The sequence below is a fragment of the Adiantum capillus-veneris genome, chromosome 11, assembly GCF_014529385.1.
Source record: "Adiantum capillus-veneris isolate H3 chromosome 11, ASM1452938v2, whole genome shotgun sequence".
Lineage (NCBI taxonomy): Eukaryota > Viridiplantae > Streptophyta > Polypodiopsida > Polypodiales > Pteridaceae > Adiantum > Adiantum capillus-veneris.
In genome coordinates this window covers 158,457,364-158,601,542 of record NC_140941.1, presented here as the reverse complement: position 1 = coordinate 158,601,542, position 144,179 = coordinate 158,457,364, and the positions used below count along the sequence as shown (strand labels likewise).

The window sequence follows — 144,179 nt, the reverse complement described above, 5'->3', positions numbered from 1 at the left end:
ATAGTTAATGCTTTCTACAGATTTTATGTTATGCTTGTGATGCATGAAGCTTTCCATCTTCATTGCATCACCTAGGTCACAAGGAACACAAAGATTGTATTGTACCAAGTCTCTCTTGATGGGAGAAACTATAATACAAATGCCTATTGGAGGGGGAACCGGCTCCGTATGAATCCGGACCTCAACTGTTGTCATGTTCTCTAAACTCTCTCTCTCTTGCAAAAGTATTGTTCATGCCAAGTTAACTAAGTACCATGTTTATGTTGCTACCATCTATTAAGTTCACCGGCTATGCTCACAAAGTAGTCTCACAAAAGTGCTTTATCTAATTTCCTAATTTCTCTACTCTCAAAGTTCATAGGCCATTTCCATTACATTGTCACCCTCTAATTTTTGGTCCTCTCTACTTTTGGAACGAAGACTAAGCACCCACCATAATGTTGAAGCATGTTGCCTCTTGATACACCTTTAACACAAGCAATGGAAGGCCTCGTGATTCATCACTTGTTACAACTTGAGATAAAGTGAGGACTTGTGTAAGCTTTTCAACTTATCCAAAAGTGAATGTAAATGTGTACATACATGCAGGACCTAAGTGGGGACCAAAATAGTTCCCAAAAAGATCTAGGCTTAGCACGCACAAATTCTAATATATCTTTTAAATAAGAATGTAGGAAAACCTACAAGATCTGTGAATAAACATCAATAGACATAATTAATTTTCCTCGGAAATTTTTGTAGTGGGTTTCCCAAGTTTAACGGAAAAGATTCAGCACTCGACCAAAATACATTGCCCTCAAGAGCTGAGTGGAATGATGCCTAGAAACAAGTAGCAATGAGTGGTTTGCATTCCCACAAAGGAAATCCTCCAAACCCCGATGATACCATGAATTGTGGGATGATGCCACTTGAAGGGAGATTTGGCAAGTGAGTGGATGGAGGGATTCTCAAGGGATTGTCATATTAAGAATACACCCAAAGCCTCATAGACATATGGCAATAAAGGATCAAGTGATGGTGGATGGATTTGAAGAACACACAATCATATACTCCACTACTTGGGGTAAATGGACAGTAATTTTTCCATGTTGCACCAATGACTATTGCAAAAGGACGATCGTTTTCACATTGCAAGGATAGATTGTTCATAGTGCATAGCAATCAACCTTTGCAAAAAGACAAGGATTTCTATGTGCGGAGGTTTGAAGGGTCACCTTAAAGATGACCTTTTTTGCTGACCCGAGAGAAAAAGCTTGCATAAGCATTTTAAAGGAAAAAGGGTGCTTGTAGAGAAGGCAAAGTTGTGCTCTTTACAATTTGCAACACGTGATAGGCGGTCCTGGGATCTTTGATTTTGTTTTAAAATTTGAATCCAAGCCTCATGTATTTTCTTTGTTTTGAATATTTTAATCCCAAATTTCATGGTGAGGGTGAGGATAAGGGGGAAGGAGTGGTACTAGGCTACGGCTTTTATATTATTGTATTCTAAATTTATTAGTCGAGGCTCATGATGATAGGAGGTAATGTTTGATGTACTACCAATATATATTTGGCTTACCTTGCATGTCCTAAGGTGTATGAAATACATTTTCTAAATTTTTATTTTGCTCCAAGGTTCAAGATAAGGGGGTTATTCTTATCAAAGTTGTATCCTAATGTCCATGAGATGGGGTAAAGCTTAGATGAAATAATCTTTTCAAAGGACCACCTTTACCCACACGAGCTCCTAGCTTTTCTCTTTTTCCTTTGAGGGGGGGGGGGCCCTGTAGGCAAGATGGGGACGCGAGATGCCCTTGGTTGGAGCACCATAAAGTTATCTGCTTATTTTGACAAAAACCATTTTCTTTTCCAATCGAAAGTATGATCCTCTCAGACTTTTTGGATGCCTTTAAATTTGAGCGCTTGCCTTGCCTCTCCTACCAGGTCACTTCTTGCTCCTCCTCCTGCCCACCTCTCTCCTAAGGTGAATTGCAAAAACCTTTGAGAGCGCGCGCGCGCGCACACACACACACACACATTCTCTCTCTCTCTCTCTCTCTCTCTCTCACACACACACACACACACACTCACACAGATGGCATCACCTAGCCTCCATGCAACCTTGAATTTTGTGAAGAAATACCCTATCACCCTATGTGGGTTCTCTCTATTCTTCATGCCCTCAGTGCACCGCCTTCTTTTATACTTCACTCCCCTTCTACTCTCCACAGCTATTTTCATTGTAGCGATGCTGAGCTGGGGACCAAGTACATCCTCACAGAAAAGCACATCAAGAAGTAGCAAACCCAAATTAGTGAGTGAGCACCACATAATTAGTGAGTGGGACTTCAATGAAAGCATGGGGATAAAGGAGGATGATGATGATGAAGAAGAAGCGGACGAGGAAGAAGAGGTTACAACAACAACAGCCAATGAAGGGGTATTTCTTCACAAACAAGGCATTACTTATAAGGAACTTGATGTGGGCTTGAAGTCAAGGAAGGAGAAGGAGCTGGAGCTGGAGCTAGAGCCAGACCCGGACTTAAGCAACGATGGCAGCGATGGTCCTAGGCAAAATAGCCATTGCCAAGCAGCTAATTCGGTGAAGGAGGGCGTCGATGCCATCAGAGGAATGGTTGCTAGTGGTACTAATTGCCAAAAGTGTGAACTGCAAGCAGAAGACGTGGAAACAACTTCTAGGGATGCTGATATAGATTTTGTTTTGGATGATGCGCTGTCATCAAGGCATGATAACAATGATGGTCATGCACATCATAAAAATGATGATGGACATGCAAGTCTGCCTGTTGACATGAGCCATGTGTCCTATGAATCACATCATGGGCAGATGGCTCATGTGCATGATGATAAATTAGGCCACATCCATGATCGCCATCAAGAGAAGCATTTGCAAGAGGGCGTTCCTAAGGAGAGGCCACCCCACTTTTTGCAAGTTTGTGCTTAGACTTTTCACTTTTCTTCCTCAATATTTTCACAAACTTTTGCTTTATTCTAATTCTGTTGTGCACTTGGTCCTTCTTTGGTGGCCCTGCCCTTATCAAGGTCGTGCTTGGAGCACCAAAGAACTTGGAAGGTGCCTCAGAAAAAAAATACCCAACTTTTGCTCCCTATCTACTTGTAAAAATATTTTTGTCAGTATACAACAGATGTAGAAGTAGTTAAACATAGTAACTTCTATACAATCTCTAAGATGCTCTCTCTCTCTCTCTCTCTCTCTCTCTCTCTCTCTCTCTCTCTCTCTCTCGCACGCACACAAAGGGTGGAGAGTGGATTTCATTTTTTAGGGTTAGGTATGTTGTTAATTTGTGTTCAAGGTTAGGGAAACCAAAGAAGGATTAGCTCATTATAGACTAGGACCCTACATGCCTAACATTTTTTTTTCGAGCTCTGGTATCAAGCAAGGTATGCAGCAAGTCCTTTCTCGAGAAAAGGTGTTAAAAAACAACCCTACACAAGGAAGGGTATGTCATATAGAAGCACTTTGATTATCAATTCTTCATTTGCTTTATATATATATATATAAAAATTATGTTTGTATTGTGAATAACTACCATGAGTCTCAGATAGCAGAAGTAAAGCTCTATTAGCAATAGGAAAAGCCTAATAGAGGTACATTCATCATAGTAGGATAAAAATTCATCATAATCTGAGCTACAAGCTGTAACTCCTATCGAGCATTAGTCAGTACAGTAATTAACAAGTACACATTTTAAGGTGAGTATGCCTCGTCTCAATTTCTCAAATTCAATACTCTCTACTGTTGCAAATTTATAACAGGGCTGTTAGAAGATGTAAACTTTCTAAAACATACAGAAGTGGTCACCATGAATTAAGGATTATACACATTTTTCCATAGTTAACTTGCTACCTACCTGATGTACATTCAAGAACATAGTACATTAGCAAAGAGAGAACTAGTGATATCATGTGTCAACAATGGACGAATGGAGGGAAGTTTGCTAAAGGAAGGCAAGGCCTATAAGTGGTGGATGATCATGAGGCAAAAATCCCCTTAGTCGATGGTGTTTGATGCACTATTCTAGATATATTTTCAACGTCACAACTGGAAAAATTTGGATACCTGGTCATATGCATAGTTTGACACTAAACTATATATATTTATATATGTGTGTGTGTGTGTGCGCGCGCGCGCAAGTATTGAGCTAAAGAAGGATGGCTCTATGCCTTTGTATGTGGTGTATTGTAGCTTAAAAGCTTTTAGAATAAAAAATAAGTGTCTGCTATCAAGAACTAACAAGTTGTTCAATTAGTTGCAAAGTGTGGGACACTCTTTATAGGTTCATTTATGATCAAGGTACCGTTAGTGAGGACGAGACCCTAGATACTTGAAGATGGAATTTATAAAGAAGGCATCCCATGAATAGACATTTCCTCATACCACAAACCAAGGATGTGTACAACTCCCTTATGGTCTCGAAGGACTGGTTTTCCCCCGTGAACAAGCAATGGCTGGAATCGAGGTGGGTGGCAATCATGAAGAACATATGGTGCCCACATTGGTCGCTTGAGATGAAGGTCTTTCTTTGGAAGGTTATCTCGAGAGCCCTACCTACTGGAGTGAAGGTCCTTGCCAAAGGTATTGGTCCTAATAGATGCTCTCAATGTAGAAAGGCCCTCAAAAAGGCTAGTGAGGACCTCCCTCACTTGTTCAAGGACTGCCCGATGATTTGTGGCCTAGCAGGGAAGATATGCAAATGGGTCCAAAAGACCTAGAAGATAGGTTTCTTCAAGAATGATCTCTTCCTTGGTGGAAAGGTGTTCAAGACCCAAGCGCTTCTTATCAACACACAAATTATCAAATTCTGCTACTTCAAACACATTTGGAAGGCCATGAATTGTCAGATCATAAAGAACACCTAGAAAACAACTAGGTTCACGCAGATTATACAAAAAATCAGAGAAACAATCGTCGCCTTTGGGAAGCGAATCAACTTTGATGAGTGGAACAGGATAATTGGTGTCATAATGTCTGGTTAGCATCACTAGAGCATTAGTCACTACGATTGACAAGAGCACATTTTAAGTTGAGTATGCCTCGTCTTAATATCTCAAATTCAATACTCTCTACCGTTGCAAATTTACAATGGGGACGTTAGAAGATGTAAAATTTCTAAAACATACAATAGTGGTCACCATGATTTAAGGATTATACACATTTTTCAATAGTTGACTTGCTACCCACCTGCTATACATTCAAGAAAAAAGTACATTAGAAACTAGAAAACTTATCGATGGTATTTGATGCATTGTTCTAGAAATATTGTCAAGATCACAAATGGATAAATTTGGATACATGGTCGTATGCATAGTTTGAAAATTAACCCAAAAAAAAAATATATATATATATATATATATATATATACTACTAGAGCCGGCGGCCTTTGACTGCCTCTCTCTCTTTCTTTGTGCAATTCTCTCTCTCTCTCTCTCTCTCTCTCTCTCTCTCTCTCTCTCTCTCTCTCTCTCTCTCTCTCTCTCTCTTTGCCTGGGGCTATAGAGAACACATGCCAGATGAAGGAGTCGTCAACATGTGGCAGGGAGGGCCCCCCGAAATCCCTCCCCCCATTATAAATAGTATAGATATAGATGCAAGTATTGAGCTAAAGAAGGCTGGCTCTAAGCCTTTGTATGTGAGTATCGTATCGTAAAAGCTTTTAGAATAAAAAATAAGTGTCTCCTATCAAAAGGACTAACAAGTTGTTCAAATAGTTTCGAAGTGTGCAACACACTTTATAGGTTCATTTATAATCAAGGTACCATTAGTGGGGACAAGACCCTAGATACTTGAAGATGGAATTTATAAAGAAGGCAGCCCACAAACAGACATTTCCTCATACCACAAACCAAAAATGTGTACAAGTCCCTTATGGTCTCGAAGGACTGGTTTTCCCCCGTGAACAAGAAATGGCCAAAATCGAGGTGGGTGGCAATCACGAAAAACATATGGTGCCCACATTTGGCCGCTTGAGATGAAGGTCATTCTTTGGAAGGTTATGTGACTGGGGAGCCCTACCTACTGGGGTGATTTTCCTTGCCAAATGTATTGGTCCTAATAGATGCTTGCGATGTAGAAAATCTACTAAGGACTTCCCTTACTTGTTCAAGGAGTGCTTGATGATCTGTGGCCTAGCAGGGAAGATATGCCAATGGGTCCAAAAGACCTGGAAGATAGGTTTCTTTAATAACGATCTCTTCCTTGGTGGGAAGGTGTTCAAGAGTCAAGTGCTTCTTATCAACATGAAAATTATCAGATTCTGCTACTTCAAACACATTTGGAGGGCCAAGAACGGTTAGATCTTCAAGAATGCCTTGAAATTAGCTAGGTTCATGAAGATTATACAAGAAAGCAGGAAAACAATTGTCGCCTTTGGAAAGAAAATCAACTATGTTGAGTGGAATAGGGTAATTGGTGTTGTAATGTCTGGTTACCACCACCATGATTAGCCAAGTTTCTCGATGGGGTCCTTTTCAGTGATGTGGGGTGGGTTATGGCTCTTCTGTCATCTAATGTGTCTTTGGTTGTTGGGAGACATCATGGCTCGGCAGGAGCATGACCAAAATCTGTAATTCCTTGGTTATGTTAATATAATTAACTCACCATTGTGAGTTTTGCAACAAAAAAAAAAGATGGAATTTAAAATGCTTTGGGAGGTATGAATTGTTGCTTATTCTAGTTGGGCTAGTCAATGCTTGCTTGCCATTGCCTGACAACATTCATGATGTTTGTGGACAATGTCTTGCATCCATACCTTGATAAATTTTTCATCATGCTTTTGGAGGACATTCTCATTTACACCAATTTCAAACCAACACTTGGATATCTTCGTAAAGTTTTTAGGTTGCTCTATAAGCATACACTCAATGACAAGGAGGAAAATGTGACCTCCTTGCATTACTGTTAGGGAAGTAAGCCCTAACACTTTGGCGATCATGCGATTGGTTCAAATCCAGCCTGAACCGTATGGCAGTTAGGAATATAGTGCAGAACTAATATGCAAGTTGATCTTGACCACCTGAGGGAATTCTCCAATTGGGTAACCCCGTAGGAAGAGTCTGAGGAATATGCAACCACGTTCTTGAAGAATTTCTTCCCAAATTTTCCGGGGGAAATCAAAATTGCAGTGGCTGACAAGTATTTACGATATAAAAGAAGAAATCATGTATGAGTGGGTCAGGCCAAGGGTCAATTTATTGCAACACTCATATGGCACCCGGTTTCGACTTAGGAGAGAATTTGCAGCAAGGAGAAGACAGGAAGAAGAGTTGGGCAATGATGGCCAAGCTGAACCTGTAAGGGGGGAAACTACAGGAGTAGGTATTGTTGGGGCGGGGATTGAACTGCAAGAACCTAAACACAGGCTGCAAGGGACCCCACCTGCAAACCAACAAGGCCAACAAGCAACTCCTCCTACAGCAGACTCAATTGTGGGAACATTGGTGAATGTATTGTTAGCTCAGACAATCTTTCAGGCAAGAAGACAATTACAATTTATAGGAACATGGACATCCTCTTTACCTTTTAATCCACTTCCGGTAAGGGTACTCAGAACACTTCCGATACCTCCAATGGCTGCACCAAATCCCAAAGTGGGCGTGGAAAAGTTCAGCGGGAAAAAGTCCCAAGATGCTAACAGCCACTTTGGTCAATTTCAAACAAGGTGGTCTGCAAGTGGATATGAGGCACTACACTTGGATGGAGTAAAGAAGGAGCATTTTGCAGCAACACGCAGGGGAAAGCCATGGCTTGGTTCTTGCAGTATGGTATGCCTGCTTTTGCTAATTATAATGATTTCAAACAAAGATTTTTGTGAAGGTTCAGGGAAGACAAAACACCTGAAGACATTTTAAAGAAATTGAAAAAGTTAAAGCAAAAAACTTGTTGGTTGAAGATTATGCCCAAAAGTTTAGGAATTTAAACAATAGATTGGAAGTGGCACAACAGTCTTCTATGGAACAGTTGGGGGATTATTTTTGTAAGGGACTCAAACACGAATACAGGAGTGCAATAGGGAGAGCCCGTTAGCAAATGCACAGGATATTACTGATTTGGTTGAGGCAGCCGCCAGGTCTGAAAGAAGGTATGGAGGTAAAACTGTCTTACGGGAAAAGAAGAAGAAGAAGAAGAAAAGTGATGACTCATACTCAGAATTTGAAGATTTAGGGTCAGAAACTAGTGATTCAGATCAGGATACAGGTGTTGACACTGACAGTGATGAGGATGAAGATTGGTCAGAAAAGAAGAAAGCAAAGAAAAAGGATAAGGAAAAGAAGAAATAGAAGAAAGATAAGGATTCTCCAAAGAAGGATAAAAAGCAGGGAAAGGATGTGGTGACTACAAATGCAGTCAACAAAATTATTCAGAATAAGTTACAAACTCTGGGCATTTTGAGGAATTTGCATATCTCAGTTGGGGGACTGCAATTTGTAGCCAACTCTGTAGTTCTCCTGTTGGAGGAATCTATTCGTTCTTATCCAATCATGTTGGGAAGACCATGGTTAAGATCAGCAAGAGTCAAGCAATTATGGGGAGCAAACTCCACTGTGATCAAAAGGGGTAAGAAGAAAGTTAGAATGCAAATGATGCCAGAAAGGTCATCCCACCAGGTTTTAGGGCATTGCATGCAGAAGGACTGAACATGGTAGAAGAAATTGGAGAGGATGTTGAAGAAGATTTTCTTAGAACCAATTCATCAGTGGTACCTATCTTTGAAGTGGATGTGCAAAAGATAGCCACTAAGTATGTTTTACAGCATCAGGATGATGGGCTAAAGTCCTTGACTCAGGAAGCACTGATTGCTCAGGGTAAGCAGTCACCTACCAAAATGGGTAATGAGTTATTGAAGAATTTGCAAACTGAAAACAAAGAAGAATTGGAAGCCATTGAAGCAATAAAGCAGAGAAAGAGTATTTGAACATCAACTGGAAAGGATTGCAAGAGTCACTCAAGATGAATTGCAAGAACTGAACGTGAATGCTGTGAGGAGGAACCACAAACAGTAAAGGTTTCAGCAGAACTAGATGAGGAGTTTAAGTAGAAACTGAAGCAGTTTTGCTGGAATTCAAAGATGTTTTTTCATGGATATATATTAATATGAAGGGAGTAGATGCTAGCTTTTGCCAACATAAAATTAACTTGAAAGCAGAGGCATGCAGTTCCAGTTGTACAACAACGGTACGGGATGAATCCTAACTATGCCAAACAAGTTAAAAGAGGAAATCGACAAACTGTTGGCTGTGGGTTTCATTTACCCATTGGATGAGGTTACTCGGTTGTCTCCAATTGTTATTGTTCCAAAGAAGAATGGCAAGATCCGGGTCTGTGTAGATTACAGGAAACTGAATGCTTCTACAGTTTCTGATCCATTTCCTTTACCATTTTGTGATACATTACTGGATGCAATAGCGGGGCACTTGAAGACAGAGAGAAAACAGCCTTTGTGACTGGATGTGGAGTTTATGCTAGTAATGTGGTGACCTTTGGCTTGAAAAATGCTCCACCAACATTTCAGAAAGTAGTTCAGTGTGTACTTGAAGAATACCTTACAACATTTATGAGGGTTTTCTTGGATGATTTTAGTGTTTTTGGAAAAAGAAACAGCATCATCTAGAGCACTTGAAGTTATGTTTTCAAAAATGCAGGGAATTTAGACTATCATTGAACCCAGCGAGGTGTGCTTTCGTCGTTCAAAGAGGAGTTCAAAGAAGGAGTGTCTATAGATCCAAGTAAGGTAATAGCAATCAATAAAGCACCGGAACCAAAAACCATTAAGCAATTGGGAAATTTTTGGGTTCAAGTGAAATGGCATAATCGATTTTTGAGATATTTGGCACATGTTTGTACACCACTAACCAAACTTACAAAGAAAGATGCAGTTTTTGAATGGGGAGAAGAGTAGGGCAGAGCATTCAGGATATTGAAGAAGATGCTAATTGTAGCACCTATTTTGATTGTTCCTGATTGGAATTTACGATTCCATATCTTTGTAGATGCATCTCATGTGGCAGTGGGTGTAGCATTGATGCAGGAAACAAGTAGAGGTTGGTTTAGACCAATTTACTATGCCAGCAGGGTATTGACACCTGCAGAGAAGAATTATTCAGTGAATGAGAGAGAATGCTTGGGAATGATCTATGCACTGTAGAAATTTAGACATTACCTTTTGACTAATAGGGTAATTTTCCATGTAGATCATTAGGCTCCTATTTATTTGGTGAATAAACCACATTTGTCAAGAAGGTTGGCCATATGGATACTGCTATTGCAGGAATTTGATTATGTGGTCATACATACTCCTGGACGACTTCATGTTTTGGTTGATTATCTCAGTAGGTAATAGGTGAAGCTGATTCCTCAGGAGTACCTGACCAATTACTTGATGCAGATCTATTTTTAGTGCAGGTGACTAACCAGTTAGGGGATTGATATGAAGATATGTTTCAGTTTTTGACTGAAGGAGTGTTACCTGAATCTATGACCAAAGATCACAGGAAGAGGATGGCATTGAGAAGTAAACCATTTACAGTTATTGCAGACTTTTATATAAGAGGGGCATTGATCAAGTAATAAGGAGATGTGTACCACAGTTTGAGCAAAAAGCAGTTTTGGCAAAAGCATATCCAAGGAATGCAGGAGGCCACTTCTCAGGAGAGATCACTGCAAGGAAAGTATTTCAAGCAGGACTTTGGTGGCCACAACAGTAATTAGAGATGCTCAAGAGTTCGGTAAAAATAGTTTGCTATGTCAAAGAGAAGGCAGGCCATTGAATGTGGATAGAATGCCATTGCAACCTATTTTTCCTTTGGAACCATTCCAGAAATGGGGATTGGATTTTGTTGGTCCAATCAAAGCACCTGCCAAATTTACACAAAACGGGTATATCTTGGTTGCAACTGACTACGGTACAAAGTGGGTAGAGGCAGTGGCTTTAAGAGACAATAAAGCAAAACGTTTAGCAAAGTTTTTGTATACAAACATTATGACCAGGTTTGGTTGTCCCATTGAGCTAGTTTCTGATCAGGGAGGACATTTTATTAACAAAGTAATTAGTAAATTGACTGAGCTACGTATGATTTTGCATAAGAAGTCAACAATGTACTATCCCCAGGCCAATGGACAAGAAAAAAGTACCAACAAGATTTTGGTCAGGATTATTAGGAAGCCTGTTAATCAACACAGGACAGATTGGGATGAAAAATCGGATTCTACACTATGGGCTTTTAGAACAACATACAAAGTTACTACTGGAATGACACCATTCAAGTTCGTGTATGGGTTGGAAGCAGTGGTGCCCATGGAATTTATAGTGCCAAGTCTTAGGGTTGCAATTCAGGAAAAGTTGTCTCCTGAAGACTTAGTCAGTTATAGGAAAGAGGCTTTACTGAGGTTGGAAGAGGATAGAATTCATAGCCAATTCATTGTTGACATTATCCAACAAAAGAGACAAGCTTGGATTAAAAGAAATATTAAATTCAAAATTTGTCCTCGAGGTGATTGGGTACTGATTTATAACAGTAAATTGGGCATGAGACCAGGTAAACTCAAACTCAGGTATGTGGGGCCATTCCAGATTGTAAAATCAGTGGGGCTCAATACTTTTTTACTGTGTGATCCAGGAGGGTACACTTATTAAAATACCTATCAAACGAATTTCAACTTAAACTTTTTTTTGGGCAAAGATCGGGAATCAAGGGGGAAGTCTTATAAATGATGACTTTTTGATGGTGACTAGTTATACATGTGAAAGGGTAGCGTGCAATCACAACCTGAGGTACAACCCATTCTTGGGTTTTACGATGGGGCTGAGGATGTCGACAGTTCACAACTCCTCTGCGAGTGTTGGCCCGGATGCAAGAGCCGATAAGAAATTCTTGCTATGTTAAGAAACTCTGCAAGAAAGACTCACTTTCAAGGCCCGATGGTGCAAGACCCAAGCTCTGATAATGAACCAGAGATGGTAACCCCTACCCGCATGGTACAACCCAAAAAGGAAGCTATCTCCGACTACACATTTCGTGATTTCAGGTATGACTTGGATAATAATGAAGTAAACAATGCCTGGCTTAGAAAAATTGGTCTCCTTGATTTTTCAAGACTCCCATGGGTAAGTTGGAGAAACAGTCACATGACCACAGTTTACTTGAAGCAACTGTAGTCAAATGATGGACAGATTTTTAAGGAAGACTATTTAACTGAAGATTTAGTAGCTAGGGTGTTTGACCTCTCTATTGCAAAAGATACTGAGTTTAGCAAGGCTACTGAGAAAGATATGACCAAAGTTGATGGTCCGTCTCAATGGGGGGGGGGGGGGGGGGGGGGGGGGGGGGGGGCATTATTACCGACTATCAGGGAATGAAGAATGCAGTTAGGTTGCAGTAGGTTAGGTGGTTTATAGAAAGGGTCTTTTTGTTGGTAAAGTCTGAGTACATCAGCAGGGAAAATTATGGCATCTTGTTAGCTACAGAAAGTGGTAGACACATGAGGTGGGCTAATATTTTGTTTGACAGGATAAAATTTGAAATTTACACAAAGCAAAGAAGAAAGGATAGGACAACTAAGGTTGGGCCTTATCTTGCTGTTGTGTTTCAATATGTCAACAACAAAAGCATTTTGTAGGGGATACAATGCCAAATTTAACCAGAGGTAACTGAAGATGTGGGCTCTTCAATAAGAAGAGAGAAAAGAAAAAAGTTGTTCTTGGACCACAGATCTGTGCAGATAGATAAAGACATTCAGGATCTTTTGTCTACATATTACTCTAAACAAGAATCTTTGAATGCAGTAAAAGATAAGATGGACAAAGAGTTTGGAGATTTATTTTCTGATACTCCAGAAAGTGTGCATGAAAAACCTGTAATATATGCAACTGCCAAAACAGGTTTTAAGATTGGGAGACTTCATAAGTTGTCAGAGCAGCAGCGTGTAGCTACATTTGAAGATACTATTTTGGAGAGACCTGCAATTTCTAAAGCTCATTTTGCTAATGTCTCTTTTACTGAAGTGCAAAATGCACTAAATTTGGTTAAAGAGTATGTGGAGTAACAGTCTCTAGATCTCACATTTTTTAGCAGAGAAAATGATAGCCTTCAAATTGAACTTAAGCAGGTCAAGCAAGGGGCTTTAAAGGACAAGAAAGCATAGAATGGGATAGAGTTTTTGGCAAAAAAGGTTCCAGACTTAACTAAAGATCAGGTATTGATGAGACAAGAGTTGGAATCTTACAAGCAGGTAGTGTCAAGCAGAGAAAATACTTCAGCAAGAATTTCCAAATGGAAGGAGGAGTGGTTTCAAGTATTGCAAGAGAAATTGACTAAAATGTCTATTGTTAATGCATCTTTGGAGAGTAGCAACAAGGTACTGTTAAGCAGGGTTGCAGCTTGCCGAAAAGTGGAGGAAAAGATTAGACATATGTCAGAAGAAGAGCTAGATGTAGAAGGCGGGTATGTTAGTTTAGGAGATATTGAGAAAATGAAAAGTGAGGTCATGGAGTATATAAAGGAGTGTGGGAGCAATTTCAATTTAAAATGTATGACATGGTCAGTAAACCATACCAGGCTTTTGCAGAGGAGGAATCCAAGGAGGAAATTTTGCTTTTACAGAGACAATTAGCTGATTTGAAGAAGTAGAATGCAGAATTGCAACAAAAGATGAAAGTTTAGATGGAAATGGATATTGCAGTAGTTGAGCCAGTTCAAACTACAGTTGAAGTGGAAGCTAAGGATACAATTCAGTTGTCAGTTCAGGAAATAATTCAGGAAGCAGGTCAAACTGTAGTTTCAGTTTCAGTTATACAGGTTGATGACACAGAGAATCAGGAGAACATGGAGGAACTTTTGTTGAAAAGTGTTGAGGCAATGTCTGAAGATCTAGGTATTGATGCTACATAACTTGAAGCTGCTCAGGATATGGAGGAAAAGTCAGGAGATCCCATTGACACTGAAGATTTTGATCTTCAAGAGCAGTAGCAAGAAGAATTTTGTTTTGAGTTTCAAGCTTGTTTTGTCAAGGGATTTTGTGGGTTCTTACAATGTTTTGCAAACATTGCCCACCGGATGTGCAAAGTATTAGGCCCTAATGCTTCAGTAGTGGTTTATTTATTTTTCATTTGTAACCAAGGTTTAGACCTTTGAACTCTAAGAGTGTCTTTACACCTATGATGGTTAGTTTAAGTAGGATTGCTTTAGTCGTGCAATGTACTTTCTGGCGCATCATGACAATTAGGAGTCGTTAGTCGTTCTCTACTTAGAACAGTTGAACTGTATTCAACGTGGTGTTGTAGTGTGTGTTTACGTGATGCAGAGTATGCAGTAATACAGTACAGTTCATTTGTGTCAATGATGTTCTGTTGTTTTCTGTTGTGTAGTAAAGCCATATCGTATGCAATTTGTTGTGTATTTACCCTGCATTACTGTTAGGGAAGTAAGCCCTAACACACATGCATGACTTAGCTATAAGGTTTCCACAATGTTGTCTAGCTATCCATACCAAATTGGACTATGTTAGGGACCTCCAACCTAGCCAGTTTATGCATTCCTTATAGGTAGGAGCCACCATCTTCTTACTAGATGAGAGCTTCAACTTGGACCTTCTTAGTGACTCAAAGGTTTGACTTTGAACTTGGCTATGATGCAAGTTGATATGGCATGGGGGCGCACCTTTCCAAGAGCTCACCCATCCCAACACTATTCCTACACATGTGCATCTAACTATAAGAATTCAACAACCAAAAGAAGACATTAGGGACCTCCGATCTAGTTTATGCAAGACTTATAGGTAGGCACCACTTACAATCCAAAATTGGGCTTGCCCTATCATGTGGATCATCACAAATGGTTATATTGGTGGAGAAATATTCTAGTACAAAGCTCATTGGTGCATTGCTACTTTAATGGGGGAAATATGTGGCTTTTGAGATGAAAAATTTAGATAAAGCTCAATGAAATTACTCTTACTATGAGAGGGAGCTCAATGCTCTCTTTTTTATTTTTTGCAAAACTCACAACAATGAGTGAAGTTATATAAATCATATCAAAATAATACAAGATAAGCCTTGCTCACGATCCTAGCCACAGCGTCCATGGGATCACTAAGAAACACAAGACCATAGAACCAACAAAAAGGGAACCAAAGGTGCCACAAACATCATAAAGACTTCCACTCTTGGCACATCACTATGCTACAACGGTGACTGAGTTATCTAAGCTTGGGGAGCACGACCGAAAGAGATCCGGGCCCACCAGCTCCCAAAAAAAAGGAGACAGCAAAGGGTAGCCCTGGCAAACAAGACATTGGCGTCCGGCAACCCACCCCCAGGGAATTCTGCCCTATGCACCGCCTCATTGTAGCTTCTAGCACGACCCATCTCGCTTCCACTCGATTGCAGCACCACCGATGAGCGCTATGACTTTGTGGCCTCACAAGCTGCAATCAAGAGATGGATCTGCTCCAAAAACCCTTAAGGAGATCCATGCTCTTATATAAACTCCATGTAAAATGGTGATAATATTTGTAAGAGGTGAAATTTGAGATTGCATTTGGTCATGAGAGTATAAATTCTTTTAATACTTTTTCTTTTTGGCCAAACTCACAATAGTGAGTAGAATAAATTAGCAGAAACAAACAAAGTACATCAGACAACCATGCTTGTATCAAGCCATGGCATCATAGATACAATGAATTCCATTGTTAGATACAACACCATAACACCGAGTTCACTGGCTAACAAAGGGAGCCACCCATCAAGATAAAATAGTCCCTGCCTAAGTGCCAGGGCACACAAGAGATGTGTCCTCTGCCACCGGATACACCCTTCCCAAGCATGGATGTCCCCAAGAAGCCACCCTCATAAGGAATAATATTACCTCAACAATCATGAACAGTGAAACCGGAGCCCAATCCCTTGTCACCGAAGAGGACCCCCACCCAAGCAAGACAGTCATCAGAGAGAAACAAAGCCAAAAGAGGCTAGTCCCAAAGTCCCTATCACCATCACTGATCCCATGGGGTGCTTTCAATCTTAAGTAGATTCAAAGGGCACAAAGTATGATTTATAAAGATATGGGAGATTTTTTTGGACAACATCATGTCAACATGTCCACAAACATGTTTAATATTGTCAAAAATTCAAATGAAATTAAGTAGAGTGTCTCAAAGAAGGCACCCACATTATTACATCCCTCAAAGATCTGAATGGAAAATAGGAAAATAATCGCAATACAAATTATGGACATGATTTCATTGGATTTATGGGAGGCTGATTGATGAGAATGTGTAGGTTGGCTAATACCACGTCAACAATAAAAACTTCAAAGTTAATACTGTTGTTCACGAAGAACGTTCATAAGTTGTATGGGATTCCTAAGACCATTTCAAGAAATAAGAATCCCAAGTTTAATAGTCATGTGTGGTAAATCATGCTCAAAAGTTTGAGTACGATGCTCAATGTAAGTAGTGGGGTGTATGCATGATAACGCGTACCCACTTTCAGCAGTCCCCCCCCCCCCCCCCCCCCCCCCCGCAACATTACCAAAAATAGTTTGTTTTTTCACACTATTAAGTATATTTGACTTGCTTGCATGTACTTTTTAGCGGCAAGATTAGGTGGCCATACAAAACGCATAGTATTAAACAATATGGAAAGTTTGGATCTTCAATTTTTCAAATAAAAACGGAAATTTTAGTGGGCAAGAAGTACTCTGGTCCAATCTGTCATGCCCTCTCACAACACTGTGACCTTGATAAACAATTGTCTATATCTTTATATGGATTTCTTTGCTTAACTTGTCCTTTTGCACATCAACTATTCACTTGACAAACAATTTAACTTGACTTTTTTGATAAATTTTTGGGTCTCTATGTAAGTTGTTTATTTTTCTTTATTAGAATCGTCGTTTACAAAAGCCTTAATTTTTTACACCAGATCTCTAATTAATATAGAAAATTTTCCAATATCTTGACAGATTACAACCCATAGAATATGATGATGCAAAAAAGTAGAATCTTTAACGGTTGATTGTTTTTGGATCTAGCTCAAAAAATAACAAAGACTGCTTAGAGGATCTTGAGGGGGTTTTTTAAAAATATATAATAAAAAATGTATATTGCCATTCAATTTGGTTTTCATGTATCTTATGGCTTTCATCATAAAGTACTCATGAAAAAAAAGATTGAGTAAATTTGAGTCAGAGGAGGTACTTTCTACTGTTTTATTTTTCACTTCCACAATTAACTTAAGGTGTGGTTCCTTAGGTTTGGTAAAGTGTCAAGTCTAAAAATTTTGACACTTGTCCATATTCCATGGTTTGGTCTCTTTCTCCCAATCCTACTTGTCTATTCCATGTCATATAAGGAGCCTGCCACATCACCAAAAGTCCATGTCATCATCCCATGACACCTTCCACATCACCATAGTCAAAATTTTGACCTTACACTTGACGTGCCACATCATACATCACCCTCAACTGCCACCTTGCACGTCACCTTACATTAGATGCCATGTTATCCACCATCTCACGTGCCACTTGTTCGTGGTGCTTGCATGGCTTGCCACATCACTCGCCACCTCACAATTCACTAAGCATGACACATCGTCAACTCTCCAACTCACCATCCATCTTTTTACCACCTAAACATTCCATGTCACCATTTTTCCATGTCACATAATGACATGGCAGTTGAGGAGGATCTCGACCGCCACATCATATTACCACATAGACGGCCATGTCATCCATGTATGGCCACCTCAATAGCCACGTCATTTATTTAAACTTTAATAAATTTTTACAAATGATTAAAATATATATAGATTATATAGCATAACTATTAAAGTACCACTCAAAGTAAATTAAATTTTATTTTTTGTATATTTTATGATTTTATAATATTATGATTATTATTAAATTTTTATTTATTTAAATTATTATTGGATGAGAACTTAAGCATGATTTAAAAAATTGAAAAAAAAAGTTCACTTAACATAAGTTATCTAACTTAAAAGATAATTATAATTTTATATAAACTATTTTTCTAAAATTTGATTGGTGTAGTCTTATCAAGATTTACGCCTTTTTAGATTACATTCGGGAGAAATGTATATAAACCTCTTTTTTTTAGTGCACTTCATTTGAGAGTTTGGGCGTGAGTGAGTTTTGGAGCATTTATGCTCCTTTGATTCAATCACTAACTAATTTAACACTCATTTTCCTAAATAAGCATGGGTTCACGGTCACGAAGGTCTTGAAAGCAAGATACACAACACAAAGACCCCGTCCAGAAAGTTCGAGATGCGGAGGCAATTGCGCATGCGAAAGAAAATTGATGGAAAGTTCAAGTATGCAAGCAACAATCTAGAGCAATATTACGTGCGGATGTGCCGCAAGAGCCTACTATAGGCCCTACAATTGAGGATTTTGGGGGTGTTCACATGCATGTATCACCATATGAGGGTGATACTTCTTCTCTCCCTCTATAGAGCCTAGCTTGTGCTTCTTTCCCTTCCTCGATCCACCATCTAGGCACTCAAAATGTCATAAAACAACCATTTGGGCACTCAAATGTGCATATATATCTCACAGATATATAGTCACGTGAACCACATCAAAACTAGGAATGATTATACTTAAATGAAAGAGCAAGAGACAAGGAACGATTACAAGTTGCTATGCTGAGTAGTTACTCATTGTTGTATGAACAAAAGCTCTTCAAAACTTTGGATAATGTTACAATTGTGTTCAAAATAAAGGTTTTTCTTAGATTTATACCTAGGGCTTTTCATATAGCCAATGGCCAACTTACAAGGCTTTGGGTTCATTACAGATGAATACAACTCAGAGTGTACAACATTCGGCTCAAAAATCATAGACTTTTTTACAAGGATTTTCGTAAGAACATAATAGACTACATCAAAATTTGTGGCCTGGGCAAGCTGTGGTCAACTAGGAGGGAGCTCGTTAGCTGCATTGACCAAACAAATATCTAGAAATGTTTAAAGGCCAACATTACAAGGCAAGCATAGCAGAGTTTCAATTTTTATGCCCATCATTGTATTTGTAGATTTCTCTGCAAAGGTAGATGTGAAAGTGTGGGTCGGTGAAGTGTTTAGACAGTGAAGATGTATTAGAAGTTTTGGATGAAGGTTGGAGTCAACAAATAGTGAGGAGTCCTTTCCAAAGTGCAATCTGGATTCGTTACTTGTAAATACATGGTCCATGCCCAAAATTTCATTATTTCAATTTTTTTTTGGGTAGAAGCATGTATTGTTGGTATCCCTTTTTGCACCTTTTGGTGGTACCCTTAAAAAAAAGTGGGGACCTGTAATTTTTTGCAAAAAAACTCAAAACTTGCCGAACTTTATACTGTTAGATTCTACATGAAAAAATATATCCATTGATATATAACATGGTAGTTTATTTTACGTGTAACACATGAAGATGGAGCTTGTAAAGTGCTACCAAAGGAGTGTCCAAGACACCCCTTTTTGATACCGCCAATACATGCTTTGGCCCTTTTAGTCGATGACATCATGGTTGGGGGGGGGGGGGGAGGAGACTTGGTCCCTTTAGATATAAACATGGATGATTTTAATGAGAACCACATTCAAGACATTGATGTATGGAAGAACAATGAACACTTGGCAACGTTGAAGACGAGAACCAAGTGCACATTGCACCAAGTGAGGTGAGACTGACACAAAGAGGAGATAGATTTACCAGCAGCTTTTACTTTTCAGATAGCTCGAAAGAAGGTGTATAGATAATGCTTTCATTATTTCTACAATTCTTTGTGTGAGACATATTCTTACTTTTCCTATATTTTAATATGGATTTCAGGTCTCAAGGAGGATTGAGACGAAATTTATATGCCAAGAAGTACCAAAAAGGGATAGTGCACCTTCTTCTAAGCTAAATATTTCTCCCTATGCTAGTGTTGTAGGCAAAATGTATCAATTGTAGCAAATTGGCACTTTGTACAATATTTCCATATCAATGACAAATGCTGGTTTTCTCATCTTGTTGGTTTTTTGTTTTCCATTTGTTTGGTTCAGATGTCTTATCTTGTTAATTTCCATTTTTATTTGTTTGGTTGGAATGTCTTGTTTGATACCATCAATATTTTCTGCTCAAAAAAAAAAAGTGCAACCTTGACTTCACAACACTAAAAATAGGCCAACCCAGTTTAGGGTTGTCACCCTTACAATGAGTATTATGTCAAGAGGTATGGGTAAGGATTTTGGATCCTCTTCCTCACTTCCTATGAGTAAGAAGGAAAAGAAAAAAGAGTGAAGAGCCTATGAACAAGAGAAGGTGGAGGTCGAGGTAGAAGAGAAGAAAGAGATTGACCCTAAATGAGTTTTCATTATATTCACTTACTTGAAAAAACTCCCCCCATAGTTGGAAAATTATTTAGGCCCTTGAGGAGTAGGGTTGGAAGATGGCATGGTTTATGCTTTGGGCCTTGACATGTTGTTGTCAACATGATTGGGCTAGGAAATACATGTAGAGACAGATACAACGGCTACCACAATTACAATAAAAAACTAAAAGACTATTTTGGAAGCTACACAAGAGAAGAATCCAATGATAGTTGTAAAATTTACACATGGTGTGAGGTTTGCATAATGCTCTCAAGGAGAGAATGTATAAGGTTTTCTCTTTACAAAAAAATATGTAATGTTCTCAAGTATAAAGTATGTAATGGTCTCAAGTAGAGAGAATATGTACTGCTATTTACAAAATGTTGGCTCACAATATATTTTTAGGAGTTTTGGGAGTCCTAGGACTCTTTCTTGCATTGGCCTCCTTTGTTCTTCTCGGGCTCTTTCTTGGTGTTTTTGGCTCTTCTTCTTTCTTTTTGTCCTCCTTAGGCTCTATCTCTTTGGCTGTCTTTTTATGATTCTCTTCCTCTTTGGGATTTGGCTCTTTTGGTGTTTACTTCTGCTTATCTTCCTCCTTCTTGGGCTTTGTTTATTCTGATATCCTTCTATGCTTCTTCTTTGTCTCCATCTTCTTCTCATCTTTGGCATGTGTTTGTGTTTTTTCGGTGCTCTTTCTAGGGGCAACATGCTTCTTTTCCTTTTTTTGTTCCTTGGAACCTCCTTGGGATTCTCTTCCACTACCTTTGCTCTTTTGTGTGGATCCTCCTTGCCATCCGTGGTGACTGACCTCTTCCTTTGGCTTCTTTGGCCCTTTGGGAGATTTGGTGTTGTTATGGGTGGTGGCATCTAGACACTGACCATAGACCTGATCAACTTTGCCCTTACCCACCAAATATGGTTAGGTGTAGCAATTTCTATTGATATGGCCAAGAAAGATTAGTGTGTTGACTCTTAGAGAGAACATTTCAAGTAACAACTATGTTTATATGGTCAAATGCTTACCCTAATATTCTTTTTTGGGTTGCAATAGGTGTAATTAACTATGTTTATATGGTCAACTATGTTTATATGGTCAAATGCTTACCCTAATATTCTTTTTTGGGTTGCAATAGGTGTAATTAACTACTAGCTTTGATTTTTTATCACTCTCCATCCACATGAGAAAGCCTCCTCCTCCAAGGGTGGCTACACAAGCACAAGGGGAAGCATAAATACACTATTTAAAAATGTATTTACTTACAACTTGCCAGAACCATACCTTCACATTTAAGATATCCATGTCATCCATGAGCTTTGTGAGTACATTGCTCAATTTCCCTTAGCTGCCTTGAAGCATCCCTATTTAGAAAGATCCAAATCATTGGCTTAACCAAAATCAAAGAACTAAAAGTGGGAGCATTGGCTGAAGTATTGGATAGTTAACTTATAGCCTAGTCATTCCATGGTGACCCTCAGAGAGTTCAATATGAAACATTTCTTATCAATGATATCAATTGCAATATAACTCCAGTTTGAGTTGTGGAAAGACCATTGGACATTATCAAAAGCCTCAAAGATTAAAAACTTAAATTGAGCTAGGGTTGCAAAAAAACATACCTCTCATAGTAGGGGTAGAGAAGGGGGCTCACAAGTCTTAACATCCATATTGGCTAGCCAATTCCTTATGTTAATATCACTTTTCAAAAAGGAGAGATGGTAGGGTCAACCACCTTCCATTTTATGTTGGACATCTAACTTATAGTCATTCATCAGTAATCTACAAAAAAATACAAATAACACTTATTAACTACAAAAAATCTACAAAACACACATAGAGTATTTGATGGAAAGGCAAAGCTCAAGGATGCTAGGATAATAGAGTCATTGATCTCTTTTTGCTACTAGTCTTTGAGAATGTCAACAAACTCAACACCTAGAAAAATATAATCTTTCCTTTGAAGAAGGTCATCCTCTAAGAAGGCAACCACCTTGACGCCATTGGGATTGACACTTCTTGGAGTTGATCTTCAATCTCTGGAAGCTTCTTTGTTTGTAGCTTCAATGATATCAATATGAAACATTTCTTATCAATGATATCTCTCAGAAGAAGGAGGAGATGATATCATCTCCTCCTTCTTCTAGAATATCCTCCTCCTCTATGGTCTCCTCAATCACCACTTTGGGCTCTTTTGCCTTTCTCAATGGGGGTATGTTGAGGATGTTGAAGGTTTTATCATCTTGAAGAGGTACTAATTCAAGAATTTTTCTTAATCTATACCTTAATCTCCTCATATCCTTATACATAAGTGTGACCCTGTGAGAGTGGGTTGCACATATGTTTGCATCTTGGAGGAGCTCAATTAAAAAGTCTTCAGCAACCTCCTAGATACATGCCAAGGCAACTCTTTTCCACCGCATATCAATCTTAAACTGCTCTCTTTATTTTCCTACAGAGCCTTTGAATTGTAAGAGACTTCTGTGCTCTCCTTATCTCCATTACACATCTCACCTTTTGAGAAAATCTCCTTTTCTTCATAACTGGAGCTTCATACCATCTCCCTTTTTGGTTGGTTTCTACAAATATGCAGTTCCTTTATCTCCCTTTGATCTCTCACCCGCTCCTTTAGAGTTCTTACCTTTATCCTCTTTGTTTGATATCTTCTGGTGTTCCTTTGACATCTTCTCTAGGAACCTTCCTTGTAGTTTGTTTAGTCCATGCCATATCTGAAGATTACACCTTAAATATATATATATATATATATATATAGAGCCACTATTTTATCACTTTCAAAATTAGCACACTATCTTAAATTTACTCTTCTGTGTCTACATAGTTTCTCCCATATGCGAAAATAGTGTAGTCGGTGGATGCTCGATCGTTTGTTGTATTTTCGCTTGAAGAGGACACTAATTGCTCAAAAGCTTAGTGTCTTCTCTACACAAAAATAGGGTAGCTAGGCATTGAATACTCTATTTTGCTTAAGGAGGACACAACCTCAAAAAATCTGTCTGACTAGTTGCACAAAAGTTTTGTGTCCTCCCTATGCCAAAATAGTGTACTCTATTTTTGTCTCCCCTACACAAAAATAGAGTACCTGGAAACATGTTCACATTAGGAAGAGGATGCGGTCTAGGAGGGCCTCTTTATTTGCCATGAGATTATGGAGGTGATTAACATTTTGACGAATAGATGCATGCCATGTGTGCGAGAATGGTGGGTGTGTAAGAGTGGTCAAAGGATCCACTTTCCCCTAAAAACAGGAGATAGACAACTTTATAAATTTTGGCCTTGCATAACTCCTACATATGATAGACAACTTTATAAATTTTGGCCTTGCATAACTCCTACATATGATCTCCAATTTGAGTGGAGATTCAAAGATCTAGAATCTACACACCGAGCTCTTTTCATAGATATGTTATATGATATACTTTTGCCCGCTAGATTTTAAATTTCATTTCGGGGGAAATTTGAATTCAAATAAACTAGCCGTTTACATGTTTGAATTCAAAAGATGTTCTTTGATTGCTTTATTAATACTAAAGGATTGACTCCCTTAAACTGCCAAATAAAGAGGCCCTCCTAGACTCCATTCTCTTCCTAATGGCCACTCTATTTTTGCATAGGAAGGACAAAGGTTTAAAAAAAAGTGTGTCTGAAAAAATTTGCAAGAAATACACATATAATTATTCCAAGATGATCGGAAGAAGGTCCATAATCCGCGTAAGTGGCACGAACATCACTAAGGTGGAAGAGTCCATTCATATTCTAGAGGAAGATCTTGATCTTTCATTATGCACAGTAATCATGCCCACCTACAAGATAAACACTAAGGCGTATTTCCTGCTACATGATATACAAAATCTCTTTGATCTAAGAGAGTACTATTGCCTTACTATTTTGGCAAAGTGGGAAGAGCATGATAAAGGCTTTGTGGACTACAACACACCATGTCCATTGTCATTTCTTGATATAGAATTTATAGAGTTCATTTATCATTCTCATGTTGGAGAGCATGCACTAAATGTTGTTCAAAGCTATGAAAAGAAAGAGCTTCTCATAGAGGAGGAGTTCTAACATATTCAGAAACGATTAAAGGGTGAACATATGAGCAAAGAAATTCCAAGAGAGAGAAAAGAGACTAAACCAAGCTTCTCCATTGACCCCCAAAAAGAAGACCTTTTTGAAGATGATGAAAAACCTAAGGTAGAATAGTATTTTTGCAAGCACATAGTTTATGCCAATGAAACTTTATTTCCTTTGACTTATTTGAGGGTTTTTTTTCACAGATTGATATTGTGGACCTTGACAAGTGTCTAGGGAGAGGAAAGGGATCCAAGCCTTTGGATCTAAAGAGGGATTAGAATTTGGGCCAATAGTTATCTTCCATAGGAATCTTTCCCGTGTTAGGTGAGCACTGCATTTATGGAAAATAGACTAGGTTGACCTCAACGCCTTTAGACAAGGAGTTAGGAAACCCTCTAGATCTTGTCCATAGTGAGAAATTTGGACCTATGCATGTTAAGTTTCTAGGGAGGACACTATACTTCTTAACATTTGTAGATGACTCTACAAGGAAGATGTGGGTTTATCTCGTGAAGCAAAAGAGCCACATATTTTATGTCATTTAGAAGTTCTTACACATGTTGCTGTTGGAATTAGGGTTGCAGAGAAATGCACACAGCTTGGAGAAGACAAAGGAAGCTCAAGGCACACAACTGAGAGTGTGTTACTTAGTGTGCAATGGAAAGATAGATTGCCCTAGAATGAATGGGTGTATATACAATGCCCGGGGGAAAAAACCTCCTAAAGAGGGAAAAATGCCCTAGTGGTCCTAGTGTGTTCACACACATCACTACCACATGTATATGCTAACAAATCCCCCCTTGAGTGATGCGGTGAACGAGAGGTGGCACATGAGTAAAGGGAAGTGCCATGCCCTGAGGACATGATCAGTCCACAAAGTTGCGAAAAGCTTCAAACTTCTCTCGAGACAATGCCTTTGTGAAAAGATCTGCAGGGTTGTCCTATGTTGGCACATAAGCCAAGCTGATCTCTCTTGTTGAGAGCTTCTCCCTGACATAGTGGTAATGCACCTCAATGTGCTTTGTGCGAGCATGAAAAACTGGGTTCCTCGCAACTGCCAATGCGCTCTGACTATCAGTGTAGATAATGTTGGCAGTGTCATGTCCAACACCCAAATCAACCATAAGCCATCTGAGCCATACACACTTAATCGTAGCTGTGAAGATTTCCCTGTACACTCAACCTCACAACTCAAAGTGGCCACAGTAGGTTGCTTCTTGCTCAACCATGATATACATGAACTGTCAAGCATGAAACAAAAACCACATGTGGACACTCGTGTGTCAAAACAACTAGCCCAATCTGAGTCTGAAAAAGCATGTAAGTCTGGCGGCAATAATCCCCCCTTGGATCCTAGGCTATGCATAAATCTGCTGACTTGTGAGACTGCAAATGAATATCTAGCCTCGTGTTTCATACATAAATGAGGCATCCAATAGCAGTTTGGTAAAGAGTGACATCAGCAGGATCACCAGCATCATGAAGACTCAATTTCAAACCTGTTTCCATGGGGGTGGCAATAGATTTGCAATCCTCAAGTCCAAACTTTCATAGTAATGTCTCTATGTGACTTTTCTGACACAAGGCAATACCACCATCACACTACTTAAACTGTATACCCAAGTAATGGTGCAACAGACCCACATCTTTCATCTTGAAAGTAGCATTCAAATCAGCCTTAAATTCAGCAATATATCTCTCATTGTGAAACATAAATACAATTTGGTTGTGGATGATACAACCTGTAACCTTTGCTTTTAACACTAGAACCAAAAAAAAAAAATTTGACAGCCTTATAATCCAATTTTTTGTGTTGTGTTTGTGACACCAAAGCATATGCCAAACAACCAAAAACATGCTTGTGCTCAATAGAAGGCTTTCTATCATGCCATGCTTCATATGGAGGAATAGACTGCAAGGCTTTTTTAGGACACCTGTTAAGTACATAAGTGGCACACATGGTGGCCTCAAGCCAAAAAGAATGCGGCAAAGCTTGACTTTTGACCATACATCGTGCCATTCCCGTAAGTGACCTTTTTTCCCTCTCAGCAACACCATTTTGCTGAGGTGTATAAGGCACTATAAATTGGTGTTTTATCCCAGGACTAGCCAAAAATTCATCAAATTCATGAGACATATACTCCCCCCCTCAATTGAAACGGAGGGTGCCCATAGTACATTTCGATACATTTTCAGCCATAGCCAAAAAAAAATTGAAGCACATAAAAACTTTGGACTTCGGTTTAAGTGAAAATACACATGCATGCCTGGAGTAATCATGAATGAAAGTCACAAGGTAAAGGTAATTGCCCAAGGACAGAGTTTGCATGGGCCCACAAACATCACTATGCACAAGCTGCAACCTGCATGTGGCCCTAACTGAACCATCCTTCGGAAACTTTGAATGCTGCATCTTACCCAAAGTAGAGCCTTCATAAACATGTTTGACAAGTGCTTCAAAAGGTGGCAGCAACCATATCAGATTTCTGCAAACGCAGCAAACTAGCAAAATTTAGATGCCCAAAACATGCATGCCACAGTTTTGCATCTGAAACAGCCCTTGAATTTGAATTGCATTTGCAAAATTTTATCCACACTTGTCATACAAAGTGAGCTTATACAGCCCATGACACAAAAGGCCAGATGTAACAATTTCATCACCAAAACTGAGATCATGAACTGTACCTTTGGCATCCACAAACTTGACTACAAGTCCAAGTTTAGCAAGTGCAGATACAGACAAGAGATTTTTCTTGATCCCAGGTACATAAAGTGCATCAACAAGTGTGAAAGAACTGCCATTTGTAGCAGTAAGCACAATCTTTCCAACTCCCTAAACTGGATAAGAGGCACTGTTGGCACGTGATAGAATTCCCATGAGGGACAGACTTGAGAGAGGTGAACAATTCAAGATGTGAGGTAATGTGCTTTGTAGCACCACTGTCAAAATACCACACATGTGAATCTGCAGCAATTGACATGCATGCATCATGGATAGCAGGATTGTAAGTGCACACTACACTAAAAGCCCATTCTGCATCAACATCAACATCACAATCTCTTTTCACAGAAGACTCAACAATGGTTGCATTTGTAGTGGAACCACCCTCTTTCTTCTTAGCCTCTTTGGCCTTCAACTTAGGACACTGCTTGATCAAGTGATCATTAGCTTTACAATAATGGCAACACATCTTCTTTTTGCCCTTATCACTAGAATTTCCAGACGAATTGTTGCCAGCAGAAACATTAGGAACAAAAATTTTGCCACTCGTCGCAACAGATGCATAAGAAGTGGCTGCATTGCTGTTACCACCCTTTCTTTGAGAAGCAATAAAAGCCTATTCAATCGCATGTTGTCTAGTCCTGTTTTCTTTGGAAAGTGACTCTTGCAATAGCAATGTTCATAATGCATCAAACTTGACAACTTCAGGATTTCCTTGGGTCATCAACCTCCAAGTACTAGCAAAATTCTGGTATGAATCTTGTAAGGCATCAAGAACAGTCTGCACAGAGGAACTGTCTGAAATGACTTCACCTACAGAAATAAGTTGCTCATTGATATCCTTGACACCAGCAAGGAAAGTGTCCATATCATCTTCCTCGTGCATAATCTTTGATTCCAGCTCTTTACGCAGCAAAGCAATTTTAGCCTCATTGCGGCTTGCATAAAGACTCGCTAGAATATCCCAAGCCTGTTTCGTTGAACGAATGTGAGGAGTACATCCTCAAAACCAGGACACACATTAATGCCCTGCACAATATTCTAGACGCCCTTTGACAAAGAACATGTTGCATCATGTAAGCCCACATAGGGTAATTGTCTCCATCCAACCTGTCCTCAGCAGCAAACATCTTGAACACGTCTCTGTTGTTGTCAACCATGGTAAATGTTGCACCTGATGTGAAAACTGCCCAAAAAGAGGAGAAACAAAGCGGGAACAACACGTGCTATATAGCACAAACTGTAGAAGACTGTAAGGCACCTATTATGTAGAAAACAACACTGACAAAAATTCTACACAAAATGACAAAATTGCATGTGCAAACCTGCCTATAGTGGAAACAGAGGCCGAAATGAGCCCGAATCAGAAATCTGAGCAGATTGAGCTCTATGAGCACACCCAAAATATTTTTCAACCTACGAACGCTCGCCAAACCTCACAGAATTGGAAGAAAGTGAGTAGGCATGTGCTGGAGCTGCTGGCGACTAAGCCCGAGAGGATGCAACATGCTCTGATACCAATTGTTGGAACTAGGGTTGCAGAGAACCACACATTGCTTGGAGAAGACAAAGGAAGCTCAAGGCACACAACTAAGAGTGTGTTACTTAGTGTGCAATGGAAAGATAGATAGCCCTAGAATGAATGGGCGTATATACAATGCACAAGGGGAAAAAGCTCGTAAATAGGGAAAAAATGCCCCGGCGGTCCTAGTGTGTTCACACACATCACTACCACATGTATATGGTAATAGTTGCTCCAGAGAGAGCAGAATCCAGGAGTCATACACTTAGAAAATCTACTCATGTCTCTCGTGCACTTAAGATTTTTTAGCCAGGATTGGACTATTTATTAGTCACTGACTGCGGTAATCCCACTTGTTAAAAGAAGATATTCAAATGGAAGATAGCATGAAGTGGGAGCAGACTATGCAATCTAAGTATATCTCGATCTTAGCCAATGAGACTTGGGAATTGACATAGTTATCAGAGGGTAAACAAGCATTGCCTTGCAAATGAGCGTACAAGAAAAAGTACACGGCAAAACATCCCCCGGTAGTCCACTATGTAAAGAGGTATTTAAATAATCCCTTACTTGTATATTTTCAAGTATTATATGTAGATTTTGATGAGATCTTTTCTAGAGTGGTCAAGATGACTACAATACATCTTGTGCTTGGTCTAGTTGCCATAGAGGACATGAAATTGGTCCAAATGGATGTGAAAAGGTGTTTCTTCATGGGGATCTTGAAGAAGTAGTCTACATGATTTAGCTAGAAGGTTTTGAGATAAATCTTGAGAAGCCGACAAGGGCAAAACTAGTGTGTAGACTCAAGAAATCTTTGTATGCAATAAAGCAAAGCTCAAGGTAGTTGTACATCAAGTTTGATAAGTACATTCAATCCCAAGGGTATGTATGGAGCCAAGAGAATGAATGCTTGTACACAAAGAGATTGAATGATGTACGTGGATGATATTCCTATAGTGAAGAAGTCAAAAGATGAGATTACACTTCTCAAGGACGGCTTAAGCAAGTAGTTTGCCATGAAAGATTTGGGTGATGCACATCACTTTATTGGTATGCATATCAAGAGAGATTGTAAGCATAGGATACTTGAACTAGCACAAGAAGAGTATCTTCACAAGGTCTTGCAACATTTTAATATGCAACAGGAGAAAGCATTGAGTACCCCAATGCCTGGATATGTAAAACTTATCAAGAATGATTGCCCCAAATCAAATGTTGAAATGGCAAAGATGGAAAAGGTGCCACATTCTTTGGCAATTGGCAATCTCATGTTTGCCATGGTTAGCACACGACCATATATTGCATTTGCAGGGGTAGTGTTCTATCGGTATATGGCAAACTAAAATTAAAAAAAAGGGAATCAGTGAAGAATATCTTGAGATACATCAAGGGGTTCAACCAGCAAGTGCTTAGGATTTGGGAATAGTGATGCATCCATAGTTGGATACACTAATTTGATTATGGGTTGTGTGGACACTAGGTGATCCACATTTGGCTATGTTTTCTTGATTGTTAGAGCGACAGTCTCCCAGAGATCATGTTTCCAAAGTTGCACTTCATCTTCCACCACTGAGGTTCAGTATGTTGCAATCTTCAGTGCCAGTACAGAAGCTGTGTGGTTATCTCATCTAGTGGGAGACCTTGGTATACATCAGACTTCAATGTTACATTGTGACAGCCAAAGTACAATCGCGTTACCAAAGAATTTTGTGTTTCATTCTTCCAAATCAAAACACATCGAGGTCAGATATCATGTGATATGGGATATTTTGGCTAGCAAATGCATTGAGTTAGCCAAAGTCCACATGGATGAGAACTCAATGGATGCTATGACAAAGAGTCTATCTTCAGAGCTGTTTGCACATTACATAGGGATGACGGGCGTAGAGTGAAGCTATGGTCATGCTTCACACTTGTATAGTTGTGCATACTAACCCTTACACTTGGTCCACGTTGTCCTTCAAGCGGGAGATGGGTTCAGGCCAAGTGGCCAGTCACCCATCACTAACGACTAACTTATTCTTTGGATATAATGAAAGAATAAGGATTGTGAGTATTTTGCTCACCGAGTGCTCCACCACATCTTGTCTCCTATTGCACTACACCACATTTGCATGCACGGGCTCCTGTAGCACTTGGCATTTGTAAAACCACTGGAAAATAAGCTATTAGCTTCTTGAGCTCCTCCACCATGTCTAGTGTGTTTGAAAAACTTGGTTCTTGCCTGATAGTGGGACTTATCCATACCTTGACAAGCTTCTGTATTTCTTTACAAACCAAGGAGTGTGATTGTAGATAATGTGTTGCACAAAAAAGATACTTTCTTTAGCAACTTATGCATAGAATCAAATTAGTAGAATCAAAATTCATAATTATTACCATGTAGTCTACTATGAAGTGCTCTGAGCACCAAGCACTTATCTTGGATTTTTTGAACCTATTCAAATCCTTTCAAAGTTAGAGAGGTCATTCTTTCCCCCAATGACTTTTATCATAGTAAGAAAAGAGTGCATCCAAGGCTTCCCATACTCCTACCTTCTCATTTCTTGCTCTTCCATCAACTCCATGGTCCTTCACAACATTGTGTAGAGCCTTCCATTGGTTGTATTGACTTTAGATGAACCCCTAGTACCCAATTTTCCATGGAATCCTAAGAATGGTTTGGCCTTTATCCCACCAATAAAATCCTTCTTAGGAACATTATTTCCACCAGATAAGCTCTTGGGTTTTCACTCAATCATTACATTCCCCCATGAAGTCCAATATCAAACAATCCCCTCTCAATACTTTTTATGCCTATTTCTCTGGATGATAAAGGTTGTAGTTTCCATGCAAACTCTATGTAGAGGTGCAAAATCTTCTCAATGATTCTAAAAAGTGTGCATACAGTGTGCAAAGGTGGACATTTGAAAGGGGAACATCTAAAACAACTTGAAGATTTTGAGCGTTAGAGTGTCTATCTGGGGCTTTGTTTCAATTAGCAGGATTCAGTCCCTTTGTTGCACCCATGTAGCCGATACAGGGGCTTTTAGCATTAGCACCCCTTTGTGTTCTTTAGGTCTTGCCCCATGTGCCATTCCACGTTGTACCTACCAAAAACCTCAACATATAGCTCCTCCCCATTCTATTGAGCTTTGATTATTGAAGGGATACTAGTGTGGTGGAATACCCAATTCAACACATTGAAATCTTTACAATCAACCTCAAAAGAACCCAACCATCAAATGTTCTTCTTTGGCTGCACACTAAAACTTTTTGGGTTTTTTTTTCCTTTGTAGTATGAAGAGCTCTACCCTCCACAATTTCACTCTCATCTAATTTGATCACAAAAATAGCTTGCCCATTTACCTCAGTATGTTGAAGATCATAGAATTTCATGATCGCCCTCTCAAAAGTTCTTAAGTCAAAGAGAAGATTATTGAAAGAGTTAAAATTGGAGTCTTTCTGATTACCAAGATATATGTCATTGATTTGGAAAGGTATGTTGAACAACTGATGGCTTTGGTAAGCAAGAACCCCTTCACTCTTGACTGCTTCAAGTTTTTATTGATGAGCTTGAATAGCTTTTGATAACCTGCCCTACTGATTCAAAGTTTTTCCATATTGCCATGAACTTCATCCTTGTCCAAAGTAGAACTTTGCAAAATTCCATTGATGCATTTCCGCCTATGAACCCCAAATCTTCTTTTATCCAGTAGGTTGCCAACAACAACATGTGGAATCACTTCACAAAATGATTGTGATGCACTCTCATGTTTCCTTGTGAATAGTTTGGTTGAACTAAGGACTTGAGGTAAACACAAACAAAGACTATAGCACCCAAAGATACCAACGTGCAAGACAAAGAAAACAATTTGGCAAAAAAAATCAATTTTACCTCATTGCTTTGATTCTTCTGCTATAGTTTCCACCTCCTCACTTGAAACTCGCAATATTCTTTAACTTCCTTTGTCTTTGTCTAAGCCCAAGCTGTGTCCTCTTTCTTTTGACTGCATTCATGGAGGTTCTTTACCTTCTCATTTCTTTCTTGAAGCTGATGATTAAGAGAATCCTTCAATTGTAGTAGCAAATGGTTTTCCAATTTAAGAATGTCCCTCTCTGCTACAAGGTTTTGTGTATAGCCTAATCATACCATCTTTTAAAAATCTCATCAATGAAGAACATCTGAAAAATAGTGGGGTGCATTTGGTGATGGGGTCTATGGGATACAATCTACCATTCGTCCATAGGTCAATGTGCTTCTTTTGTTCTAATGTCAATGCTTCTATGGCAGAAGGAGGAGTTTCACAAAGCCTATTCCTTGTTTGGAGAGGGGAATATTTATCTTCAACTCAACATGGAGATGATAGATGCCTCTCTTAGCAGGATTCATGGTCAAAGCTTGGATATAGAAAAGATGATAAATTGGATATGGTGCAGAGATTTTTGGGAAAGGGCCACATTCCCAAAGATTTGAAAATGACACTGCATGTGGGGCCCCAAAAAATGACATCTTGTGCACCCAATAAAAATGTGTAGTTTTCTCTCCAATTTTAGGTTTTAAAATTTCTTATTCACATTTTCAAAAATAAAAAAGTATTTTCTCTCTCTACCATTTCTTACATGGTGAATTCAAGACCTCATACTTTCCTTGATGTGATGGAAGCACACATAGTTTAATTTTCTACACGTGTTGCACAAAAGTTGAAATTTCATATGACTCCCATGAATCATAAAGTAAAAGCAGCTTTCCAAGGAATCAAAATAAATTTTATGTGTATATGGTAAAAGATTTGCAATACCAATTGGGAGACTTCATTGAATCATGAGATTTCTTAGTAGCACCATTGCAAAACATGGATTTAATTTTGGGTATTCCTTGGAGACATCATTTTAATCCAAAGATTAACTATGATAAGCATACACTCATTGTCACACATAATGAAAAATCTTTCAAGCTAATCAAAGGCTAGAACTAGAATCTCTCCTTAATCACACTCATGCTAAAAGATTAGCTCAAAATTGATTTTGGTATTCAATGAATTTGAAACACGCGAAAACCAATTGTCTCCTTCTCAAGGAAATGTTTTGACAAAACATAAGAAATGTTTGCTAAATAATTACCTTCAGCATTAACTCATTCTAGAGTGGAAGACCACACAATAGAGTTGATTCCAAGTAGTGTATCACCTTGTCAAGCACCATATCATCGAAATGAAACAGAATAAAGAGAAATTTAATATCAAATCGAGAAATATTGAATCGTGGTTTAATCAAGCCAAGTAGTTTCGTTTTGGTACACTAGTTCTCTTGGTCAAAAAGAAAAGATAATATCGAATCGTGGTTTAATTAAGCCAAGTAGTTCCTGTTTTGGTACACTAGTTCTCTTGGTAAAAAAGAAAATTGATATTTATCGCTTATGCATTGACTATAGAGCACTTAATAAAATCACGATAAATAATCAATTTTCTATTCCTCGTGTTGATGACTTGCTTAATAAATTAACTAGTGCATCCATTTTTAGTAAGGTAGATCTTAAATTTGGATATCATCAAGTGCGTATGATGGAAAGTGATGTTCATGAAACTAAATTTTGAACACAATTTGGTCATTATGAATTCCTTGTAATGCCTTTTGGTTTAGTAAATGTACTTGCTACATTTTCACATATGATAAATCGTATCTTTGTGAAGCATCAAGATTGTATTGTGGTTCTCTTTGATGCCATTTTGGTTTTTAGTCAGATTTTAAAAAAAACCATTATATAGATTTGGATTTGGTTTTTAATTGTTGCATAAAAACCAGATTTTATTGAATCGTTAGAAAATCTTCTTCTTCAAATTTGAGATTAAATATTTAGGTCACATTTTCTCCAACGAAGGAATTCGTGTGGATCTTAAGAAGAAAGAATTGTTTAGACCTGGATCTAATCATAAGATTTGTTCTTTTCTTGGTTTGTGTAGCTATTAAAGAAACTTCATTCGAAACCTTTTCATACGTGGCTTTACCATTCACAAATCTTTTAAAAAAGAACATATCTTTCACTTGGAATGATCAACACAAATATTTTGGGACACTCAAATATGCACTCACACATGCCCCTGCATTACAAATTTTTTATTTCAAAAGGCCCTTCTTTTTTGTTACGAATCATCCCACTGCATATGAAACTAGAAACTTGAAACACAATGAGCTCAATCATAGCACTTATGACAATGAATTGCTAGATGTTGTGCATGCTTTAAAATTGTAAAAACATTACTTGATGGGATCTAAATTCTTGATTAAAATTGATCATTCTTTTGTGGGCAAGCATGATAAGCATGCTCTTGCTCCCCACATTTGAAACAATGGTTATCCTTGCGATAACGCTCTAGCTCTTCAGGAGAGAGTCTATTTTTGCCTTTGTAGACTCCCTTCTCCTTAGCTTTGTTGTTGTTGAAGTTGCCCTTGGGAAACTTTTGGACATGGTCCTTCCCCTTAGGCTTATTACGATCTTTGCTTTCCATGGGCTTAAGATTTTTCTTAGCCCCTTTTTGGAAGTGGATTTGTGAAACCACCATAGTATGGTGTATGACTGCTAAAATAGTGCGAGGCCTTTGGGAGTTGACATACTCCGCCATATCTTCTGATAAACCCGCACAAATTATTTTTTTTGCTCTCCAAAATCTATCTTTTTGTAGACAGTGGCTTTGATATGTAAATCCCAAAACTTGTCTACGTATTTGTGAATAGATTTGTAGGGAGAGAGCTTCAAGCTTCACCATTCAGTGAGAACTTTGTCTTTGGCATCACTAACCAAAAACTGCTTCATAATGGAAGCTCTTAAAGCTTTCCATGTTCGTGGAGCATTAAGAATCATGCATCAGCCACACAAATACTACATCACATGTACCTTTGGTCCCATATGTCATATTTGACGTCTGAGGACGATAATAAAATATATCTATCTACCTCTCCCTCCCCCGCTGGCCCCTCCCTCCCTCTCTCCCTCTCTCTCTCTCTCTCTCTCGTTCTCTCTCATTTTCCTTTGTAGCCATGCATTGTATTAGATCCACCAAGACTGTATCAGTTTGGTATCATAGGTCATTTTTGCCTTACGAAAATTCTTAATTTAGCATTTCATTCCATTTTAGTTAATATAACAATTCGTTTCATTTCTCTCTAGGGTTGGAGGGACTCGAGGGGTGGTGTGGTGGGGAAAGAGAATAGGTGGTGGGGAGAGGTATGGCAAGTGGATAGAGAGAGAGAGAAAGAGAGAGAGGAATAGGGAGAGCAGGACATACACACACACACACACATATAAATGCATATATACATACATGAATATATACATGTATATGTGTGTGTGTGTGTGTATATATATGTGTGTGTGTGTGTGTGTGTGTGTGTGTGTGTGTGTGTGTGTGTGTGTGTGTGTGTGTATATATATATATAGAGAGAGAGAGAGAGTGAGAGTGAGAGAGAGAGGAAGGATCGGAGCTAGGGAAGAGGGAGGGGCGGACGTTGAGCAAGAGGTGGGGGCCAGAGACAGGAAAGAGGTGGGATGGAGAGAGAGAGAGAGAGAGAGAGAGAGAGAGAGAGAGAGATAGAGAGAGAGAACATGGGACAAGAGAGGGAACGGGTTGGAGGGATCATGAGAGGGAGAGAAGGGGAGCGGTGAGAGGGTCTGATTTTTTAATTAAAAAATCGAAGGCACTAGCAAAATCGCTAATGTTTTAGGTTTTTTAGAGAGACAAAGAGAAAGAGAGGAGAATTTTAACGTCATAGAAAAGTAGAGAGAGAGAGAGAGAGAGAGAGTCAAGAAGAAAGAGAGAGAGCAGGTCCTTGCTACTCCATTGGAGGGAGGGCAGCAATGGGCGGTGGTGGTAGGAGTAAGGACGGCACATGGTGGTAGTAAGCTAGCACCACTAACCACCAGTGGGTGGGCTAGGGTGGTGGGTGGTGATGGGTGCTAAGGGGCGGCAATGGGAGGTAGTGGTGGTGGGATGGAAAAAAAAAAGCTCGCTTCGTTGAGATCGCTCCGTAACCATCCCCCCCTTGTATTTTCCTATATTAAATCATCAATTTAAGATGAAAAAATCATTTGGGGAAAGTAGATATTAGCTTTTATGACAAACTCTCAGAATAGTAGGTGAAGGAGAGTCTTATTTACATTACTTCTTTTGAATGGTTTTTGCTTATGTTCTATTCTCAAAAACCATTCAAAAGAACCAATGTAAATAGAACTCTCCTTTACCTACTATCTTACAATTTAAGTAAAAAGAAACCACTTCTATTTTTGCATGCATCCATGAAGAGAGAAAGAGAATCCTAAAATCGCGTCTTCGCATGCACCGCACTTTTTCAGCAAGGATCATCTTCTTGACTCTTCACAAGGAAGAGGAACACTTCTATTTTTGCATGCATCCATGAAGAGAGAAAGAGAATCCTAAAATCGCGTCTTCGCATGCACCGCACTTTTTCAGCAAGGATCATCTTCTTGACTCTTCACAAGGAAGAGAAACAACATCCTCACCAAGTGACATGTTGTTTTATCCCCATTTCAAAGCCATCAGAATATCCACCAGAGCAAAGCCACAGAAAATATATTGTTGCCCTTTTTTATGCTAATTTTCTCTATGAATCATAGCATACACTCTCTTGATTGTATAGCTCATGCTCTCTTGTCTTTCATATATTTATCTTATTGTTGTAATTCATTTTCCATGATGAATAAAGAGGCAGGAGGCAAATACTTAATCATATTGATTGAGGGGGATGGTTGGTACCCAATATGGTATCTTGTGTTTTGATTCTTACTAACGTTGCTCTCTTTGTATATTGTGATTATTCAATCAATCATTTTGTTGAATATATTTTTATTCAATGAATAAAACTTGTGTTGGAAGTTTTGGGAAGATTTTAAAAAGCCAACAATACAAAAGTAACAATATAAAAGTGGCTATGAAGCTGTGTCTACCCATGTGACCCAGGCGGAACATGTGGCCGCCTGGGTCACATGGGCAGAAAAAAGTAACAATACAAAAGTGGCTATGAAGTTGTGTCTGCCCATGTGACCCAGGCGGAACATGTGGCCACTCCCCACCCTAGCCCTGCTTCCTCCTATATTGCATTCATTGAAAATATAACGATACAAAAGTTGAATTATATGTTAATGTATATAAGTAAACTAATTCAAAATTCAAATTATAGATTGGCATGTTTTTTTTTGCAAGAATGCTACCCGCAACTGCATATTGCATCTAAAGTGGGTCCTTAACTCCTCATGGAATCTTGCATATCTCTTACTTTCAGGGACTATATCATACTTGCTATTTGTGTTCACAACAAGAGGAAACAATGTAGCATGCTAGTTTTATATTGGTTATCATTTGTTTTACATTAATAAGAATGAATAATATACTATGTTAGTTTTTTAAAGTAATTGACACTTTACACTAGTATTTTAGTCAAATGAAGTTTAAACTATTTTTTTTGTTATACAGACTTAGATTCCTTTTGTACACCGTCACCTCCGTATTATAGTCATGGAGACTACTCTCATACGATGGGACATGAAAAAGAGCCATTTGCATCTTTAGGGAGAGAGCCTTTGTTTTATTATGATGAGGAGAAAATTCCATGTTGATGTGATAAATGCCAAGACTTACAATAAAGACTGCGATGCCTATTTTGTTCACATGAGTCGGATTGGGGTGTTTATGCTCATGCACCAATGTCCGCACACCAAGATCAACCTATGTTTAGTGTTATTTATTCTAATTTTTATTTATTTAAATTCTTATAATAGTTGGTTGTGTCAATAATATGAATAATATTTCACATATAGGGATATGCATATCTAGTTGATGATGAGGCTTCCATCTATAATGAAGCTGCTCACCATTCTCATACACAAAACAATTATGAAATCTTAGAATTGCAAATGGATTCTTGCAATAATCTTTGTCTCTTGGTCTTGAGAGTGAGACTGGTGGCAATTATGAATTGCCTAATCATCTATTGCCTTTAGTGTAGATGTATAATCATAGACACTATGGGGGATGGCATGGAAGATCTCTTCCTAGAGATGGAGATATTTTTTTCTTTTGGGATGCTCGTTATATGATAGCTCGTTTTAGCCTTCTGAATGATGTGTATCTACCTTGTCATGGCATCTCAAGTATGTCAATTGAGTGCATGAAACTCCTTTGTAACAATGATTCAAATAGTTATGATGGATCAAAGAAACTATATGGTTTGCATTTTGACAAAAAAAAGAATGATGTTTTCATTGACGATAATGACACGGGATAATTTTATTCATGATTAGTATGAAGAAAGTGAAGCGTGTGATAAAGAAAGTTTTCTTAGAGCGAAAGTGCTTGAGCAAATCTACAAAGGTTCAAAGTTGGCACGGTTAAGCACAAGTTTGTTTATTTTGAACCTGCAAAATTGTTATGCTTTAAGTAATGCATCCGTTTTGGCACTATTAAAGCAAATTCTTTCTCAATTGTCAATGTTAATTGCGCTACTTTTTAATATTTTAATATCTAATCTATATGTGGTGTTTGCTTAAAATGTTGTAGGCTACTATCTCAAAAGTTTTTACCCTCAAACAATGTCCTTCCTACAACAAGAGATGCGGTGAAAAAGATGTTGAGGAAACTTGGACTCGATTACAACACCATACATGCATGTCCTAACGATTGTATTTTGTATAGAGTCAAATATAAAAATGAAGAGAAATATCCAATATGTAAAACATCTTGTTATGAAGATATGAGCAGAAAAATCTCTCGTAAGGTACTTTGATATTTTCCATTGGCATCCCATATACAAACCGAACCCTATATTTAACAAGACTTATGGACTGTGGAGCAAAGAATTAAGTATAGATAGGATTATGAGAATTCACTCAAAATTTCTTTAAAAAAGAGCATTTACTTTTGTCTTTCATAATTTTAAGAAAACATCAAGTTAAAAACATTAACATGTATTTGGCACCTCTAGAGTTGTGGAGAGGCATAGACATGCTTGATATTTCAAAACCAAAAAATGAAAGAAGATTTAGAGTTCGTGGAATTTTGGCATGGACTATACATGACTTACCTAGCTACAAATTCTATTTCAGTTCTGATTTATGTTTAAGTAATACATACAGTTCTTTATTTTTTATTTTTTATCATAATGCTAAATATCTACTATGGAGGCAGGGTGTTGAATCAAAAATTATAAAGCTTGTCCCTCCTGCGATGATTGGTTGAAATCCGTGTATAGTAAACTTTTCATACAAATATTTTTATTTTATTTTCTATCATCATGCTAAATATTTACTATGGAGGCAGGGTGCTCAATCAAAAATGATAAAGCTTGTCCCTCTTGCGATAATTGGTTGAAATCTGTGTATAGTAAACTTGTCCTTCTTGTGATGATTGGTTGAAATATATGAATAGTAAGTATCTCATTAATAAATATACCTTCGACAGAGACGATTATTACCCAAAGATCATTTACTATGTTGAAGCACACAAACTAGAACTTTTAATGAAAAGGTTGAGAAGTGATGATGTCTAGAACGGATGACACCTACAGATATGTACCAGAGGTGGACCAAAGGGCCCATCATCAATCTAGAGTTAGAGCTTGCAAGTGAAAAAGATGATGAGCAATATCGAGGACCCCCTACTCGAACTCCCCCTATCTCTGTATGGTTTTCTTTGGAGTATTGGAAGGATTTGAAGGTCGCTCATTTTATTGATCCTATGCATATATTTCAAAATGTAAGTTAGTTTTTGTGGAAACATCTTATTTGTTTGGACACAGAAGCAGCTCAAAATTACTTAAAAGAGAAAAATTATAAATGCAACTTGTGGGCCCATGCTGATGAAGAGACAAGTAATAAAGAATACGCACCTACACCATTAGTGCTTACCTCCAAAGAGATTAACATGATTAATCACAGAATACGATCTATCCACATACCCACAGAAGACTCTTGGCCTATTAAGGTGATGGACACTGGTTTTTCTGTGGAACAAGTCGATGAGCTGGCATGCATTTTAAAACTTTGCTTGGCATGCCCCATAAGTCTTTGAATAGAGTTACACTTTTGTTTGCAAACAATACCATCAAATCTCTTTTGGGAAAACACAAAAAAAATGCTCAAGGTGGTTTCTTAAAGTGACCCTCCAAAACAAGGACACTAGAAAATAGGTATCCCAAAAACTCTAGTAATAGTCATCCACCAACGTGTCTTTCTTAGTCATTCTCGGATGGTTCCAAGCCGTTGATGGAGCAAAAGATGTTGTGCGCACACTCACACACCTAGACAGCTCAACACCAACACAAGAAATCTACTTAAATTCCACCCCACACACACCACCACTCAAGATCTCCATGAAATTTCTATCCACAAGCTCAATTCAAACTTCAAACACCTCGACCAACAAGCCCTTGCCTACCCACAGACACTACAAGGTGAGTCGAGTTGATCAACGCATGAAATCACATTTGATGGTGACCAAAATATAAAAGAAAAACCATCAAAAACTTAGAAACTCCAACCACAAAAGGCCTCTCTCAAACCTTTGCAAAAGCTTCACCAAACTCCACTATGTTGGACTCTTTGGAGTAGCCCCAACCCTAATGGCATCAATATAGGGTCACATAGTCTCGCAGAAAACCGCACCTTCTTCCCTCAATTCCTTGCACACACACACACACATCCATGGAAACCTCAGAACTTCCATGGAATGTCCCAAGTGCAAAATTGAAGAGAAAAATCTCTCATTCACTCCTTCACACACTCGAAAAAAGGATGCGAACGCAACGAGACTGCATTAAACCACATGTAGGAATCCTGCTTCCTCCCACACACACAGAGGTGGAAATGCTGAGTATTGGATTCAAAAGTTCTCTTCAGCTTGAACACTCATGGCACCATAAGTGATGTGGAAATTTACCCCCTTTTCACACCATTTCTGACCCTTTTTGGCCCAGTTTTGGCCAATTTTGACCCCATACAGGCAGTTTGGGGCAAGAGATATGTCTTGAACCTGTGAGAAGCAAGAACTAACGCAAATACCTACTGTTACATTTTTGTGTAGTAGAACTCGCTTACATTCTTCATCTTGCTCTCACAAAACCCATGTGGCAGTTGTGCATTAGACAACATACTTCTGACCTTCTCTTGTATGGTCCTATTCATCCTCTCAACAACACCATTTTGAGAAGGATTGTAAGGAGCAGTAGGTTCACGTTTTATACCTTTTGACTCACAAAAGTCCTGAAAGGCCTTTGAAACATACTCTCCACCATTGTCAGTGCGTAAGCATTTAAGCTTCTTGCCACTCTGATTCTCCACAAGTGTCACAAACGTTTTGAAAACACAAAACGCTTCATCCTTGTGCTTGAGAAAGTAAACCCATACTTTCCTCGAGTAATCATCTATAAATTTCATAAAGTAAGAAGCTCCCCCTAGAGATAGGTTAGGCATAGGTCCACACAAATCACTATGAACAAGTGCCAATTGTGTATCTCTTCGACTGCTTCTATGCTTATGTGGCTGCTGTGTTTGCTTACCATACAGACAATGTTCACAGAATTCAAAAGCATTAAATGACAAGCCAGGAAAATAACCAGAACGAGACAAGATTTCCATTCCCTTCTTGGACATATGTCCTAACCGGCTATGCCACAAAGAAACGTTTGGCTGCTCGGTTACATTGATTGCATTTTTAGAGACGTTTGATACATAAATCATGTAAAGTCCTCCAGACTTTACTCCATGTGCTACTTTCATACAACCGTTGGATATCTTCCACATGTTCAGTCCAAAAGTGGTGACGTAGCCAGCATCATCAAGTAAACCTGTGCTGATCAAGCTCTTTGTAATTGCGGGAACATGTCTCACATTCTTCAGCATGAAAGAAGAGCCATTCTGAAACTTCAATTGAACATCTCCAACACCTAAGATATCACATGTCTGCCCATTGCCTAGCCGAACATGATCTTTAGTGGTCACATAAGAGGTAAACCACTCCTTGTTTGGAGACACATGAAGTGATGTCCCTAAGTCTATAATTCAGTCACTCAGTGCATTTCCATCAGATGCTGTAAGAAGAGCTGAGTCCATTGTATTCTTCAAGAAGTAGATGTCTCCTGACACTAAACTGTCATAAAATCTAATATATAACCAACCCAAATGATTTTCTCATATTAAATTGATCACTTAATGTGGAAGAATGAACGGGAACAAGTGTTAAGATATAGATATGTGCTTATAGATCTATCTCAACACGGGGCCAATGGTAAAGGGGCCCAAATGAGAGATGGTCTATCAAAGAGCAAGGCTAACCAATGGAGCATAATACCTTAGGGTTAGCTTCATTGAAGACCTCCAATAATGTGTGTAAAAGTCCTTTGACCTTAGGTAAGCTAGGTCTGAGCTTGAGGTGGGAACCCGGCCCAAGCTCGAAGTGCTTGTCGTGCTTGAGGTGCTTGATTAAGGTGCTTGAGGTACTTGACCTGCTGCATGATTAAGGTGCTTGAGGTGCTTTGACATGCTTGCCTGAGATGCTTGTGGGAACACCCCTAGTCCAAGTGCTTAGTCATGCTTGATGACTAAGGTGCTTGAGCACCAAAGGTCAAAAAGATCTCTACAAAGAGGGGGGCGAGCCCTTTTCTTAGGGGTTAGAGAGAGAACACACACACACACTCTCAAGGAAATCCCAAGCTTAAAGAGGCAACAGGGACACATGTCAAGCCCCTACCCATGTTACCTCCATGAGGTGCTTGAACTCTATTCTAGGATTAAAAGGGGTCCAATGATAATTTACAACAATTATCTTTTTTTTTGCATTTATCAAGTCCTCTCTCTCAAAGGGGAAAGGGGGACACTTGTCCCAAGACTACAACTATTGCTAGAAATGGCTCAAGCTTGTGATTGGCTAGGCTTGGCATGAGCCAATGAGCTTCAATGATGAGCTAGAAGAGGGGGTCGACCTAGCAAGGAGGGGGGTTGCTTAGGGGGTATACTCACCCACACACACTCACAAACACTCTCATTGTGTGCTATGCAAAGTGCAAGAGCTCCCTCTCCTTCTCCAAGCAAGTAGAGGTTGAGAGCCTACACCAACACTCTTGGATATGGAGTGCAAATCCAACCAAGAGCCATGCTTCAATGCTTAAGCTTGCCACCTCCTTCTTCTTCATTACTATGCTATTATGTATGCTAGAAACAAGAGTTATGATAAGTGAGGAACTAATTCTTTCTCCTACGAAATGTTTCTTCTTCCTCTTCCCTACCCTCATTCCCTGCTAGCTCTCTCCACCTTCGAAGGTGTTTGAGGTCTTGGGACTGAGGCTTGGTATAGTTAAAGCTTTCTTCAAGTTTAGGTTATGCTATGATGGTGATGCATGAAGCTTTCCATCTTCATTGCTTCACCTAGGTCACAAGGAACACAAAGAATGTATTGTAACAAGTCTCTTTTTATGGGAGAAATCATAATACAAATTCCTATTGGAGGGGGGACCGGCTCCACATAAATCCGGTCCTCAACTGTTGTCATGTTCTCTAAATTCTCTCTCTTGCAAAAGTGTTGTTCATGCCAAGTTAACTAATTGCTATGATTATGTTGCTATCTTCAATTATGTTCACCCGCTATGCTCACAAAGTCATTTCTCAAAAGTACTCTCATTAATTTTCGCTACTCTCAAATTACATAGGCCAATTCCATTACATTGGTATTAGAGCATTTGGTTTCTCTTTTCTTGTTTAAGAAGAGAGGTCCTTAAGTAGCCTATAAATGGTTGATGTTGTTAATTATATTAGGGTAAGTGGAACTGGGATCTATTATCGGTTTTGTTGAGCCCACTATGTGGGGGATGGTGCACACCTCGGGAGCTTTGGACTTAATAATGGAGTCTTTTTAGACTTGCCTACGGCTTTACCATTATTGAGCCATAAGAAGTCCGAAAGGAGCTAGCCCTCGGCAACTCTGCTATGTTAGACCTACTCCTCTACTCTCTATAATTAACCACTTCGAGCCGTGGGTGTAGATACTTAAGAGCCGATTTTCAAAGGCTAAGAGGAGTGGCAACTAAGGTTTTGAATTGCCAAAGCATACACTAAGTACATACATAAATTTTGTTAACATGGCTGACAATAATCAAGAGATTAGAATGAACATTGATATCTTTGATTTTGCACATGAAGGTGCTAATGATGATGCTCCCATGTTTGTGAATTATCTCGTTACTAGGTTGCAGCAAGCTATGGGCAACCCTGCTTTGCAAGCCGAAGTTACTCAACAACTTCGTGCTTATGGAATTTCCCTTCCTCTCCAAGAGGAGAGAGAGCTTAGGAGGCCTCTTGAAGAGACCCCCAAAAGAAGACTCTCTCCCATTCGAGATGAGGAATCCAAAGAGCAAGAAAGCAATGAAAGTTTAAGTTCCTCTGAAGATGTGGCTCCACGAAGACGGCGGTCTAGAAGATCGCCCACTCCTCCCAAGAGGAAAAGATCAATACATAGTCCTTCTCCTCATCACTCTGAAAGGCAAGAGAGGAAACAAAGGAAGAAAAGGGCTAGGAAGAGGTCACCATCTTCTCCTTCTTCTTCACCTTCCTCCTCTTCCGACGAAAGTTATGGCTATTCTTCTAGAGAATACAAGAGGGGAGGACATCGGAAATCATTTCCTCCATGGCGAAGGTCACAAAAGCTAAAGAAGTTCAAGGAGGGAGGAAAGAGTATCTCTTTTCTCACCTATGATGGCACCTTCGGTGCTACCGACAAAGTGTTGGCCTTCATCCAGCAATTTGATGCGGCCTTTGGAGATGAGGGCTTCACAGAGTCCTCCAAGCTACGCCATGTAGCTATGCACTTCCAAAAATCAGCTCGACAATGGTGGGCTAGCCTTCGTGGCAATGGTGAAGCCCCAAAGACATGGAAAACTCTATGAGTTTCCATCATGAAGCAGTTCCTTGCAAGCGATGCAAAGGACAAAGTGCTTACCGAATGGCGCAACTTGAAGCTCCTCTCCCGTGAGTCTATCCACAAATATGTAGACAAGTTTTGGGATTTACATCTCAAGGCTACTGTCTTTCAAAAGATAGACTTTGCCGAGCAAAGGCAGCAATTCTGTGCAGGATTACCTAAAGAGATGGCCGAATATATCAACTCTCAACGGCCTGGTACTATTAGCGAAGTAATCCATCACACCATGGTTGCTTCACGCATCAATTTCCATCAAGGGGCTAGATGTAATGTCAAGCCCATGGAAAACAAAGACAAAAATGATGCAAAGGGGAAAACCAATGTTCAAAATACTTCCCAAGTCAATTCCAACAACAACAACAACAATCGGTCCAAGGAGAAGGGAGTTTACAAAAGTAAAAACAAACTCTCTCCTGAAGAGCTTGAAGCTTTTCGCAAGGATCATAAGTGTTTCAAGTGTGGGGAGCAAGGACATGGCTATCGTTCTTGCCCCAAGAAGAATACTCGCAATGAGACTCCTAGGACTTCCACCATCGAAGCTCCAAAAGAGGATGCTCATTGCAAAGGATCATCACTTTCCTATGCTTGGGGAAAGGTAAGAGAGCACGATGCCTTCATCTTGTTTGACCTGGCTCTACTCTTAACTTCATATCAATGGAGTTGGCCACCAAGTTGGGCATTCAAGCTTTTGAGATGGGAGATATAGTAGTGGCTGATGCAGCTTTCAAGGGACAACAAGCCTCCGTTACTCCCTTGATTGGGAAGTTGAGGCTTCATGTCCAAAGTTATGTCGACAAGGAAGACTTCTTCATCTCTCCTCTCCAACATGAGGATGTTATCCTAGGGGCACCATGGTTTGATCGCATGGCTGCCAACATGAAGTTCCCTGAAAGGAGAATCTACTTCACCTACAGGGGAAAGAACATGCATATAGATGCTAGTGAGCGTGGTCGCACTATTCCACTTGTAAATCCTCTTGCTTTTGATAAGTCAATGAAGAGCTCAGTTTCTGCGTACATGATTTTTGTCAAAGAGTCTCTAAAAGATACTAATGTTTCATCAAATGTAAATGGTAGGAATCAAGACGAGTTAGACTTGTCTAATTTTCTAAAAGGATTCCAAGATGTGTTCATCGATGATATCCCTATGGACTTACCTCCAAAACGAGGGGATGATGACCATCGTATTGAGCTCCTTCCTGGAAGCTCACCACCTAACAAGTCTCCTTATCGAGTCTCACAAGATCAACAAGAGGAGATCATGAGGCAAGTACAAGAGCTGGTAGACAAAGGGATGGTGAGGCCTAGTTCCTCTCCCTTTTGTTCTCCAGTCCTTTTAGTGCAAAACAAAAATGGTACATACCGTATGTGTGTGGACTATCGAGCACTAAACCATATCACTATCAAAAACAGATTTCCCATACCTCGGGTAGAACATCTGTTTGATAAGCTACAAGGCTCTACCTACTTCAGTAGGATTGACCTTAAGAGTGGCTATCATCAAATACGGATAGTGGATGAAGATATATTAAAGACCGCATTTCGCACAACGTTTGGTCTTTATGAATATATAGTCATGCCTTTTGGCTTGACTAATGCACCAGCTACATTCAATCGTTTGATGGAGAAAATTTTTAGACCATACCGCAAATTCACTGGAGTGTTCTTTGATGATAACATTATGTACTCCAAGTCTTTGGAGAAACATAAGCAACATCTCCAAGTGATTTTTCAAGCATTGAGGAAGAACAAGCTTTTCTCAACCAAAAGAAAAGCGAATTCTTCCTTCAAGAGATTCAATACCTAGGTCATATTATCTCTAAAGATGGTATCCAAATGGATCCATCAAAGTTAGAGGTAATAAAAGCATGGCCTAACCCAAGAAATCTACATGAGCTAAGAAGCTTTGTTGGTATGTGCGCATACTATAGACGCTTCATAGAAAAATTCTCTCAAGTAGCAGGACCACTACACAACTTAACTAAGAAGAACGTTAAGTTTGTGTGGACTGCTAAGGAGCAAAATGCTTTTGAAAAGCTCAAAGAGAAGCTTACTTCCCAACCAGTCCTCGTGCTTCCGGATCTCTCAAAGCCATTTGAAGTCCAATGTGATGCTTGTGGTGATTGCCTTGGAGCAGTTTTGCTTCAAGAAGGCCATGCCATAGCATATGAGAGCCGAAGGCTCAATATTGATGAACGAGTCTTGGGCATTTATGAGAAAGAGATTTTAGATGTTCTACATGCCCTAAACACATGGAAGCACTACCTATTGGGGACTCCATTTATCCTACGAACCGACCACCAAAGTCTCAAGTATTTCATGACGCAAACCAAGCTTTCCGACAAACAAATGAGGTGGGCAAATTTTCTTTCACAATTTAATTTCCATATTGCTCACATAGCTGGTAAGCACAATCAAGTGGCTGATGCACTTTCACGACGACCCAAAGTTAATGCGGTGTCTATAGCTACTCACAATGATCTATCCTCTATGATAGATGAGTATGCTACTGACCCTGACTTTAGAGACATAATGTTAGCCCTTGCTTTGGGGAAGAAAGAGGAACCATTCACCTTGCAGGATGGTTATCTTCTCCATGGCAATAGGCTATGTGTTACCCATTCCCTTTGTGAGAAATTTATGTATGAATCCCATGCTCCTCCATATGCGGGGCATAGAGGTATTCAACCTACTCTCCGAGGAGTAGAGACGTACTTCTATTGGCCTACCATGAAAGTGGACATACAAGAGTATGTTTCAAAATGTGTACTATGCCAAAAGACCAAGTATGATAGAGGGAAGCAACCTGGATTACTCCAGCCATTACCTATTCCAAATTCACAATGCGAGAGTATATCCATGGGAATACAGGAATATGGACAATAGTTGACAAGTTTAGCAAGCAAGCACATTTTATTCCTATCAAAAAGACTATTAAGGCACATCAAATGGCAACTCTCTTCATATCTCAGATTTTCAAGCACCATGGATTACCCACATCCATCGTGTCAGATAGAGATCCTAGAATGACCAGTAATTTCTAGAAAGGTCTCTTTGAAAATCTAGGAACAAGATTGAATTTCTCTTCGGCCTATCACCCACAAACGAATGGCCAAAGTGAGATGGCCAATCTTACGATACTCGATCTACTCAAGACTTATGTTACCGAAGTAGATCAACGCTCACAATGGGAAAAGTACTTACCTCTTGTAGAGTATGCCTACAATAATACTGTACATACTTCTACGGGAAAAGCACCTTTTGAGATCATTGAGGGAAGACCTAAAAGTCCCTTGATACTCAAAGTACATGGGAAGATCTTCGCCGCCGATGAGTATAGCCGTGACCTACAAGAATCTTTTTAAAAGATTAGGGAGGCTATATCCATCTCTCAACAAAGGCAAAAAGCTGCTGCTGACAAGCACAGAAGAGCCTTAATGTTCAAAGAAAATGATTGGGTCTTACTCAAGTTTCCTAAGGCTCGATTAAGGCAAACGACGGGCAAAAATCCTACGGGCCATCAAAAGTATTATGCTAAACTAACAAAAAGATACTATGGTCCTTTCCAAATCTTGAAGCCCATCAATGAGACGGCTTATCAACTCAAGTTGCCCAACCATTGGCTCATACACAATGCCTTTCATGTAAGCCTACTTAAGCCCTACAAAGGAGAGCCACCAACTAAACCAATTATTGAAGACCCTCCCGAAGTTGAAGACCAAGAAGAGGTGCTACAACCCGAAGTTGTCCTTCGGCATGAAGACAAGGTACTACGACATGGTAAGATTATCCAACGGTATCTTATTAAGTTCAAAAATTATCCTTTTGAAGATGCTAGATGGATGCAAGGAATACAGCTTAAGGATAGTATGAACCTTGTCAATGCTTACAATGCTACATTAGAGTAAGCAAATGTACAAATTTCTTTTAAATGACTCATGTTTTTGTCTTATAAGACTAGTCCTCTTTTTAATTGTGCACAAATTTAACTAGTATGCATGCTTAGAATCATGTTTGTGAGGACGACGTCTCTCAAACACCAAGTAGAATTTGTCACTTTACTTTGGGAGAATGAAATGGACTAAAGAGCAGACATGCTTGCGGCAGCTATGTCTCCCAAGCACCAAATGGATTAGTCATCCATCTTGGAAAGATGTCGTAGGGTAAAAAGGGATCCTCTACCCGCTAAGTAAAATTGACTAATGACTAAGGCTTTATCTCTTCTACCTCATAGTAGAAGACGACTATGATTTCAAGAGAGAGGTAATGTCATAAAATCTAATATCTAACCAATCCAAATGATTTTCTCATATTAAATTGATCACTTAATGTGGGAGAATGAACGGGTGTTAAGATATAGACATGTGCTTATAGATCTATCTCAACACGGGGCCAATGGTAAAGGGGCCCAAATGAGAGATGGTCTATCAAAGAGCAAGGCTAACCAATGGAGCATAAGACCTTAGGGTTAGCTTCATTGAAGACCTCCAATAATGTGTGTAAAAGTCCTTTGACCTTAGGTAAGCTAGGTCTGAGCTTGAGGTGGGAACTCGGACCAAGCTCTCGAGGTGCTTGTCGTGCTTGAGGTGCTTGATTAAGGTGCTTGAGGTACTTGACCTACTGCATGATTAAGGTGCTTGAGGTGCTTTGACATGCTTGCCTGAGATGCTTGTGGGAACACCCCTAGTCCAAGTGCTTAGTCATGCTTGATGACTAAGGTGCTTGAGCACCAAAGGTCAAAAAGATCTCTACAAAGAGGGGGGCGAGCCCTTTTCTTAGGGGTTAGAGAGAGAACACACACACACTCTCAAGGAAATCCCAAGCTTAAAGAGGCAACAGGGACACATGTCAAGCCCCTACCCATGTTACCTCCATAAGGTGCTTGAACTCTATTGGCTAGGATTAAAAGGGGTCCAATGATAATTTACAACAATTATCTTTTTTTTTTTGCATTTATCAAGTCCTCTCTCTCAAAGGGGAAAGGGGGACACTTGTCCCAAGACTACACCTATTGCTAGAAATGTCTCAAGCTTGTGATTGGCTAGGCTTGGCATGAGCCAATGAGCTTCAATGATGAGCTAGAAGAGGGGGTCGACCTAGCAAGGAGGGGGGTTGCTTAGGGGGTATACTCACCCACACACACTCACAAACACTCTCATTGTGTGCTATGCAAAGTGCAAGAGCTCACTCTCCTTCTCCAAGCAAGTAGAGGTTGAGAGCCTACACCAACACTCTTGGATATGGAGTGCAAATCCAACCAAGAGCCATGCTTCAATGCTTAAGCTTGCCATCTCCTTCTTCTTCATTACTATGCTATTATGTATGCTAGTAACAAGAGTTATGATAAGTGAGGAACTAATTCTTTCTCCTACGAAATGTTTCTTCTTCCTCTTCCCTACCCTCATTCCCTGCTAGCTCTCTCCACCTTCAAAGGTGTTTGAGGTCTTGGGACTGAGGCTTGGGATAGTTAAAGCTTTCTTCAAGTTTATGTTATGTTTGTGATGCATGAAGCTTTCCATCTCCATTGCATCACCTAGGTCACAAGGAACACAAAGATTGTATTGTAACAAGTCTCTCTTAATGGGAGAAATCATAATACAAATGCCTATTGGAGGGGGGACCGGCTCCACATAAATCCGGTCCTCAACTGTTGTCATGTTCTCTAAATTCTCTCTCTTGCAAAAGTGTTGTTCATGCCAAGTTAACTAATTGCTATGATTATGTTGCTATCTTCAATTATGTTCACCCACTATGCTCACAAAGTCATTTCTCAAAAGTACTCTCATTAATTTCCTCTACTCTCAAATTACATAGGCCAATTCCATTACACTAGACTGTCATCCTCTGCAAGAGTGTTTGTCACATTTATTTCTTGAATCTTCACTGAGGACTTGTTCTTCTCACCATGGTCTTCAGCTTTCTCTTTGCCTTTTTTTGCTTTCCATTGTCTGTAGTCTCTTTTCATGTGACCCTTCTTGCCACAATGGTAGCATTCTATGTCACTCTTGCCTTTAGCACTACGGGACTTGCTACGAGACTGATTCCTCTTTCCACCTTTGTCCTTTTCTTTGGTCCTTCCCCTGACAACTAAGGCTGTTCCTTTGCCTTTGTCCATTGTCTTTCTGTTGGTTTCTTCAGTAAGTAGACTGCCTTCTACACCTGCTATGGTCAAACCATCTGGAGGTGCAGAACTACTCAAAGCTGTGCGAAAAAGTGTCCCAACTTTCCGGCAATGTGATCAACAGGAACATAGCTCTAACAGGTTCATCAAACTTGACACCTTGAGCTGACAACTGATTGTAGATGGTGTTGAATTCATTCAGATGATTGGACATAGGGGTCCCTTCTTTCATCTTCAAGTCAACAAGATTCTTAAGCCAGTATACCTGTGAAGCTGCACTCTGCTTCTCATAAAGATCACTCAGCTTTGTCCATGCTTGATAAGCCGACATCTCGTCTGCTACATTGAAGTAAACGCTTTCTGTCAAAGTCAGCATAATGGTAGAAAGTGCCAATTCATCCATTTCGCTCATTCATCTTCGTCCATATCTTTTGGTTTTATCCCCTTGAGCTTTATAGGTTTTATCTGCTTCTTTTGTACCAACACGTGCCAAATCTGCTTCTTCCAGAATGGGAAATTGGTTCCATCCAGCTTCTTGATATTGTAAAGAGCAGTATCCTGTGATCCAGCCATAACTACGCTTCACAGTAGTTTACTTTCCTAGGAAAAATTCGGCAGAGTTTCCCATGTAAAATGACCTCTGAACCAATATCAACCTGATGAACTAGTGGATGTCGCCTATAGTCTGTGTGTAGGTGCGCCCGTGTCGTATGAGACACGCCTCCAAGAACTATAAGCCGTCCTTCGTTGTGTAGATAGCCATAAATCAGCACTCTGGAAGTGCAGATATCCTCAGCACTTGCATTCGTAGGCCGAAACCCCAAATTTGCAGAGTCGGATCTGCACCGGCCGAGACCACGTAGTCGAAAATGGCATGCGCAGAACTTTGTCGAAGTCGAACGGTGGCCGAGATGACCTCAGAATGAAATTCTGAGAACATCGAGCCCTTAGGGCTCGCCCACAGGAATCGGGGCCGTGTCTTCGCCTGTCGAATCTCACTCCAATCTGAGCAGGTGACTCTAGCTACTTGCAAATGCTGCCCCTAGCCTCGATCTGTGCTCTGATACCAGTTGAAGGAGTACGAGCGGAAGTGCGACGCGAGAGAGAGTGCGAGAAGAAGAGCACGACGATATGGTGAACTCGCTCTACTGTAATGTGTAGAGCATAGTGAGTTCTTATTAGGTTTTTTACAAAAGAATATGTGTACATACCTGGCGGCCCGCCCACTTACCTGGGCAACCACATTGGGCTTTATACCCCAACAATTGCTATGTAAGTTTGGACTTGAGGATTGCAAACCTATTGCCACTCCCACAGAAACAGGTTTGAAATTGAGTCTTCATGACGCTGGTGATCCTGCTGATGTCACTCTTTACCAAACTGCTATTGGATGCCTCATTTATGTATGCAACACGAGGCCAGATATTTAGTTTGTAGTCTCACAGGTCAGCAGATTTATGCATAGCCCAGGGTCTAAACATTGGCAGGCTGTCAAGAGGATTTTTTGCTACCTTAGTGGCACTTTACATCTTGGCTTGTTTTATCCCAAGTGAGGATCATTGCCGCCAAATTTACATGCTTTTTCGGACTCAAATTGGGCTGGTTGTTTTGACACGCGAGTGTCCACAAGTGGTTTTTGTTTCATGCTTGGCAGTTCATGTATATCATGATTGAGCAAGAAGCAACCTATTGTGGCCACTTCGAGTTGTGAGGCTGAGTACAGGGCAGTTTCACAGCTACAGTTGATTGTGTATGGCTAGACGCCTTATGACTGTTTTTGGTGTTGGACAGGACACTGCCAACACTATCTATACCGACAGTCAGAGCGCATTGGCAGTTGCGAGGAACCCTGTTAACCCTCACGGCTCACGGACACCCCATCACTTACGACGGACGTGTATTATGTATTTGGTAGAGTCAGGTACCGGGCTTGTCGGACCAATAGGAAAAGGGTAAGAGTGATCGCCGATGAGAGGCGCACTCTAACTGGGACATTCAAGGGTTTAGTTGGCTAAGCATGGGCGCCCAAGTGTGAATGGGGTGAGCTCATATAAAAAAGCCAACTAAACCTAAAATTCACTTATTCTCTCATTTGTGCAATAGAAGAGTGCTCTTGCTCCATCTCCATCTCCATCTTCTTCTTCTTCACCTCCTTGTGTGTGTGTGTGTATGTGTGAGAGAGAGAGAGAGAGAGAGAGAGAGAGAGAGGGAGAGTGTGTGTGCGATCGAGCATTACGAAGGCACGACGGCGGCGAAGCGGTTGAGCACGGCGAAGCGGCAGCTCCTTCTTCTTCGCGGCGAGGAATCCTCCACGAAGCAAGAGTAGAGCGGTGAGTGACACACCATCGCTTTCTTTGAGCTTACTAGTTAAGCTAGTTGTGTGCTTGGAGCCGTCTGTGGCTCGCACACAGTGTTAGGCAAGTCCCTTGCTTTGACAGTGCGGCAAGGAGCGCACATTTTTGGCGGCGCTGTCGGGGAAATGCCCTACACTAAGCTCGGTTAAGCACTTTACGCTTTCTTGTGATGCAATTTCAATTGAAGGATTTGTGAAGAAGGAAGGTGTGTGGTTGTGTGGAGAAGGATTTGTGAAGAAGGAAGGTGTGTGGTTGTGTGGAGAAGATTTTTGTTACACTGTACTGTCTTTTTTGTTTTCTGTAAAGAAGGAGTTACAATTTTTTTGCAATGTACTGTTAGAATTAAGGTATTAGCTATGGAATGTTAGTTCTGTAAGGTTAGTTTTGTAGATTTGTTAGCTACTGTAGTACTGTGTAAACAGTGTTAGAGTGTGTGTGGCAGTATCTCTATTAGCTGTAAGTAGATAAGTTAGGTGTAGGTTAAGTGTGTGTGCGCGCTTGCGCAGCGCAGTCGCGGCGACTTTTTTTTTTTTTTTAAATTAAAAACAAGGATCGGGCTGGGGATCATTCCCCAAGCCCAAGCTCAAACCCAGACCTCAGTCCTCAGTTTTAAAATATAGTTTATACACCTTTTTATATTTAAAAACTATTTTTAGGATTTCGAGGACTATAAAGACTATTTTCAGGATTTCGAGGGCTTCACGTAGCCGAATAGGGAGCTGTAAAGCACGGCACGTTCCTTTAGCCAAAACGCTCGTCTTGAGCTATTACATGCCATATTTTGTGGCTTGGTTACAAAAAATAACCAAGAATAACGAAAAACTTGGGTTATAAACACCTTTTAAAAAAAAAAAAACTAAGTGAGCGGTCTTCACGGGCACTCACCAACGCGCTTAGAGTGTGGAGGTCACATGTACCTACGCTCTGGACGAGTGTTAGAGCACCAGCATATTGGTAGTGCCTCCATTTACGCGGGCACCCATTATTCCTCCACCCTAGGTTCTGGACCTTCGGCCGGGACTCAAGGGAGCGCGAACCAAGATCCTCATATCGCGTCTAGTGATTCTTCCTCTGACTACGAAGTCATGGAGGGGTATCCTACACCAAGCCCTGATAGTTCAAGTCAAGACATGCATGCCATGGGCCCACGGCCCTGGTCCAGCGTGTTTAGCCTCTTAAAAGAGACCCTTAGTAGAGCTACTCGCTCCGAACATGCGGTTAATGAAATAAATGAAGGGAGTGGGGGGGGAAGTAAATTCGTCATTCATGCCTAAAATAGACCCTATGCTTCTTGAGAGTGTGCATGTGAATGTTCCATCCACTGCACCTCCTGATTCTTTAGGACTATCTCCCTCTGAGGTTCTACTACCCGATGGTAGGAGTCTTGCTGAAGTGCAAGAGATCGAACGCTATATGCAAGCAACAAGGGAGAGGGAAATTGAGAACCTACGAAGGCTAGAACAAAGTCGAGCCCTGAAAGCAAAGGCTCCTATGACAACAACCATGCCAGCCGAGCAACCGAGTGCTCCCAAGGTAGCAGTCACGGAGGGGCAAGCGATGGGGAGCAATAATGCTTCCACCTTGAGGGAAACCTCCAGCACGCCAGGCCATATCAGGCACCCCCTATGCCTAGGGCCATGCCTGTAAACTTTGGACCACCGTCTGGTACACCACCATACGAAATATGGGACCCAAGAGCCACGCGTATGCCAAGGCCAAGGTCAACTCCCATCTCACATGTGGTTCCAGGAGCACATACACCCATTATACCTGCTCAAATAGGAGATTTGGCAGCATTTGCTCAAACTATTGGTCGCTCTATTGCGGAAAACATGCGTAGTGCACCTGATAGAGAGCCTAAGAGCAAGGCAGTTCAAGTAGCTAAGCTCACACAGAAATTCAGTGGAGACGGAGATGCTAGAAAGCATATGGAAGTCTTTGAACATGTGTGCGATTCCTTGGAAGAGCACAATGAGCTACATAAGTGTAAGGCTTTGAGTTTGACCCTAAGCAGAAAGGCTGGAGATTGGTATAGAACCTTAAGAGTAGAAGAGAAAACGATCTACTCTACTCTTAGGAGACTGTTCTTAAAAGAATACATACGAGAGGGAGTACTTTGGGGTGTAGCCTCTCAGCTCCAGAAAGCCCAACGAGAAGAAGGTGAATCCGTGAGAGACTTCATTAGTCGCCTAAAGAATTTGAATTCTCGATGCAATCCAAACGAGCGATTCAACAACAACCAATTGCTTGATAGATTCATTAGGGGATTACGACATGAAAGTATCTATAATGGCCTAGTCATTAGAGGTATCACTACTTGGGAAGCAGTCACCATGAATGCAATCCAATTGGAGGATAATTTAATGATTGCAGGAGAAAGAGTGTCTGCCGAGCCGAAGTCTACTAGCTCGCAAGCGTCAGGGCATGAGCCAATGAAGATAAAGCCAATCGTGAAAGAGCAAACGATATCTGAGATGACTTTGGCAGATCTCACCAAGGCCATCCAAGAAAGCCTTAGGGGTAATCGTGCTCCACAAAACACTCATATGTATCCAAGAAGGGAGCAACAATGGTGCTCAATTTGCTTGGGCCCACATACTACGAGTGAATGCCCTACTTTCAGAGTAAAGTTTAACAAGACTTGTAACGCGTGTGGTAGGTATGGCCATCAAGCGAAGGATTGCCTAATGCTTAAACGCATCATGGAAAATAGACCGCCTATAGCTTGGGCAGACTCACCTCGAGTTCCTGCATTGATGCCTACCCCACCCATGGAGCAACAGTTGCCATTACAACACATGGTACCTAGAACCCAAAATGTGGTCCAAACCACACCGTTGCCACCTCCAGTGCTAGGACCGCAACCCCCTCATCCAAGAGTTACACCTATGAACCAAATAGGTTGCGAGTCATCTAGTACTTATGTAGATTGCGAAGAGGACATAGACTCTAGTATCACCTATGGAGTCGACATGCTTGAGGAGTGTCCCATGTACTATATGGAAGACCATTGGGGACAAATCAAACCGGTATATCAAGCTACTACGCTAGCAGCAAGAGGCCAAAACATTAATAGTTTTGCCAGGAGACCACCTCTTCAGTGCTACGAATGTGGTGGACCACATCGAGTAGTTGAGTGCCCCATTAGAATGCAAAAGAATGCTGCACTAATGCAAACAAGTCAAGGGAGTGCATTGGCAATGCCAATACTCACTTGTAATCGTTGTGGCATAGATCATTTGATCGCACAGTGTCCTAACAATCCAAACGCACCGAAAATCACACCATTGAACTTAATAGAGATTGTTGATGGGACACCACCAACTATAAACATAGCACCAGTGAATGCACTCACACGGTCGATGCTCCAAAAGCAAAATTACATCCTCGAAGAGAGAGATGCTGCATCCATTGGCCGAGCGAGAAAGAAGAAAACACGAAGAAAGAAATCCCTTAATGCTTCTAGCTCAAAACCTAGTTCAAAGACTAACATAGGGACATGAGAGGATCCCGTATATATGAATGACCCTGAGGATGACTCAGATTCGATAGAGACCACGAAGACCAAAACTGTTACTACAAAGGAAAAAGCCAGTGAGGAGGATCACGAGAGGGAATTACGACGAACACCAAAAGAGTATTCAAAGTTAAACCACCCAGTTGCGAACCCCCAAGATAAGCCACGAGAGACAAAAAATGAGGATTGCAAGAGAAAGATTGGAACCTATCCAAACCCAACAGTGGAAATTGAACGAGTCCAACAACTGAGGGGTTTGGTGGAAGAAACTCAACGAACATTAGAACCTGAACCCAAACATATCCAGATGTCGGACACAGTGTTTCCCACACAAGTTCAACCTCACAAGAACTACAGGCCGTTAGCTATACCTAGTATCATTCGGGAAGAGAGTGAGGGTAGGACATCTGAAAGTGGACACATACCTTTCCTACTAGAGAGAATGTTCAATGAGGGAATGTCCGACCCCCTTGAGGAAGTGGAGATTCCATCTTCACCATTCTCTTGTCAGGGTCCTACGTCCCACAAGATGCCATTAAATGTTGCCAAATTGATGGATTTCATGTCTTCAGAAGTTAGAACCACCATCATGTCCAAACTATATAAAGACCCCGAGCTAGTCTCAGCTCTTTGAGCCTTCCTCAATGGAGAATTACAGGCCGGATAACCATAGTTTGCACATATGAACAAACCTGACTCGATAATGAATGATGAGGAACATTTAGCACCACCATCTGACCTAGCGAGACATGAATCTGTAATTGAAGTACCCGTTAACAAGTTGGGGCAATACTTTGAAGGTGATGAATCTAATGCTACTCTACCAATCGCTACTAAAGGATTAACTGTAAAGGGGGTCCTTGACGGTGGTGCGGGAGTCAGCATGGTGACAAAGAGTTGTTGGGAGTCTATGGGGCGACCTCACCTTGAAGCCACAAGCGTAGTGGTAAAAATGGCTAATGGATCTATTGTTACGCCTATTGGAATGCTAAAGGATCTCAGGATCAAGGTCTTGGGACACAAGGTAAGGCAGACTTTCATTGTTATGTATTTTTCCAAGCATCCTATGTCATTTGAGATGATCTTAGGGTGCCCATTCATGAGGGAAGCAAAAATGGTGCATGACTGGTCCAAAAACCACGTCTACTTACAGTTCCAAGACTCTGTCATTCGAGTTGATCTTTTAAGTGGTCGAACACATCCTCTAGGAAATAAATTCATCATTGATAATCGATCAGACACAACAATTCACTCAGCTCCATTACAGTATTGTTACACGTGTAACGAAGACACGGATATTGAGGAGAACTCTCCTTATATGGATATCCTACCTGGGATGACTAAGTCGGACAATGTGGATTGGGTCCACCTAGCAGCAACCATAGACACTTGGGGAAATAGGGGGACGACCTGGGTAACACCTGAGGGGGATGAAATGCCTGTACCCTTAAATATGCTACCTGGGATGACTAAGTCGGACAATGTGGATTGGGTCCACCTAGCAACAACCATAGACACTTGGGGAAATAGGGGGACGACCTGGGTAACACCTGAGGGGGATGAAATGCCTGTACCCTTAAATATGCTACAAGCAATGCATATAGCTTCTGACAAGACTCATCCTAATGTAACGAAGAAAACATACAAGTGGGTCCGTAAAGCTTCTTTAGTGACCATAGTTAGTGCTAAAAAACAGAAGCCTTGTAAGAAACGTACCACTCGCTCCAAGAAAAGTAAGAAAATGTTGCGATGGATCCCTAAACGACTATTGGAAGCCCAAGGCTACTACCAAGGAAATGATCAAATCTGGGTGCCAAAACGTAGATTGTGCTCTTACCTATCACTTGACCCATGTGAGCCCAATCCCGTAGCTCCAAAACGAATCAATGATCGTGGAAAGAAAAAAATCACAGAATGCTACACACCCACTCCAGAGCTAGTTTGGGTACCAAAGAAAGAACGATTTGTTCCACCTCGCTCAGGAAGGGGGGAGTCCCATGAAGCTTCTAGCTCCTCATGTAATGCATCCGTAGAGGTAAAAGCTTCTCCACAGCCTCCACCTACAATAGTGGACCTCCATAAAGCTACAAAGGAATCCACACCTCCCAGTGTTCAAGAATCACATGATGAACTACTTCAAGTTCGATCTTGGGAGAGTACCTTACCACCCTTGCAACTCGACGAGGCGCCTAAGGTAATAGAAAACTACTGGCAAAAATCTCCACCTATTACCAACTGGAACAATTGGTTTCAAAGGGTGACAAGCTCATTTCAAACGGTATGATCTACCCAAGGAAGGGGGGAGTGTTTGCTGACAGTCATCATTCATTCGTTTCCCTCTCAACCTTTTTCCCTGACCTCTCAATCACCAATCTTAGGGAATGTACATATAAAGCTTTATACTCGCAAAAAACAAAAAAATAAAGAGCAAGAGCAATTAGCAAACGAGTATGCACAATAAAAGTCAAAACATTGACCCAGACCTACACATTTACATCCGGTACACTGAAACAGAAACCTTTGTCATGAAACACCTTTGATCCTCATCACTTGAGTGATGGAGGGTAGGTAAGATTAGTACGATAGAAGTGTTTCTGTTTTAGAGTTGAGTGATTAGCAAAGTTCTCTTTTCCCAATGATGTGCCTCCTAGAGGTATTGTTTGTGTTTCATAGTGTGTATAGGAACGTGTTGCTGTGGTTAGGATTTGGACCTTCATGGAACCTTTCTCTCGTTCACTCTTCTGTTCAAGCGCCACCATCAACACAAACAGGTGTTTCTTGTCCATTATCATTGTCCCTTATCTTTTTTGCATCTATGATTGTCTGCTTTGATTGTGATTGGTAGCATAATATCCAGCACATTTGCTTAGTATCAAACATTTAATTCAATGTCTTTTTTGTCATAATCCCTTGTCTAGGTTTAAACATCAAGCAAGTCCGATTAAGCTAGTTTGACCAAGTTAGGTGTTAGAGATCTTCTCTTAATACCATGGGGAATGCCTTCCTAATAATCAATGGTTACTTAGGTTCTTAATCCGATCTAGGCAGCATTGTGTGAAATGTACTAGGGCTTTCTAGTGGGCTTGACCCTATTGACCTTTAGCTTAAGTATTATAAAGAGAGTTTACTAGTGTGATGAGCCTAGGTAGGTGTATCAGTGTTATATGACCCCCCAAAGTTACAAAATTAAAATGATGAAAATGAACAAACAAAAAATCAAAGTGCCACATTGTAAAATCTTAAGCTGGAAGAGAAATCTCAGCTTGATTGGGTACTTCACTCACATGTATCGCCTATGGTACTAGAGTCCTAGAGGTTCCCAGTATGGGCTCTTTTTCTTGAAAATCAAAAAACCCAAGGCATACAAAATAAGCACACACATCAAAATTGAATCACTGTGAAAAGAATTTGGGGGGTCAAAGAAAAAGTAATCAGTCAGGCGATGATTTCATGAGAAATTCCTTTTATGGTAGCTTAACTACAAGGTCTTCTAGATATAGCCTCTAGTCAGCCCTCGAACATGAATACTTGGCTCTCGCGATTAAACAACTTAATTGACCACAGAAAATTAAGAAGCTTACCCATGGTATTAATATTCGATCTCTAGTGCCTTTCGACCGTCAAATTAGCGATCCCAGACTTGTTTAATTTTTTACCTTTACATATGTTTATGCATTTGATTACATTGCAATTTAATGTTCATTGCTGACAAATTGTTTGAAAATCAATTTGTCTACCTAAAACTGCATATGCTTTTTAATCACTTATGAGAATGCAATTACTGTGCCAATTTTGTTTGATTTTGCAGTGACTGAAGAAGGCTAAGGACATTCATCTCAAATGCTCTTCCACCTCGATGAACGAGCTTCAACTCAATAGCTTCCGAGGACGGAATCTACATCAGGAAGGGGGGCATGTTAACCCTCATGGCTCACGGACACCCCATCACCTACGACGGACGTGTATTATGTATTTGGTAGAGTTAGGTACCGGGCTTGTCGGACCAATAGGAAAAGGGTAAGAGTGATCGCCGATGAGAGGCGCACTTTAACTGGGACATTCAAGGGTTTAGTTGGCTAAGCATGGGCGCCCTAGTGTGAATGGGGTGAGCTCATATAAAAGCCAACTAAACCTAAAATTCACTTATTCTCTCATTTGTGCAATAGAAGAGTGCTCTTGCTCCATCTCCATCTCCATCTTCTTCTTCTTTAGAAGAGTGCTCTTGCTCCATCTAACGGACACCCCATCACCTACGACGGACGTGTATTATGTATTTGGTAGAGTCAGGTACCGGGCTTATCGGACCAATAGGAAAAGGGTAAGAGTGATCGCCGATGAGAGGCGCACTCTAACTGGGACATTCAAGGGTTTAGTTGGCTAAGCATGGGCGCCCAAGTGTGAATGGGGTGAGCTCATATAAAAGCCAACTAAACCTAAAATTCACTTATTCTCTCATTTGTGCAATAGAAGAGTGCTCTTGTTCCATCTCCATCTCCATCTTCTTCTTCTTCACCTCCTTGTGTGTGTGTGTGTGTGTGTGTGTGTGTGTGTGTGTGTGTGTGTGTGTGTGTGTGTGTGTGTGTGTGTGTGAGAGAGAGAGGGAGAGTGTGTGTGCGATCGAGCGTTATGAAGACACGACGGCGGCGAAGCGGTTGAGCGCGGCGAAGCGGCGGCTCCTTCTTCTTCGCGGTGAGGAATCCTCCACGAAGCAAGCGTAGAGCAGTGAGTGACACACCATCGCTTTCTTTGAGCTTACTAGTTAAGCTAGTTGTGTGCTTGTAGCCGTCTGTGGCTCGCACACAGTGTTAGGCAAGTCCCTTTCTTTGACAGTGCGGCAAGGAGCGCACAAACCCAATTTTTCATGCTCGCACAAAGCACATTGAGGTGCATTACCACTATGTCAGGGAGAGGCTCTCAACAGGAGAGATGAGCTTGGCTTATGTGCCAACACAGGACAACCTTGCAGATCTTTTCACAAAGGCATTGTCTCGTGAGAAGTGAGAAGCTTTCCGCAAAGCTTTGGGCCAACTCCCCTTTGTGGACTGATCATGTCCTTAGGGCATGGCACTTCCCTTTACTCATGTGCCAGCTCTCGTTCACCGCATCACTCCAAGGGGGGTCTGTTACCATATACATGTGGTAGTGATGTATGTGAACACACTAGGACCGTTGGGGCATTTTTTCCCTCTTTAGGAGGTTTTCTCCCCCGTGCATTGTATATACGCCCATCACTCTAGGGCTATCTATCTTTCCATTGCACACAAAGTAATATACTCTCAGTTGTGTGCCTTGAGCTTCCTTCGTCTTCTCCAAGCTGTGTGCATTTCTCTGCAACCCTAATTCCAATAGACGCGCAATCTGGTTTTGGTTGGACATGTTGATGACTTGGGTTATAAAGTCACTTTTCATCAGTAGTCTTGGCGTGTTGCGAAGGGTCATCTTATTATAGCCCATGGTTCTAAAGTTGGTTCAGTTTATCCTCTTTATGTATTTGATAAAAACAATGTTCTTTCTGTAACCGAGCTACCAACCGTTGCTTTGTGGCTAGCCAGTTAGGACATATGTCAAAGAAGGGAATGGAGACACTCTCTCGTTTGGGCAACTTACCGTCTTTGTCATTTTCTGATTTTCCCTTGTGTGAGCACCATCAATGTGGAAAGCAAAGACATACACATCATACACATTCTTTTGACAAAGAAAGAAAACCCTTAGAGCTTGTCCACAATGAATTATGTGGGCCTATGCCTTCTAAATCCCATGGTGATGCGTCCTATTATGTTACATTCATTGACGATGCAATAGGTCATGTTTGTGTCTATGCCATGAAGTCTAAAGATGAGACCTTTTCTTGCTTCAAGAAGTTCTTATCTAGTGTTGAAACTCAGTCTGAGCATAAGTTGAAAGCTTTGCGCTCAGACAAGGATGGAGAATATGTCTCCAAAGAATTTACAAACTTTTGTTCAAGTAGGGGAAATTAAGCGTGAGTTTACAACTTCTTATACCCCTGCACAAAATGGTGTTGCGGAACGAATGAATAGGACCATCCAAGAGCAAATTATGTCTATGCTATCACAGGCTAATTTACCACAAGCGTTTTGGGCTGAAGCATTATACACAGCCATGTACTTGATCGATAGATCACCACATGCTTCATTACAGATTCGTGTACCTTTGGAGTTATGGTCAGGACATAAATTGTCTTATGAAAAACTCCGCATATTTGGCTGTGAAGCTTATGCACATGTACCCAAGGAGTTGCGTGCTAAGCTAGATCCTAAGTCCAAGAAATGCATCTTCATTGGCTATGGTTTAGATGGTCAATTTGGCTATCATTTATGGGATTTTGGAAAGTCGATCAATGATCCATAGCAGTGATGTTGTCTTTAATGAGACTAACATGCTTAGACAGCCAGTGAAAGAGGTTGAATTCTAAAAAGTGACGAATTCCGATGTATCACCTCTTGTCCAGACAGCTCCCGAGCCACTTACTACACAGGCTAATACGAGTTCTGATCAGCCGTGGAGATCTCAAAGAGTGTCATATCCGCCAGAATGTTTTGTTCCAGGCGCGAATTTTCTTTTGCTGACAAATAGTGGTGAGCCTTCTTGTTACAAAGAGGCTATGCTAGCCAATGATAAGGTTCAATGGGAACATGCTATGAAGAGGGAGTTGTTCAGTATTGCAAAGAACAAAACATGGGAACTTGTTCCGTTGCCAAAAGGTAGGAAAGCATTACCTTGTAAATGGGTTTACAAGAAAAAGATTGACAATTACAAAGCTTGTTAGTGGCCAAAGGTTTCAAGCAAGAATATGGTGTCAATTTCCATAAAATCCTTTCTCCAATGTTCAAGATAACCACACTGAGAATGTTGCTTGCTTTGGTTGCCACTGAAGATATGAAGCTTGATAAAATGGATGTCATTACAACTTTCTTCCATGGTGATCTCGAGGAAGAGATTTATATGCAGCAACTTGAAGGGTTTGTGCTAAAGAGCAAGGAACATTTGGTATGTAAGCTTTTGAAAAGTCTCTATGGCTTGAAGCAATCATCCAAACAATGGTATCAAAAGTTTGATGCATGTATGCGTTCCCTAGGCTATAAGCACAGTAATGAGGATCCATGTCTTTACGTGAAAAGAAAACCCAATGGACAACTTATTATGCTTATCCTTTATGTAGATGACATGCTTATTGCTAGTCATTCCACGAAGGACATTACTGACTTGAAAACCAAGCTAAAAAGTCAAATTGACATGAAAGATTTGGGTGACACCAATCACATTTTAGGTATGCACATTACTCTCGTGACCGTAAGAAGAGGTTGTTGTACCTTTCTCAAAAAGAGTATGTGCACAAGGTTCTTGATCGTTTCAACATGCACAAGGGGAAGGATTTGAGTACTTATTGCATGCATATTTAAAACTTAGCAAGAACGAGTGTCCCAAATCTGCTGTATATTTAACACATTCAAGATTACAAGAGTTTTTTAAAAGGATAGAGGTATTCTTGCTCTTCGCAATAATGAGATTGATGCCATTAATAACTTGGCCATGGATAAAATGAGAGGAATATGTAAGGAGTGACTCAATATGTTCATCAAATTGCAGTAGTGTCATTTATACAACTAAATTTTTGAATTCTCTTGAGCTTGGTGGTGGTTTCCACCACACTTTTTGCAATTGAAAGAGAATGCCCCAATTATGCTTCTTTGCAACTTAGATCCTCAACAAGGTTTGTATAACAGTACAAGGTTGATATGTAAGCAATCTCACCATAGGATTATTGATGCAAAAGTAATCACTGGGTCACAAGTTGGAGAAAGGGTATTCATACCCAGAATAGACTTTATTATAGGGGCTTCTCATGGACTACCTTTTGAAATGAAGCATGGGCAGTTTCCTATGAGGCTTGCATCTCAAATGACAATCAACAAGGCACAAGGTCAAACACTCGAAGTTTAGGGTTTGTATCTAGCTACACCAATTTTCAGTCATGGTCAGCGATATGTTACAATGTCCCGTGTGAGATCTTCATCTGCCATCAAGATAGTTATTGATGATGCTCAAAGATCGAATATAAGTGAACCCATAGAACCACCAATGTTTTACACTCGAAACATTGTATACAAAGAGTTTTTACAACTAACAAATGTATAAGGTTTGAACAGATTTTTTAACATATCATTTTTTTTGATGGTTTCGATTCTAACCTATTATACCTAATTCTCTGTGGTTTTTCTTAGCAGAAACTATCAACAAAAATGAAAAATTGATCTATAGTTTGATATATATTGAGAAGAGCACCACACTTTGTTCCAAGTACTGCTTCATATTTGATGATAATAAGATGATGCTAATGATAGAATGATGATGACTTTTAATCTCATTACCAGATCCACCTTTATGGAGAGGACCTGTAACGACGAAAGAGGTGGTACATATGATGGAAGATTTTGAGGTGATAAGGTATAATTAAATCTTGATGTTCTCTTAGTTTTTGTATTTGATATATTGACAAAAAATTCAAACTGATTTGTGTTGACTATTGTGTAGGAATTATTACTACTTAGATTATCTATTAATGGGTCTTTACGACTGAAATTTCTATCAAGGATTGGTTGGGTATTACCATGTTTCCTTGGCAATTGATGAACAAACAAGGTTAGGACATGTTTTTGTGAGAGAGATGGGACAATACAAACTCATAAATGCAGTGTTTTCATGTGGATTTGGTTGGTTGCAACAAATAGTTATTAAAATTATATACAGTAGATGGTTTAACTTTTTTTTTTTGAATTGTTGCCGTTCTATTTTTGGATGCCTTATATTCAAGGACTTAATTGAAATGACAATTATACATAAAATAATTTATTGTGCGATTTAAGTGTAGTGTGGATAAAGGTTTTTCTTTTTGAGAGATATATGGCTTTGCTTTGCTTTTACTTATAGATTTTGAACAACTTCTCTTCTTCTTTGTCGCCTTGGTGGCCCCTCCGTTGGAGTCTCACTCACCATATGTGGATTTGCTATGTGAGGAAAATGTGCATATAACACCACTGGAGCGACTTGATTGTACCAAAATAATCACTAATAGTTGTACCCACTTGATTCAAACCAAATAATGCATACTTTTGATGCTTTTTTTCGCTTTGTATTAATCTGTGTGTATTGATTTCTTTGTGCCGCTATGCTAACGAAGTAAAAAAAAGTTATTTCCTCCCCCGCTCGGTACGGTCGCATTTCTTAGATTTAGGCGTACGAAAATTAATCGTCCTATACGACGAGCGACACATAGCGGGCGAGCGAGCGAGCCATGGCGTTACCTTCTCATGCAGTCGCAGCAGCCACCAAGAGTGGGCCCAGTGTGGTGAAGGAAATCATCTATGGCTTATCAGCAGGCCTTTTAGGTGACGCGCTAAATCTGAGAGAGAGAGAGAGAGAGAGAGAGAGAGAGAGAGAGAGAGAGAGAGAGAGAGAGAGAGACCCTGCTGTTTTTAGTTTGTGTTACTTCTGGTATTTTATTTCCTGTTTGTAATAGGCGACATGTAGTGTTAAGGTTGAGCTATTTGACTCTTTGTCTAGTACTTCATGGGAGTTACTTGGCTTCTGAAAAGTTTCAAGCTTAACCCCTCTTTTTTCAATCTCGGTAGGGTCTTATGTGCATCCTTGTACATTTCTGGTGGAATTTGACAAAGTTATGATCAAGCTGTCATTCGTCTTTGTATAGTTGGATGATACGGTTAAATAGGGAACAATCTACATATGCTACCATTATATATTGAAACATAGTGCAAGATCTTGTAGTGTCAGATGTGTTGCCTGTGTTCTTCCACTTGTACATGTGTGGAGGTGAAGATTGTCACAATATGATGGCATTTGGACTATTGTGGATAGATTCAACAAGCATGTTCACTTCGTGCTAGTGGAGAAGACAATGAAGGCCTATCATGTGGCAGAGTTGTTTGTCTCACACGTTTTTCGGTATTGTTTCAGATAGAGATTCAAAGTTACCAGCTTATTATGGAGTGCATGGGCACTATGCAAAAATTCTCTTCGGTTTTTCGTCTGTTGGTCGATGGAGAGTCAAATATATTATCAAATTTGTGGTATTATTCTTGTGGAAATAATATATTTGTGAAAATAAGTCTCAGTGGGAGAAGTATTTGCTATTAGTGGAGTTGCTTACAGTAACACTGTTCACACTTCGACAGGAAAGACGTCGTTTAAGATTGTCGAGGGTGGCAGAAAGGTTCTGCTTATTTTGTGCACAAAGGACAATATATTTTCGGTAGATCACTTTCTACAGGATTCGGCTACTGTCTATGTTGAGGCTAAGCAGGCTTTGCAAAAGTCTCAAGGACAAAATAAGAAGGTGCATCACGTGACTTGCAATTGCAGGAAGATGATCAGGTGCTTCTTAGATTTGAGAAGACACTCTTCAGAAAGAAGAAGGGAAGGAAAGGCTTTTTTTGAAAGTTAAGTATGTGATAATATCATAGTTTTTTTCGTACACGTGTGGTTGCCCAGCTGTACGTCCGTACGGGTTCCGAGTATGGAAACGTACGAAATCACTTTCTATATGGTCAACCAACGGGCAAACAATTTGGGGCAAACATTTTTTGCCTGCAGTTTTTTGGCCACGCGAGTTGGGTTGCGGACTTTGTATGCAGGCATTGCAGGGAGCGTGAGATTTGGGCACATTAGCAAGCTGCGAGCTGCGAATCAGTGGCCAGCCCATCCTCTTGCCCTCTCTTGTTGTCACAAAGTGATGACGTGGCTACTACGGGTAGCTGAAATTTGAGGCTGAAACCCTAAAATCCCTGCAAACCCTAAAAAACTGCCAGAAACCCTAATTTCTGTGAAGCCCTAATTTCTGCCGAGGTGCCACGTGGCAGTAGGAGCTTTCCGGAAATTGTGCCGCAAAATGCGCTAACAGCTTTTGGGCGTTGCTTTTTGGTCCACACGCCATGAAAGAGAGAGAGAGCTTGCTTTTTTTTATATAAAAAAAGAAAAGACTCTCTAAAGAGAGAGAGAGGACTACTGCTTTTGATTTTAAAAGCTTTTGGGGCTCTGCTTTTGGGCATCCCTTGTACCTTTAAATATGTGGAGAGGGCTTCACTTCTGAGAGCATCTGGACGCAGAGTCTGAGAGTGAAACCCTAGCCACACTCTTGTACTTTGATCTGATTAATATAAAAAGAAATACCGAAAGGGGCGCCCGTCTTTGGGGCCAATATCTCTAGGCATGGAACTCCGCCGGCCAGTGCAAATCTATTGTGATCTGTGAATTGTTTTGAAGTGGTTATTTGGTGCTGTCGCGGTTGATTCTTGACTTGGAGTGTCCAAGTCTGTTATAGTGGCATCAGAGCACGGCCGATTTCTCTTCTACGGGAAATCCGATCCCCGATTTTTTTTTCCGCGGCACCTATGGCTTCAGGCAATGATCAGTCGACTCCCTCTGCATCTGGAGATGCGGGCAGGGATCACAACGAAGATTCCGGCACGGAGTATGGCCCGCCTAGGCCTACTCCAGCGGAGCAGCAAGAGATGGAGCATCGAAAATTGATTGATGATGCAACAAAGATGATGCTCAATTTTGCCAAGGACCCGAAGATGGCAAAATATATGAACCAGACCTCTTTGGAAGAGGTACAGACAGAGTGGCAGAGAACCACAACACCACTCCCGAAACCCGCTCTTAAGAAATCTTCTGTCTCCAAGAAATATACGGAGAAGGAACTGGAGAACGTGGTTGATGCACGAATTGCTCAGATTTTCGACGTGCAAAAGAAGGACAAAAAGCACGGCAAAAAGCACCGCAAAAAGCAGAAGAAAGGCACTGACTTCCCGGGATATTTGGGTCGTCGGTCGACATTCGACAAGGCAAAGAAACTGAAAAACGCGTCAAGTTTGAAGGCCTACCCAGTTCTTCTTCTTCTTCTTCTTCTTCTGACAGTTCTTCTAGCTCTTTAGACTCGAGCGAAGAAGACAGGAAAAGCAAAAAGTGAAGCAAGACACAACGCTTCGGAAAGGGCAAGAAAAAGGCAATGAAGTCTAAGTCTCGCCCAGTGAGTGATACTGCTACAGAGGACTCGTCTATGGACAGTTCAGACTCTGACATTGGGAACTTTTATGCGAACAAGAAGAATCTTTACAAAGCCAACCAATATGACTTTCTCGAAGATAAAAGCAAGAAAGTCCGAGAGTTTAAGGAAGGTGGCCAAGCACTTAAGTTTGATACTTTTTCGGGATACTCCGATGCTTTGAAGGCTTTGTCTTTTATACAGTAGTTTGACATCGCTTTCGCGGGAGGACGCTATTCAGAGCACTCCAATATTCGGAGAGCTGCCTCTTATTTTAAGGGGAATGCTCGCACTTGGTGGTCCACGCTTCTATTAAGCAAGACTGTGCCAGTTACATGACTGAAATTCAAGAGGCTTTTTATTTCTTCTTGGTTAACTCAAGAGTTTGAGCGAGATATACGAGCTGCTTGGAACCATCTCCGGATGACCAAGAGCGATACAGTGAATTCTTACTGTGAAAGATTCTGGAACTCTTTTCTACCTGCCTCTTCCTTCAAGAAGATCTCGTTCAGAGAACAGATTGAGCGGTTTACATTGGGTCTACCTACAGAGATCCGAGACCACTGCTTGGAACAGAAGTCAGCTTCTATTCAGGAGTTGATGAGTCATGCGAAGCAGGGCTTTGCAATTCACTCTGGCAGTCTGACCTACCCCATAGATGAGGTCACGACACAACGAACCGGACAGGCTGTTGGGAATGAAAGTAGAAAAAGAAAGAGCAACCCAGAGAAAAAGGATGCACGACCCAGACTTACTCCTCAGGAGCGGACTCGCTACATCAGGGAGGGGAAGTGCTTTGGATGCGGGAAAACTGGACATATCTCCGCGAAGTGCCCTAAAAAGGCACAGAAAGAATAGAATGACAAGGACGACGAAAGGCCTGAGAGTTTAAGAGCAGCTGAGGACCGTGTACGAAAAGGCAAGATGAAAACAGGACTGGTTCCAGATTGTGTGGGTATTGATCCCGACACCATGGATGAGAGTACAGAACTTTGCCGAGCTTGGGGCAAAGTGAAAGATCAAGAGGCCCTGATTTTCTTTGATGGAGGAGCCAAGGCCAACTTCATTTCACCGGAATTGGAGGCGTGGCTCAAGATTACTCCCGATCGGATGGGACCACTTGCAGAGGCAGTTCTAGCGGCACCCGGCAGGGACGTAGCCATTACACCTATCATTGGTAAACTTCGGTTGCATTGTCAGGGGTATTTGGGGCATGAGGACTTCTTCATAATGCCTTTGGAGGGTTGTGATGTTCTCTTAGGGATTCCCTGGTACCACAAGAACAACGCCGTGGTCGATTATCGGGTGAGAAAAGCGACTTTGACTACAGAAAAGGGCAGAACAATTGTACTTGATATTAAACTGAAGGGCGAGTCTGTCCCTATTGTATCGGCTTCGTCCATTTCAAAATTAATGAAATCCAGTCTGTTTGTTTACTCGATCTTTATGAAAGAGTTGAGTGATGATGATGGGACAAATATGTCTAAACTTGATAAAGAACGCCAAGATTTTCTACACTCTCATGCCGATTGCTTCTCAGAAGGTCTGCCAGGAGAGTTACCACCTGCTCGTCCTGAAGATCATACCATTGATCTGATACCTGGTAATACACCACTGAACCGGCCACCCTATCGTGTGAGCCGAGCACAGAATGAAGAGATTATAAACCAAGTGAACGACCTCTTGGAAAAGGGTCTTGTCCAGCCTAGTACTTCACCGTATTGCTCTCCAGTGTTGTTGGTTTTGAAGAAAGACGGATCTTGGAGAATGTGCATTGATTATAGAGCTCTCAACAAAATCACCATCAAGAACAGATTTCCGATTCCTAGGATCGATGATATACTCGACAGGTTACAGGGATCCTCGTGCTTTAGCAGGATTGACTTGAAGAGTGGATATCACCAGATCAGGATAGCGCCGGGAGACGTCTACAAGACAACTTTTCAGACGACTTTTGGGGTTATTTGAGTTTTTGGTGATGCCTTTTGGCTTAACCAATGCTCCTGCGACATTTAACAGAATGATGGATAGGATTTTTCGAGAGTACATGCTATTTGTTGGCACTTTCTTTGACGACATCATTGTTTTCTCCAAGAATGAGGCAGAACACAGAGATCATCTGCTTCATGTTTTTCAGGCATTACGAGATCACAAGTTAGTGATTAATGCAAAGAAAAGTGAATTTTTCCTACCAGAGATACACTTTTTGGGACACATTGTGTCAGCAGCAGGAGTGCAAATGGATCCGGCCAAGATAGAGACTATCCGTGATTGGCCGGACTTGAAGAATGTCCATGAAGTTAGAAGCTTCTTGTGACTATGTTCGTACTGCAGGCGGTTCATACGAAAGTTTGCAGAGGTTGCTTCCCCTTTGCATATCTTGACACAGAAAGGAGTACCTTTTTCGTGGGGACGCACAGAGGTGACTGCCTTTCAGACATTGAAAGAGAAATTGACTATGGGACCTATTTTGACTTTGCCGGACTTGCAGAAGTCATTCGAAGTATATTGTGATGCTTGTGGTCGTAGTCTAGGTGCGGTCTTGATGCAAGAAGGCCATGTCATAGCGTACGAGAGCCGTTTGTTCTCTAGGCCGGAGATGACAACACAGATTTATGAGAAAGAGCTTTTGGCGGTTATCCATGCTCTTACTCAGTGGCGGCATTACCTACTCGGAGCGGATTTCACTGTCTTTACAGACCATCAGAGTTTGCGCTACTTCTTGTCACAGAAGCAGCTTTCGGAAAAGCAGATGCGGTGGGCGAACATCTTGTCACAGTTCCACTTTCAGATTGTCCATGTGCAGGGACAAAAGAATGTAGTGGCAGATGCTTTGTCTCGGAAACCGTTGGTTCTGGCTATTTCCGCGATACATCATAGGAGCTTCGAGGATATGGTCGATCAGTATGCCACAGATACAGATTTTGCAGATATTTTCACATGGCTACGGGATGGGGAGACAGTAGCTGGATACTCCCTTCGGGAAGGCTACTTGATGAAAAAGACTATGTTGTGCGTTACACAGCTGTTGAGGGAGAAGGTTATGACTGAATGCCACTGTCCACCTTTTACGGGTCACCGCGGCATTGCTACCACCATGAAAGGGGTAGAGAGATATTTCTTTTGGCCGAGACTCAAGAAAGATGCGGAATAGTTTGTGCGCCGTTGCTTGGTATGCCAGAAGGTCAAGTTTGACAGGCATAAAGCACAGGGATTGTTACAGCCTTTACCCATACCCATCCGCCCTTGGGAAAGTATAGCGATGGATTTCATTTTTGATCTTCCGAGAACACAGAGTGGTCACGATGGTATCTGGACTGTTATTGACAGATTTAGCAAACAGGCTCATTTCATTCCAGTGAAGAAAACAGTGAAGGCGGATCACTTAGCGAGACTGTTTGTGGCCCAGATTTTCAGATTACATGGCATGCCTGAGACAATTGTCTCCGACAGAGACCCTAGATTTACGAGTTTGTTTTGGAAGGCAATTTGGGAGAACATTCGCATGCGGTTGCAGTTCTCGTCATCGTTCCACCCGCAGACTGACGGGCAATCCGAGATTGCCAATTCAGTGGTTCTAGATTTATTGAAGTCTTATATCTCAGATCAGAAGACTCAATGGGAAAGATATTTACCTTTGGTGGAATTTGCCTACAATAACACGATACACTCGTCGACGGGGAAGGCGCCATTTGAGATTGTCGAAGGTGCTGCGAAGGTTCCACCCTTCCTGAGCACGAAAGATAAGATCTTTGAAGCGGATGAATATATGCGAGATTTGGATACGGCTTTTGCCAAGGTTCGCGAGACTTTGGAGAAGTCTCAAGAACGACAGAAAAAGGCAGCGGATCGCCATCGTCGCGACATGAAATTGAAGGAGGATGATTGGGTGCTCTTACGTTTTGAGAAGGCACGCCTACGAAAGAAAAAGGGAAAGGAGAGGCTTTTTCCAAAGCTTAGTATGCGATACTACGGCCCTTTCCAGATTACTGAAAAGATAAATGAAGTCTCCTTCCGACTGAAACTGCCAGATACTTGGAGGATTCACAATGCATTTCATGTGAGTCTCTTGAAACCTTTTAAAGGTGATGTGCCTGATGATGGGGAGCCTGATGAGCAACCCGAAGTGGAAGAAAACGAGGAGATCTTTGTTCCTGAATAGATTTTGGCACATAAGGATACGAAGAATAAGGGTAAAGTCCGAAGGCGGTTCTTGGTTAAGTTCAAGAATTATCCTGCACTTGATGCGAAGTGGATGGAGGAGGAGGACCTAGCAGATACTCCTCAGATTGTGAAACTTTACCTCGATGCTTTTGGTCTAGCATAGTCTACTCCAAATGGAACCCAAAATTCAGCTTGGCCGGAGATCTGGTGTAGTGGGATGCACAAGAGATTGTCACTCCACTCCTTTGTCAACAGATGCCTTGATTTAGATACTAGAGTCACTGATGTCTCTTTGAGCTTCAGGGATACTGAGAGCTGACAGTATTCTGCTGTATGACTTTATGAAATGGAATTCCTGATAATGATACTAATTTGTTCTTGACTTCTTGTGAGTGCAGGAACTGATAGCCGAAATGACTATAGCATTTTGGTATGATTGATCTCGAATAGACATGGTTGCAATAGGGGTTAGTCAATCGGACATCGATGAGGTCCCGATTGGACCTAGATGTGAATGTTGGCTACATTGCCGATAAATCATGGTCTAAGATCCGAGTGAATGTTGAATGTCATGTGATGTCCTGTGATGTCGTGTGATGTGACTGTCGATTTTGTACATGTGCTAGATATGTGTTCCTAGTACGTAGGTACTAACAGTCAGTGTCTGCTAAGACGGTTTATGGCCTTTGTCGGTTTTGCAGGCGTAATCGCGGTCGATTACAATGCTTTCAAGAGGGGGGTATGTCACAAAGTGATGACGTGGCTACGGGTAGCTGAAACCCTAATTTGAGGCTGAAACCCTAAAATCCCTGCAAACCCTAAAAAATTGCCAAAAACCCTAATTTCTGCGAAACCCTAATTTCTGACAGCAAACCCTAATTTCTGCCGGGGTGCCACGTGGCAGTAGGAGCTTTCCGAAAATTGCGCCGCAAAACGCGCTGACAGCTTTTGGGCGTTGCTTTTTGGTCCACACGCCATGAAAGAGAGAGAGAGAGCTTGCTTTTTTTTATATAAAAAAAGAAAAGACTCTCTAAAGAGAGAGAGAGGACTACTGCTTTTGATTTTAAAAGCTTTTGGGGCTCTGCTTTTGGGCATCCCTTGTACCTTTAAATATGTGGAGAGGGCTTCACTTCTGAGAGCATCTGTACGCAGAGTCTGAGAGTGAAACCCTAGCCACACTCTTGTACTTTGATTTGATTAATATAAAAAGAAATACCGAAAGGGGCGCCAGTCTTTGGGGCCAATATCTCTAGGCACGGAACTCCGCCGGGCCAATGCAAATCTATTGTGATCTGTGAATTGTTTTGAAGTGGTTATTTGGTGCTGTCGCGGTTGATTCTTGACTTGGAGTGTCCAAGTTTGTTACACTTGCTCACCTTCAAGCTTCTCCTGCGCCCACGAAGCCTAAATCATTGTGCGGCGTGACTCTTTCTCATGAGAGCCAAGACACTCCAAGGCGTTCCAAGCCGGATTCTTTGCAAGTTTGTAGATGAGCCGAACCAAGCGTCTAGAGTGGCAGCATGTGCAGCAAGTGAAGGGCCTCCCAAAAGGAAAAATGGACTTGCGAATGTATTTTTGGTGGGAGTTCATGGGACGGTGGTCCTTTGCGTATCCGTGCATATATACAGGGCATTGCAGGCCATGGTGTGGGAGGCCCATGTGATGATGCCCCAGCCGATGTAGAGATCGTCAGAAGATTGCATGTAGATGCAAGGCGAGAGGGAGAAGACAAAGCTGCTTTTGTTGCATTGGTCAATGATTTGGAAGGAGATGTCTCTCAAGCTCAAGGAGGTGCTTCAATTAGTACGCATGCTAAGGGAAGGACTAATGTAAGTGGCTCTTTCAAGTCCAATGTGGGGTCCTCAAGCAAGAAGAAGAAGGTTGTGCAAGGGGGTTTGGCAAGTGTATTCGGCTTGCAAGCACGGAAGCAAGCAGACCAAGCCTTGCGCAAGTTTTTTTATGCTGAGGATGTTCCTACATGGAAAGTAAGGAGCCCTTACTTTTTGCATATGATGAATGCAATTGGACAAGCAGGTCCTTTGCATGTTCCCCCCTCCTACATGCTTTGCCCACCACAGAATTGAATGAGGAGATCAATTGCGTAAAGACTGAGATCATGGGTGTGCACGAGTTGTGTGTGATGGATGGTCTGATACTAGGTGCATGCCTATCATTAACTTTCTTGCATGCTCTATTCTAATTTCATGGGTCAATGTTTTTGAAAGTTGTAGATACATTTGGGGTAACAAAGACATGGGAATTCATTTTTAAGCATCTCAAAGAGGTTGGCGTAGCAAATGTTGTACAAGTATGCAAATGTTGTACAGGTATGCATGGACAATGCAACCAATTGTGTTGGTGCTGGGCAGATGATTGAAAGGGAGTGGAAACACATTTTTTTTACAAGATTTGCTTGCCATTGCTTGCACCCTTTGTTCGAGGACATTTGCAAGATTGCTTGGGTTACAAAAGTGCTTGAGGATGCAACAAAGATTGTCACATTTGTGAAAAGAAAGTCTACTATGTTGGCATTATTTTGGCAACTTAGCAAGAAGGACTTGGTGAAGCCGTCAACCACTCGATCTGCGTACTACTTTATTATGTTGGCTAATCTTGTGGATGAGAGATGCATACAAGGTATGCGCAAGCTTATGATTGGTGATGAATTTGTGAAGATGAAGAAATCGAAGACTGAAAAGAGTATTGAGGTCTTGAACATTGTGTTTAATGCATCATTTTGGCAAGAGGCTAGACTGATTTTGAAAATTTATGCTCCCATTTTGAAAATTCTCTGTTGGCTGATAGGGAAGGAGCGATCAGGGGGATTATGTACGAGTTTACGGATCGCATGGTAGAGCAAATTGAAAACATGCAAGGCATTGATGCTGCAACGATGAGAGAGATTAGGGATCTATGCATTGAAAGATGGAATATGATGCACACACCGTTACATGCTGTTGGATACATGTTGCATCCTGTACGGCGAGGAAGAGGGCAAGAAAGTGACGGCGAGGTGCATGAAGGATGGATGACATTCTTGGACAGGTACCAAGGGTGATTTGACCTTGCAAGGCACCCTAATTGATGAGTTTGACATTTATAAAGCTGAAAGCAAGTCATTTGTTCATCCAATTGCAAAAGATCAAAATAAAATGTAAGAGGGAGTGAAATGGTGGGAAACTTTTGGGGCTTGCACACCCGCTTTGCAAGCTCTTGCTTTAAGGGTGCTTTCTCAAGGGACATGTACCTCTCTATGTGAGAAATTTGAGCACCTTCTCTCTCATTCATACCAAGAAAAGAAATGTCCTAAACGAGAGCGCACAAGAATAATTAACAAGCTGAAAATAAATAAACTTTCAACTAAAAGAATCGAGAGAGAAGATCGACACAGTATTTGGGACCAGAAGATGGGTTGGTTTCCTCCCCTTACAGAGAATCTTTATTAGGGAGAATCTTTTTACAAGCACAAGAACCGGAGTGACCCCTCCATTCTAATTCACCAAAATTGGTGGATTCCTTCCCTTGCGGGGAATTCTCGAGAGACGAGCTCTCAATTCATTTTCTGTCTGTTCCCAGAGCAAAAAGGCTCTATAGACAGTTCCCGATTCTGTTCCTCGAATCCTGTGAGCGTAGGCCAAGGCCTTCTTTGCTCCTTCTCCATGATGAGTACCTGCAAAAGCACAAACACGAAACAACAATTGGTATCGCGTATTCACAATTGATACCTGTTACTCTGAGTGCAGAAGGGGAACTCCAAGTATCGGCACCTCTTGATCACTTGCAATCTCTCGCTGGAAGTGCTTTCTCTTGCTAGCACTCGTGCTTTCTCTGAGACAGAGGGTGCGGGTTGATTTTATAGGCTCCCGCACCTGACAGGAATAGCCTATGCGAAGGTGACCGGAAAAGGGATAGGTGGAAGTGCTAGAGATAGGGGAGGGATGGCGGGTGAATTAGCTCACAAATTGCTGACGTATCAAGTCACTGAAGAACGGAGCCAACTTGCAAATCCCGGCCAAGGGGCCTAAACCCTAAGAAGTAGAAGCTGAAGCAGAGGAAGAAGAAGAAGCGGAAGAAGTTCCCACCAACTTATGGGACCCCGTCCGATGGGGCCCAAGTAACCCAAAGACATCAAAGTAAAGCAAGCCCCCATACACACATTCATTTCCGTGGCGAGTTGATGACGTGGCATCAGTATGGAGTCTTGGATTTTGCGCTAACAGAGCTGTATGGATTTTTGAATTGCTGACGTGGAAGATCTGTACTGATTTTCACGTTTTACGCTAATTGTTGATGTGGCAGAGCTGTATGGATTTCTGCTTTTGTGCTGGCAACTTTTAAGCATCTGCTTTTAGACCAGATGCTTTTGAGTTTATAGCTTTTCATGTGAATTGCTTTTCATAGGCCAAGGGCCTTTAAATATGAGCCAAGGGCTCATTCTCTGGCATGCTTCAGTATGAAGGTGCAAAGGGTGGAGTATTGGCAATGTACTATGTTCAAGCAATATAGAAATAACAAAAGGGGCGCCAAGGTTTGGGGCCAGTGCTCTATTGTCACGTGACACATCCAACCCTATGTGTCCGTGGACAAGCTACAACATGATCAGGGTTCAGTCAGTCCAGTCGGTCTAGATTTAGAAGTGATATGGCACTTTTGTGAGTCTATTCGTAGACCGTGCATGCCCAATCACTAGATGCATATCCTCTGGTTGCACACAGCATGATAATAAGCATTCCCATCAAAATCTATCAGGGGAATTTTCCAGTGCATTTAGCGTATTTTACCTATTTTTGACATTTTTCACTTATTAATTTAAGTGACTTTCCAACAATAGTAGGTAGGGCAAATTGGATAAAGAAAATATTTAAGCAAACCAAAGTTAGCACTAAATGGCAGAAGAGGCAAAAGGAGCCAAGCTCAGAAGGCAACTTCTCAAGCAAGAACTTGGTGGATTTTCCTCCAAGCAAAGACCAACCCTCGCCATAGTCTCCCAAAGCATTGGCGTTTTCAGTAAGCACCCTCGCTAGACAGCCTCAACTAGCGTTTTTGCATCAGGGCACCATCGCCAAGAAGATCCCATCAGCTAGCGTTTTTGAAGAAGCCAACATCTAGCGTTTTTGATCCCTTCAGCCTCGCGTTTTTTGCATGTCCCAGCTTTAGCAGATTTCAGCATTAGGAAGACCTACAAGTATCAGCCCTCGAAGAGTAGCAGATTCAGTCGGTAAGACCATCAGTTTTCAGCCTTGAAGATCCTCAGTTTTCAGCTATAAACCTGCAGATTTTCAGCATCAAAGACCCACAGAAAATAGCCCCAAAATAAGCGTTTTTGGACTAGCCGCAGATTTCAGTCCATAGCGTTTTTGGACAGCAGTAGAAAGATTGCAGATTTAAGCCCTTAGGTCGGTCTCGTCCTCACAGTCGTCATCGCCGACATAGCCTAGACTTGCATCAGTCTCATGCATACAGTTTGTACCAGATTGTGCAATCATAAGTAGACCACTCTCGCCGACGAGAGTGGGGCCTTCGGAGGAGGGTTTTACGTCTCTAGTGTCGTATCTCTCTTCTCTCTATCCCTCAGTCTTATACACTTGCACGCATAGTATCCACTCACTTTGTTCGTGATCATAGCACTCTCTCATTGAGAACGGAAGGCTCTACCTTCCATAAGAACAAAAGGAACCTTGAGCACAGTTCGGAGCACTCATCTTGAGCAAAGCGCAAACATTCTTTCTGCTGCACCAAACATTGGAATCAGAGCTTTGGTAGTGTTCTGTATCACTCAAGGAAAGAACCACAAGAATCACAAGATTCTTTTTTGCTTGTTGCGGTCGCCCGAACCCAAGTTCGCTTGGGCGTGTCGATTCCTAATCGTGGTTTTGAAGAGTGACAGGAATCCCAGGAAAGAAGGGCTTGTCCAGCCTCCCCTTGTGTCTCTTTTCACTCATCGAGAGCGGACCGTGCACTTAGCGGCCGGCCAATCGACGTGAGGTGGGAAAAAGCAACCTTGGTGTGAGCGCAAGGCCGCCAAGAGGTGCGCCCACGGAAAGGAGTAGAACTCGGGTGAAGAGAAGATCCTTCTCAAACGCGGTTTGCAAGCGAAAGAAAACCTCAAGAACCTCAAGACCCTCAAGAATTCAAGAACCCAAGTTCCTCGTGAACTTAATAAGAACCTCAAGACCACAAGAACCCACGACTTCAGAATGATCATCACTCGAAGCGGAATGGATACTTCGCTTGGAGGTGATGAGCATGAGCGAGGCGAAGAAGAATTTTCCCCACCAGGAGGTTTTTCTGACCCTTCCCCATCTACGATAAAGATTGCACTAATTCCAATGGAGTTGGAGCTGATATTTCTGGAACAAAATTTAGAAGCTGATATTTCTGGAACAGAATTTAGAACGCGAAGCAAGAAATGCAGAAAGAATAGCAGAAATGAATTCCAAGCACGCAGAAGACAAAGCAAAAAGAGATGTAGAAAGAAAGATACGAGTAGCAGAAAGAGAAGCAGAAAGGAAGGCAAGACAAGAACAGAGAGACCGACACATGCAGGAGTTCTTGCGAGTCTTTTCTCATGTGCCGGCACAGATGCAAGAGATTCAGGAGACGGAGACTCTCTCAGTCTCTTCTTCTCCAAAGCATGACACACATGATTTGCATGATTATGAGAAGCATGATGATTTGATTGACCATGATAAGCATGATGATTTGGATGCCAATGATTTGCATAATGATTTGGATGATAAAGACAAGCATCATGATTTGCATGATCAAGATGTGATTTCTTACAAGCATGATGATTCGCATGATCAAGATGTGATCTCTCACAAGCATGATGATTTGCATGAAGATGATGTGATTGTTCACAAGGATGATGAGTTAGTGGATGCTTTTTCTAGCGAAGTTAATCTCGTAGCAGATTCGATCAATCACGAACGATCGATCTTGGCTCTCGAGCCTAGGTCCAAAGAACCCCCTCAAGAAGAACCGATCTTGGTTCTCGAGACTAGGTCCAAAGAACCCACACAGGAAGTATTATGTGTTCGCATGATTGATACGTACGCATTGTTCTAGTGTTTCATTCGTGGTCATTTCTTGTATTTTAGTCAACGTCTTAATGCGATCCCTTTTACTAGGCATGACATATTGTACGTTGAGCACGTTTCACTCATGAATGAGCACGATTGTATGCTGATTGTTCATGAAAAGCTGAAAAATATGCATTCAAGGAAGTCACATTCCATGTCTCTTCCTTGGCATGACACATTTGTCGAAAGAGCACATGAAAGTATGAGCACCAAGCATGGGCATTTCCATTGTGAATTGCCACAGTTGATTGCTTTAGATCAGAAGAGACAGATTCGATCTCAGTATTTGCGTGTGTGTGGTGAATGGTTTGGCACTCCGTCTCTTTGTTCATCCACATTGCATGCACAATCTTTGAGGAAGACGAGATTTTTTCCACTCACTTTACATGGAATAGATACGTTCATGGTTTTGTGTCGGAAATGGTTTCAGGAATTTTCAGCCATAAAGATTCTTGAAGAAGAAAGAAGCATGACACTTGACGAAGTTGAAGCATCGAAGGAGCCACATGAGACTTTGTGTCGCTTTCGGCGTGGCCCAAAGAAGCAAGCGTTGCAGACCTTTATGAAGTTCAAGTACTGCAAGACCCACACATCAGAGTGGGCCGGCGAAGAGTCCCTTCCAGGAATTCGGATGCTGTTGACGATCTCCCTTGACGCCATACAGTTCGGTACCAATACCTCACTTTGAAAAGGAGGGGATGTCACGTGACACACCCAACCTATGTGTCCGTGGACAAGCTACAACATGATCAGGGTTCAGTCAGTCTAGTCAGTCTAGATTTAGAAGTGATCTCGCACTTTTGTGAGTCTATTCGTAGACTGTGCATGCCCAATCACTTAGTGTAGATGTATATCCTCTGGTTGCACACAACATGATCATAAGTATTTCCATCAGAATTCTTCAGGGGAATTTTCCAGTGCATTTAGCCTATTTTACTTATTTTTGACATTTTTCACTTATTAATTTAAGTGACTTTCCAACAAAAGTAGGTAGGGCAAATTGGGTAAGGAAATATATAAGCAAACCAAAGTTAGCACTAAATGGCAGAAGAGGCAACAGGAGCAAGCTCAGCATGCAACTTCTTTCTTTTGCAAAGCGTGAAGAGGCGATGCTATCTCTGCAAAATTTCTGATAAACCTTCTATAGTAGGAACACAATCCCAAGAAGCTTCTGACATCGTGCACAGTCTTCAAGTCTGGCCATGTTTTGATAGTTTCTACCTTTCCGGGATCCATTCTAACACCATCCTTTGAGACTGTGTGGCCCAGAAAGTTGATCTCTTCGAGGAAGAATTCACTTTTCTTAGGATTGACAAGTAACCTGTGACTGCGCAGCTCTTCGAGCACAATGGTCAAGTGACGCCTATGCTCCTCTTCATTCTTCGAATACACTATCATGTCATCGAAGAACGTTGCAACAAACTGTTGATGCGAGCGAAAAATCCGGTCCATCATTCTGTTGAACGTGGCAGGAGCATTTGTTAGCCCAAACGGCATCGCTAGAAACTCATAAAGACCAAATGTTGTTCTAAACGCAGTCTTGTGCACATCCTCTGGCCTTATACGAATCTTATGGTACCCACTCTTAACGTCTATCCTGCTGAAAATTGCAGCACCCTCTAAACGATCAAGAATATCATCAATTCTAGGAATAGGGAACCTATTCTTGATGGTATTCTTATTCAACGCATGGTAATCAATACACATGCGCCATGAGCCATCCTTCTTCTGCACTAGGAGCACTGGGGAGCAAAAGGGTGAAGAACTAGGCTGAATCAGCCCCTTCTCTAATAACTCCTCAACCTGGCCCATAATCTCTTCCTGCTGAGCGGCACTAACCCTGTAGGGAGGTCTATTTGGTGGGCTACACCCTGGCACCAAATCTATCCGATGGTCCTCAGGTCTCTCTGGCGGCAATTGCAACGGTAATGAATCAGAAAAACAGTCACTAGACTTTCGCAAAAATGCTGACCTTTCTTTATCTAACACAGATAAATTTGACTGATCACTATTTGAGACATCACGTGCAAAAATCAAGTACACAGAAAGATGATTCTTTATTACAGAAGTGATAGCAGAAGCAGATACAATAGGGACTGACTCTCCTTAAAGCTTTACATCCAAGATGTGAGTTTTGCCCCTATGCTGTACAATGATCTTTTTGTTGTAGGCATCCAAGACTCCATGCACTCGGAACATCCACGGGATCCTCAACAAGGCATCACAACCTTCCAGCGGCATGATGTAGAACTCTTCTGTGTCCACATACGACTGAATATGCAGACGCAGTTTTCCAATGATGGGAGTAACACACTCTGAGTGGCTAGGACATGCCAACCCTGCCTCTGTTGTGTACCCCACCTCTTCAGCTCTGATGCCCAGCTTCATAGCTAACTCTGGTGAGATAAAGTTGGCTTTGGCACCTGGATCAAAGAAGATGAGTGCCGTCTGATCCCTAACTTTACCCCATGTCCTGCATAACTCATTGGCATCTGTGCTGGGCCTGTCACCCACCATGTCTGGCACTAAACCTACCGTGGGTTTAGGCTTCTTGCCTTTTTGGTCTTCTTTATCCTCTGAGTGAGCTGGTCTTTTCCTCTGTGGACAATTGACAGCTGGTCTTTTCCTCTGTGGACAATTGATAGAAAACTGACCAGGCTGCTCGCATATAAAGCATTTGTTCTCAGCCATTAGGACCTTCTTTTCCACGAGCGACTTGCGCACAAAAGGCTTCCTTTTCTGTTTCTTTGCCTGCGCTCCAGAAGTCCCGGTTGAATCCTTGTCTTTGGTGGCCTTTTCTGACCCCTGTGACGCATCAGGAGCCGTTTTCACAAAGGGCTTCTTCGCTGAATTTTTCTTTTGCTGCCCTCCTTTGTCGTTGCTCGGAAATCCACTGTCCTCTCCTTTCAACAAGGCAAGACGAGTGTTCGCAACTTCCATAAGCTGAGTAAGGGTAGCCACTCTATTCTTTGTACAGTAATCGCGAAGCCCTTTACGCAGCCCACAACAGTACTTCTCTATTTGCTCTGTCAGTGGCACAAATCTGTAGGAGGTCACTGAGAGTAACGCTTTACAAAACCTCCTATTGTACTCCAGCAAGCTCTTGCACGAAGCTGAAGTAAGCTGGTGCCAATATGTCATGGCGTCGGCTTCAAATTCATTTGACAGCCAAGCAGATGCAAGCATTTGCTTGAAGTAAACCCAAGTGGCGGGTGCTTGTCCTTGCATTAACAATGTCGTCCACCATGTAAGCGCATTGTCCTTTAAGAAAGTGGTAGCTTTCATGACCTTCGAGGCCTCTGTAAATTCCCTCCCGCATAAGCTGTATCAAACTGCTGGAGGAAAGTGAGGGCCTTTGTCTTATCCTCGAAACCATTGAAAGTACTGAACTTTACCGCTGCACCACCTTCTTTGTAAGCCTTCGGCTTCTCTAGTGCCCTCAAGTTGTCAGACGGAATGGTCTGCAACATGGGCATTGTAGTAGGCATGATCTGCACGTGGTAGCCATTCACATTTTGTGTCAGAGGTGCGATATCTGGCTGTTGTCCAGAAAAACCAGCCATGCCAAAATGACCCTGTGGCACCGCAAACTCGCCTCGGTTGCAGTGGAAACCTTGCTGCATGCCGATACTACCATACATGGGTTTTGACATGATGCCTTGCATTTCCCCGAACACTGTTCCTGGCATGTACGGCTGACTTCCAGGCGCATAACCAGCCATACTTTGGAACACTGATCCACCCCCGAAATACCCAGGATGTACCGTGGGTGGTGGAAAAACTGAGTGCATAGCTTGGTATCCAGCTCCCTGTCCATTCAAGACAGCATGCTGGCTCTGAAAGGTGGCGGGCTGAACTGGCATAACCTGTGGAATAGGCGTTCTAGCCACCTGTTCAAGCACGGGAGGAACCTGCTTTGGAGCCCCCGACTCCGCAACATGCGAGTGTTCCCTTTCCTCCTGTGCCACATGAAGTACCTGGGCTTGAGCATCAACAAGCTCCGTACCCGGCGTAGGTTGCCTATTTTGCTGTTGCACTGGTGGCGCTTGCAAGAATTCCATAAACCTTGGATTCTGCACCAGCTGCGAAAAGACATTCACCGCGGCAACTAACTGAGTCTTGAACGCATCATCCTCAAGTTGCCCAGTCATAAAGCCCTGTACTACTGGAGGGACATTCACATTGACAGGAGGTACAGACTGACGTGGTCCTTTGAACAGGAACCCTCTTCCATAATGCCCTTCCCCTTGTCGGCCATAGTGTAATCTCCGCGTTCTTGCATTCTGTCTTTACCCAAAACAATCTAGGCTCACTCTTTAAGGAAAAAGTGATTGATGTCCCGGCAACGGAACCATGAAACCGGCCCATGGGGCGGTAGACATTGGCTTTCACCCGATATTCTTTACTTTAGACACACACACAGAGTACTTTGCAAAGGTAAACTGTAACGAGGATTAACACCTAAGTACACACACGGCTCGGAAGCTAGAATGTTCTGAGCAGACGCCAGCAACTAGTAGTCCCCAAAATTGGCGCCCCTTTCGGTATTTCTTTATTCTTTAACGGAGCGAATAAAACCTGTGATCTCCTACGAGCTGCCCCGCACAATCTAGGCTAAGAAACACCTGTTTTGGCCCGATTTCAGCAGCATAACTGTACTAGGACGCTTCACAGTCAGTATCCCCATGCAATAGATGACTTTCCCGACGCATTCGGACACTTTGCAAAACCTGGCGAGAATCTGCAGGACGCTGAATTCTCTGTTTTCTGCCCCGAAAATGCGCCAGATCACATGTACAACGGTCCCCTCGCGTCCCGGAACCTCCTAGGGGTATTAGAGTCCGTTTAGGGCCGAAACCCTAAACCTGCAAAAATACACAGCAGGCTGTAATTCCCTGTTTTGGCTCCGTTTCGCGTGCCGGTCGCATCTGTAGCAAGACCTCGAGCTCCCGCACCTGTAGGCCTACTTGCCCTTTGAATCGGACGAGATTTCTGGCCTGAAACCTCTCCGAATTCACCTGTACCTGCGGGGGGATTAGCTGCTAGCTTATCGAGTACCTTTGCAAGAGGCTCTTGCCTCGGCAATCGTGCATGAACCCACATAACTGTACATTGGTCAAATGAAAAGCCCACTAGTGGGGCATAACATACTGTTCGTAGGGGAGAGAGAGAGAGCAGTGCGTAGCGTGTAGGGCATAAGGGGGAAAGGAAGCACTCCATAGCTCTTAACCTGTGTGACAGAAGCTGAAAAATGAGCCTTCCCTCTCTAAATTCAGCGCCACTTCTTCATGCATGAGGAAAGTGCACAAAAATGTGCCACTTGGCGCGTTTACAAGCCATTTCCCGTTTTGGCATTGCCGCTTAAAAATCTCCCGACCGGTTGCCCAGTTGACTTCGCGGCAGAGTAGTAAAATGTTCCCCTTGTCATACCGGAGGTAATGACGCGAACACATTTCGTGGCCCAAAATAGCAGTTCCCTAAATTTTAGGAGATGATTCCGTTGGGCTCCCTGTGGTCATCTGACCATCTATCCTCATTGGGACCGCATCCAAAAGTGCAATGTGGCCCAACTGTCGGATACTTTCTGTTGGCAGTCACACATTGACTTTAAGCCTTTATTGAGTTCACTTCCTAGTATCCACCAAGTTGCTAAGTGCGAGGGGGGGACCTATATGATCTTGCTCTGAGCCTAGACATCCTCTTACCATACGAATTCCAATGCCGACCACTACCCATCTGCGGGTGAAACTACCGTTCACATTGGCCATGCAATGTCCAACCGTTTGCTACTTCAAGAAGAGGGTCTCAAAAATAAAACAAAACCCCTTGGAAAGAAACCAACAACTAAAGTTAGCAGTTGCCACGTCCTCATGACATAGTTAACAGTTGCCACGTCCCCGTGACATAGACCTATTTTCCCCGTGACATAGGCATCCAGAAGGACCAGTGTTTTCAGTTTTCAGCAGTCAGACTCCACAGTAGAACCCCCGAACATCGCAGATCTCACCTTTCCACTGCAGATCCTCACCGCACGGTTAGATCCAACGCAGTTTGCAGTTTCAGCCCGAAAAACGCAGATTTCAACATTTGTGTTTTCAGCGCGTCGTCGTTGCATCGACATCGTCACGACATAGAGTCAGAATTCAGCAGATACAAGATTTGCAGATTTCAGTCCTTAGCATCTTCAGTTTTCAGCCCGTCTCATCGTCGTCCTCATTGTCGGAAAGTCCAACCATTGTAGAGATTTGTGCAATCAATAGTAGACCTCTCTCGCCATAGAGAGTGGGGCCTTCGAAGGAGGGTTTGACAACATTCTGGTGTCGTAATCTTCTCTCTCTATCTCTCAGTCTCAGCTATCTCTCAGTCTCAGCACCTTCATTCACAGTGTTCACCACTTTGTTTGTGTCCATTGCACTCTCTCACTAAAGGAACGGAAGGCTCTTTGTAACAAACTGCTGTTGTGTCAAAGCCTAAAGAATGGAGCCAACTTACAGAGGCCGGCCGAGGGGCCTAAACCCTAAGAAGAACAAGTAACAGAGGAAGTGTCACGAAATGATGACGTGGTTGCCTGCAAGCTCCCACTTACTGCTTGACTCACATGTCTTTGCCTCTTTATACGTAAGAGGCTCTCCCTCATCTGTAAACATAATGTAATGCAAAGAGGGATCATATCTACTCACAGTCCGTCTTGGACGAGTAGACCGCCTCACCCAATGATCCACATTATCCGGCAATGGGTTTACATCAGGTCGCATAATAAAATCATCAATAATGGGCTGATGTGCATCATTTTCAACACCATTTTCAACATTGTTTCATGGCTGCAAATGCCCTTCAGGAGCCTCAATTTGCTGTCCAACATCATCTGGCTCAAACACCACTGGATCATCTGCATTTTCAGCCATATGTGGTGCATCCTGAGGGTCAAAAATAGGCCTAACAAGTGGCTGGTCATACTGAAATTTGATCCTTTTATGGTCATGCTTTGAGGCACAATTGTTTTGAAGCAGCCCTGTCTCATTAAAAACAACATCTCGGCCGCGTACAACCCTTTTGAGCTGAGATAACCAAATCCTGTAACCCATTTCGCCTTCTTCACCATATCCCATGAAAAGGTCTTTAATGGATTTGGCATCTAGTTTACTCCTCAACTCGGGTTTGACATGCACAAAAGCCTCGCAACCAAAAATGCGTAAGTGATCATATGAAGCAGGCTTGCCATACCAAACCTCTTCCGAGATGTCACCTTTCAAAGACATGTGAGGGGATCGATTGCATATATGCACTGCAGTTTTCAAAGCTTCTCCCCAAAATCCATGAGAGAGATTAGCTGTGGACAACATGCATCTCACCCTCTCACAAAGTATCCTATTGAATCTTTCAGCCACACCATTAGAAGAGGGGCTGTATGACACAATAAGCTTCCTCTTAATGTCCAAATTTTCACAAAATTTTTTAAATTCAGCACTTGTGAACTCCCCCCCATTGTCCGTACGCAAGCATTTTAGCTTTCTACCTGTTTGGGTGGTCACAAATGCATGAAATCTCTTAAACGCAGCAAAGGCTTCATCCTTAGATTTAAGAAAAGAAACCCAAATTTTTCTAGAATGATCATCAACAAAGGAGACAAAATAGCATGCACCTCCCATAGACTTAGTAGGCATGCTACATACATCAGAATGTACAAGATCAAGCACACAAGATTTACGAGAGACACCAGAGTAATAAGAACGCTTTACTTGCTTGCTATATTAACATTCGTTACAAAAGTCAAGCTTTGTGCCTTTAGCATCAAGCTTGTTTAAAGTACAAAGTTTAGAAAGGCTCTTTTGGCTCATATGGCCAAGCCTCTTGTGCCACAACTCCATGTGAAAGTTAATTTCAGCTAATGCAATAAACTTGCCCAACACGGCCTTTCCATGCATGCAGTAAAGTGTCCCTTTCTTTGTGCCCTTCACAATCAGCCTTGAGCCTTTAGTCATTTTCCATGGTCCTCTGTCAAACAAGATGCTGTAACCATGCATATCCATCTGACCAATAGAAAGCAGACTCTTCTTGATTCCCGGCACATATCTAACATCATGCAAGACAAGCTCATTTGTGCCATCTATGGAGAGATGCACGGTGACAATACCCTCAATGGAACATGCATGATTGTTTCCAAGGTATACATGGCCGCGCTTGCCTGCATCAAAAGTAGAGAAACACTCCTTGATAGGAGTCACATGAAATAAAGCACCGGAATCAACAATCCAAGTCTGGGATAATGCATCATTGACAGTCAACAAAGCATCAATAAGATCACTCTTGGTGATTTGCATGTCCTGTGAATGAACATTAAGAGAGACATCAAAGTCATAAGCATCATCATCTGACAAAGTGGCACACAAGATGTCCTCTACATCTGACAGCTCCTCAATCACAACAGTAGAAGCCACATTGGCCTTCTCTTTGTCCTTTGAGCTATCTTGTGCATCTGTCTTGACTTCCTTCTTCTCTTTCTTTTTGTCTCCGCCAATTCTTTTTCCGTTCTAACTCAGCTTTGTAGTACTTGCAATCAAGTTTCTTGTGACCTTTCCTGCCACAATGATAGCAAGTCACATCACCCTTGCCTTTGCTGCCATTTCCCCTTTCCTTACTCTTACTCTTACTCTTTTGTGTATAGGCATTCTTCTTTTCTGTCCTGCCTCTAACCATGTTGGCAGAGCTGCCTCCCTCTCCACTTGCTTTCCTCCCGATTTCCTCATTCAAGATAGAACCCCTAAAACCATCAAAGATCAAATTGGGGTTACTGGACAATGAAACCACCAATGTTTCCCATGACTCAGGTAAGGTCATAAGCAAGAAGATAGCTTTCAGCTTATCATCAAAAGGGGGCAAGCCTGAATCCTGTAAACTGCGACAAAGTACCTGCGAACAACGACAAGTGCTCTGCAGCGCTCTTGGACTCATCTAGTTGCATGCCAACAAGTTTTCGCATCAAATGCACTTGGTTGACAGGCGTTGTATTCTCATACATTCCCTTTAAGTTCTCCCACACATCAAAAGCACTTGTGAGACCTTTCACATCAATGACTCTCTCATCGGTCATGGCCATTTTAATGTATGTAACAGCCTTCCTGTTCAGACTAACCCATGCTTCATCCGTCATATTCTGTGGCTTTACCTGTTCAAGTGCCCCTTCACAATCCTTAAGAAATAGGATTCCCTGGATCGTGTCTTTCCAAAGGTCGAAACCTGTTCCATCGAACTTCCTAATCGAAGAGATTCTTCACATCCGAAGAAGATGAGGCCATAGTTGCACGAATAAGAGGATTAATACGCTGAATTTTTGGGCAAAATGCACAGAAACAGCCTCACAGAGGTGTGCACTACAGCTCCAAATGGTCAGAGAAGCAATTTGGGGCAAAATAGGTCAATTTGGGCACAAAAAACAATTTCTGAAATTTATGCGTACGAAATTTCAGCGAGCGAATTTGTGCTCAAAAACAACAAATTTAGTTGTTTTTAGCCTTACAGAATATACATAAGGTTGATGCACAGCCTTTAGAAGCATGTAAGAGGAAAAGCCCCAATTTGTAGCATCAAATTGCATGAAATTGAGCCACAAATGGTCACACATATAGCCAAAATTTGTCAAACGTGTGTAGATTGCTTCAATTTGCACTTTCCCCAATGTAGTCGCAAAAGAAAAACACTTTCAAAAACCTGCGTAAATCTGAAATTTAGTGAAAACACCCGTTTTAGGACCTGTTTCTCGGCAAGTTCAGTGTTTTCGGGTAGCGGGGACTTAGCAAAAGTGTTCCCACACCTTAATACATCATTTGCAAAACCTGTATTTTGCTGTCATAACCTGTAATTGGCTGGTTTTGACCTGATTTTAGCCTGTTTTAGGTCAATTTGACTTGCCGGGAGCTCTCTAATGTCCGGGGACGAGTCCTTTGGCGATGAAATTGCAAAATCTCGCGTGAAAGTTGACCTCCTTGGCTGAAAATCAACGTTTGCAGGTTTGGGAGCAAACCCTAATTGGGCTCTGATACTAGTTGATGAGCGCGCGGTGGTGTGTGCAAGTGATAGGGCACGCGAAGATGTGCAGGCCTTGAGGCTTGAAGTGGAGGCACTGTGCTGCAGAAGGGAAGCGCTAGCAGAACGAAGAGGGAGAGAGAGAGAGAGCTCACGTTTTTGGGGAAAAGTCAATAAGTGAGTTTTGGGTTTTCCCACTTTTATTATAAGTGACCTTTAAAAAATGTGTCCAGGTTCATGTACAAAAAGGGGTTATTTAGGCCTTTAACCCAACAATCGGTGCATTTGGCGGGCCTGCTTTTCCAGGGGTGGGTGCTCTGCTGTCCCATGTCCAAGCCATGCCACGCCACCAGTTTGTGACAAGAGTGACGAGGGAGTCGAATATTTCCCGGCCCGGACCTTGTTAGGTTATGCGGGAGGAGTGTTCATCGGTAGCTTTATGTTTCTATGTCTTGTAACATGCATATGTGAGCATTTGTGTTGCATTGTGATATGCCAACCAGTGGACATTCCTTATTGAATGAGATACTTCTGGGAAGCCAACGACCTAGGATATCAAGAGTTCTGATCTAGAATGAGACTCCTTATTGGATGAGATTCTTCTGGGAAGCCAACGACCCAGGAAATCAAGAGCTCCGATTTGGAATGAGAAAACTGATTGTCCCTCGGAATTGTCAAAGTCGACGATGCGAAAGCGTAGAGACCAAGGGGAGAGAGAGAGAGAGAGAGAGAGAGAGAGAGAGAGAGAGAGAGAGAGAGAGAACCAATCAACCTTGGCAATGAATAACTGAATGTGTATACAATGGAGGCAAGGGGTTGCTTATATAGCAAGCCTAGTAATTTGCCCTACCCAAGACTTTGACAAATAAGTAAAATAAATACCTAAAAGCCAAACTAAATAATAGGATCACCTTGGGCAGTTCACTTGAGATGCCTAAACTTTAACACCCTCTCTACAGCTCATAGTGGATCAATAGTGAGACCAAGTCGATGAAGAAGCTACCATGGACACCCCAACACCGGCCGGGATACTGGATACACCTCGGTGTTGCTCTCCTCAACTTTGTACCCGAAAGTAATGCCATCTTGAGCATTGGTTGCCTTTGTAGAAACTTTGGACTGTAGACCATACTACGTCCAAGAATTCCCATTCGTGAACTGTGAACACATCATGTCCAAAATATAAAACTCCAAGATAATGAACCGTTGGAACGCATCCTGTCCATAATCCGACCAACAACAATGAATTGGCTAGCCCATCCATAGTGTTTTAGACGTCTGATTGGTTCCTTGCAAGATGCATGCGCATTGAACTCCAACCTACGCGTCCAAACACCAGTAACTTGAACTCCAACACAAGGGTCCAAATTAATTATAGGGAGCATGGATTGCCCCCTCTCTACCACTCACAAGCCTCTCTCTGGTTGAAGCTAGTGGTGACACCTGTCATTTGACGAGAAATCTGACGTTGAGGCCACTGTGGCCACTGCCACGAGTGCTATGTCGATCTCCTCTGCCAAATCTTTATTACCGTAAGCTCTTTCCAGCTTGCCTTTGTCCTTGTCTTCACGTGAATTCTTGCTTTTGCCTTTGGCTTCCAACTCCCGAGCCAAACAAAGCGTAGAATCACAATCATAACAACTGTGGTCGTACCTCTTGGGTACCGAGGCAGCTAACTGAGTATTGGTACTGCCATCCGTGTCCAACTGACCTTTGCCGCTGTCCTCTAGCGAACTCCTCCATTTGCTTTTGACTTCCTAAACTCGAGCCAAACAAATTTCCGGGTTCCTTGAGAACTGTGCGGGTGCTTGGGCCGCTAAATGGATGGTTGACGATCCGTTATCCATAGCTTTTGGTTGTCTTTGGTCGTTGTTGTCGGGGGCGGTCAAGCAAGGGGAGGCCATTTTGAAGTAGCAAAAAAAAAAGGGCTTCTTGCACTACAATGGGCCCCACAAACCAAGCAGGAAGTAACTTTCAAGCCGCACGAACCACTCCTCTGCACTATTCCCAAGTTGCTTCGCACCCTCTGCAATCCCTCTCTTCAACTCCCAGTTTTCCCACTCCGTAAGGCTTTGCTCCCAAGGCGCAAAATCTCCAAGCCGGTCCGATCTACTCTTGCCTCCAAGTTGCTCCTCACGACACTCGACACTGCCCTTGCTAGATCTCCAAGACCTATCTTGCTTGCCACTGGTAGCGTTTTAAAACATTGGCCAAGGAGGGCTTGTCGTTGTCTCCAAAGAGGGGAAGAGGGAGCGTTTCAAAACGCAAGAAGCCAAGGAGGGGAGGCGCCTAGAGCTTGCGGCCTCGCAGCGTTTTAAAACGTTGGGAAAGAGGGGGTGGGGAAAGGGCGCCGACTGCCGCGTTTCAAAACACCAGTGCGAGGAGGGTTGTGGGCGACACTATGGAGACTGTGTTTCAAAAGGCAGCAGTAGACCACACAGTTTTTCTTGACAGCGTTTTGAAACGCTTAGTGCTCACGCCTAGAGTTGGTAGTCGCTTAAGTTGGTGAAAACGCTAGCATTTTGCAACGCTGTTGGCACATCTCCAACCGCCAACCGCCAAGCCTCTTCTCTGGGCTGCTCCTCCACGCAAAGGGCTTCAAGAAGCACAAATCTTTGATACAATGTCAAAGTCGACGATGCGGAAGCGTAGAGACCAAGGGGAGTGAGCACGGGAGAGAGAGAACGAGAGAGAGAGAGTCTCCTGAACCAATCAACCTAGGCAATGAATAACTGAATGTGTATACAATGGAGGCAAGGGGTTGCTTATATAGCAAGCCTAGTAAATTGCCCTACCCAAGACTTTGACAAAAATGTAAAATAAATACCTAAAAGCCAAACTAAATAATAGGATCACATTGGGCAGTTCACTTGAGATGCCTAAACTTTAATAGGAATGTCCCTCAGAATGACCCTTGGAAATTTTTGAGCTAATTTGAGTGGACGATTTCTTTCTTTTAAGAAGGGGGGATGTCACAAATTGCTGACGTGTCAAGCCACTGAAGAACGGAGCCAACCTCAGAACCCGGCCAAGGGGCCTAAACCCTAAGAAGCAGAAGCAAAAAAAGAAGAAGAAGCGGAAGAAGTTTGTGAAACCGGCCCATAGGGCGGTAGACTTTGGCTTTCACCCGAAACTTTACTTAAAACTTCAAAACATATAAAAACTTTGCAGATAATACCTATAATGGCATAAACCCTCTGTTTTCAGCTCAAAAACAGTAATTACAGCTCTTTGTAATCACTTGTTTTTCACCTGTTTTCAGCCCTAAACACCCCCATTACTGTCCTTTAACAATGGGGCACTGTTTCCAATGCTTCTGGCATCCATATGGCTGAAAAACAGTCCAAAAACAACACATAACCAGTGCTGAAAATGCACCTGTACGTGGAGGTTATTACCCTCACCCGTGTGTGCTTTTGGAGTAGCAGTTAGCTACTCCTCGTCCTGCTCAAAGAGGCTCTTGCCTCGGCACAAAAGCATATGACCACACAACTGTACATATGTCAAATGAAAAGCCCTCTTGTGGGGCATCACATAACTGCACGGAGAGGGGAGGGGGGGGAGAGAGCAGTGATGCTGTGCAAGGCTTCAGTTCTTGCACTTCATTGTACATAGAGGCACACAGTACCAAAGAATCCACCATACGGCTGAAAATGCAGCCCCACACCTAATTTCAACGGCTCTCTCCCTCTCAATCTGGAAAGTGCCCAAAAATGTGCCAAATGGCACTCATGCATGGTTTTCTGTTTTGTACCTTCCGGTCTAAAATTATCTCAACTGGTTGCTCAGTTGACTTAGGGTAGAGTAATAAAATGTTCCTCTTGTCATTCCGAAGCTAATGACGCCAACAAATTTCATGGCCCAAAATAGCAGTTCCTAAATTTTAGGAGAGGCTTCCATGGCACTTCCACTGGTCATTTGACCATCTATCACCACTGGGGCCACATCCAAAAATGCAATATAGCCCAGTTATAGGGTGATCTTCTCTTCAAACTTTGAGTAGAACCCAGATATATTTTTATTGCTAGGATTCCATTGCCAGTCGGCCTGATCAACTCGTGGCAACAAGGCCTTCTCGTCTGTGGGTGAAACTCTTGGCTGGCCATACAGTGCCCGGCCATTTGCAACTCCAAAAAGAGGGGGTCCCAAAAATTAAACAAAAATCAAGGGAAAGAAACCAACAGCTAAGGTTAGCAGTTGCGACGTCCTCGTGACATACCCCCCTCTTGAAATCGCAAATGTCCTTGATTGCATGCCATATATACATGCCATTGATGATCTTGTGTTGTTAGCACCCTTTTATCATTGCATGTACCCGCAAGAAAGGTCATAACACATAGATACAAAGACTTAATGAGACCTTCATACTTTTGTCGTTTCTATCTATTATAGAAGTGAACATTATACCTTTAACATTTAAAGAGTGATGCACACTTCTATTGCACTGAATCCGCATGTACATTTGATTTGCTAGCTCCATCATTACCCCTCCTTTGAACGTGTTGGGTTGGGACATATGTAGGCTGTAATCCAAAGGCCTCAAGGTAAAGCTGCAATACAATTGGTGAGTCTGACAATTCATGCTCTTCCATCCACTTTACATTCATAGGTGGATAGTTCTTGAACTTCACCAAATAACGTCTTGCAATGTGTCGCTTAACTTTTCTTTCTTTATGTGCCAAAATCTGCTTTGCGATTAAGATCTCATCAAGTTCATCGACTTCTGGCTGATCTTCCTGTGGCATATCTTCTAGCACATCACCCACGAAGGGTCTCAAATGGCTCACGTGAAATGCAATATGAATCTTCCAATTGTCAGGCAATTTCAGCCTATAAGTAACATCACTGATCTTATCAAGCACTTGAAAAGGCCCATAGTAACGCATGCTGAGCTTAGGAAACTAGCGTTCCTTACCCCTCATTTTCTTTAACCTTGCCTTTTCAAACAGTAAAAGTATATCACCAGGTGAAAACAATAACGACGGTGACGATCAGCAGCCCTTTTCTGCTTTGCTGGAGTCTTCTCCAAGGCAACTTTGATTTTCTTATACATTTCATCCATGCTCTCAACATATCGATCTACCTCAAAGATCTTGTCCTTTGTATGGAAAATGGGAGGAACCTTTTTGCCACCTTCAACAATCTCAAAAGGTGCCTTGCCTGTGGACGAATGCACCGTATTGTTGTATGCATACTCAAGCATAGGCAAATACTGTTCCTACTCGTCCTTATTATCAGACACAACACTTCAGCAGATCCAAGACAATAGAATTAGCCTCTTCTAACTGTCCATCAATTTGTGGATGAAACGAAGACGAGAACTTGAGGTGGTGCCCATGTTCTCAAACAATCCTCTCCAAAACAAACTTGTCATGTGAGGTGTAAGGTGCAGCGGAATGAATGTTGTATTTTCTCAGGATTAGTGATCTTTATTTGCTCAAGGTTCCTTTTAATTCTTAGGGAAGGAGAGAGCCTTCTGTCTTATGGAGAGTGCTATGATCACGAACAAAGTGAGTGGATATTGTGCGTGCAAGTGAATGAGATTGAGAAAAAGAGAGAGAAGAGATACGACACCCGAGAGGTTGTAAAACCCTCCTCCGAAGGCCCCACTCTCGTCGGCGAGAGTGGTCTACTTTGATTGCACAAAGGTGTACAATGCACATGCAATGGACTGATGCAATGGGACTATGCCGATGACGACGATGACTTGATGGCTGAAATCTGGGATCTTCTAATCGCTGAATTCGGGGTTGTCTTGGTGGCTGAAAATGACTGTTTTCCTGTTGTTTTCATAGCTGAAAATGACTGGTTTATTCGGGGTCATGCTGATGATGAAAACGCTGAAGATCTGCACTTGTCAGGCTGCGTTTTAGGTCAATGTCCTAGGCTGGAAAACGCTGGAACAGCAGGTGTTTTTCCATGCTAAAAATGGCAGCAATACTAGCGTTAGTAAATCCCTGCCAAGCTGTGTTTGGTTTGGTGAATTAAACGCTGAATTTGCAGATGCTTAACAATCCCAAAAACGCTAATGATGGGGCTGTGTTGGTCGTGGGAAAAACGCCAGAGAAGGTCACTGTTGGCGATGACTTGCTGTAGGGGGGAAACGCCAAGGGAAGTGGGAGGATGGCGATGCTAATGCTTGAAGATGCCTGCGAAGATGGAGGTCCAAAAACGTTGGGGGTGCTGGGGGGGGGGGGGGGGGGGGGGGTTCTGCTGAGAAGTTGCCTGTTGAGCGGGAAGCTCCTGCTGCCTCTTCTGCCTGCAAGTGCTAACTTGGGTTTGCTTATATATTAACTTAGCAAAATTGCCCTACCTACTTTTGTTGGAAAGTCACTTAAAAATAATAAGTGAAAATAACCAAAAATAGGAAAATAGGCTAAATGCATTGGAAAATTTCCCTGATTGAATCTGATGGACTCTGAAGGGAATAGTGATGATCATGCTGTGTGTAACCGGAGGATATGCATCTATGCTAAGTGATTGGGCATGCACGGTCTACGAATAGACTCACAAAAGTGCCAGATCACTGCTAATCTAGACTTAACTGGACTGACTGAACCCTGCTGTGGTGTAGCTTGTCCACGGACACATAGGGTTGGGATGTGTCACGTGACATCCCCTCCTTTTCAAAGTGAGGTACTGGTACCTAACTGTATGGCGTCGAGGGAGATCGCCAACAGCATCCAGAATCCTAGAAGGGACTCTTCGCCGGCCCACTCTTCTCTGTGGGTCGAGCGGTACTTGAACTTCATAAAGGTCTGCAACGCTTGCTTCTTTGGGCCGCGCTGAAAGCGACACAAAGTCTTCTGAATCTCCTTTCTTGCTTCAACTTCGTCTAGTCCTGCTTCTTCCGTCTTCAAGAATCTCCATGGCTGAAAATTCTTGTAACCATCTCCAACACAAAATCGTGAACATACCCATTCCATGTAAAGTGAAGGAAAAAAAACTTGTCTTCTCTAAAGACTGTGTATGCAATGTAGATGAACATAGAGACGGAGTGACAACCCGTTCATCAAACACATGTAAACAATGCGATCGAATCTTTTCTGTTTGATCAAAATCAATCAACGGTGGCAAATCACAATGGAAATGCCTATGCTTGGTGCTCATACTATCATGTGCTCTTTCGAAAACTGTCATGCCAAGGAAGAGACATGGAATGTGACTTCCTGACATAAAAACTTTTCAACTTTTCATGAACGATCTGCATACATTCGTGCTCATCCATAAGAGAGACGTGCTCAACATACAATATGTCATGCCTAGAAAAAGGGATCACATAACGATGCTGACTAAAATACAGGAAACCGTCACGAATGAAAGACTGGAACAATGCGTGCGTATCAATCATGCGAACACACAATACTTCCTGTGATGGTTCCTTGGACCAAGGCTCGAGAGCCAAGATCGCTTCTTCGGGATCTATCGAATCTTCTTGTGGGGGATCTGTGGACCTCGACTTGAAAGCCAAGATCGGTTCTTGGTGATTGATCGAATCTACAACGAGGTTAGCTTCGCTAGAAAAAGCATCAACTAACACATTATCCTGGTGAACAATCACATCTTCTTCATGCATCTAATCATGCTTGTGAGAAATCACATCTTGATCATGCAAATCATCATGCTTATCTTTGTCATCCAAATCATCAGGCAAATCAGTATCCTTCAAATCATCATGCTTCTCATAATCATGCAAATCCTGTGTGTCATGTTGTGGAGAAAGAGAGACTGAGAGAATCTCCTTATCCCGAATCCTTTCAACCTTGTCCTACATATTAGCAATGAGAGATGGAGAAGGAGCAATGTCCATTCCATGAAAGACAGTAGGAAAATCACTTTTGGCATTGAGAGTTAAAGTGTTAGCCTCAAAATCAATGAGAGCGTTAGTCTCACGAAACCATCGAATGCCCAAAATCATATCACATCCTGAGAGAGGAGAAACAACAAATCTTCTAGTGAAGGCAGTCTGTTGAATTGCAAACAACACATCAAGGCATTCCTCTGTGATGAGAGCGTCCATACCGGGACGAAAGCCAGAGACCTCGAAGGAGATCTCGGACTAATCTCGAGGCGGGCTTTCTCAACAACAGAGGAACTGATCACATCATGCATACTACCTGGGTGAAACAATATGACAAAACGGTGCCCCGACGTACGACCATAACATTTAATGAGAGAATCATCAATGGGAGGGTCCTGAGAAACTTTGGGCACAATCGTGTTGTCATTCATTGCATTGATAGATGTAGTGGGTGCTATGAGTTCTTTAGATTCATTCGATTCAAGCTTAGGACATATTCTTTTATGTGACCCTTAATGTGACAATGAAAACAACGACCTTCCTTAGAATACGTGCTTTGTTCTTCCGAAGTGATGTATCCTCCTACAATTCCTTGTGCTAACTTTTCATTTGTAGTAAGCTTAGGTTTAGAAATTGTGTTAGCCTTACCCTTAGGTTCAATTGGAAGAATTTTTTGATGAGATACTGTTGGTAGATTGCTTAGAAGAGTTATCATTCTTGCCATTCTTACCGTTCTTACCGTTCTGAGGGTTCTGAGAAGTCTGCGAGGTACTTGTGAAAGTCTTGTTCTCCTTAGGCTTTCCTTTGTTGTGCTTCATCTCGTGGGCGAGAGCAATTGCTACCGCTTTGTTGAGATCGATTGGATCGAGTATTTCGACATCATACTTGATATACTCGTCCAATCCGTAAAGAAATGCCTCCTTGCGCTTCGCATCCGATTTGCGTAATTGAGTGCCGAGCTGCAAAACACGATTAGAGAAAGACATAACTGGTGTACCGTTTTGCTTGAGAGCTCTTCAATCGTCCTTCAATCGTGCAAGGTACAGAGGTGGCATAAACCACGCCTTGAGCTTGTCTTGGAAATCAGCCCAACTAAAAGAGAGGGGCGTGAAATCGTAGGCTGCCTCTAGGTGTAAGGCTAGCTGTTGCTAAATTGGCTTTATTTGACAAGAAAATAATTCTAAATGAATTATTGAATTTATAAGTGAGAGGGTTTTTCTCACTGGAGACATCCGAGTACAGAGTATTCCTAGTGCGTCGTTCAAAGTAATGACGGGAGCATTGTGAATGGGAATATTTGTAAGGTCACTAGGAACGGGTACTTCTGATGCGTCACATCCGATGGGTGACAGGGAGCATCGGGAAGAAGTATCCGACCATTCGAGAACGTACATCTCTGATGCGTCATAGGATGGGTGACATAGAGCATCGCGAAGGAGATTGTACCGTAAGTTTAGTAGTAAGTGACTAGGTGATGGGTATTCCTGACGCGTCACAAGGTGGGTGACGGGTGCATCGGAAAGGGAATATCCATAGTTGAGAGGAAATTCCGAACTGTGTTAGAATTGTGCACAAGGAAAGGCAAGCACTTGAATGAAGATGGGTTCAGAGGAAACTTTGAGGAAAAACAGATGCTTTCTGAGAAAGCGGGATTGCTTTTCGGGAAAGCAGATGCTTTCCCGCGAGGAAGTCTATGTCTGCATTGCAATTGTGCGTGTGATTGCATCCAGGGACGCCTAGGAAGTGCTGTGAAAGCATTGTTTCAAACTTATAAGGTTTTATTGAGTTTTTGGGCAGGTTCAGACTATTTTTAAAATACGTCGGCCGCCCACTTAATAAGTGGGCAGCCATCTGATAAATAAGGCAATAGATCAGCCAGCGTTCTCTCTCTCTTTTTCTGGCAAAACAGAAAAAAAAAAAGAAAAAAAAAAACCTGGTCGCTATCTCTACGCAAGCAGCTATTCTTGCCCGTGGCTAGGAGCTATAAAAGCATCACATGCCCTCACTCAGAGGGGAGGACCAATCTTTGTAAGGAGGAGATGCTGCTGCAGATTTCAGCCGTAAAGAAGACGTTGCCGGTGATGCCCATGGCTGCCCCAAGTGTACCAGATGTCGCCAAGACCCAGTGCACGAGTTCCCTCGCGAAGAAGTGCCTACGAAGCGTGTTTCCATCGCGACAAGTTGCTGTTTTTCTCTGTTTTCAGCCCATAAACATCGTAGACGGGGCTGATTTACGAGAAGGAACCCGAGAACACACCTCTTTTGTGTGTAGGATTGGAAGAGAGGATTTTCTATGGAGAGATCTCTTCCGGGGAATTGCTTTTCGAGAACGGAGTTGCGTTTCGAGCGTCGAGACTTTGAAGGTAACGATTTTCATGTTATGAACTCTGAGTATTTGTTTGTAGGTGTACTTCCTCTGAGTGAGAGAGTAGGAGCAGAGGAAGGTATGAGCCTCTGCAGGAGAAAAGCGCTCTGAGGAACTAGAGCCAGATCAGCCCAAGGGTTTCGTACCCGAGTTTGGGAAGTAGATCCACGGATCGGAGAGAGGTAGTCTCTCAAGTTGTGATCCGGAAGTTGGGATTCCCAAGTAAGGACTTCGTGTCCGGGAAAGCAGAGTTGTTCTGCGGGAAGAGGACTCTGGAAAGAGAATTGGAAAAGAGTTGCAGGGATGCCATGCCCTGAGTCTGGAAGGTGAGATCCAGAGGCGAGAACCTTGATTCTCGAGGAATTGGAATAAGGAACGGAAGTTCCTTGGAATAGGGTTTTGCCCTAGGAATCGGAAGCTAAGGCTTTCGGGAACCATCAAGTCTTATTCTAGAACGAACGTGGTAATACGTTCGGTTCAAGTGCTTGTATAGACTTCTCCTCAGTAATAAAGATACTATTACGGGGGGGGACCAGCCCATCTTCTGGTCCCCAGTACTGTGTCGATCTTCTCTCTCTCTCTCTATTTATTTCTCTCTATATCCTTTGGCTTCAGTATTAAGTGATAAATTCTATTTATCCGAGTATATTTTATATTGTTATGCGCTCCCGTTTGTGACAGTGGTATCAGAGCATGGTCTCTTCTCTTTCTCTGTGAAGGAGGACGACTCTGGGAAGATACGGAAAGAAGCCATGACAAGCCAAGAGAGAAGTAAGCAGGCGGAACCCTAAGTCCTGCAAGGAAAAGCTTGCAGAGTTGGAATTTTTTTTCTCTCTGCAAGAAGTCGACACAAGGCTTGGGATTCTTTGAGAAGGCGACAAGAGCATGATGCTCAAGAACCTAGAGAATCCAAGGAGCGGAATGCTCGAGATTCTTCAAAATCCAGAAAATATCCATGAACGTCAATCCAGAACTATAGCCATGAAATCCCGTCATTCCGGGAAGGATATGAAGAAGGTCTCTAGACCTAGGAACACTTCCAGTCAAGTTTGATACTTTTGACGCAAGGGAAGATGCCCCGAAAGCTACCGCTTTGATTCGACAAGTTTGAAGTTGCCTTTGCAAACGGCAATTTCTGAAAAAGCGGCGAAGATGAGGCATGTGATTAAACACCTCAAGGGGATTGCAAGTACTTGTTGGTATACCAAAGCTCCGCAAGGAACTTACAACAAGACTTTTGGATTCAATTCAAGGTTGAATTTTTCGACAAATTTTTTTCCTCTACACTTTGAGGAAGGCATCCAAGAAGATTGGGATGGGTTTGCCCAATAGGAACACGAGTGAGTCAAAGCAAGTAGTGGTTCACTCTTGCCAAGGTAGCTCCACTCTCGATCCTCTCTGAGGAAGGAAAGATGAAGAAATTCAACAAAGGACTTTTGCCCGAATTTTGTAGACGCATCTGCAAAATACTTTGCAACAGATGGTAGAGTCAACAATAAAAGCTGAAAGTGTACACCTTAGTGTACATAGAATCCAAACCCCGTAGTGGGACGGGAATCATTGAACACAGAAAGTTTGGAGTAAGGGAATTCAATCTAACTCGTGAGTTCTTGAATAGAAGACCCTCGAACTTTAAGTGAGAGGGCAAGTTTTCAATCAAAGTTACATGTTTGAGGAAATCATAAAGTGCATTGTGCTTGCTTGCTCTTTTGCACAAGATATGGTCATGTCTAACCGGGACTACCACTCTCGAGTGTTTATGAGAGCAAGATCAAATTGAAACATTGTTTTCTGAGATGAATTGGTTTGCTTAAGTAGCCGGAAGGTCAACTATTGATCTGGTATCCGGTAATTCCCAAATAGATTACATGCTACTGCGGGTAGGAAAATTATGAAGAAACCATTCTGAGCTTTCCAGCAAAGAAAAGCTTTCATCAAGCTTGAATACTCTTTAAGCCCACACTCCCTACCCGGTCAGGGAAGACATGGTACTGCTTTTCGCATGAGTGAATGAACACTCTCTTTACGAGGGAAGGAACAAGTGACAACTACGGCCTATGCTCGAGGAATCCAAGGATTGAAATCCTAGATTATTTGATGAGCGGGTTTTGCTCTAAGATTGAGCCAAGAGATCGTCAGGTTGAGCGTCTTCGCTCTAAGGATCTTACGAAGGGAAGGTAATTTCCCAGGTTCATTGAGACTCTAACACAGCGTAAGAATTATGTACACTTTTGAGTACATGGATAACACACGAAGATGCAGAACTATGCCAAGGAACTGGACGAGAGTTTGTTATACTCTCTTGGGCGCCTTTTTGCGCGCAAGGATATTCCGACACGAGAATCTCTATTTGAGATGTGTTTGGTAGAAGGAATTTGAGTTTCTCTACGGAGAAGACATTTTCTGATGGTCGTTGATCATTGAGTACGCTATGTGCTTTTACCATTACAGTAGCAACTTCTGGTTGTGGTATATGTTTCTCCATGAGCAGGTCAAGTAGCATTTACACGCTGCTGGAATAAATTCAAACTATTATGTTCGTAAGAGTAAAGTCGGCCAACCGTTTCAAAATGGTAAGAATTCATATGGGAGAACATCCCTGAGAATCGAAGAGGGTTCGCTCTATTGTGAACCGGGTTTGAACGTACGTTCAGATGGCTAGAATCCTATCTGCCTGAGATTTTGCAAGGCGTCATTGATGCTCGCAAGGTCAATCATTTTTTATGATTCTGTAAGGAAGACACTCTAATGGGCGTCTGGAAAACACTGCTGGTGGTAATAACTCGCAGGAGGAAAAAAATTGGAAGGAAGTGCAGCCATGCACAAGGAATCTTCGGATTGGAACCGTGCGCCTACGTTGAGCGACGGCCCGGAACAAGAACCTTCTTTAAGGTGATTGCAAATTGTGAAAGAAAAACATCGAGCTTAATGCTCTATGACTTGGGCATTCTCTATGTGGGAGGACACAAGAGGTTTAATACCCTCTTGACTAACAGCGCAGGATTATGCGCAAGGACAGATACCTAGATTGATTTCTAGGAAGATTATTCTTCTCGAATTTGAGAAGACGGAATCAAGTTAATAGAGTCTCGGATAAGGAAACTTTGGATCAGAACAATTGGCCTACCCAAAGCAAAGGCCCGGAATAAGAACTTACTTTGGTAAGATGACACACTTTGTCTGCCACAGGACGATTCACATGAGCTTAATGCTCTCGACATGCCCTATGCGGGAGGACACAAGAGGTTTAATATCCTCAGGACTAATAGCGCAAGGTCATGCACAAGGACATAGACCTAGATTGATTTCTAGGAGGATTATTCTTCTCGGAATTGAGAAGGTGGAATTGAGTTAAAAGATTCTCAGATGAGGAAACTTCCAATCTATTGGAAAGACGCGAATGACGAGTTCTTACATGGCTTGTAAATTTGATGATTGGTGAAGGATATCCTCGAGGTACTAGAGGAAGGACATGAACCGGTAAGGTAAGTATTGAATTATTGAATTTTTGTTTAATTTAAATTTTAAGTTCTCTTTTGACAAAGGACCAGCTCAACTCACCATTGAGCAAGATTTGGAATCTTTCCGGTTTCTACCCGGGCAGTTCAGTTGGATATCTACAGTTGAGGACAACTGTTTATAAGTGAGAGGGATGTTGCTAAATTGGCTTTATTTGACAAGAAAATAATTCTAAATGAATTATTGAATTTATAAGTGTGAGGGTTTTTCTCACTGGAGACATCCGAGTACAGAGTATTCCTAGTGCGTCGTTCAAAGTAATGACGGGAGCATTGTGAATGGGAATATTTGTAAGGTCACTAGGAACGGGTACTTCTGATACGTCACATCGGATGGGTGACAGGGAGCATCGGGAAGAAGTATCCGACCATTCGAGAACGTACATCTCTGATGCGTCATAGGATGGGTGACATAGAGCATCGCGAAGGAGATTGCACCGTAAGTTTGGTAGGAAGTGACTAGGTGATGGGTATTCCTGACGCGTCACAAGGTGGGTGACGGGTGCATCGGAAAGGGAATATCCATAGTTGAGAGGAAATTCCGAACTGTGTTAGAATTGTGCACAAGGAAAGGCAAGCACTTGAATGAAGATGGGTTCAGAGGAAACTTTGAGGAAAAACAGATGCTTTCTGAGAAAGCGGGATTGCTTTTCGGGAAAGCAGATGCTTTCCCGCGAGGAAGTCTATGTCTGCATTGCAACTGTGCGTGTGATTGCATCCAGGGACGCCTAGGAAGTGCTGTGAAAGCATTGTTTCAAACTTATAAGGTTTTATTGAGTTTTTGGGCAGGTTCAGACTATTTTTAAAATACGTTGGCCGCCCACTTAATAAGTGGGCAGCCATCTGATAAATAAGGCAATAGATCAGCCAGCGTTCTCTCTCTCTTTTTCTGGCAAAACAGAAAAAAAAAAAAGAAAAAAAAAAACCTGGTCGCTATCTCTACGCAAGCAGCTATTCTTGCCCGTGGCTAGGAGCTATAAAAGCATCACATGCCCTCACTCAGAGGGGAGGACCAATCTTTGTAAGGAGGAGATGCTGCTGCAGATTTCAGCCGTAAAGAAGACGTTGCCGGTGATGCCCATGGCTGCCCCAAGTGTACCAGATGTCGCCAAGACCCAGTGCACGAGTTCCCTCGCGAAGAAGTGCCTACGAAGCGTGTTTCCATCGCGACAAGTTGCTGTTTTTCTCTGTTTTCAGCCCATAAACATCGTAGACGGGGCTGATTTACGAGAAGGAACCCGAGAACACACCTCTTTTGTGTGTAGGATTGGAAGAGAGGATTTTCTATGGAGAGATCTCTTCCGGGGAATTGCTTTTCGAGAACGGAGTTGCGTTTCGAGCGTCGAGACTTTGAAGGTAACGATTTTCATGTTATGAACTCTGAGTATTTGTTTGCAGGTTTACTTTCTCTTAGTGAGAGAGTAGGAGCAGAGGAAGGTATGAGCCTCTGCAGGAGAAAAGCACTCTGAGGAACTAGAGCCAGATCAGCCCAAGGGTTTCGTACCCGAGTTTGGGAAGTAGATCCACGGATCGGAGAGAGGTAGTCTCTCAAGTTGTGATCCGGAAGTTGGGATTCCCAAGTAAGGACTTCGTGTCCTGGAAAGCAGAGTTGTTCTGCGGGAAGAGGACTCTGGAAAGAGAATTGGAAAAGAGTTGCAGGGATGCCATGCCCTGAGTCTGGAAGGTGAGATCCAGAGGCGAGAACCTTGATTCTCGAGGAATTGGAATAAGGAACGGAAGTTCCTTGGAATAGGGTTTTGCCCTAGGAATCGGAAGCTAAGGCTTTCGGGAACCATCAAGTCTTATTCTAGAACGAACGTGGTAATACGTTCGGTTCAAGTGCTTGTATAGACTTCTCCTCAGTAATAAAGATACTATTACGGGGGGGGACCAGCCCATCTTCTGGTCCCCAGTACTGTGTCGATCTTCTCTCTCTCTCTCTATTTATTTCTCTCTATATCCTTTGGCTTCAGTATTAAGTGATAAATTCTATTTATCCGAGTATATTTTATATTGTTATGCACTCCCGTTTGTGACACTAGCTGTGCCTCTTGCCATGCCTGGTACCAATTAATGGCATCACCGGCAAGGTACATAGCTGCTGTCAAAACTTTGCTATTGCCTGCTTTCTTAGTTGTCGCAAAATAAGCATTAAATTGATGCAACCAAGAATGAATAACAGTAGCATCCATCTCACCGTCATACTTATTGAAAGTCAACTTCTTTGCGACTGGATGGTTGGAATCCGCATTGTGGCTTGCGCCACTTGATGAACTCCCACGATCTTTGGGTGGTTCGGTCTTCGAGGCTAGGATTTGGGCAAGCAATTCTTGAGTGCGTAGCTCTCGTCGAGCTTTACGCTCGGTCTTCAAAGCTAATCTATGAGCGGAACGATCGGCCTCCAATGCTACATTTCTTGCCGTCGCTTTCTCCTTTCTTTTCTTGCGTCGCGCTCGCGCTCTAAAGCAAGGCGCTTGTCTTCCTGTCTATCCATCATGGCCATCATCTGCTGGACCATTGCCTCCATAGGGTTGAAGAAATCATCTCTGGGTGGGGACGAGTCTTCGTCGCCTCTCTCATGCTCATCACCTGTATGTGAAGTATCCATTCCGCTTCGGGTGACGACCATGCACTATGATCTTGGGGTCTTAAGCTCGCGAGGAACTTGGGTTCTTGAGGGTCTTGAGGTTCTTGAGGTCCTTGATTCGTGAGAATCTTGGGTTCTTGAGGATCTTGAGACTCTTGAGGTGTTCTTTCGCTTGCAAATCGCGTTGGAGAAGGATCTTCTCTTCACCCGAGTTCTACTCCTTTCTGCGGGCGCACCCCTTGGCGGTCTTGCGCTCACACCAAGGTTGCTTTTTCCCACCTCACATCGATTGGCCGGCCGCTAAGTGCACGGTCCGCTCTCAATGAGTGAAAAGAGACACAAGGGGAGGCTAGACAAGCCCTTCTTTCTTGGGATTCCTGTCACTCTTCAACAAAACACGATTAGGAATCGCCACGCCCAAGTAAACTTGGGTTCGTGCGACCGCAACAAGCAAAAAAAATTCTTGTGGTTCTTGTGGTTCTTTCCTTGAGTAATGCAAAACACTTCCAAAGCTCTGATACCAATGTAAGGTGCAGCGGAATGAATGTTGTATTTTCTCAAGATTAGTGATCTTTATTTGCTCAAGGTTCCTTTTAATTCTTAGGGAAGGAGAGAGCCTTCTGTCTTATGGAGAGTGCTATGATCACGAACAAAGTGAGTGGATATTTTGCGTGCAAGTGAATGAGGCTGAGAAAAAGAGAGAGAAGAGATACGACACCCAAGAGGTTGTAAAACCCTCCTCCGAAGGCCCCTCTCTCGTCGGCGAGAGTGGTCTACTTTGATTGCACAAAGGTGTACAATGCGTATGCAATGGACTGATGCAATGGGACTATGCCGATGACGACGACGGTGATGACGACGACGACGACGACTTGATGGCTGAAATCTGGGATCTTCTAATCGCTGAATTTGGGGTTGTCTTGGTGGCTGAAAATGACTGTTTTCCTGCTGTTTTCATGTCTGAAAATGACTGGTTTATTCGGGGTCATGCTGATGATGAAAATGCTGAAGATCTGCTCTTGTCAGGCTGCGTTTTAGGTCAATGTCCTAGGCTGGAAAACGCTGGAACAGCAGGTGTTTTTCCATGCTAAAAATGGCAGCAATACTAGCTTTAGTAAATCCCTGCCAAGCTGTGTTTGGTTTGGTGAATTAAACGCTGAATTTGCAGATGCTTAACGATCCCAAAAATGCTAATGATGGGGCTGTGTTGGTCGTGGGAAAAACACCAGAGAAGGTCACTGCTGGCGATGACTTGTTGTAGGGGGGAAACGCCAAGGGAAGTGGGAGGATGGCGATGCTAATGCTTGAAGATGCCTGCGAAGATGGAGGTCCAAAAACGTTGGGGGTGTTGGGGGGGGGGGGGGGGGGGGGGGGTTCTGCTGAGAAGTTGCCTGTTGAGTAGGAAGCTCCTGCTACCTTTGCTGCCTGAAAGTGCTAACTTGGGTTTGCTTATATATTAACTTAGCAAAATTGCCCTACCTACTTTTGTTGGAAAGTCACTTAAAAATAATAAGTGAAAATAACAAAAAATAGGAAAATAAGCTCAATGCACTGGAAAATTCCCCTGAATGAATCTGATGGACTCTGAAGGGAATACCGATGATCATGCTGTGTGCAACCGGTGGATATGCATCTATGCTAAGTGATTGGGCATGCACTGTCTACGAATAGACTCACAAAAGTGCCAGATCACTGCTAATCTAGACTTGACTGGACTGACTGAACCTTGCTGTGGTGTAGCTTGTCCACGGACACATAGGGTTGGGATGTGTCACGTGACCCGAGGATCACGATCACTGACAATTGAATGTGGCATACCATGGTACTTAAACACATTGTACATGAACAACCGTGCCATCTGGTCAGATTTTATCTTCTTCGTGACAAGAATAAAATGGGCCTGCTTGCTGAAGCTGCAAATAATGGTCTATATACCATTATTCTCTATTGGCGTTCTTGGAAAATCAAAGATAAAGTCCATAGCAATGCTTTCCCGTGGCTTATCCGAAATCGGCAGGGACTGTAATAACCTTGGTGCCTTTTGCCTGTCAAACTTGACCTTTTGGCAAATCATGCATGCTCGCACAAAGGCATCCACATCTTTGCTTAAAGTAGGCCAATAAAAGAATGTATCTACTGCTTTGACTGCCGCATCAATTCCACGATGCCCTGCATACGGTGGGACATGACTTTCTACCATGACCTTATGTCGCAATGGCCTAGTGACAAAGTCTGCCATGCATCATGATAAAACCGTCTCTGAGGAGGTATGCTCATGGTGTTGCCCTTCTTGCAACTGTTTAAAAATCCTTGCGAAATCTTCATCTGTAGCATATTGTTCCTTCATGTCATTACGCTCATGATGATAAGGAATTGACACAACTGAAATTTATGGCTTCCTTGATAACGCATCAGCCACAACATTCTTCTTGCCTTCCACATGCATAATCTGGAAGTGGAACATAGAAAGAATGTTTGCCCATCGCATATGCTTTTTGGATAACTTTGACTGTGTCAAGAAGTATCGCAAGGTCTGATGATCTGTCTGGACAACAAAATCAACACCTAACATGTAGTGCTTCCAGCTAGAGAGCGCATGAATGACGGCGAGTAGCTTTCTCATAGATTTGCATAGTCTTTTCTGGCCCTTACAAGATTCTTCTCTCGTAAGCTACTACCCGACCATCTTGCATTAGCATTGTTCCGATGCTATTGCCACATGTGTGACACTCGACTACAAATCACTTCGTGAGATCTGGTAAAACAATCATGAGATCTGAAGTCAACTTTTCCTTTAAGAGACTGAAAGCTGAAATCTCTTTTAGGGTCCATCTGAAAGTAACCTCTTTCTTTTGCAAAGCGTGAAGAGGTGAAGCTATCTCTACAAAATTCCTGGTAAACCTTCTATAGTATGAGCATAATCCCAAGAAGCTTTGGACATCATGCAGTCTTTAAGTCTGGCCATGTCTTAATAGCTTCAACCTTTACGGGAGCCATTCGGACACCATCCTTTGACACTATGTGGCCAAGAAAGTGGATCTCTTCCAAGAAGAATTCACTTTTCTTAGGATTGACAAGTAACCTGTGATTGCGCAGCTCTTCGAACACAATCGTCAAGTGACGCCTATGCTCCTCTTCATGCTTCAAATAGACTGTCATGTCATCAAGGAATGTGCCTGTAACAAACTGCTAATGTATCAAAGCCTAAAGAATGGAGCCAACTTACAGATGTCGGCCGAGGGGCCTAAACCCTAAGAAGAACAAGTAACAGAAGAAGTGTCACAAAGTGATGACCCGAGAGCAGAAAACCCTAACCCTAATTTCTGCCAAAAACCCTAACTGTTGAAACCCTAATTTTGGAAACCCTAACCCTAAAACTTGCAAACCCTAATTCTGGAAAACCCTAACCCTAAAACCTGCAAACCCTAATTTTGCTGCCAGAAACCCTAAAACTGCAAAAGCCCTGACCCTAACCCTAAGGGCAGATTTTCGCATTTTGCGCTGGATGATAGTGTGGCAAGCTGTACGGATTTCCGTGATTTACTCTGGCAGCTTTTGGCTTTGCTGCTCATTCTCTGGTATGCTTCTTGGTGAAGGTGCAGAGTCTGGAGTACCGGCTTGTACTGTGTTGATGCAATATAAAGAAATACCGAAAGGGGCGCCAAGGTTTGGGGCCAATACTCTCTGGGGTGGAATTCCGCCACTTCGTGTCGCGTGTCGTCTCTGTCTTTCAGTTCAGTTGTTATTGAAGTGTTAAAAGTCTGTTCTTTTCTATTGGCATGTGGTGCCCGTCTTGTGACAGTGGTATCAGAGCAGCAGGCGTGTGCTTTTCTGAAAGCATATCGGTCCTACAAAAGAGCAGACAGATCCTAAACCGGACTTATTAGCCACTCCCACTCTTACTTCACGCGCATCGGGCGCGCTCCCGTCTTCATCGTAGTGTCTTACAGGGCATAAGCCAATTAAGATCACTTGCAAGAGAAGGATCGAGATTTGTTTCAAGTCACCGTTTTTTCTCAGAAGCAGTGCCATGCAGATGTTGATGTCTACAGCTACCAAGCAGCATACTCCAAGTACTTGGCAAGCTTTCAAGAAAATTTTTGCCCGAAGTTATATGGTTTCTGACATCTTCCTTCGGAGTGCAACTTCTGGCAGAGTGGGGTATCCTAAAATGCTTGCCATGGAAACCCTAGCAGATTATAACTTGAAATTTTCTCGACATCTCTCAGTAGATGTCTCTTCTCGAGTCGATAACCTTGGAGGTTTGGTGTGATTGCTATCTCTTGGGACTACCATCGCCGCCAAAGAAACACTGTTTGTCCAAGAGCTAATGGACCATGCTGTGGTTGTCTACGACCTTATGGAAGGAACCTAACCCTAATTTTTGGTGCAGGTTTCAGGATGGAAAAGTCAGTTGACTTTTCGAGCTCGGCTGATGTCGAGATTGCTTTTTAAGTTTGAAATCTGTTTGAGAACTTGTTTGGTGATCCTGTTTGGAATTTGTTTGAAATGGATGGTATCTGTTTTGAACCTGTTTTGGTGCTGATTTGAATTGTTTGACTCTAGTTTTAATACTGGGTTTCAATGATTGGTGATTTTACTCCGGGTGGAGTAGTGAGAAAAGATGTTTGAGAATGCTTGTTCATAGTCATGGCCCAGACCCTTGTGGTTATTTGCGGGGGGAGTATTGAATGATTGAAAGTGTTGTTTTTACTCATGGCTCCAACCCTTGTGGTTATTAACGGGGGGAGTATTGTTGTTTTTGTTCATGGCTCGGACCCTTGTGGTTATTTACGGGGGGAGTATTGTTGTTGTTACTCATGCCCGGACCTGGATGGTTATGCGGGAGGAGTATTAAGAAGTCTGAGCAGTGGTTACTCTCAGCACCTCCAAACGACGCAGGCTGCGGTCTGGGGGGCGTTTGGTTGTAAAAGGCCTCTATATCTCATGGCCCAGACCTTTCTAGGTTATTTGCAGGAGGAGTCGTTGAACAGCTCATGGCCCGACCTGGATGGTTATTTGCGGGGGGAGTGTTCATCGGCGGCTTTATGTTTCTATGTCTTGTAACATGCATATGTGAGCATTTGTGTTGCATTGTGATGTGCCAATTACTGAAAATTCCTAATTGGATGAGATTGCCTGGGTATGTAATTTTAGTGCATCAAGACACCCGTGGAAGATCAGTGCGGTGGTCTGGGTGTGATGGCTAATTTTACTACGCCAGAATATCAAGAGTTCTGATCTAGACGAAAGGAGAAGCTAACTCCTTGATCAAAAGAGTAGAAAGGAGAAGCTAACTCCTTAATAAAAAGAGCAAACTGATTGTCCCTTGGAATGTCCCTCAGAATTTTTTTTGAGCTAACTTGAGTTGTTCTACAAATATGCTGTAATCGCGGACGATTACTCTCTTTCAAGAAGGGGAGATGTAACAAACTGCTAACGTGTCAAAGCCTAAAGAATGGAGCCAACTTACAGATGCCGGTTGAGGGGCCTAAACCCTAAGAAGAGCAAGTAACAGAAGAAGTATCACAAAGTGATGATTCGAGAGCAGAAAACCCTAACCCTAATTTCTGCCGAAAACCCTAACTGTTGAAATCCTAATTTTGGAAACCCTTACCCTAAAACCTGCAAACCCTAATTCTGGAAAACCCTAACCCTAAAACTTGCAAACCCTAATTTTGTTGTCAGAAACCCTAAAATTGCAAAAACCCTAACCCTAACCCTAAGGGCAGATTTTCGCATTTTGCGCTGGCTGATGACGTGGCAAGCTGTGCGGATTTTCGTGATTTACGCTGACAGCTGTTGGCTTTGCTTTTGGACCATAAGCTTTTGAGTTTTGAAGGCTTTTCACTATAACTTCTTTTCGGGCCAAGGACCTTTAAATATGAGGTTAGGGCTCATTCTCTGGCATGCTTCTTGGCGAAGGTGCAGAATCTGGAGTACCGGCTTGTACTGTGTTGATGCAATATAAAGAAATACCGAAAGGGGTGCCAAGGTTTGGGGCCAATACTCTCTGGGGTGGAATTCCGCCACTCTGTGTCGCGTGTCGTCTCTCTTTCAGTTCAGTTGTTATTGAAGTGTTAAAAGTCTGTTCTTTTCTATTGGCACGTGGTGCCCGTCTTGTGAGACAGTGCCAACAAACTTCTGATCCGAGCGGAAAATTCAGTCCATCATCCTATTGAACGTAGCAGGAGCATTTGTAAGACCAAATGGCATCACTAGGAACTCATAAAGACCAAAACGTTGTTCTAAACGCAGTCTTGTGCACATCCTCTGGCCTTATACGAATCTGATGGTACCCACTCTTAAGGTCTATCCTGCTAAAAATTGCAGCACCTTCTAATCGGTCAAGAATATCATCAATCCTTGGAATAGGAAACCTGTTCTTGATGGTATTCTTATTTAATGCACGGTAGTCAATACACATGCGCCAAGAGTCATCCTTCTTCTGCACTAAAAGCACAGGGGAGCAAAAAGGTGAAGAACCAGGCTAAATCAACTCCTTCTCTAAAAGCTCCTCTACTTGGCCCATAATCTCTTTCTGTTGCACCGCACTAACCCTGTAGGGAGGTCTGTTCGGTAGGCTACACCTTGGCAGCAAATCTATCGCATGGTCCTTAGGCCTCTCCGGCGGCAGCCGCCCGTGACGGTAATGAATCAGAAAAACAGTCATTAAACACTCGCAAAACTGCTGACCTTTCTTTATCTAACACATAAATTTGACTAACAATTATCTGAAACATCACGTGCAAAAATCCAGTACGTAGTAAGTTGATTTTTAATTACAGAAGTGATAGCCGAAGCAAATACAATAGGGACAAACTCCCCTTTGAGCTTTACATCCAAAACATGAGTTTTGCCCCTATGTTGAAGGGTGATCGATTTGCCGAAGACATCCAACACACCATGTACTCTGAACATCCACGGGTTTCCCAGTAGTGCATCACACTCTTCCAATGGCATGATATAGAACTCTTCAGTGTCCACTTACGATTGAATCTGTAGACGCAATTTTCCAATACTGGGAGTAACACACTCTGAGTGGCCAGGACATGCCAACCGTGCCTCTGCCATGTACCCCATCTCTTCAGCTCTGATGCCCAACGTCATAGCTAACTCTGGTGAGATAAAGTTTGCTTTGGCACCTAGATCAAAGAAGATAAGTGCCGTTTGATCTCTGACTTTACCCCATGCTCTGCATAACTCGCTGGCATCTGTACTTGGCCTGTCACCCACCATATCTGGCACCAAGCTTGTCGTGGGCTTAGGCTTCTTTCCTTTCTTGTCTTTTTTATCATCCGAGTCGGCTGGTCTTTTCCTTTGTGGACAATCTGCAGCAAAGTGACCAGGCTGCTTGCATATAAAGCACTTATTCTTAGCCATCAAGACGTTATTTTCCTCGAGCGACTTACGCACAAAAGGCTTCCTTTTCTGTTTCTTTGCTTGCGCTCCAGAAGTCCCGGTTGAGTCCTTGTCCTCGTTGACCTTTTCTGACCCTTGCGACGCTTCAGGAGCCCTTTTCACAAAGGGCTTCTTTGCTGAATTTTTCTTTTGCTGCCCCCCTTTTACGTTGCCCGGAAACCCATTGTCCTCTCCCTTCAACAAGGCAAGACCAATGTTGGCAGCTTCCATAAGCTGAGTGAGGGTAGCCACTATGCTCTTTGTACAGTAATCTCGAAGCCCTCTAGGCAGGCCACAACAATACTTCTCAATCTGCTCAGTCAGTGGCACAAACCTGTAGGAGGTTACTGAGAGCAACGCTTTGCAAAACTTGCGATTGTACTCCTGTAGGAGGCTCTTGCAAGTAGCCGCAGTGTGTAAAATGCCAATCTGTCATGACATCGGCTTCAAATTCATTTGATAGCCACGCAGATGCAAACATTTATTTGAAGTATAACCATGTGGCGGGTGCTTGTCCTTGCATTAACAATGTCATTCACCATGTAAGCGCATTGTCTTTCAAGAAAGTGGCAGCTTTCCTGACCTTAGAGGCCTTTGTAAAATTTCCTCTTGCATAAGCTATATCACACTGCTGGAGGAAAGTAAGAGCCTTTGCCTTATCCTCAAAGACACTAAAAGTGCTAAACTTTACAGCTGCACCACCTTCTTTGTAAGCTTTTGGTTTTCTAGTGCCCCCAAATTGTCATAAGGAATTGTCTGCAACATGGGTACTGTAATAGGGGTTATTGGCATTCCTTGGCCTTGACATTTTGCATCATAAGTGCCATATCTGGTTGCTGTCCAGAAAAACCAGCCATGCCAAAATTGCTGTGTGGCACCCCAAACTGGCCCTGATTGCTTTGAAAGCCTTGTTGCATGCCGATATTACCATGCAGGGGGTTTGGCATCATGCCTTGCATACCCCCAAATGTTGTTTCTGGCATATACTGCTGGTTTCTAGGCGCATAACCAACCATACTTTGGAACACAAACCCATCCTCGAAATACCGAGGATGTACTGTGGGTGGTGGGAAAACTTGATGCATTGCTTGGGAACTGGTTCCCTGTCCATTTAAAGTAAGAGCACCGTACGTGAAAGTGTGAAACCCTTGTATGCGGCAATAGCAAAACATGAGTTTGAGTCTTTCCATTGTTTTCCCATTGAGCACATAGAAGGTAATTTTAGAAACTCTAAAGAGTTCTATAAATCAGCGTGGCCTCAAGAGTTGTTTTGGATGAGAACTTTGCATACTTTTTTCCCCAAAGGTTTCAACTTGGAAGGAAAGTCTTCTTTACGTAAAAATAAGACAATTTACCATAAGAAACCTATGCTTTGGCGAAGGCATCCCAAACCCGAGTTAGTTCTCCCTTCAAGTCAGTTTAAAAGAACTTGGATTCCTAAAGGTTCTTGTTCAGATCCGCCTTCTATCCCTGAAATCAATCTAGTTGTTTTGCACAACACTATTTCTAGTAGAGTACAAGGTCTCCCTAGGGCTTCAATATCTAGAATCGAGAGTGATGACCCTTCTAACCATAGAATTTTTGCTTATAGAGATTTCAAACGGAGATTGATTTACCTATCTAGAGCCATGGAATTGGGTTCTTTTTCTTATAAAATATTTAAAAGGTATAATATAAGGATCCTATTTAAGCTCTTGTATACCCTTGAGAACTATTCTTATGAAGATTTGGAGTTAAGAGAGTCTCATAGTACTCAACTTCGAGTACTGTTAGGCAAATTTCTGAAGTCCAAATGTCCTAGTCTGAAAGATCCCTTGGTTGGAAAGAAAGATTTGTTGAGAACTATCTTTACCTCCCCTGACTTAGACAAGGTTGGATTAAGCTCTATTTTGAGATCTCAAGAAGCTTTGGATGCTCTCCCTCCTTGTGTGAGAAAGGTATGGAACCATCCTTTCGTAGCTTTCAAATATGTGAAAAATTTAGAACAAAAAGCTTTCAATTATAGTGACATAGGACGTAATCTTAAAAAGCAAGAGAGGCTAGCAATCTCAAGTATTGATTGCCCTTGTAGTAAAACTGCCTTTTCTTCTTACGTAAATGGAGCTTTGGATCATGTAGTTACTACCGATTGTTCTATCCTTCCTTCGGATTCCTTGAAAGACCTTTTCTCAAGAGGTACTAAATTTAGGCTCCCTTCCTCAAACGACTCTTGCCTTCTCAAAGCCATAGAAAAATGAAATTTCAGTTTCGTAGTAAAGTTTGAGGAGTCTTTAGGAGTTCAAGGTATTTTTACCCATTGGAAGTCTATAATCCTCAAGAAGGCTTCTTTGAAATTAGCATCTTGCTCTCGGAACCTTTCTTCAGGAAGGAATAGCTTATCTTCTTCTGATCGTGATGCTCTTAGGAAATTTCATCGTGATGTTGTAATCTCTTATGTAGATAAGTGCTCTAATAACTTTGTTGTTATGTGCAAAAAGTTCTATTTAGAATGCTTGTTAGGTGAAGTAGACTCTTAGACTTACAGTGATTGTGATCTTACAATGCAAGAGGTTATCTTAAAACATCAAGACTTTTGTAAGTCTTTTGGTTTTAAGTGCCATCCTAAATTACCTTTTTTATATACCGTTTGGAAGTTCCACAAGAACCCTATAAAGCCTAGATTTATAGCTGCTTCTTGTAACACCTCTTTGAACGAGGTTTCAAAATGGCTTAGTTATTGTTTCAAAGCCATTTTACCTAGCGTAAATGAATTGTGGAATAATATGCTAAAGGAAGCAGACGTACCTACCGATTCAAGTTGGATTTTAATCGATTCAGTAGGTGTGATTCCTGTTTTGAAGTTTTTGAACTCTTCAAGAAGCCTTAAGGAGAAATCTTCTCCTTTATGTCTCCAAACTTTTGACTTCACAACGCTATACACGAAGCTAAATTTGGAGGACCTTAAATTTAGAGTCAAGTCTCTTATTTCAAAAGTTTTTACGTACAAGCTTGAGAAGGATAGGTACAAGGCATTGCTAGTAGAAAAGTAAGCCTTGAACTTTGGCTTCTTATGGCTCAAAAATAAGAATGTAGATGTAGACAAAGGAAGAAAGAGATTCACTAGGATTGTAGATGACATTGACATCATATCTTGGTTAGATTTTCTTTTAGACAATTTATATATAACCATCGGCGACTCTCTTTTCAAGCAAACAATTGGTATCCCTATGGGCACCAATTGTGTTGTTTTTCTTGCTAATTTTTATCTTTTTACTTATGAGTTTGATTTTATGGAGCGTCTTGTCCTTGCTAACACTTGCCCAATATTTTTGCACAAGTTATGCAATGTAAGACGCTTTGTAGATGATCTTTTTGTCCCTAACGTTCCTTCTTTTCAAGATTTTATGTACTTGAATTCGAGTTCTGTAGGGGGAGGAATTTATCCCAAGGAGTTTTGTGAGCTTAACTGTACCACAAATAGTGATTGTTGTGCCTTTTTAGACCTTAAGATTTTTCAGACTCCCCTGGGATTAGAAGTAGATATCTATGATAAGCGCCTTGAACCAGAATATGCCAATCTAAAAATCATCCGTATGCCTCATATTTCTTCGAACATTTCTCTTTCAGCCAAGTACAGTGTCATTTGCTCTCAACTATTTAGATTTTCTCGTCTTTGTTCTAGTAAATCTACTTTTGTTGTTCAATCTTGCCATCTTATTTCTTTACTAGTTGAAAAGGGATACTCATTCAAAAGAATCATGAAAAAAGTTCGTTCATTTTTGCATCGTAGTAAGTATATTTTTACTGTTTCTTCCTTTGGAATGTTCAAGATAATCAGTAGTAAATTCAATAGAAGTGGGGAGCTAAAAAGCCCACTTATTGTTTGACTTAATAACACCTTATGTTGTTGTTTTGATCTTTAGCGCTTCCAGTATTTTCACTATAGCTTGACAATTGCTAGCCTTTATCATGGCTGAGTATGCCCATCACTCCGGAGGGTGATAGAAACTCAGCTCGTTGGTTTTGTAGAGTACGTTCAAAGCATGAATGCCCTCTATATAAACCTGCACCTACTCTTGGGCACTGACGACGTGAGTAGGGATGTCATAGTTGTCCAAGCTATGCGTGATAAAGGTGATAATCTTATTCTTCCTGTTTGGACAAGGAGTGAAGTTGAGATCACATATTGTCAAGTTTGGTTCTTTGCTCTTCGTAGGTTTGTAGTAGTATTCATTTTTCGATTTCGTATTTAGCTTACCTGAGGACTTAAGAATGTGTTCCGTTAGAAGTTGTTGTGTGAAGTTTGATTTCTAGGATTAAGTTTTTAAGATGTCTTATCCTTTTTTTTTCTTAAAGTTCAGTACTTGTTTTAAGCCAAGTAAGTTGCATCAACTTATTTTACACATGCCTTTTCAAAAATCTTTTAAGTTAATAATGTTTTGTTTTATCTAGTTTTGTTTCGTAGCAAACAAAGTGATTTAGTTTGTTTATTTGTTTGTTTTTGTTTTTGTTTTTCTTTTCTTGTTCCCTTGCTTTTATAGTTTTGTGAGTGCTTTATTCCCTCTTATAATTAGTGAGTTCAGACTATTCTGAACTTATGAAGGTATATATATGTCCATTTAATGCAACATGTGGACTCTAAAAGGTGGCGGGCTGAACTGATAAAACCTGTGTGGAATTGGCGTCCTAACCACCTGTTCATGGACGGAAGGAACTTGTCTTGGAGCCCCTGACTCCGCAACGTGCGAGTGCTCCCTCTCTTGTTGAGAAGCATGAAGTACTTGGGCTTGAGCCTCAACGGCCTCTACGGGCTGTGTGAGTTGCCTTGTCTGTTGTGGCACTGGTGGCGCTTGCAAAAACTCCATAAACCTTGGGTTTTGTACCAGTCGGGAAAATACGTTCACAGCGGCAACTAACTGAGTTCTGAACACATCATCTTCAAGTTGCCCAGACATAAAGCCTTGCATTGGAAGAGCATTCACATCGGTGGGAGGTACAGACAGGGGTGGCCGTGAACTCTCGTCAGCAACATTGTAGGAATTGCATGCCTGTCTTGCGAAGAGGAACCCTCTTCCGTAATGCCTTTCCCTTTGTTGGCCATCGTGTAATCCCGCATTCCTGTACTCTATGTCTTCACCAAAAACCAACCGAGGCTCACTTCTTGAGGAAAAAGTGATTTTGTCTCGGCGACGGAACCATGAAACCGGCCCGTAGGGCGGTAGACTTTGGCTTTCACTCGAAACTTTACTTAAAACTTTAAAACACAGAGAAACTTTGCAGTTAAAACGTGTAACGTGAATTGACACTTCAACACAGCTTGGAAGCTGGAGCGCTCCAAGCATACACCGACAACCTGTTGGCCCCAAAGACTTGCGCCCCTTTCGGTATTTCTTTATTCTTTAAGAGGGTAAAAAGTTACAAGGCTGAGTCCTAGGGATCTTCACCTGTATCCAGCTACATGGCACCTGTTCTAGCAAAATTTGGGCAGCATAACGGCTCCAAAACTTACTTTGAACAAACCCCCATGCCGGGACTCACTTCCAATGGCATAAACTGTCACGGGGACATGGCAACTGTTAACTATGTCATGAGGACGTGGCAACTGCTAACTTTAGTTGTTGGTTTCTTTCCAAGGGGTTTTGTTTGTTTTTGAGACCCTCTTCTTGAAGTAGCAAACGGTCGGACATTGCATGGCCAATGTGAACGGTAGTTTCACCCGCAGATGGGTAGTGGTCGGCACTGGAATTCGTATGGTAAGAGGATGTCTAGGCTCAAAGCAAGATCATATAGGTTCCCCCGTCGCACTTAGCAAGTTGGTGGATACTAGGAAGTGAACTCAATTAAGGCGTAAAGTCAAGGTGGGACTACCAACAAAAATTATCCGACAGTTGAGCCACATTGCACTTTTGGATGCAGTCCCAATGAGGATAGATGGTCAGAAGACCAGTGGGAGCCCAACGGAAGCATCTCCTAAAATTTAGGGAATTGCTATTTTGGGCCGTGAAATGTGTTCGCGTCATTACCTCCGGTATGACTAGGGGAACATTTTACAACTCTGCCGCGAAGTCAACTGGGCAACCGGTCAGGATATTTTTAAGCGGCGAACCCGAAACGGGAAAATGCTTGTAAATGCGCCAAGTGTCACATTTCCATGAACTTTCCTCCTATAGAAAAATTGGCGCTGATTTTTAAGCTGGGAGAGGCCTCATTTCAGCTTTTGGTCACAGGTGAAGAGCTATGGAGTGCTTCCTTTCCCTCTCATGTATAGTGTGGTGCTAGGAGTGATGCCCTGCACACTACACACTGCTCTCTCTCCCCCCTACGTGCAGTTATGTGATGCCCCACAAGAGGGCTCCTCATTTGACTGATGTACAGCTCATCAGATCATTAGATCATGGTTCCATTGCCGGGATATCAATCACTTTTTCCTTAAAGAGTGAGCCTGGATTGTTTAAGGTAAAGACACAGAGTGTAGGAACGCGGGGATTACACTATGGCCGACAAGGGGAAGGGAATTATGGAAGAGGGTTCCTCTTCAAAGGACAGACAAGAGATTCCTATGGTTTTTGAGATTGGCGAGAGCTCACGGCCACGTCAGTCTGTACCTCCTGTCAATGTGAATGTCCCTCCAGTAGTACAGGGCTTTATGACTGGGCAACTTGAGGATGATGCGTTCAAGACTCAGTTAGTTGCCGCGGTGAATGTCTTTTCGCAGCTGGTGCAGAATCCGAGGTTTATGGAATTCTTGCAAGCGCCACCAGTGCAACAACAAAATAGGCAACCTACGCCGCGTACGGAGCTTGTTGATGCTCAAGCCTAGGTACTTTATGTGGCGCAAGAGGAAAGGGAACACTCGCATGTTGCGGAGTCAGGGGCTCCAAAGTAGGTTCCTCCTGTGCTTGAACAAATGGCTAGAACGCCTATTCCACAGGTGATGCCAGTTCAGCCCGCCACGTTTCAGAGCCAGCATGCTGTCTTGAATGGACAGGGACCTGGATACCAGGCTATGCACTCAGTTTTTCCACCACCCACGGTACATCTTGGGTATTTCGGGGGTGGATCAGTGTTCCAAAGTATGGCTGGTTATGCGCCTGGAAGTCAGCCGTACATGCCAGGAACAGTGTTCGGGGGTATGCCAGGCATCATGCCAAACTCCATGTATGGTAGTATCGGCATGCAGCAAGGTTTCCACTGCAACCAGGGTCAGTTTGGAGTGTCATAGGGTCATTTTGGCATGGCTGGTTTTTCTGGACAGCAGCCAGATATCGCACCTCTAACGCAAAATGTGAATGGCCAACACGTGCCGATCATGCCTACTACAGTGCCCATGTTGTAGACCATTCCGTATGACAACTTGGGGGCACTAGAGAAGCCGAAGGCTTACAAAGAAGGTGGTGCAGCGGTAAAGTTCAGTACCTTCAGTGGTTTCGAGGATAAGACAAAGGCCCTCACTTTCCTCCAGCAGTTTGATACAGCTTATGCGGGAGGGAATTTTACAGAGGCCTCGAAGGTCAGGAAAGCTGTCACTTTCTTAAAGGACAATGCGCTTACATGGTGGACGACATTGTTAATGCAAGGACAGGCACCGGCCACTTGGGTTTACTTCAAGCAAATGTTTGCATCTGCTTGGCTGTCAAATGAATTTGAAGCCGACGCCATGACATATTGGCACCAGCTTACTTCAGCTTCGTGCAAGAGCTTGCTGGAGTACAATAGGAGGTTTTGTAAAGTGTTACTCTCAGTGACCTCCTACAGATTTGTGCCACTGACAGAGCAGATAGAGAAGTACTGTTGTGGGCTGCGTAAAGGGCTTCGCGATTACTGTACAAAGAATAGAGTGGCTACCCTTACTCAGCTTATGGAAGTTGCGAACACTCGTCTTGCCTTGTTGAAAGGAGAGGACAGTGGATTTCCGAGCAGTGACAAAGGAGGGCAGCAAAAGAAAAATTCAGCGAAGAAGCCCTTGTGAAAACGGCTCCTGATGTGTCACAGGGGTCAGAAAAGGCCACCAAAGACAAGGATTCAGCCGGGACTTCTGGAGCACAGGCAAAGAAACAGAAAAGGAAGCTTTTGGTGCGCAAGTCGCTCGAGGAAAAGAAAGTCCTAATGGCTGAGAACAAATGCTTTATATGCGAGCAACCTGGTCACTTTTCTATCAATTGTCCACAAAGGAAAAGGCCAGCTGACTTAGAGGATAAAGAAGACCAGAAAGGCAAGAAGCCAAAACCCACGGCAGATTTAGTGCCAGACATGGTGGGTGACAGGCCCAGCACAGATGCCAGTGAGTTATGCAGGGCATGGGGTAAAGTTAGTGATCAGACGGTTACTCATCTTCTTTTATCCAGGTGCCAAAGCCAACTTTATCTCACCAGAGTTAGCTATGAAGCTGGGCATCAGAGCTGAAGAGATGGGATACACAACAAAGGCAGGGTTGGCATGTCTTGGCCACTCAGAGTGTGTTACTCCCATCATTGGAAAGCTACGTCTGCATATTCAGTCGTATGTGGACATTGAAGAGTTTTACATTATGCTGCTGGACGGTTGTGACGCCTTGTTGGGGATCCCGTGGATGTTCTGAGTGCATGGAGTCTTGGATGCCTACAACAAAAAGATCACTGTACAGCATAGGGGCAAAACTCACATTTTGGATGTAAAGCTTAAAGGAGAGTCAGTCCCTATTGTATCTGCTTCTGCTATCACTTCTGTAATAAAGAATCATCTTTCTGTGTACTTGATTTTTGCACGTGATGTCTCAGATAGCGATCAATCAAATTTATCTGTGTTAGATAAAGAAAGGTCAGCATTTTTGCAAAAGTTTAGTGACTGTTTTTCTGATTCATTACCGTCGCAATTGCCGCCAGAGAGACCTGAGGACCATCGGATAGATTTGGTGCCAGGGTGTAGCCCACCAAATAGACCTCCCTACAGGGTTAGTCCGGCGCAGCAGAAAGAGATTATGGGCCAGGTTGAGGAGTTATTAGAGAAGGGGCTGATTCAGCCTAGTTCTTCACCCTTTTGCTCCCCAGTGCTCCTAGTGCAGAAGAAGGATGGCTCATGGCGCATGTGTATTGATTATCGTGCGTTGAATAAGAATACCATCAAGAATAGGTTCCCTATTCCTAGAATTGATGATATTCTCGATCGTTTAGAGGGTGTTGCAATTTTCAGTAGGATAGACCTTAAGAGTGGGTACCATCAGATTCGTATAAGGCGAGAGGATGTGCACAAGACTGCATTTAGAATGACAGGTGGTCTTTATTAGTTTCTAGTGATGCCGTTTGGGCTAACTTCCACGTTCAACAGAATGATGGACCAGATTTTTTGCTCGCATCAATAGTTTGTTGCAACGTTCTTCGATGACATGATAGTGTATTCGAAGAATGAAGAGGAGCATAGGCGTCACTTGACCATTGTGTTCGAAGAGCTGCGCAGTCACAGGTTACTTGTCAATCCTAAGAAAAGTGAATTCTTCCTCGAAGAGATCCACTTTCTGGGCCACATAGTCTCAAAGGATGGTGTTAGAATGGATCCCGCAAAGGTCGAAGCTATCAAGACATGGCCAGACTTGAAGACTGTGCACGATGTCAGAAGCTTCTTGGGATTGTGTTCCTACTATAGAAGGTTTATCAGAAATTTTGCGGAGATACCATCGCCTCTTCACGCATTGCAAAGAAAGAGATCACTTTCAGATGGACCCAAAAAGAGATTTCAGCCTTTAGTCTCTTAAAGGAAAAGTTGACTTCAGATCCAGTTATTGTTTTGCCAGATCTCAGGAAGTCATTTGTGGTCCAGTGTGACGCGTGTGGCAGTAGCATCAGAGCAGTGTTAATGCAAGACGGACGGGTAGTAGCTTATGAAAACCGAATTTTGCAAGGGCCAGAGAGGACTATGCAAGTCTATGAGAAAGAGCTCTTGGCTGTGATTCATGCGCTTTCTAGTTGGAAGCACTACCTCTTAGCTACTGATTTTGTTGTCCAAACAGATCATCAGAGCATGCATAGTTTGCCAAAAGGTCAAGTTTGACAGGCAAAAGGCATGAGGGTTGTTACAACCACTGCCGATTCCGGATAAGCCATGGGAAAGCATTGCTATGGACTTTATCTTTGATCTTCCAAGGACGCCAACAGGGAGTGATCTTTGATCTTCCAAGAACGCCAACAGGGAATGATGGTATATGGACCATTATCTACAGGTTCAGCAAGCAGGCCCATTTTATCCCTGTCAGGAAGAAGATAAAGTCTGATCAGATGGCACGCTTGTTCATGTACAACGTGTTTAAGTACCATGGTATGCCACAATCGATTATCAGTGATCGTGATACTCGCATAACCAGTTTGTTCTCGAGAGGATTGTTTGAGAACATGGGCAATACGCTCAAGTTCTCATCTTCGTTTCATCCACAAACTGATGGACAGTCAGAAGAGGCTAATTCTACTGTCTTAGATCTGCTGAAATGTTATGTGTTAGATAATAAGGGCAAGTGTGAACAGTATTTTCCTATGCTTGAGTATGCGTACAATAATACGGTGCATTCGTCTACTGGCAAAGCACCTTTTGAGATTGTTGAAGGCGGCAAAAAGGTTCCTCCCATTTTGCATACAAAGGACAAGATCTTTGAGGCAGATCGATATGTTGAGAACATGGATGAGATGTATAAGAAGATTAAAGTTGCCTTGGAGAAGACTCTGGCAAAGCAGAAAAAGGCTGCTGATCGTCACCGTCGTGAATTGCTACTATGACTTGGTGATTGGGTTCTGTTAAGGTTTGAAAAGACAAGGTTAAAGAAGATGAAGGGCAAGGAACGACTGTTTCCTAAGCTCAGCATGCATTACTATGGGCCTTTTCAAGTGCTTCACAAGATCAACGATGTGGCTTACAGGCTGAAATTGCCTGATGCATGGAAGATTCATAATGCGTTTCACGTGAGTCTTCTAAGGCCCTTCGTGGGTGATGTGCCAGAAGATATACCAGATGAGGATCAGCCAGAAGTTGAGGAACTTGATGAGATCGTGGTACCTGAGCAAGTTTTGGCACATAAGGACAGAAAAGTTAAAGGACAAGTTGCAAGACGCTATTTGGTGAAGTTCAAGAACTATCCGCCTATGGATGCAAAGTGGATGGAGGAGCATGAACTGTCAGAGTCACCAAGTGTATTGCAGCTTTACCTTGAAGCCTTTGGGTTACAACCTACTTATGCCCCGACCCAACGTGTGCAAAGGAGGGGTAATGATAGAGCTAGTACATCAAATGTACATATGAATTCAGTGTAATAGATGGAAATGACAAAAGTATGAAGGCCTCATTAAGTCATTTGTATCTATATGTTATGACCTTTCTTGGGGATACATGCGATGATAAAAGAGTGTTAATAGCACAAGATCATCAGTGGCGTGTATTTATGGTATGCAATCGAGGACGTTTGCGATTTCAAGAGGGAGGTATGTCACGAGGACGTGGCAAGTGTTAACTATGTCACGAGGACGTGGCAACTGCTAACTTTAGTTGTTGGTTTCTTTCCAAGGGGTTTTGTTTTGTTTTTGAGACCCTCTTCTTGAAGTAGCAAACGGTCGGACATTGCATGGCCAATGTGAACGGTAGTTTCACCCGCAGATGGGTAGTGGTCGGCACTGGAATTCGTATGGTAAGAGGATGTCTAGGCTCAGAGCAAGATCATATAGGTTCCCCCGTCGCACTTAGCAAGTTGGTGGATACTAGGAAGTGAACTCAATTAAGGTGTAAAGTCAAGGTGGGACTACCAACAAAAATTATCCGACAGTTGAGCCACATTGCACTTTTGGATGCAGTCCCAATGAGGATAGATGGTTAGAAGACCAGTGGGAGCCCAACGGAAGCATCTCCTAAAATTTAGGGAACTGCTATTTTGGGCCGTGAAATGTGTTCGCGTCATTACCTCCGGTATGACTAGGGGAACATTTTACAACTCTGCCGCGAAGTCAACTGGGCAACCGGTCAGGATATTTTTAAGCGGCGAACCCGAAACGGGAAAATGCTTGTAAATGCACCAAGTGTCACATTTTCATGAACTTTCCTCCTATAGAAAAATTGGCGCTGATTTTTAAGCTGGGAGAGGCCTCATTTCAGCTTTTGGTCACAGGTTAAGAGCTATGGAGTGCTTCCTTTCCCTCTCATGTATAGTGTGGTGCTAGGAGTGATGCCCTGCACACTACACACTGCTCTCTCTCCCCCCTACGTGCAGTTATGTGATGCCCCACAAGAGGGCTCCTCATTTGACTGATGTACAGCTGTGTGGGTTCATGCTTTTGTGCTGAGGCAAGAGCCTCCTTGAGCAGGAACAGGGGTAGCTGACTGCTACTCCAAAACAGGCACCGGTGAGGGTTATAACCTCATCGCATAGGTGCAAAATCAGCGCTGTGTATGCGCTGTAATTTGACTGTTTTTCAGCCATACGGACGCCAGGACACTTGGGAATCGTGCCCCATTGGCAGACAGCTAGGGGACTGTTTGGGGCTGAAAACAGGGCAAAAACCAGTAAATACAGCGTGCTGAATTTACTATTTTTGGGCAGGAATCGGAGGGTATTTACGAGTGCAAGTGAGTTCTAGCAGGGGAATTGGTTTCGTGCAAGTTTTGGGGTTGTTATGCCGCCGAAATTTGGCCAAATCAAATGGTATCTAGGTGGATACACGTGAAGGATTCCCAGGACCTTACCTTGTAATTTACCCTGCAAAAGAATAATGAAATACCGAAAGGGGCGCCAATTTTGGGGCCTACAGGTTGTCGGCGTATGCTCGGAGCATTCTAGCTTCCGAGCTGTGTGTATTCAAGTGTTAATTCCCGTCGCAAGTGCTCTTTGCAAAGTGCTCTGTGTGTGTGTGTCTAAAGTAAAGAATATCGGGTGAAAGCCAACGCCTACCGCCCTACGGGCCGGTTTCATAAACCCTCTGTTTTCAGCTCAAAAACAGTAATTACAGCTCTCTTTTATTATTGGTTTTTCATCTGTTTTCAGCCCTAAACACCCCCAATACTCTCCCCTAACAATGTGGCACTATTCCCAATGCTTCTGGCATCCATATGGTTGAAAAACAGTCCAAAAACAGCACATAACCAGTGCTGAAAATGCACCTGTACAGGGAGGTTATTACCCTCATCAGTGCCTGATTTTGGAGTAGCAGTTAGCTACTCCTGTTCCTGCTCAAAGAGGCTCTTGCCTCGGCACAAAAGCATATGACCACACAACTGTACATAGGTCAAATGAAAAGCCCTCTTGTGGGGCATCACATAACTGCACGGAGGGGGGAGAGAGAGAGAGAGCAGTGAATGCTGTGCAAGGCTTCAGTTCTTGCACTTCACTGTACATAGAGGGTAGGCAAGCACACAGTAGCTTTTGTACGTGCAACAATCCACCATACGGCTGAAAATGCAGCCCCACGTTTAATTTCAACGTCTCTCTCTCTCTCTCTCTCTCTCTCTCTCTCTCTCTCTCTCTCTCTCTCTCTTGCTGGAAAGTGCCCAAAAATGTGCCAAATGGCACTCATGCATGGTTTTTCTGTTTTGTACCTTGTGATTTAAAAATATCTCAACTGGTTGCTCAATTGACTTAGCGGTAGAGTAATAAAATGTTCCTCTTGTCATTTCGGAGCTAATGACGCGAACAGATTTCATGGCCCAAAATACACAAGAAGTTTTGGACAAATTCTCACAATAATTCCCACATTGTCACTTACTTTAACATCATGAGCTTTTGTGAGGGAGGCACTGCATACCTAGCTAGGTACGATTGGGGGTAGGGGACCGTCGGCCCGGTGTGGCGGGGGCCGGCGGTCCCCTCAATCGTACCTAGCTAGGTATGCGGTGCCTCTTGAGCAGAAGCTTATGATGTTATGCATCGTATGAAAAACACTGAAAAAGACTCTGTTTTCCTACATGAGAAAATTTCCAAATCTTCTTGTGATAGCAGTTTCCTAAATTTTAGGAGATGCTTCCATGGCACTTCCACTGGTCATCTGACCATCTATCACCACTGGGACCACATCCAAAAATGCAATATAGCTCAGTTATCGGGTGATCTTGTCTTCAAACTTTGAGTATAACCTAGACATACTTTTATTGCTCGGATTCCAGTGCCGGTCGGCCCGACCAATTCGTGGCGACAAGGCCTTCTCGTCTACGGGTGAAACTCTCGGCCGTTGGCCATTTCACACTGGCCAGGCCGGCCATTTGCAACTGTAAAAAGGGGGTCCCAAAAATTAAACAAAAATGAAGGGAAAGAAACCAACAACAACTAAGGTTAGCAGTTGCCACGTCCTCCTGACAGTTCCCACCAACTTATGAGACCTTGTCCGATGGGGCCCAAGTTACCCGAAGACATTAAACTAAAGCAAGCCCACAGACACACTCATTTGCGTGGCGAGTTGATGACGTGGCAGCAATACGGAGTCTCCGATTTTGCGTTGACAGAGCTATATGGATTTTTGCTTTTGTGTTGACAGCTCTTGGGCATCTACTTTTGGACCAGGAACTTTCTATTTGGCTCACTCTCTGGCATTCTTCAGTACGAAGGTGCAGAGGGTGGAGTACTGGCAATGTAGTATGTTCAAGCAATATAAAGAAATATTGAAAGGGGCGCCAAGGTTTGGGGCCAGTGCTCTCTGGGGTGGAACTCCACCACTCCTTGCCTCGTGTGTCGTGTATCTCTTTCAGTTCAGTTGTTATTGAAATCCTAAAAGTCTGTTCAGTCTGTTCTTTTCCGTTGGCACGTGGTGCCGCGTTCTCGTGACAAGCACAGAGAGAGAGATCGTTGCAGCTAGCTAGCGCTAGCTCTTTAAAAAAAATAAAAATTAAGCCTTACTTTAATTTAAGAGGGCTGCCCACTTATTGGGTGGGCAGTCGGTCACTTCTTAAAAAAAAGGTGTACCTGACCAAAACTCAATAAAGCTGAGTGAGCTGAAAATTGATGCTATACATTCACATTCCAGGCATCTCCGGATGCAGTTCTCAGGCACAGATGCAATGCAAACACAGATTCCTCGCGGAAAAGCGTATGCTTTTCCTGGAAAACACCAAAATATTCCGCTTTTAAAAAAAAGCTTTTCAGATTCCATCTTTATTCTTGTGCTTGCATCTTTACGCGTATTCCTCTTTCCAGTTTGGGTTTCCTGCCAGACCAACGGATTATTCCCTTTCCGATGCTCCTGTCACCCATCACATGATGCATTTGGAATATTGTCACGTGCACATCTAACACTTTATTCTTGTCAAGAAGACGATTAAGGCACATCAAATGGCAACCCTCTTCATATCCTACATGCTGTTCCTACTTCTAGGGTTTAGAAAGCGTAGGAAGTGTTTTGTCAACCTTGTGAGCCTGTGCACAAGCGTTGCATGTCTAGGCACTCAGAGTAGCTGCATACCCTCTGATTGTACAACCAAGGATCATTAGCATCAGTAGCCAGTATCTAGCATGAACATTTTCCGCCGCATGGTTCCAATTCCGACCTCGCGTGTGAATCACCTCTTATAAGTCCTTTTAATAAAGGTGACTTTTGGAATTCTTTTTTTCTAAGTTTGTTGGGAAGTTTACCCTACCCGACATCTATTTCCTATAAATGAAGACCTAGCCCTAGCAGAACAAACAGGGACACAAAAAGGGCAGGCACCCGCAGCAGATAGGCAGTGACCCTCAAGCTCCCCAACGTTTTCTTAAGACAACCATCAGCTCTTTCAGCCACAAGCACCAGCGATTTCAGTTTTCAGCCCTTAGGCCCGCGAGAACCAGCTCCCACCCGGTTGCAGATTGCTCCCATCTTCACCCAGACCAGCCTAGCATTTCCAGATTTCAGCAGATCAGCCTGGCGTTTTGCAGATTCAGCAGAGACCAGCCAGTGTTTTGCATTTTCACCGAGATCAGCCTAGCGTTTTTGTATTTCAGCCCAAGTGCAACTTGGCGGTTGCAAATCTAAGCCGCGATACTGCCACAATAGCAGATCCATAGCAGAAGCATCTAGCGTTTTCAGATTTCAGCCTTATCGTCGTCGTCGACATCGTCATCGTCATCGCAAATCCCTATTTTGACGACGACATCTTCGTCGCCATCGTCGTAGATCTCGGACTTGACGATGACACCTTGGTAGTCATCGTCACAGTCTCCATCATCGTCGTCGACATAGTCATCATCAATACTACAACATCTAGAAGCATTGTACCAGACTTTGTACAATCTGAAGCAAATACCTCTCTATTACTAGAGAGGGGGGCCCTTGGAGGGGGGTTTGGGACTGTGAGAGTGCGTAGATGCGGAAAAAAGAGAGAGAGAGAGAGAGAGAGAGAGAGAGAGAGAGAGAGAGTAGGATCTGTGGTGTCTGTAGTCAAACCGTCCTGAGAAAATGGAGAAACCCAGGAACCGTCATGAGAATGACCGGAAGCCTGTCAATGCATGAACTTGCAACCCAGTGTGGCCAGATGGCTAAGCAGGAAGGCTAGATGTAGCAATCTACGTCGTAAACTCCTCTGAAACAAGGAAAGTCAGACTAAACAGTCTGCACTGTAGAAGCTACCGTAAGCTGCAACAGTCATAGATAGACCGCACAGACCACCACCAGATGGTGTCCTATCAGTAGGTAGGGTAATCCAAGATGAGGGGAAAGCTAGACTCAACAATCTGCACTGTGAAGGGCCTTTGAGAAGAGGTGTGGTCAGACCAAGCTGTCTGCACCGCGATCATCCTGTATGAAGAAGGGAAGCCAGACTAAGCAGTCTGCATTGTGAATAACCTCTGAGAAGAGGAAAGGCAAGACCAATGTGTCTGCGTCGTCTTGCCTGTATCTCTTGCCTCCAATCCTCCAGTGTCAACCAAAACATAATCCACGCCAACGTCGCCACCAAACCGCAACTCGGTGTGGCTCTCAATGTGAATGAGTTGGGAGTGGACTACTGCCCAAGTCGGGGGATAAGTCTACTGTAAGGTTACCGAGGGTGAGTGTAAGAAACTCTGAAGGTAGCAATCCAAATGATTAGGAGTGTAGGAAGAGCAACTGCACTACCATCCAAGCCAAGCTCCGGGTGACTCTGATGTAGTCGCGGGATACCTGATCTTCCGCCTCTCGCGGGTAAACTCTCTACGAGAGTCCAAAGCACTAAAGTCCTACTCCAGTCTTTAGATCCAAGCAATGAACCTGTCCAAGAAGAGATCCAAGTCTCAAGATCCTCTCGCTAAGTCCCATGTAGATGCTCTTGTGTAAGCAAGTGATCTGACGTGTCGAGGTCAAGTGGTAAGTGTCTTTCTGGTGTCTTTTCTAGGAATGTCGGAATCCCATATGCCATGAGCATGGCCATATCTCGTGTGAACTCCTACGATGAGTGCATAGGTGTGTCTATAGCAAACCACAAAGTCACCACCCCCTTTGGAGTGTGCAACCGCCGAATGATGGCTGGAATGAATGGATCTCCCAAGGATCGACGATAAGATCTCAATTTGCCGAAGAAGGTACCGTCTCCAATGCTGTAGCAGTTCACAATAACAGCTCAGACGACCATTGGATGGTGTCGCAATGAGCAATGGAGTGACCGACCACGTAATAGGCAAAAACTCAGCATGTTGTCTGCCTAAAAAACGGTGCAAAGGGCGCTGAAAATGCTGCTGCAACAGAGATTTCAGCGTGCCTGTACGCCACCGATCCGTACGAGGACCGTCGCAGAGGTTCAGATGAGGGGTTTTTCGCACTTTTCAGCCATTGAGGGGCTGAAAACAAAGAAAAAACAAGAACATGCTGGAAAAGTGCTGGCTGGGTGTAGATACCTGACAATGGCGTAGATCTGCAAATTCCAAGCAGTGTAGAAGACTCGTGAGTGCCTTGGCCGCTCCCGTGTTCTTTTCTATTGGCACGTGGAGCCCGCCTTGTGACACCTTGCACTTAGCGGTAGGCCAATCAACGTGAGGTGGGAAATAGCAACCTTGGTGTGAGTGCAAGGCCGCCAAGGGGTGCATCTACATGAAGGAGTTGGAGCTTGGGTAAGAGAAAAGCCTTCTTGAACGCAGATTGCAAGCCAAGAACTGAAGAACCTCAAGAACCCAAGACCCCAAGTACCCAAGAGCTCAGTGCATGGTCATCACCCGAATCACCCAAAGAGGAATGGATACTTTGCGTGAAGATGATGAGAGTGGAGTTGGAGGAGAAGAAGTTTCTACACCAGGAGGATTGTTCCCGATCCTCCCCCATCCCCATCTATGCCACGGATTGCACCAAATCCTATGGAGGCTTTGGTCAAGACGACGATGGAGATGATGCTATAGCAAGAGACTCAACGAGCCACCATGGATGGAGATCGCGAAGAAAGAAGGGCAGCTGTGGAGCTTGAGCGTGAGCAAGCATGCGAAACTCAACGCATAGCGACCATTGGTAAGCATGACGGTAATTTTTCTTCTCAATCTTCTTCTAACCTAGAGCACAAAAGTCTCACAGTGATGATAAAGGAAAGGCTAAAACTCAGGACACCCCTAAGTTGACGCCTAATGAAAAATCTGCTCAAGGTATTTTAGGAGGTTGGTTAACTCTTGAAGAACGAGCTGAGTATGCACGTGACAAAAGATGTTTTGAGTGTCACACTAAGGTCACATGAAACTAGATTGTTCATAATGCGTTTCACGTGAGTCTTTTAAGACCCTTTGTGGGTGATGTGCCAGTGGAAGCTTAAAAGCAATTTCCTAAGAGCCTTTGGCTTTTTAGTCCACCCACACATGCTTAAAGCAAAAACAAACTCTTAAAACTAAAGCACAGAAGCAAGTAGGAAAAGCTAGAAGTACATGCTTTTCAGGGAAAAGCAAAAAGCAAGTGCTTATTCGGGTAAAGCAAGAGCAAGTAGCTTTACAAGAGATTAAAAAATGGTTCTTCACTTTTGGAGAGAAAAAATCAGCTTGTTTTAGAGAGAAATTCTGCCAGAATTTCTAGAGAGGAAAATAGCAGATTCTAAAGAGAGAAACTGTACCTGGCTGGTAGAGAGAGAAAACAGCACTTTCCTAGAGAGAAACTGTCTCTAGAAAGAGAGAGAACTGAAAAATTCCGATTTTGAGAGAGCAACTAACAGATCTCTACACTGAAACCAGAAACCCGTCATAGGGGCACAGAGTAATAGAGGAGAAGATAAGTGTAAAGACTCATCAGGCTAGAATTGCATACCCTAGCCCTTTCAATAGGCCTTGGAGAATGCCTTCTCTAGGCTCTCATTGCGCTTATGTAAGATTGCTATCCTCCATCCTTTACCTCATCAATTAGAGTTTGATCACATGCACAGGGCACCACACATCATTTTCAACAAGATGATAGCTACTTTTAGTGCTAGGTTTCATTATGGCTGAGTCTACCCTGCATCTCTAGAGTTTGACAGAAACTTCTTATGCAAATGGTTACATTGTATGCTCTCATATGTGTGTGTGTGTGTGTGGTAGGGGTGTGAAGGAGCATATATATTGATACCCGCTATGGGGCATTGAGGACGTTGTGGGGATGTCAATAGTGTTTAGTCAATACTATGCATGATGGAGCTGATGGTTATATTGTGTTGTGGATGACTACCGTGAGTCTATACCTGCACTTTCCTTTTAAAGGTGAATCTGGGCTTATCCTGGATTCATCTAGGTATATAGATGATAGATAGATAGAAAGTGTGCGCATACAAACTTGTCTTCCATCTGGCAGATTATACTAGACATCAGTTGGTAGTGCATATCAGGGGTTGTACTTACCTTGGCTATGAAAGAGTGAATTATGTGATCTGTATCAAAGGTACCCTCAGCAGTGCCTTTTTTTCTTTCTTTACAGGGGGGGCTCTGTGGAAGATTCACCATTTGAATGAGAGGAGGAAAACTGAGGAGTTTTATTCTATGCTAGAGAAGAATGCAATTTCAGTTGTGGTGGAAGAATGATAGTGGCATAGTAACAATTGACTATTCATGTGAAACTCGAAGGAGACTTCAATATTGGACTGACAGCATTTTATCATTTGCAGAAATAAGTGATCTGTCAATTACACCCCTCTATTTGATGCTGTTATGGACAGCTACCTTTCTAAAGAAGAATAACTTTTTTTTTTTGTGGATGGTCCCCATTGGAACATTCTTGATGCCTTGTTGCTTATGTGTTTTAATGTAATGGATTCAAAGTCCTCCGAAATGTGTGGGTTTTTTTGCATGTGGTTCAGGGTTGAGAAGACGCGATGGGAAAGTTCTTGTCCCCCTGTTGCCGTTGTATTGATGTACAAGACTTTCTGCCCTGGCATCAGATTATGAGTTCTAACTACATTTGCAATCTTAACTTAGATCTTTGTCTATGTATATTGTACAATAGATGTGGGATTCGAGGCTTGCTATGATGGGTGCATGCTTCCTTCGTCTATAATGTATTCCCTCCCAAACTAGTTTTCAAGAGAAGTCCTTCAATCTGCTTTAATTAACACAGTTGCAAGTTATTGTGAAGGTGAGGATGGCAACAAACCTGATTTATTGAGATTTTCTATGACATGGTGAAGTTTTGAACTTTTGATGATTCGGGAATCCTGCTGGCAAAGAAAGACCTTGATGTGTGTGTGCGTGCGCGTGCGCACGTGTGTTTGGGGTCGGTGCAGAGGTTTCCACACACTAGCCTTTCTGGGAGAATGTCCTTATCTATGACTATATACACACCATTTGTGCATTCAAAGGGAATCGTCGTCGTCCTTTTGTTTACTAAAGTAGATACAGTTGCTGCCCTTTCCATCTTCCTACCCATAGAGCACAACTCTGTGTGTAATTTTATTGTGACACTCAAAAATTGGCAAGTACTTCAGTGGTGTTGGACATTGGCATCTCTGTCTGACTATACGAGGCAATTGGCACTTAAAGCTTTAAAGCTTTTTCAGTACTCGAAGGCCACATTCGGTAATAGCTTTAGACTAATCACAATCATGTTCACTTCAACTTTATTATCACATTTGGAAGTAGCTTGTATTGCAAAGGAACACGTTATGTGTCACATATTCAACAGACTTATAACACCTTTTTTAACCTCAATGTTAAAACTAAGAGAAATCAATTCTATTTATTAATTACTTCGAAGATTGGGCCAATCAGTTGTTTTTTTTTCCCAGTACTTGTGGGACGGGCTAATATTTGTTTGCAAATATTAACCACATATCATGACGTGCAAGGGCTATGTTTTTCCTTGTAGATGAAGGCCATATAAATTTATTTTTGCATGGATATTAAACATTCCTCTGCAGTCAATGTCTTGAGAGGAAGCTCATGGAATTTTCTCCCTCTCAAGCTAGTGAGGCAAAAAGCCACCCAAAGAAGCCTCATCAAAGCTAGAAAGAATATGTGCACCAAGTAGAAAGAATATGTGTATGTTAAGTTGGTGTCCCCAGGAGATGTTATAATGGCCTGCGAGTGCCTTGAATGTGGTGGGCGTGCAAAATATAGGCTTACCAAAGGAAATGTTCAATTGTTGCAAGGGCAGCTTGCCCTCTTCATGAAGGAACAAAGGTTTCAAGGAGCAACGACAAATCAAGGACATATAATGACGGAAAAATGAACGCTTGTGTCAGTATGCCTTGAAGTTTAGTCGAAAGCTTTATGATGTCCTTCTGGCACCTGGACATTTTATAAATGAACCCCCTAAGTAAACTGTGAAGAGCAACTCTTAATTTTATTAAATTTCTGGAAATGGTGTTAGTCATATCTGTATACTCTATACATGATCACTTAGAATACAAAGAAATCTATTTAACAAGGATATACTTTTTGGGCAGTATATTTTGCAGACTTTCTGCACCAAACCTGCCATTAGAATTGGGTCTGGGTATCTTTCTAAATTTACATCCTAGTCCCAACTGTTAGAAAGATATTTGAGGAGGGAGAGCAGGTTATACAGGGCAGCTCGTATCATTGATTTGAAGGAGACAAGATGAATGCTTGGATTTCCAAAAATTGTTGCATTTCTTTGTGAGCAAATAGACCAAAGCAGGTAACCTCTAATAGGATTCCATATCACAATGTCCATGTTGTAACATTCACCTAGGAGAATCACTCTGCTCTGGGAATGAATGAGAGCAAATACATATGAGTTAGCATGTAGAATGTTTTTGTTTACTCAAATGTATTTGCTCTCATCCAAGGTTTCCTCTTGGTTATGGCATGTAAAATGCAATACATATTGATTGCTGCCGAATAAACCAGAATAAGGTGGCTTGCTTATTTGATTTGGCAAACGCCCGCGCAGTTGAGAATATGCATCTCCACTACTCAACCCTCAAGGTATAACATAGAGCCATCCCTCCTCCTGCTGGATCCATAATTCCATATGGTAAGAGCACTTTCTTTTACATGCAGTTCATCCCTTTTGAAGGACAATACAACAGCTTTTACTAAGATCAGATCAATTCTTTCAGTAAACTAGTGAAGCTGCCCTTGCTGACAATCCATACCTTTTCTGAATGTCCTCACACTTGCACATGGGGTCAGAGTAGAAGAGATGACAATTTTTCTTCATAAGAACAGTCCAGTAGTTTGAAGTAGTCCTTCAATATGCAGAAGCCCTAATCTTCCTTTGGCTTTTGATAGAGTGCAGGTTGAGTAAGGCACCTAGGGACACGCTTAATTTGTTCATTTTCACCCATAAGAATCTTCTAGCAATAGCCATGACTTGCTGAGAACAAGAGGTTTCCAACATACCAAGAAATAAACTCAAAGAGGGCGATTGTCAAAGTTGACAATGCGTAAGCGTAAGGAGAGAGAGAGAGAGAGAGAGAGAGAGAGAGAGAGAGAGAGACTGGATACAACTTGGATTTGCACCACTAACTTGTAACCTGAGAAGAATGCCATCTTAAGCACCAATTGCCTTGTAGAAAGTTAGTTGCCTTGTAGAAAGTTAGACTGTAAACCACATTACATCCAAGAACTGTGAACATATCACGTCCAAAATCTCCGAGACAATGAACTTTTGGAACACATCTTGCTCATAATCTGGCCAACAACAATGGATTTTGCGCACATCCATCGTGTTTTGTATTGTTGCGTTGGTTCCTTGCCAGATGCATGTACCTTGAACTCCAACACAAGGGTTCAAACATCGATAACTTGAACTCCAACACATAGGTCCAAATCATGTATAGAGAGCACCGATTGCCCCTCTCTATAGCCCAAAAGCTTGTATTTGGCTGAAGCACACTGAAGCACGTTGTGGCAACTGCCACCAGAAATCTGTGGCCATGTGTGCCAATTTGTGCCTTTGTTGTCCTCGTCAAACTTGTCTTTGCCTTTGTCCTCTGCCATTGATGCTGAGGTCACACCTTTGCCGAAGGCCATACCTTTGACATTGATGCCAAGGTCATACCTTGCCGAGGCCATTCCTCTGCCATTGATGCTGAGGTCGTAACTTTGCTGAGGTTATACCTCTGCCATTCTCTTGCAGTCTAGAGACTTTCCGATGTGTGTGATCCATCCAAAACCGGAAAACATGTGCGTCAATGTTGCCTCACTAAGAAATAATTGTATCATAACCTGCAATGTCAAATTCCAATGGGCAACTTGATCTGCATCTATCTAACTTCTCTCGATGGGGGCGTTAATGGCCTTGCCCTCCACCTGTCGAGGCTCTACACCTTCACAGTGGCCCCCACACACGCCATGCCAAGTCCACGTCAAGCAGCCATCGGAGAATGCATGCTATTTGACAAGCTAGCGATCCCCCCTTCGTACTGTGTATCAAAACGTAAGGCTCTTCGTACTGCGTATCAAAACGTAAGGCTCTCCGCCTACTGTGCCCTTCACCCCCTTCCCCCACCCAGAATCGTGTCAAATAAATAGCTTGGAATGCATTTGGCCATTCAATTGAGATGCTTAAACTCAAAAAATCTATACTATATATTAAGGAGACCGGTTTTCCAGTGCCACGTGTCACAATTTCCTTTATCTGGCTACAGTGAGGACAATGTGCACGAGGAGGGGAGAGAGAAAGAGAGAGAGGCGGCCGAAGGCCACACTAGTAATGATTTAATACAAAGATTCTAGATGAAAGAGATGGCCACATCCCTTCCCATCTATCCACTTTCTTGAAGAAGCTGCTTAGCACCCATTTGTTTAAAAGACACACCTGGAAGCCTATGGGTATGCCTAACAACCTGAAAATTTGACCATTGAGGATAGGTTGACAACCTGCCTCTTGTGCATAAATAATTGGGGAGCCAAAGCTAGCTCTATATCCAGTTTTATGGTGGTTAACCATACTCCCACTAGCCTTGCAGAAGCATTTTAGACATTCCAAGAATGAAGCAACACACTCTTCAGTATTGATTGTCAATGAATGTGTCATCTGCAAACTGTTGTTGCAAGCATAAATCTTCCTTTGAACCTGGGATGCCAATTCCCTTCATAATACCTTGTCTGATAGCATTTTTCACCAACCATTTGAGAGCATTAGAAGCAAATGCAAATAGCATTGGAGCTAGAGGACAACCTTGTTTACTAGACCTTTGCAAAGGTATGTTATCTGTTAGCATTCCATTCACTGCAACTATAGCCAAAGCATTAACGAGAATCTATGCACATACTTAATAAATCTCTTACCCAATCCCATATCATTCAAAGAATGAATCAGAAAATCCCATTCCAATCTAACACAGGCCTTGTTGAAATCAATTTTGAAGAAGGTGAAGTCGTGGTTAGTTTCCTCAACATGATCCATACATTCCCACATAGCTATAATAGCATCAAGGATAAATCTCCCTTTAATAAAGCCTTTTCGTTCCTTCAAAATAAAATTGTTCATTAAGGAAGAAAGTCTTAACTAAAGATAGAGCAAAAATTTTATATGAGGTAGAAGTAAGACATAAAAAGGGAGACAGAAAAAGGGTCTCCAATTGTCTATCACCTCCCTCTCTCTTTTGTGAATGAGCTTGATAACATCAATCTTGATATTAGCAAGAAGAACTCCCATCATCAAGGCTTCATACTGGAGTAGCATGATATATGGAGTTAACATTCCCCATAGAACTTGTTAGGGATACCATCTAGACCATGAGTTTTACCCTTTTTGAGGTTTTTGGTAGTTTCCCTCACCTCTTCCTTTGTAAGAGGACTATCTAACTTCTTAGCTAGCAAAGAAAGTTCATTTTTTCTCTTGATTTGCAATTTTTTCTCTTACACTAGTAGGAGTCTTCGTTTGTGATAGGAGGGTGAGAGAAAATATTAGAAAAATGGTCATAGAAAATTTTCAGAATACTCTTTGAAGATGTTGCAACAAATTGCACAAAGCTCTTATAGCTGAAGGACGAGAAGAAGAGTTTCATAGCTCTCATCCCTTGTTTTTGAATGATTGAAAGAGCGTAGGATTTGGAGAACTACAAGCACACCTTGGTAAAGTCTAACATCTTGCTAGATCGGGTTCAAGCCCAACTTGACCCCTAATTATTGAATGAACTTTGTTAAGGATATGTAGATGTCCCTTAGTGGAGCTTTTGCCATTGGACTCTATGATATCTCCCCCTTCTCTTGTAGGGTGGTTGATGTATTCTTTATTGTATCTCTCTTAAGTATACTCACTGCGCTTTTTTGGTTAAAAAATCCACCCAAAAAGAGAGCAAGTTGCTCAACTGGGGCTACACTTGCTACCTTTTTTCTGGCTTCCCATCAGAATCTATTGATCATGCTTGCTTTGCTGTCGACAACCTCCATCATGGCTACAATCACGCCATGTTGGAAGGAAGCTAGTTCAAAGAGAGGAGCACCATCCATGGCTGCAAGGATTTGCACCCACATGGCTGCTCCTCTCTTTTCAATATATAAATAAATAGAATGGTCCCGTGTGTGTCTTGGTTTAGCTCCTTCCAATGATGTTAGGTACTATGATGTGCATGCTTTGGTCAACAATTAAAATCATTGATTTCATAAACATGTGTGTGGGACACATCAATTTGTGGAGCTTGAGTGCCCTTGGAATAATCATGAAGTTGTGAATTGTTTATGCCACTCTTTGAGCTTTTGATTAGATGGTTTCCATGTTGGGATCTACTATTATAAAAGAGGGAGGGATTCCGATCCCCTCCCCTGAACACATGTCAACTTCTCCTTGCTCTAAAAGTGTGCCCTGCAGTTCCTTGGCCACACAGGCGACACAACGCACGCCCCCGCAAGAGAGAGAGAGAGAGAGAGAGAGAGAGAGAGAGAGAGAGGTGGCTGAAGGTCACTGATGGTACTAGTGTTGTACAAAGTTTGGTGAATTATTGTGTGTGCATGCAATCAGCATGTGTATTATTGTGATTCATAAACATTAAACTACATAAATTTCAAGCATGTGTGTGTGTGTGTGTGTGTTTCCTTAATCACTACAAGAAGCCTTTGTTAGTAGAGACACTTGTAAAAACTATCGGGCATCACTTATACGACACCTAATAATTTTCCACCAAAAACATAAAAGCATTGCTGCAGATGTCGCTAATGGTGTCGCAAATTGTGTTGCTTAAGCGATGCACATTTTGCAATGCTTGTAGAGACATATACAAACTATCTTACATCGCATAAGCGATGCCTGTAAGTTCAAATTGTTTTTGCAAGAAGACGTGGGGAGCCACTTGCTCCTCCCACGACTTTAGAGAGAGAGAGAGAGAGAGAGAGAGAGAGAGAGAGAGAGAGAGAGAGAGAGAGAGAGAGAGAGATCTGCTAATCCCTCAATGACAGAGCTCAGAGCCCTAGCTCAAGTGTGTAGGCGTCTCCTCAATCCCCCCCACGCGCGCATGCGCACACACACACACACTTACTTTTCATCACATGCATTCTCTCTCTCTCTCTCTCTCTCACACACACACACACACACACACACACACACACACACACACACACACACACACACACACACACACACACACACACACACACACACACACACACACACACACACACACACACACACACATACACACACACACACACACACACATGTGACCACTGATACAATGGGTTCCCAATACAAGAAGGTAATAGAATGGTTGATGAATCCATCCTCATCTATACTTTGCATGTCAAGATAGTTGGCTTGAATCCTTTGTTGTAGTCTCTGTCATTGCTGTGAAGCTCCTCTCCTCAGTCGTGGGCATCTCGATCTCCCTAGCTCTAATGCTCAATCAATGAGAGTACCATGGGTGTGGGTGTGAGCCGAGATTTGTAGTGGTGACTGCTCCTCTATCTGTTGAGTGTCTAATGTGAAGAAATATGTAATCTGTCTCTGGGATTGTCTCTCTCTAGATATCTTGAGTAAACTAGTAGATACAATCCAAGACATCTCTGGTCCTGATAGCTCATGACCCCAGAGAAGGGTCCAATCCCTCTCTGAATAGATAGTGGAAGAAACCGTGTATCTCGTAATACACCGTGCATTGACATATATTTAATGCATCTTTGTCTCTGGCTTTGTATGGCATATGTGGCATATCCTGCTAGCTACTGGTATCCCTTTGAATCTACTAGTCTATTTCTCGGTTGGGGTGAAGATCTTCGTATCTGAACAATGGCACACCGTAACCCATGAGATAGATGTGCATCCATATAGCTGGATCGAATCACAAATCCACCCTTGTTAGAGAAGATGCTCTCTATTGAAAGCCATATTCATGCCCAACTCCTATGTCAGCTCTATCCATGTCATCCTAGTGTCCAAGTGGGTCGAGTCTTGGTGAACGAGTCTTATAATTTCCACCCGTGTTAGAGACAACGATGGTGCATCAAGGGAGTATTGGAAGGGAGGAAAGTAGTCCATGATGAAGCCATGTATTTGGAACCATGATGACATTTGTGCATGTCGGCATGATGTGTCCCCCTGTAAAGCTAACTGCCCAGAGGACTCAAGCGCCAATCTAGCATAACTGTCTCTGGTAGTATCCCATAAGCTGTGCATAATGGAGACCGATCTGGCAAGTGCCTCTATCTCCATAGGGGGGCTGCTAAATCTCCCCCCATCTATATCCACAAACATGTGGTAGGTTTTGTCCAGGTGTCTGACGTGTCTTTGAGTAAAAAACAGTGTCCTTCCCACTGAAACTGTCCTCAAATGCTCCTTCATCCAATCTCGTAGACCCATTGCAGTTCCATGCAACTATCTTAATTTTAGTCCCATAGGTCTCGCACCGTCAGGTGGTGCATCTGCCTAAGATTACTACTCTCCCATCTCTGTATAAGGCAATCTTCCCTCTTTCTCTTGCTGCCTAAATAAATGGCATGAGTGAAATGAAATGAAATTTTATATTAAATGTCTTCAATCGAAGATAAAAATAAATGAGGGTACCTAGAATGGGTAGGTATGTAAGCTTAATCTACATCATTATCATCATCGACATCCTCATGCCATAATACATCATCTCAAACATAGGGAGACAGGTACAATCACATGAGGGCTAATGAGGTGCACATCGAGAGAAGCAGACAATGGTGATCATCCCATGAGCTCTCTCATGGGTCTCTGTAGTATGGCCTCAATATCCTCCATGGTCAACTCTCGTGGGGTGCGTGTTCAATGTCGCTCAAAGGAAGCTCCATATCCTCCATGCTCTACAATGTGAAGATCCTCGGAATCGCAAGTGTCGTGAGCGGCCAAGCTGGATGGCTAAATCACGAAGAATGCCCCAATGAGAGTGTGACTAAGCAACCTGTGGTGGACCATCTCGAGTAGTCTATTTGTAAAAAATAGTGACTTTGTATGGATCCTCAATGTGTAGGTCCTTTGCTCCTAATGGTAACTTCTCTAAGTCTACATAGCTCCAACAAGAAGAGATCTAGACAACTCTGATCATAGTAATCCATGATAGGGATAAGAGGCCAAAGCCCTCTCAGAAAAATAAATGAAAACACCCACGGATCTCATAGTATGCTATGCATTGGTACGTATAAGGCTCCTCTATCTCTGGATCTCTCTTGAAAACATGGCATAATATCTCCTCTGGGGGTGTACCTCTGTATCCACTAGTCTCTATCTCCAACTAGTCAGATGAGGTGCTTAGCTGATCAATAACACTGATGCCATGAGATAGGTGGGTGTCCATATACTTGGGGTGTGACATAAATCCATCATCTGTCGTTCGGAGAAGATGTTATCAATAAAAAGCCATCTTTGTCCCCAACTCATGTGACAGAGACAACCAAGTCCTCCTAATATCTAGCTGAATGAGATGATGCTTGAAATCTTGCTAATCTCTGAAAGTGTGAGGGTGAGGGATGGTGCATCTAGATAATACTGAAAAGGGGGTAGCTTGTCCATACTAAATCCTACTAGCTCAAACTAAGATGATATCTGTGCAAACCAGCATGAAGTATCACCCTTCCTAGCCAGTTGTCATGATGTCTCAGGCGCTAGTTATGCATATTTGTTGAGTGGTAGCTCCTTGTCACAAAGTGATGATATGGCATGCCCAATTGGAAGAAAAATGGTCAGGTGGACATGAGGAATTGAAACCCGAAGAGCTGAATTCAAAAACTGTGGCCGGGGGGCCTAAGACCAAACCTAACCCAACTTATGGAGCACCAATCGAGG

The 144,179-nt window shown here is 42.4% G+C and overlaps 2 protein-coding genes across 2 annotated transcripts; both read left to right on the top strand.

The window, feature by feature from the left end:
* The first annotated feature begins 1,906 nt into the window (after nucleotides 1-1,906).
* Nucleotides 1,907-3,167, top strand: LOC147448298 (uncharacterized). Its single transcript, XM_086524152.1, has one exon. The coding sequence runs from the start codon at nucleotides 2,075-2,077 to the stop codon at nucleotides 2,942-2,944; it is 870 nt and encodes a 289-aa protein (XP_086380278.1). The 5' UTR covers nucleotides 1,907-2,074; the 3' UTR covers nucleotides 2,945-3,167.
* A 63,727-nt stretch (nucleotides 3,168-66,894) lies between these two features.
* On the top strand, nucleotides 66,895-134,723 carry LOC147448297 (cytochrome c oxidase subunit 5C-like). Its single transcript, XM_086524151.1, has 2 exons — nucleotides 66,895-67,059; nucleotides 134,451-134,723. The coding sequence occupies exons 1-2, from the start codon at nucleotides 66,966-66,968 to the stop codon at nucleotides 134,552-134,554; spliced, it is 198 nt and encodes a 65-aa protein (XP_086380277.1). The 5' UTR covers nucleotides 66,895-66,965; the 3' UTR covers nucleotides 134,555-134,723.
* The last annotated feature ends 9,456 nt before the right edge of the window (nucleotides 134,724-144,179 follow it).

Coding starts and splice junctions, on each gene's coding strand:
- LOC147448298 (XM_086524152.1), top strand. CDS start 2,075: ATGGCATCACCTAGCCTCCATGCAACCTTGAATTTTGTGAAGAAATAC.
- LOC147448297 (XM_086524151.1), top strand. CDS start 66,966: ATGGCGTTACCTTCTCATGCAGTCGCAGCAGCCACCAAGAGTGGGCCC. Junction 67,060..134,450: donor CTTATCAGCAGGCCTTTTAG/GTGACGCGCTAA, acceptor CTTTCTTTACAG/GGGGGGCTCTGTGGAAGATT.